Source organism: Ostrinia nubilalis, chromosome 20 (genome assembly GCF_963855985.1).
Source record: "Ostrinia nubilalis chromosome 20, ilOstNubi1.1, whole genome shotgun sequence".
In the NCBI taxonomy this organism is placed as follows: Eukaryota; Metazoa; Arthropoda; class Insecta; order Lepidoptera; family Crambidae; genus Ostrinia; species Ostrinia nubilalis.
In genome coordinates this window covers 3,353,414-3,474,163 of record NC_087107.1, presented here as the reverse complement: position 1 = coordinate 3,474,163, position 120,750 = coordinate 3,353,414, and the positions used below count along the sequence as shown (strand labels likewise).

Here is a 120,750-nt window from a genome sequence, read left to right as displayed (position 1 = left end):
ATTTACTATTTATGTATTCGTCATTAGAGTGAATATCCCAGAAAAAGAAATTAGTTTTTTGAAAGGCCATAATAATGGCTTTTGTGTAACTTTTCAACCGACTTCAAAAAAGGAGGAGGTTCTCAATTCGACCCGTATGTTTTTTTTTTTCTATGTTTGTTACGCGATAACTCCGCCAATTATGAACCGATTTGAACAAATCTTTTTTCGGCGTATAGGTAATACCTCAAGGGTGGTCCCATTTAAATTTAATAATAGAAAAAACAACCCCCAAGGGTGGAAAATTGGGGATGAACTTTTTTATACGCAATATCTCCGCCGATTATAAATCAATTTGAACGATTATTTTTTTGTTGAATAGGTATTATCAAAAGGGTGGTTTCATGCGAATTTGAAGAAAATATTTCACCCCCAAGGGTGGAAAATTGGGGATGAACTTTTTTATACGCAATATTTTCAACCGACTTCAAAAAAGGAGGAGGTTCTCAATTCGACCCGTATGTTTTATTTTTTTTTTCTATGTTTGTTACGCGATAACTCCGCCAATTATGAACCGATTTGAACAAATCTTTTTTCGGCGTATAGGTAATACCTCAAGGGTGGTCCCATTTAAATTTAATAATAAAAAAAACAACCCCCAAGGGTGGAAAATTGGGGATGAACTTTTTTATACGCAATATCTCCGCCGATTATAAACCAATTTGAACGATTATTTTTTTGTTGAATAGGTATTATCAAAAGGGTGGTTTCATGCGAATTTGAAGAAAATATTTCACCCCCAAGGGTGGAAAATTGGGGATGAACTTTTTTATACGCAATATCTCCGCCGATTATGAACCAATTTTTTTTGGTCTCAGTGTACTGCCACAGAATAAGTAATAGTACAGGTACAGAAGGATTACTCCGCAAGACGATTTAAATAAATGCGAGTCTTGCTACGACGCGATACAGTGGAATTCAGCTCGCACAGCACTACGTACCTACAATTTTATTCACCTACAAGTTTTGTCTCTTTCTATCGCGTGCCTCTAAACTCTTCTTACGCTGTTAGGGTTGCTGTCTAGTGAAAAAATAATTAATCTAGGTACTTATTTGTAATGAGGTACGTATGTAGGTAAGTATGCATTCATTATGGAAAACCTTGGGAGAGGCCTTTGTCCAGCAGTGGACGTCATTTGGCTGAAACGAACGAACGAATTCTGAGCAGTAGTCATGGTAGGTTAGGTTCCTATATTATCCTAAGAATTATTGATTACCTACATGGCCAACATACCTTTCAGCATCTTTGGGAAGCGAAAAAAAAAGATAAATCCGGTAGATTTCTTTTCGAATTTTAACACCCGAACGCCGCACAATATTTCTTTCTCTTTATGTCCATTTTTAAATAATACTTCGATCATAGAATTATAATCATACTACAACGCACGCCAGCGTCCTGACGGGCGCGCGCGTGACACTCGACTGATATAATACCCGCCGGCGGGGCGCTACGCTGTAGGTAATTATCGGATGTACCGCGCGGAGTGAGCCAGGCCTGGTACTGCCTACCTTCAGTGGTAACATCAAGGTAATAATTAGTTAACTAAAAAGCAAGAAATAAGTAAAATTTTATAAAAAAAAATAAAACCGACTCCAAAAAACCTACACTAAAACGTAGAAAAATAATTACTAATTACCTACTTATTTATTAGGACGAATTATTAATATTTATGTAGGTATACCATGATTGATACTTTTGGAGTCGGTGCAGGCAAGAGTCGGTTTTATTTTTTTTTATAAAATTTTACTTATTAATTTTTAGTTTTTTTTTGTGTTCACGCATTTGAAGTCGGTTTTTTTTTTTTTTTTAAAGTTATTGAACTTAAAATAAAAGCCGTCATTATTATAAGCCATTTTATTGATATTTACCTCAAAGAATAATGTATTTCATTTTATTAATAGGAAATTGTCGTAGTTTTTTAATATCCGGTATCCGGCCGGATAGTGAGTTACTATCCGGTATCCGGCCGGATAGTAAATTTAGGCCGGATATCCGGCCTACCGGATAGTTACCGGATATCCGTTTCATCTCTAGTAAAAATCACTGTACTTTTTTTAATCCACAACGAGGAAGCTCTTGGCCTGTATCTCACCTGATGGTAAGTGATGATCAGACCGAAGGTGGAAGCGATCTTCACCCGGAATCCTCAACCACGGAGGAACTGGCTATCTTACCTTTAACTGCCGGAACACAACAATGCTGTTAACATCGCTGTTACGGCGACAGACTTGGGTAACATGGTGGTAGCTAGCCAGGCGGACTTAGAACAAGCCCTACCACCAACCAAACCGAATAGAAAAATCTGCCCCCACTGGGAATCGAACCCGGGACCTCTGCGTCTAAAGCAGGTGGTCTCACCACTAGACCACAGAGGCGGTTAAATGTACTGATTACTCAGACGTTTCATAACACACGCCTTATTGTGATAGTGAAGCTTGGACAACCAATCAAAAGTTCGGTATTAGGTATTCATTTTCATTATTAGTAGGTAGGTAGGTACCTAAAGAAAGACCTATGACCTAGCTAGAGTTGTAACCTACAGGAAAAAAGAAAATTTAATGTAAAAAGCAAAAAAATAAAGACAAAAGCGCATCCACTCTATCCACGTTCCGCATGATTCCCGCGGTCAGCGCGCGATTCGTTCGAAAATTGTGAAAGGGCGAAACTTCTTGACTGTTCTCAGTTCGTTCGGAAATTGTATCATCGGACGGCAGTGCCATCTCGCGGGGGAAAACAAAACGATTCTATATTTCAAATACCTCCTTTGATTTGTTCAGTGACGTGGTATCTGTTGAATAGGTAATGGGTAGACAGATAGAATAAATAGGCTTTGATCTGCGGAGAATAACATTTCGGATTGCTCACCAATTACAATGACAAAGTGGTGTGGGGTTGTTTGTTCATGTGTTTACAGATTTGATGTTGCTATCAACTTAGTATTTTTAAAAGGGATCTTTTTTATGGAATCGTCTTGATTTGTGGATTATGGTCACTTGCTTTTATCTGCGAGGTCTGGTTTCTTTAATTGTTTGTTAAATTAATAAATTCATGATTTTGGTCTTTAGCTTTGATGCCGTCTAGTTAAGAATTTAAGTTTTTAAGAATGTGCGTCGCCAATGTGAATCATTCAGAAATCGCACAGTTAACCAGTAGGCCGAGATGAGCGCCGCGATAAGCGTTTTTCGCGCCATTATATCGAGTTTTTATCGATAAGTCCATACATTTTGATGTCTTAAATCATCGATAAGAATAATTTATCACGGGCGCATCCTAGCCCGGCAGTGGCTAGGTACTATATTTTATTTTGTGCCGGCAGGCCTGAGAATGAAAAAAAAAGTGGCACAAACTAATCCATGTCAATACGAAAATCAAAATATGATCAAGCAGAACCACGTGACACCACGATAAATAGATCAATTTGTGGGCATCGATCATCCCTCTAATCTTCTGTTAACGTGATTATCAATGTGTTAGACGCATCAGCCAGTAACTGTAGTTATTGTGCGTGTAACATATTATTATTCTGTGGTGTAACCGTTGACGATACTGGCCACATGGATTGTAAAAGCGTGCGCGGCGCGTGTTATGGTGCGTGGTAGATGGTAGAGATCTCTTTTTGAATAAATACTTTTTAAATAGACGAGGATGACTAAATTCCTTTGATTTTACGCGTATTTTTTATTTATTTTGTGCTTATGCACAACTTTTTTTTAATAAAAAAAAGAACTGAAGACTTGTTTCTATGATTTATTTTATGCCCTTTGCCTTTTCCTACTGAAAAAAAAAACAAATTTTAGAGGTATAGGGACTTCTTTAGGTTTTTTGAAGGCGCGCGCGAACGTCTGCCAGTAGAGAGGCTAAGAGATTGAAGGAAGTTTATGTATTTTTTTAAGATAATGAACATAGGTAAGATTTAAACATATCTATTTCCTTGTCTCTGTAGGAAATAGTTGACTTGATTAACGAAAACAATGCATCTTATTAATTATTTTTTTTAAACAAAAAATTACACCCTTATTTTAGATCACCATAGACAGAAACCCAGATGAAACTTTAATGCCCTCAATTTATACTTTTAACCCACGATTAGATTAAACACAAACATTTTACACTCAGGATTACAACGTGTGTGTTGTCACACTGTTGTACAACACGACACGTGCCCGACGCGTGCGAGCCACGTGCGATGCGCGTGCGACTCGCGGGCGGTTTAATTAAGCGGAGCAAACCGTATTAGATACTTATTACATGGTGTTTGCGTTGTAATGACACGCTTATGGGATTGTAAGGTTGTTGACTTTGCGGTCAATATTGGCAGTTGGTTGTGAGTGTTGTGACCTGCTTGATAATTCAGCGGTACGTGATATTTTTTTTATCTCTGAATTAGAAATGCCGTTTTACGAATAGTATTAAATTGTTATATTGTACCACGTTGGGCGCCAACATTTAATTATGGCGCCCACCGCGGTGTTCTTAGTTACTCAAAAATTAAAACGAGACAGGCTGATAAACTTGAAACCCTATCATTTTGTAATGAAAATAATAGGTATTATGAGTTTGTCATCGCACTTTTTCCAACTACTTAATGCGATATTTGATTTCAAGATTTCAAAGTCACCAAAAACGTATTTAATTAAATTGGCAAGGAAAATATTATAAGTACCTATCAACTCACATTATTGTTCATATAGAATACACAAACACGATATGCAAAAGTTTTAATATACATACTTAAATGGGAATTACTCAAATTATAACGCCGTCTAATTTGTGATTGATTGCGGAAACTTGAGTGTATGTAAAACTAGCTAAATGTAACTTGCTAATACCGTAAGTAAGAAGTTGTCGCGAATAACACAAGAAAGACGGTCGTCGGTAGTCGGGCCATCAATTTTGTATCAGACACTGGCGGGTACAGTCAGTAATATAAATAACTTGCTCACGACCTCCGTACTGTCACATACTGTCTACTAGACAATTAATGTCAAGTTTTCTTACTTAGAAGAATTACGATTTGCGTGTGAGACGTGAGAGCTCAATAGCAGAAGATTCCAAGCCTAATTATTTAAAAGTGAATTTTCTTAATTGTTTTCATAAATTTAGGCGAAGAAGAATCAAAGAAACCAAAGATAATTAATATTGGTAACTAGTATTTATCTGGCTGTTCTTGAGATAAAAATAATGTAACTACGTAAGTACCTGAATTTTCCGAATGTTTTCTAATTAAGATAGAAGTATAGATAGGTACATAAGGTTAACAGGAGGAGAATGCCAGATTAACTACACTCGACATCAAATAAATCGCAACTCCCGCGACAAGCACTTTCAAACGTATGCATCCCCACTGCCCACCAATATTGGCACCTTTTAAAAAGCCTAGTTCTAAACTTCATTTCATTAAAGGAAAGGTTTTTACCCCAAAAATGTGTCTTTAGAAGGATCCAGAGTCACTTCTTTAAAAAAATAGGTAGTTGCGCATGAGGCAAATTTTATGGCTATAAAAACTGTTAAGTTGGGATTAATCGCTATCCATCTGTTAAAGAGGACACGTGAGATCATTATTTGGTTTTATAACCATACAAATTGGTCTAATTGATCCCAGTGGCGAGCCCAAAGTGAGGTCTTTTTTCAAGTCACATTTATGGTAACTACCTATATGTTTTTAATAATTTATTTAGAAATTAAATGTGTTTTTCTTTAAGTATATTTATTGGGCTTTCAAATAACACCAATATTGCTGGGGCACCTAGATTGTGTCAAAAGAAAATCTTTAAAGTTCACGTCGCTTTTACGTGTTAATTTAGGTATTTGATGTTGAGTGTAGTTTAAGTTCGCTGTGCAAATAAGTTTTAAATAAAAATAAAAATTGATAAACATACAATGTGTTATAAGGAATATTTCTAACCTGACTGTACCCCAAAATTATTCAAATAACTATCGAACACAAATAGTAGGGGTTACACTTGTCCTCCTCACAAAAACTTTGCGCCTAAAGTGATGCGTACACTTATAGGGGGAATTAAAGCTTTAAGTGGCCCCCTAATTTATTGGGCATCATTGTTTGTTTAATGCAATGTTGTTACTTGGGCAAGTTACTAAGTTCGTCAATATGTACTATTAACACCTTTGCTGCGGCAGTAACTTTCTAATACTTTCCATTCCTTCGGTACAAGGTCAGTAAACCTGGTATTAAAACTTACATTGTGGCGGCACAAGGCTTAAAGACCTTGTAATATTTAAGATATATTAATTTTATTTTTGGCTTCATGTTAATAGATATTGTGTTTTTTTTCTTTGAATATTAATAATAATGCATTTATTGACATACACCTGAAGGCGTTCGTGAATAACTTGTTTAGTATAAAAATTATAGCTATATTCAAAATACAAGGCTTATGCACCCTGTGCCGCACTGAAGTAGGGAAGTCTGGTGGGTATTCTAGGGATGTGAAATACAAATATCGATAGTTTAAATTAAGTTTTAATAAAAATTTAAAAAAAGTAACAAACAAAGATGTTTTAATAATTTAGTCTAAATATTTTACAAATAAGACATACGTGCATAAATACTTAAATAAGCTATATTTAAAGAAAACATTATATTTAATAACATTTAGTCACAACTTCAAATGTTTGTCACGAAAAACATTATTTAAATTAGCAATAAATCGTGTAGCAAATTAAATTATAATCAATTTGCAGTTTTGATTTTGTTTGTTTCTCTTGACGCCATATCGACATGTGCGTTTCTTACGAATGCGAGGCAACACTGGCTGCACGAAGCTAGCGTGGGGTGCGGTACCAGGTGCGCAGGGTACAAGGTGCTTCGACCTGGTTTCGCATTGTGAAGACATTTTATTACTTCCGTGCGGTACCAGGTCTAAAAACCTGGTATTAAGGTAGGTACATCATTGGATTCTATTTTAAGAATACAGCATAGATATATATTCATCACTTTCCTACACCGGACCCAATTGAAGTTATGCCTTTCGCACGACAAGGAAGACTATAATTTTCTTAGCCGCACGGTAAGCGAGACGTACACAAGGTCTATAGACCTGGTTTCGCACTCAACGTGTTAAAGGATTTAACTAAAAAGTCATTAGAGGTCTAGAAGAATTCTGTTTTTTAACGAAATACGTTAAAAGTCTTATGTGATTAAGTTTTTACTGATATGCCCCTCATCCTTTCCTTCACCTAAGTACTTATAGAGTAATGGGTTCAAAAATCGAATCACCACAAAAATACGGCAATAGATATTATCTTTTTACATAAACCTCAATTTATGAAACTTAAGCTTAGTTCTTCAAAATAACATTTTAAAGCAAAACAAAGATTCAAAGAAGACAACCGAAAAACTTGCTTAAAGCTACAAAATATAGTGCAGTTTTATTTATCTCTCTCTACCTTACATATAATACAAAGATACATAAAGCACCATAGAGCCAGGTTTTATGTCATAATCGGAGTAAGAGGTTCAGTGAAAAGTATAAAAGTTTACAACCATTCCAACTGACGCCATTCTGAATGTGCCATTGGAATCTAGCTTGTATTAAGCTGGTATTACGGTTCAAGAATAAGAATGAAATAAAGGCTTGATTTTTATAGTATTATTATTATTGGTTTTTGGGCCTTTATTTGCGCCAACTCGACCAGGTTTGATCTATTGTGGCAGCCCTTGTCTTTAAAGTTCACTGCTTAGTCCCGTTGAGTCTATAAATTTCCAGATTCTTTGGAGCGTGATATCTGCTATCTCATCCGGGTGCATGATGTGTCGCCCGAGATGGATACTTCTTTTGCTCATAAGCGGGAAGCATGAGCAAAGAACATGCATGGCCGTTTCTTCTTCTGTATGGCAGAATCTGCACAGAGTTTCCTCGGTCATGTTCATGTTCGATTTATGTTTGTTTAGTTTGCAGTGGCCGGTCAGTATTCTAGTCACTGCACAGGCTTTGTATCTTTTGAACTTTAGCAGTTCTTTAGTTACTTTATTGCTATATCCCTGAATGAGTGCTTTTGAGTGTTTTTGTCCCGATGTAGACTTCCACCACTCAATAGCCTCTTGTTTGCAGAGGGCGGTTAGTAGCGTGGTGGCTCGTTGTTTGGTAATGCCACAGAACGGTTCTACGCCGATTTGAGGGTTATCGGCTCCATCTCTGGCGAGTTCATCTGCTACTTCGTTTCCTTCTATATTCGAATGTCCTGGTACCCATGTAAGCGTTACTTTGTTGGTATTTCCCAGTGCATTCAGTGTCTCGGTGCATGTTTGCACCAATTTTGACGTGTATTCGAAGGATGTTAAGGCCAGCAGTGCTGCTTGGCTGTCTGAGTTGATGTAGATGTGTTGATCCTGGAGCTTCCTTTCCAAGTTTATTTCTGCACATTTGTTTATGGCAAAGACCTCGGCTTGGAAGATTGAGGCTTCAGTCCCCATGTTTAGGCTAACTTTGAGCTTAGGCCTCTCTCCGTAGATCCCGCAACCTACATTATTTTCCTTTTTGGATCCGTCCGTGTACCAGACGTGACTACCTTCCTTAAATGACATTTGGCCTTCTAGCCATTTGTCTCTAGGAGGTATGTTTACGGAATATAGTTTGGTGAAGTTACATTCCGTATGCATGTCGTCACTGGGCATGCACAGAAGTTTGTTTTCAAGTACTGATTCCTTGAGTCTTATCAGATTTTGAGAAGCCCATCTGACTTTCGTGCGGGTGCAGATTCTATATGTGCTCTGCTTGGCTTCTTTTTGCACATGCATATGCAGTGGTATAAGATCAAGCAGAGCATTTAATGCAGCCCCTGGTGTCGTTGATAGTGCTCCGGTTGCTGTGATGCAGGCTAGCCGTTGTAGGCTGCTCAATTTCTGTATTGTTGTCATTTGGTTGACCTTGCTGCACCAGACGGCAGAGGCATAGGTTATTATCGGTCTCACGACCGCTGTGTACAGCCATAGGGCGATTGCGGGTTTTAGTCCCCATCTTGACCCTGCCATTCGACAACAACTCCACAGAGCCATTTTGGCTTTTTGAATGATGTTGTTTAGGTGCGAATTCCAAGTAAGCTTTTGGTCAAAAGTTACCCCTAGATACTTGGTTTCGCTTGAGAAAGGAAGAGTTTTTCCGTTTAATTTCAGATTTACCAGTTTTTCCAGTTTTCTCTTCCTCGTGAATGGTATTATCACTGTTTTATCCGCATTAATAGATAATTCGTTTTCTCTACACCACCTACTTATGGTGTTGAGAGCGCCTTGCATTAGACTTGAAATTGTGCTCAGGCAGGGACCTCTGATGATAACCACTAGGTCATCAGCATAGCCTTGAGTATCATAGTCTTTTTCTGCCATCTTAGCAAGAAGTTGATCTACTGCTAGTGTCCATAAAAGTGGGGATAGTACGCCTCCTTGTGGACATCCTCTTGTGGCAAGAAATTCAAGCTTTGCAGCATTGAGGGTTATGTTTACTACTCGGTTGGAGAGCATGTTTTTTACCCATCTGATGGTGCTTATATCAATCCCTTTTGCCTCCATTCCTTTTAGAATGGTTTCTATAGGGGTGTTGTCAAATGCACCTTCAACATCGAGAAAAGCACATAGGGCCGTTTGCTTATCCTCTAGGGATTTTTGCACCTTATCGACCAGATCGAGCAGGGCTGTTTCAGTAGATTTTCCCTTTTGGTATGCATGTTGGTTGATGCTTAGTGGTCTTTTCACTAAGTATTTGGCTCTAATTTTTATAGTAAGTTCTTGTCGATTTCTATTGAAACTTTCGGATGTTTTCATACAATGTTTAGTTTTTGAGTTAGTTTTATAAATAATTTTAAAAATAAATGCCGGTACTTATTAGCTTATTTAGAGAAACTACATTATTAGGTACAGGAAAAAATCATTGGCATCCTTTTAGAATAACACTACTCCTGATCATACCTAGTACATTCCCCAATTATGAGACAAATCCAATGAGTTTTTTTTTCATATATGTTGTACAAAATCAATAAAATATATGTTGTAAAATGGACTTAGAGAAAACAAGAATCCATTTTGTATCTCCAAGCAAAAATGTCAGCCGATAATTACCGCAAATAATTCATAGCCAATGTCACTAACGATTAATTAAGCGAAAACCGTTTGTATTCCATAAGCACTAAGTTCCATTATGATGATGGAGTGCGCGAAACAAATAAGTACAGGTGCGGAATTAACCTCGGCCGGCGGTTTCGGGTTATGACCTAACCCATAACCCGTGCGTTATGGCTTGTATTATTATAACTTGGACACGGATAGAGTAAACTTGGAAGTGACGAGGATTAACCTCTAATGTAGTCATAACGATTAGTTATGTAATTATTTTCTAGTTGTGTGTTGTGTATAAAGCACACCACATTGGGCGCCAACATAAAGAGTGGCGCCCAACGTGGTGTTTTGAAATGTAGTTTTTGACAAATATGTTTCAATTTCCACCTAAGAAGCTCTACTCTTAGAAATCTTTAATCTGGACAGCACCCAAATGAAAATTGTAATGAAAATATCCATTCAGGAAATGATTGATAAATCAATCTGTGTATGTTTAATGTCTCTACATTTTTTAAAAGACATTATTATCATACGACTTTTTTAGTTTTTATTGATGAAAGGAAGCGGTACCAAAGAGTAGGTATATATACGTGGTACAATTTTCAAATTCAATAATGTCTGTCTAGTTATCGCTTCACCAAAATAATCAAGAATCGATTAAGACATCAACATTAATCGGTCGTTCCAGCACACATACGTCCACGTGCACAAGGTTATAAGTTACAGAGGTCGGATATTTATTCGTTCGGTTCGATTGTAGTTTTATGCTCGGCCATAAATGCTCTCTTATTGGTTCACATTTGAATAATACGACCCAGCCCAATGTTACTTGTAACGCGTAAAAATATTTACCTCCCTTAAAATGCACCTGGCCGACATTAATGCAAATACTGCTTACTTACTTGTGCAATTGATTCTACTGAAAGTCAATTTACGGTAAGCTTGGATTATGGTAAACGTTGAGATCGAAGTTGTGCTGGTGTGATCGGATTCTTTTTTGTATGGATAGAGATCCAAGTAATACTTTATTAAGTAGATGCACAATATTTCCTTTATTGTGTTTTCAAATTCAATCAATCCAATACCTTCAAGATAATTATGAGTGAATGAATAGGCATCTCTTAATAAATAATTCTCAATCTAGAAAGTTGGCTAAACTGATATTGCATTTGCACACTTAAACATTGGGAGATTGTGTTTGTATGTGTCGTTCGTTCGTTTATAATTAAGTTTCCAGAGAACGTCCACTGCTGGACAAAGGCCTCTCCCCAAGGACTTCCACGATTACTGAACTGAACAAAATAAAGAATTTGTCTCTTGTAGGTACTTTTATTCCAATATCCGTTCACAAAGATGCTTATTACCTAGTTATACATTGCTAAGACATCCGTAGTCGAAAATTCTTGTTTTTTGGTAGTGAATAGTGCTTTGTATTAAAACAATAAGAAAGAAAGGTCAACCACGTAAAAATCTTATTTATTCACCTAATACACTTACAGCCGCAACAATATCAGCATTATTTCAATTTCACCTTATATTATTTGTTTCTTTTATATCCCACTCCTTGTTGCTATATTTAAATTTTATCCGCCTTAATGGTACCACGCATGCTACTCTAGCAATCTCATACTTATAATGCTGCAAACTTTTCTGTGCTTATACAAAATCCTTAGTTTCTCTAAGATAGAGTCGAAAGTGGTTGGGAAAGGGTGTAAGAGGAAAGTGGTTGCAGATACAAATGCCAGGGAAATAGAAACGATTTGGGAGCAATGTTTTTATTTAGAATGAGGCAGTTTGAGGTGGATGGGCTTGTTTGATATTTCACCTGCATGTTTTGATTTGGGCGGCCATTTTGCGAAGAGCCGTTTTGGAACAAAGTGTAGCTACTTTTGAAGTTGTTTTGGTCAAGTTATTTTGGGTTTTTGTACTTATTTGATTCGAAAGTAAAATATTGTTAACATTGACAATTTTTTTAAAGTCAAACCTTCATTGATAAAAAGTTACACCATAGTTTTAAAGTGACATTTCCATACTAAACGTCCACTTTAAAACAGGGTTAAACTATGGTGTAACTTTTTATTATTAAGGAGGAAATTGTATACCACGTCAATAAAGTATCTCAAGAGACTCTCGTCACTCAAGAGTCGGGTCATGAGAACATTAAACATCTCCAAGTAACTAATACCTTTATTTAAAATTAATATAATGTAGAGTCAATACACTCTCAATTCATACCAAAAAGCACAGCTAAAAGCGCAGTTAAAATGGCGCTGACTCGAAAAAACAATCTGCTTTATCTCATTAACTACTTGACAATGACGTTAAGGTGCGATTGTGAATTTTTTCTCCCTAATTAGGGGGGCGCAGCGCCGAGTGCGCTTGGCATCGCGTAAATCATCTTACTTATTAAAAGAAAAACGGTACGAATCAAAATCTTTAAGAACACAGCCATATTTTTCTATAACTTCGAATATACACCTTAAACGGACTAGCACACGGTTCAAAAAAAGATAAATGGCTTGAAAAACGGCGGAAAAATGCTGTGTATAGGTATTATTGCTAAGTGATTTTGTAATATTAATACCCATAGAATTTATGTCTTTGCCTTGTTGAAAGTATTGGGAAATTAATTTTACGATGTCAAAACTTTTGGAAAACACTTGTCTTGTTTTGAAAAAATAGGGTAGATACTTCCAATTTGGAAACATTATTTTTTTACGACAAATAAAAAAATAGTTAAGATAGTAATTTTAATATGATTGAAAATTGATTTCCATTCAGTTGTCAAGTCAACTGACCTCTCATTTAAATAAGACTGCGTCACACTGCGTTCAGTAGAGGGGTCAAGCTATATTTCAGGATTGTCAGTCAGTCAGAACTAGCCTAGCCTTTATGGAATAACATTATAAATCAAATTATACTGAAGTAAATACCTACCTTGTATTTTAAAAATAGTAAAATGTAATAAATAAGATGCCCTTGAATTTTTTGTGAGTTCTTAAAACATAAAACAAAAACATAAAAACAAATTAATAAAGAATATAAATAAATAACCTACAGAAAGTTAAATACAGAGTAGAACTATAGCAAAAGTTTTTAATTTCGTTTAAAAAGCATCCTCCATTTTACTTTTCGAGAAACAAAAGAAAATCAACTACTTAACGTAGACAAAAAAGGCCCAGCGTACTTAGCGACAGATTTTTTTCAAGCCGTTACAAAATATGATTATGAAAGTTTAGCGAGTGGCCAAGTAATTATAGTGGGGGGTAGGGGGGTACATTATTGGCCTCCACTTGATCCCGTATAAATTACACTGTGATCGGAAACGATTGTAGAGCGTACAGGATGGTGCTTTTTAAGGAATTTTTATTGAAATAAATCCGAGCATACTTACCTGGATTCAAGCCAGTTATGGGTTGGATTGAAACAATCAAAAACTACTAAAATCGATAATTAAGAACCTGTACCCTGTAGATTCACAACTTTCGATTCATAAACTAAGTAGGTAATACCCTGAAGAACTAACATGGATGTAAGCAAGGACAAATTAAATGATAATGAACCGTCTTTGAAATCATTATTCGATAGGTAGTAATTAACAGTGACATTTTAGCAATGAGGTCCTGGTGTTGGTGAGATCACATTCATTCAAATCAAAATCAAATCAAAATTATCTTTATTTGTGTAGACTAATTAAATTAGTACTTACAAATCGTCAAATGCTCTTGCATTGTTTGGTTTGGGCAGTATTTTTACAAAAGTAATGATGTACCTAGTGAAATCACCATGCAAACAATAGTTTCCTACAGATTAATAAAGGAACTCGCAGAGATTACCAAGCAGTAATATTTAACATGTTGTAATCAAGACTTACAGCAAAAACATCAGCCTGTGCCCGCCGGTCCCCTTTTCATTCGAGCATATTTTCATAAATGCAAACATTCAGAAAGAATTTCCTTCGAAAGCTCATAAATATTTCCCACTTTTACTGCTACCCTCAAATTTGGGATATCCTAATTTGAGCTTTAACCTCTACATGTAAAGTTGGAATCACTTTGTGTTGTGATAGTCATAAGCGCGTTTTAAAACGGATCGGTGGAGGGGAGAATTAAAGATTAATCCCAATCTCCAATAAATATCGGAACGAATTTTGTCCGAAATTGGAATTGAAGAATTTGGACTTATTTGGGATCCATTTGGTAGATGAGGTGTTTTTTTCGCAGATGAATTATGGAAAAGCGGAGATTTAGTGTCCACTTTGCAATCGAGAGAAGGGCTTTTTAAAGGATTAATTACGGGAACTAATGAAGAACTATGCGTTTTTTCTAATTTACTTGATGGTGTTTTTGTTGGGGTTAAAATTGAAAAGGATAAGTTTTTGTTTTGTTTGTTTGAACTTAATTTCAATGTAGGCAAATTGGAGTAAAGTAGAAGACAATCAAGAGTTACGCCCGTATTTACAAACATTACTATGATGTCTCACAGTGCGCATGGACGCACAGGGTGACACATGAACCAATCACAGAGCTCTATTCAACGCTGTGCGTTCGATTTGCTGCTTCACTTAAGCAAGCATCGTTTGTGAATACGGGCGTAAGATTAGGTAGACCTACTTAGGTAAGAGAGAGAGAAATACCTTTTAACTTCTTTTGACTCGTAGATAGCGAATTAAATATTATTATTTGACAAATTATGTCCCTAGATTATGTCAGATTTGGTGAAAAAATAAGTTTTCTTCTGTTTTCAGTCTCAAATTGGACCATAAAATAAATCATTTCAAGTCATACCACTCGTATTAACCCACATTTCCTTATCTTTTTATCGTAAGAACTAAAAGCTTTGCTAGCTCTACATATGAAGGATAGCAGAATTAGCAGTTACTTAGCCATTTGCCGATGTATGGAAGCGGTCCAACGTAACCGCGAACATTTTGGCATGACATGAAGTACCTATAAATCAATGGGACTAAGTAATATTTTGAGTGTTTCCGTTAATTTATATTACACCCTTTGCGGGACTAAAAAGATGTCGATTTAGAACCGTAACTGAAATGCTCAAAACTTTATTTAATCTCAAGATTATCTCCACAATTATTTAATTAAGTAGTTAAATTACAAGTTATGTACAGTCAGTCAATAAATACAGGCAGTTTTTAAATTTATTTCAATGAAAATTTATTCAAGCAGAAGTGAAATGTCCTCAGAATCATAACTTATCCTTCACTTTTGCAATCGAAAATAAGTTTATCTAATCATTCGAGATTTAGACAGTTCAGTGTTTATGTTTAAGTTGGCAATTGAAGGGGTGAGTGGATCACAAAGGTGTTATCTGACAAAACTGAAGAATCGACTTTTTTGCATGAACATAGGTTTTAAGTGATGATAAAATCGACTAATGAGCTCAAAACACGCAATTTTGTTACGTGTCAAACCTTAACAAAGGTGTTATCTGACAAGCATTCATACATTGCAGGATTCAAATGTGGTATGAGCAGATTAACATTTTCAAACACTCATAACTCATTTTGTTAGTTAAGACCTTTGTCCACTCACCCCTTCAATTTTTATTGGGACTTGACCTTTCGTTTTAAAAACTCCATGATGTTTTTGAACCTATTCTTCAGGTGAGTTGCATTACGTGAGTTCATTTTGATTCTACAATTCTACATTACAATAATCACTTCTACGTCACAAAACAAAAGTCCTATAGTGACTTCTATTTGTAGAAAGAAACTTCACAATAACCGCGTAGTAAATAACCGGCGTGTTTTAACCGCCCGGCGCCGGCAAGACGCGCGTTCGACCGCCGCCGTAAATCTCAATTTGGGAATTACTGCCATGTGAAGATCGACGGTTTTGGTCTGCCGATGTAGAGCTAAAATGTATAGACTGGCCTGCTTTTTAAATTCTAAGCCAGAAATAACGAAGTGGAGCAAAAATATACTTAGTAGAAGGTGGGAATGCCTGCCCCCACTACGTCTTCCGGCCTATGGTCACCACTCGAGAACTTTTCTGCCCCAACGGTGTGCCCTGCCGAATGCCACAGAAATACTACATTCAGGAAGTAGGTATTGTCACTTTAACGACGATGCGCGTTTGCCCATTATTCCAAAACACCTTATTTTTTAATATCAAAGCTGTCGAAATTATAACTTTTCAATTTCCATTTAGGTGCGAGTATTCTCTGTAGTTATATTTGGATCCCATAGCAAAAGCGCCAGAACAAATAATTTAAAATACTGCCCCTTCTATCCATTCCCCTGTCTACTCTTTTAACACTTCCGGGCACATCCTGTCACGTTCAGTAACAACATTTGCTAATCGTCTCGTACCATTATCCCCACTTCCCCCTTGAACATACGAAGTGGCCAAAAAGAGTATGGTTTTGTGAAAAGATGGTAATGGGATTCTTGGGGAGTTGCTACTTAACGTAGACATTGTGTTTTGATTAGGTAAAATATTGAGTTGAGAGCTTTGTGACTGGCAGTTTTTATAACTTAAGCCCTATGATAAAGGCTAAAGGCATAATTTTAGATAATTACATTAATTACCTACATTGTTATTTATGTCCTAGTGAACGGTTATTTTTCTTATAATATTTTTTCTGCATTAATCTGATGACGTTCGTGAAAGTGACGGGAAGTTTATGGGTGCGGCAGGATCGGTCGTCGTTGAAATCCTTGGGGGACGCCTTTGTCCAACAGTGGACGTCATTTGGCTGAAAATTTACACGGATATTTTCAGAGTCCTGCTCTAAGCAGACTACAAGTATGTAGAGTCGACAGAAAATTAAACTGTAATCTACATACAATAGATTATAAGTACATACTACAAGTATATAAGTTATTATAAGTTATGTTTATTTAACCATGAGACATGATTTCGGTAATAAATTATGCAAAATAGCTCCTATTGACAACTCCATAAATAAGATAACACAATTTTTAGCTTGATGAGCTGTCGTCGTTCTTGCTATCATGGCGGCGACGATCATAATTATTTTTTTATAGGTTCTTACTCATAGTTAGTTCCAATATTAATATTTATTCTAAGTCAAGTAGTAGTTCCCATGAAGTGAGTAATATAAACCACTTGTGTAAGCCTTTGAAATAAACCTAATTGATTCTTAATAACGCCATAAAAACACCATCAATTGCAACTCCGAGCCATCGAAACAAGTGATTATCGCTTGTTCTAAAAACTAATTTCGCAAACAACAGCGCCTTAACATTAAGAGAACGTCAAACAAATTCAATTTGTCCCCCTCCCCTTAGGGGGTTAGGGGGTAAGTGCCAGTTAATTGACAAGATTTACGGGGCGGTTTCGGCTAATGTCTCGTTCTAGATTCGTCCACGAAAATATGGTGTTAGTTGATGCTAGTTGGATGTTTGTTTTATACTGAAATGGTCGTTTTGCGAAGTGTATTTATAAATGTGTAGATTCTGTTAATATCTTTGATTAAGTGTATAGGAACTGCGCTTCTAGTTATCATCTATAGATGGCGCTGTAGTGTACGTATTGATAAAACTCAATTCGATTAGATTGGGTTAATTAATTTGTACAAGTAATGTTAATGTAAGTTAGAACAAAAAGTCAAATACGTTTACCTTCATGAAAGTCTACATATTGATATTTATTATTTCATAGTAGTCCACCTTCCTTATATCCCAAGGACTCATCAAGTACTTAGTATGTATCACAAAAATAATTTTATAAAATCTTGCTCCAATCAGTTTCTCAGTTAGAAATTTAATGACAGTTCAACTATTTTTAAATAGAAAATTAAATAAAAATTACAAAAAAAAAACAAATGACAAAAAAAGTTCTCTCCGGCGGGGAATCGAACCCCGGTCTCCCGCGTGACAGGCGGGGATACTGACCACTATACTACCGAAGACCGTATGAGCAAGTACAAAATTTTAAATCAATAGTTTATCACTACTTGATGTGATAAAAAAGTAGTTCGCATCGCAAGTGATAAAGATTGTCATTGATAAGGTTTTTTGTAAAACATTTTGCTAGTAAAAACTGCAATGTAACGTGATTGTAACTTCTTCTACTTGATTGGTTCCTTTTATTAGATGAGTAAAAAATGTTACATGACTAATATGAGTCGGTATTTTTTCCTTTCAGTAGCAATTCATGGTTTCTTAGTTTACACAGATGTTCAAAGTAAAGAGACTAGTTTGCTCTATTATTAGCCAAATATCTTCAAAGACTAGTGGAGCAAAAAATAAAGATTACAACACATTGTATAACTTTACATTTTAGTAACATTGTGTTACCTTATTTGTAAGTAATATAAAAATATAACCCACTTTATTTAGATTTATTTGCTTTCATCATCAACAGCCCTTTACAGTCCACTGCTGGACTATGAGCCTCCTCCACTATACTGGAGGGTTTTGCCATAATCCCCACGCTTGGCAGGCGGGTTGGAGATCGCAGTTTAAAAGGTTGATGTTTTTCAGAGAGCGCTGCTGCTTATTTGCTTTATTTATTGAGAAACTCAACAGCATTTATGCAACTTACACGGTTGAAAATATTAAATTAAATATATGTACTCATGCCTGATTTCACCATCAATCCCTAATTTTTAAGTGACTCCTATAAAAACAAAATGCCTGTTATTTGTCACCATAAGGGTCACTTAAAAATTAGGGATTGATTGTAAAAACGGGCATTAGCCAATTAATGAATTTCATAACTTTATTCCATCATCATCTAGATTTTCTCAAAACTGACCGAGCAGTTGAGTTCTGAGGATCAATTGACCAAACTATTTAGACTAAACGACTCTAATGGTCATCATGTTTATGGAGACTGAGCGTAATGGCTATCATATTTATGGAGATTGAGTGTAATGGCTATCGCGATCTCAAACGACTCATAATTAGTTGGTGTTAATTGCTAGAACGACTGAGTAGGGACGGAGGGTCGTTAGGCATCAGCTGTTTTGGTAGACATTATAGCTGTTATTGTTTTAAACTATAATTGTTAGTGTTATTATATTTATGGACTAGCTTCTTGCGCCGTCCTAGGTTTTGCCCTTGTCTTTTAATGCACACTGATTTTGTACTAAAAGCAGACATTTTACTTTCAACATTTCCTAATCGTTCACCATTGCTTGTTGGACACTGCTTGATATTTTAGGCGCAATGCATCTATGACATAAGGCTTTGCAATAAAACAATTGGTTTTAAAAATAACTTTTTTTTTATGCAAGACGGCAGGTATTTGACCGCATTCGCACCTGATGTTATGATGTTTCTGCCATATCAACCTTTAAAATATTAAAAACCGTCTCCATTCGTAGTTAAATATTCCCCGAAAATATTTAATATGAAACTTTTCTTACATAACAACAGTCGTTTATAAATATCGAGTTATTTATTGAAATAATAAACAGTGGGTGAACTTTTTTAATTGAAACTTGGCTTCATTCGTTCGGTGAACAATTTATTGTTTTTAATTCAGGTGCCCGATAAAGAGGTGTAAGCGACTCCGCGGGAAATCACTAGTGAGCTATAAAATTAATGTTTAGGTTTTGCACTCGCTTGGAGATAGGGATGGCTTTCAAACTATCGATAGAACAAAATAAAATACACGGTTTTTGAATCTAACTAAAAGCCACGAGTTGTTGAGATTGTGTCGTAAAATAAATCATAACAATTAAATTAACTTGTTTTTCTTTTATTGTTTGCAATGAGGATCATTTCGATTTTTAGCTGTGAATGCAGATTTATAGGTCTACGAAATACATAATATACAGTCCAAAAATTTTTGTTCTACGACAAAAATTGACAAAGTTATGGCCAAATTACTAAAAAAGTTCACTGACCGCCCGGCGCGGGACCGATGACGTCATTATATCCGATCCGAACGCTGCCGGCGCGTACTGCGTGGATAGAAAATATTTTTTTCTAGCCATACTATCAGTTTTAGAGAAAAACTTCTTATGACATTTATTCATCAGAATAAAGTAAGATATCGATAGGTAATTTTTTTAAATAGAAATTGTGAAAAATATCGCAAAAAATCCATACGCTCATACGATTCAATGGAACGCGGAGACGCGATTAGGGTCTCCGCGGTGGTATATTTGGCGATTTATGCAAATAAAGTGTTCATAAGTGTTGTTAGAGTCATATCTTCGTCCAAGTAAAGTATAAAAATGTATAAGTAGGTATTAATTTATTTACTTCTAACAATAAGTATAGCTGAGGCAGGTACACTCTGCCTAGGCTACAAGACATTGCTATGAAGATCATTTCGATGTACACGCAATACCTACCTGTTATTTAGTTTTTCTGAGTTAAACCCACGTACCTACCTATCTATTCGCCGTTCCCATGGGCGGGCCAGCTGCTCCCTCCTGGAAATCTATTTAATCTTAGCCTAGAAGCTGGGTATGACTCCCCCGCCTCTCCTCTCCCCAGGTCATAAGCTGGGCATGACTGCCCCCTCGGCCAGAAGTCGGGTATGATTTACCCCCCCCCCCCCAGGCCAGAAACTGGGTATGACTTAATGAGAGTGAGTTGTTATCATTATTTATCTAATAGCCAAGTTGAAGTCTATCTAACTAAAATTGCATAGCATGATGTAGTAGTTCTGATTTTTAGTACTTACTAACCAAACTATGAACCAAAAGGGTAATGAAAATTCTGCAACTTTGAAAGTTCGCTAAACAACACGTAAAAAGCTGCGGAATTATAGAAGTTTTTTATACTTTTCACTCCAACTTTCGAACTTACTTACTAATATTCATCAACAATAGAAATTGAATACACACATTAAACATAAAATAGAGACGATTAAAAGAGAATTTTCTTCTTATCGACAACTCGACTAATAATCTTACACCGTCCCATCCCTCCGACCCCTGTTTCGCAGCGTCCGTTAATTCTACAAGTTTTCCAATAGCCACCGATACACCTGTGTACCATGTTTATTGTATTTCACCTTTCATTCCTGCTTTCTCCCTCTAAATCCATTCCTATCTCCACCACATAAGGTTCAGCCACAGCCCCAATGGGTCGAGGAAATGAAAGAAGCAGGGTGTATTTATGTTTTTGTTACGAAATTATTTGCGGGCTATTTACAGGTTGGAAATCTGAGATTGTTTTCAATGGAAGGTATTACAGATTTGTTTGCGTTTTGTAATAATTCTGTTTGTATATTTATCCATCGACAACAATCTTATTCGTGGTTTCAACCACTTCAGTACCGAAGAAAAATTTCAGTTAGCTGCAATATTTTTCTGTCTTATTAATACATTTAATTTTTTGAACTCTAGCAAAACTCTATGCTATGTAGTAAGTTTTGAAATTGTGATTGATTTATTATGTAAGTACCTAATTGTTGTATTGAAAAAGAGTTAGATTATCTAACATAATCCAAGGAGCTTAAAAGCTCATTGTTGGTAAACTAGGTATTTTTAAACTTAACAATTTAGCTCACTGTAATATGTCATTTTAAGAGAGCTTTGGGAGTATGCTTTTGGTGATATTGAATCCAATTCGCTTATTTATGTCTCTATGTGTTCTCCAACTTTGACTAAGGTTGTAATTTTACTCTAAATATTGATATTATTTATTACCTTTATCTTTGACTAGCAACCTGCCCCGACTTCGTACGGGTGCTAAGTATACTTAAAATCTTCCTCTTGAATCACTATATCTATTAAAAAAACACATCCAAATCCGTTGCGTAGTTTTAAAGATTTAAGCATACATAGGACAGACAGAAAAACGACTTTGTTTTAATTTAAAATATGTAGTGATTAAGATTATTTCTAAACACCCATTAAAAAGGTGTCATCTCAAAAATTAAATTACCATCGCTACATTAAATGAATAGAATAACAAAACACTCAATTTCATTTAGCCGAATGTTTCAAAACTGAAAGTAAATGGAGCGTTATAATTCCATTTAATTTATTTAATAATAACGGTCACGGCGTTGTCAATACAGGGGTGTATGGCACCCCAAATAATATAATTATGGGACCCTCGAGTCATTGTAGGGCACGGATGATTTAATTTAGTTTGTTTAGTGATATTAAGGCGATTGATTTGATTTAGTGCTCGCATTTGGAGATTAAAAACTAACTGCTCAGATGGTGCAGTTTGCGAAGTGACGAATTTAACACGGTTTGTAGGGAGAGTGAGTTTGTTTATTGTGTCAGATACGTCATTAGTTAATATGTATTCGTTTCAGCCAAATGACGTTCACTGCTGGACAAAGGCCTCCCCCAAGGTTTTCCACAATGAACGGTCCTGCGCTACTATGTATATGTATTAAATACTGGTAATATGTATTAAAGGATCAAAATTAATGACCATAAGTTTTAATTTGATCTCGAGCACTTTTAATAGTTTTTTTTTCTTTAATTGATATCAAAGCCGTATCTTATTTTTTTTACGATGTTTCAATTAAAACAGTTGCAGCCATTAACTATAAGATAAGACAGACCATTTTTTAAATTGGTTAAGAAATAGAAAACCCGGGTATGAAATAAATCATTACCTAACAGTGTGATAACTTTTTTCTTTAATTAGGTACCCATGATAAAGTTGACAGTGCCTGCTTACATATTAAGGATAGAGTTGGTGATATAAAAACATATTATTTGTTCATCGTTAATGTTAGTTTGCCTTAGTTAAAATATATTATAACACGTTCTCTATTGTATTTACTTAAATTCCAAACTTTATTAAATAAATCCTTATCCTCACACTAGCATAGTCACCCTACCAAGACAAACAACGGAAACATCCCAAACGTAGCTATCAGCTTCCAATATAAAATGTTCACATGAAATATTGTGTACAAAATGGAAACGTAAATTCATGAAAGTTTCATTCATAGATGTGGCACGTCCGCTCGCTGCGAAGTCCGAATATCGTGTGTGTGCAACAAAAACACGTGCGCAAGAGGGTGGGGAGGGCGTGGCTTGATCTCTAACAGCCAATCAGAGCGCCGTATTTGTTTTATGTCTCTATCAGCCGCTAGCGGCGTCCCGCTCTATATCGTAGATTACGGGAGTCGATTCTTCATTCCTGAAGCTCTGAATCTATTTTTTTATTGGCATTTAAAGTTGGAGCTTGCGAGTGTGGAGGCCGCAATACGTTCTCCGAATTAAATGTGGTGGGAGTTCCGATGTAATAAGTTCGTTATGTGCTTTTTGTAGAGATAAAATTTTAAAGCTGTTGATTTTAGCTTTCTAGCCGTTTGTTTGAGTTTGATTCCATTTTATATTAAACCTGTTTCATTGCTACTTAAACAAACGTTTGTAAATAAAAAAATATTTAAATGATAATATTAATTTGTTCTTTTAATTAACGTTCTACATAATCCCTTTATTAAATTAAAGTACTTACAGACTAATTGGTAATTTGTCGCAATAATTTAATCCTTCTTTAAATTAAACGGTGGTGGATTAATCAAAATTAAATTTTGTTTATCCAACTCCACCACACACGTAATTAAGTTTTATTCGTTGTGAATAAAGTTTAAAATTGTTTGTGGGGATTTAACAAAAGTTGTCCCTATCATAAGCTTATAATAGACCGATGATAAAATCGGGACAAAGCAAAGGTGTCCCTAATTGATGTCGGGATGAATGGCCAGCGCACCCTTTGTAGGGAAGAGGGTGAGGTGGGGCCTCACTGCAGGCGAGTGAAGGTCTGTATTAAGAAATAAAACTATTTAAACACGAGTAGATTCTAAAATCTTCATTTAAAAATATTTTACTTACGAAAGCTTTTAATAATTATGTTTTCATACTAAATTGGATAACAAAACGATGTTTCGAACGTTGTAGTAAGCAACATCTTATTATTATTATTAGCCAACAAGTTTAAATTGCTAATAAGGTGTGCAAAATAGTAGTTATGAGCTAAGTTAACAATACATTTTAACAGTTCGACAAAGGTTAAAGGTTCTTCGACATTACGCTACGCCGACATAGGCGTTTTACCCTTGTCAGAGTAGCGTAGTGTCTGAGTTAAGTCAAGTTAGTATTAAATAGGGGTCCATATTGGCTCACCTAAAGTTATTTACCCGAAATGGTTCTTCCTAACGATTTTAAATCCGAATGATCACTCTTCCTAAAATTTTTCATCCTAAAGTTTTCATTCATACTATTTGTAGTGCTACCGGCGATGTTCATAACACTCATGTTTCCGAAAATTGTAATTAATAATATCATTTATGTAAATATATTTAAACTCCTACTGTTTTTTATCATAACATTTTTATCCCTAAATATTACCATAATATTTTCACTCATACCATAGAATAATAATAAATACTACGTACAGAAATACGTTCTTCGCGAATGAAACGTAAGGCCACAGTTCTAACCTAACCTAAACCAATAATAATGAATAGACCGATTCGTTTCTGGAACTTGACTGAATGACTGGAGCGGGACTCTGGCTTCGCTCGCTCGGCTCGTGCGTTATGGTCACAGTTCTAACCTAACCTAAACCAATAATTATGAATAGGACCGATTCGTTTCTGGAACTTGACTGAATGACTAGAGCGGGACTCTGGCTTCGCTCGCTCGGCTCGTGCGTTATGGTCACAGTTCTAACCTAACCTAAACCAATAATTATGAATAGGACCGATTCGTTTCTGGAAATTGACTGAATGACTGGAGCGGGACTCAAGTACCTATACGTGCTAATGCCAACAAACTTGAACTTTAATATATCGTCAAAGAAAGAAATCTAAACAAAAAAGATATGACTTAGAATAATAGTGTAAAATATGGTTATGTTTAGAAAATCTAGGAGAACAAATAAAGTATAATAGATGTTTATTGCTAATGACATTATGATGTTGAATGATTCGGAATTATGAACATTAGAGACAGAGTAGTTAGGAATTGTGATTGATAGGATGAAAAATTTTAGGAAGAACATTTTCGGACTTCCAATTTTCGGAGTTGAAAATTTAGGTGAACTTTGGCGCACCCATTAAATAGTGTCAGAGTAACGAAATAACGAAGAAACGCGAACGTTTGTCGGAGTTCAGTTTTTTGAGCCTCTTTCTCATATGGCTTACAATTATTATAACTCTAAACATGGCCAGCTTGTCATTTCTTGATTTTAATCTTGCCCAGCCCCGTATTTTCTTGGCTATCAACTTGGCTAGTTACGTCTTTTCTCAGCTTTAAACTTGGCACTTGGCAGACTTTTTGACATATCTCCCGCTCGCACTGAGGCCCCACCTCGTCCTGTAATGCGGTATTATGTCACATCCGGCCGGTACAAATCGTTTACCCGACTGCGTCAATAGAAGGGAGTAATTGATACCCTCAATGGATTTTGACTTTTGTGCGGCAAACATTGACAGTTGATAAACGTATGACGTGTATGCTAAGACACATTTTTGTTGGGAAATAGTCTGTATTACAACAAGTTAAGGTGCCACAATAGGTATTGATGTGCTATAGTCTAGTTGCAACCCTGTATTTAAGCTTTATTGGCATTAATCTTAGCTATAGTTGTTGACTTTAACTATTAATTGATTACGTAGTGTGCGCTCATTAAATGTATGAAGCTTGTTTTAAAAATTAATGTGTTTCCCACATTACATAAATCATAGAGGCAGTGACTTGCCTTAGTATTATTTCAAGGTAATTTGAAACCACAGACTTTTATCAATGAAATAGATTTTTACATCCTGAAGACAGGTTGACCTCAGTTAATAAAGGCTTTTCTTTCATTGAAGACAGGTTGATCTGTGCAAGTAAAATGTTTTTTTTCTTTCTTTAATAAAATATTTGTCTGAAGAGTGTATGTATGTATAGTATGCTCTACAATTGACGGCTTGGAACATGCTTATGCTATACAGCATGAGGTTTAGCTTGAGGAAATGTAACTAACTTCTTTCTCTATCAACTCATAAAAATTACATCCAGATCTAGAAAAGATGCTTTGGACTGATTTTTAACTACCACTGATTTTCCTTTGCTTGAAAAATTTAATCGACGTCTGATAAAATGGCCAAGAGTCCATTGAAAGGAAGAAAGAAGCAGAAAGAGGTACTTAATATTGACGTATCAGCCCTCATTCGATACCACAGTTAATTAGGTACTCTGTTGTTGAAGCGAGGAAGGTAATCCTCGAATTTTCAAATAAAAAATCTATAACTACCCCAATAAGCATCCATAAACCATCATCAAAAAAAGTAAAAAACTAGGATAAACTCTGTGGTCATATTTTTCGACCATAAATTGTTCTGAGGCAGTTTTTTGTATTCGTTTGGTCATTTTTTGTATGGGATTGGTCATGAATGGACCGGATACCGAGTTTCTTTAATTGATTTCGGTGTTTTGATGGGATGTGTGAATGGAGTCTCATTTCCTATGACTTTGGGGATGGAACTGGTTTAAGGCGTGAATGGACTATTTTTTTATATTTTATCTTGATCTTGTAACGTGTTTTTGATTCAGATTAAATAATATAAAGGGTCAGTTTGTAAGTTTGATTTTGGGTGCAGAAATAAAATTGAAAATTAAGATTGTTACATACAGATAGAGTTTTATACATACGGGAAGATCAGATAATTCATTCATTTAGAGGCATATACATATAGCTGTGAATGGTCGAATTTCAGCATTTAGTCGACCAATGATTGAATTTTTTTTTGTGTACTTACTACTGATTTAAATTTTTAAGTTCATTACACAGACAGAGACAGCTAAAGAAGTTTTGTAAAAGTAAAAAAAAACAATATAAAGTTTAATGAAACTTGGACTACCTATTTTATTGTAGTAAGAAGTATACATATTTTAAAATTAATTGACTGGTACGTTTAATCAATTAATATAATACACCAATATGTGGTAATGGAGCATAAAATCTACACGATCTCAGAACCCCAGCAGATGTCTCTAATTCAATGGGTGTTTCGCTTCCTTCCGACCTCGAGTGCCATTCACGGCGCTGTCAATTAATAAAATATTTGTCACATAAATTATACGACGACAAACGATCCTTCCGGCCATTATTGCTATTATCGTTTCAAAATAAACTGCCTTATTATATCGCATAATAGTTTTTAGCGCGGCCGCTAGAGGGGAATGCACGCGCGGGGGGACCGCAAAAACTGCACCCGACTTAATTATAAAGAGACAAGAAGCGCCATCAAATAGCGATTCGTTAAATCTACGCTCTCGTGTTAACACCAGGAGCAGTCTGTCCCTATCTGGCCGGTACAAGAAGGAGCGAGAGGAGCGTATTTCTGTGCGTGTTTCATCTTTGGGCGGCGTCAGCGATATAAGGTTTAGATTGACTGGGCGTTCTCAATTCACTTTTTTTTGTTTGCGCCCAGGAGCTCGCTTTTCATTTGGTGTCGCGGCGCGCGAGTGGTCGAACGTTCGCCGTTCGGTGTTCGAGATGTTTTAATTTGCTGGAGCGTGTGTTCGGTTTGTGACTACGAATATGTCCGAATTGCGTGGTTCGCCTCCGATGTCGCGGGGTTTGGAGGGTGGTTTTGGGGCTCCGCTGGCGGCGCTGAGTTCTTTGGCGGAGGCGCCTCCTCCAGCGCCGAATCCTCACGGGATTGACCATATACTGTCGCGCCCAGCAGTGGGATCTAACGTGGGTGCTGGGCTGTTGACGCCTCGGTTGTCTCTGGCGGCTGCGGCGGCGGGGATGGCGCACTACCTTCAGCACAAGCCGCTCTACTGGCCTGGCTTCCAAGGGCTGGTCTCCAACCCGATGGCGTGGAGAGACCGGTTGCAGTCTAGTGAGTACTTTGCCTTTATATCAACCATAACTCTAGGTATAACTTGCATATAATGCAATAAATCTATGAAAGAATTGATAGGTTAGTTGTTGTAATGAAGACTTCTCTCATATGACACTTGATGAATGAACTTTGACACAATAATCTGTATGATGTTAATGTTTATAAATTACGATCTTCTGTTGATTAATGAGACTTATTGATAAATAGTGAATTAATTTACAACTTTGAAAAAGACATCAACGAGCTAGAAGTCTTGAAGATCAAAAAAGTAATTTATTGTTACTATTTCTTATATTGTTAAAACATATTATATTGAAAGAACCTGTTGTAGGTATTTGTAAATTAGTAGGTAACCGAGGTTATTCTAGAAGTTGTAACTTTATGTGATAAGAAGAAAATGGGGAAAAGTTTAGTATTATACCTATTTACCCTTAAAAGGTTAATAACGTATAAAGATAGTAAAACCTTAAAGGCTTGTACCGCAAAGAAAACCATGAATATAATAAAATACGAAAGCTTAAAAAAGCTCGCTTTACCGCCCGCCCCGGCCGCCGCCGCCGTCGGGAGAATGATAATATGCCAACTGGATTTGTTTTAGGTATTTAATTATACTTACATACATAATACAAGCTTTTTAACATGAATCATTGTCACGCAACTAATTATTATATCCGGCTACAACTCTAAAAAAAATTATATTGAAGAAAAAAATGATTTCTGTTTTCTTATTTAAAGTTGGGAATTACTAAAGCTGGACTAATATATCATAGCAAATATAATAATGATTTAAACAAGTTATTACTTTTTCAACTAGTTTTATTACAGAAAAATCTTGTCTCTTTATTTTTAACCAACTTTAACAAAAGGAGAAGGTTCTCAATTCGGTTGTTTTTTTTTAATATTGTTGTCATAATATACTTTTATCTTTATATTTCCAATACCAAATTAAATACATAATATTATAATAAATCTGAAATTGTTAGATCTGGTTGCTGCCGATGAATTCTATGATGTTTTATTGGGATATTCTGTTGTAGAGTCGTTAATTTTCATAATCAAAATATTGATTATTCCGCTTTTTATGTAAAAATGCAAAAAATAAAAATGACAGTATAAGAAAATGTAAAATCTATCTGTCTATATAAATAAAAATGAATTGATGTTCGTTAGTCTGATTAAAACTCGAGAACGGCTGGGCCGATTGAGCTGATTTTGGTTTTAAAATGTTTGTCGTAGTCCAGGGTAGGTCTAAACGGTGAGCAATTACGCGCGTGATATTGTTTTTCCATGACAGACAAAAATTCCACGCGGGCGAAGCCGCGGGTGGAAAGCTAGTTAGTTAATAAAAACCTTGAATGCAATTTAATTTAATTTAATTAATGATTTTACTGCTATTCCAATTAATATTCAATTGTATTAATCTTATTTAATTTGTTAATATTTATCTCTGATGCTTAAGAGCTTACTAAGCTGCGGTCCATAAATGAAATATAAATGAGAAAATATAAAGCAAAGTAGAAAATAATAACATGTGCTACACAATACATATATTGTTATAAACTTTCATGGTAGACCGATATGTCTGCCCATATCATCTCACCCGCAAGTTTCCTCAGTTACTCCGTGACCATGGCGCTTGCAACAGTGCCGAAATATCGGATACTCAAAATTAAGGTACATGGTAGCAATCCCGTCAGTAATAATAATGTGCTAGACAAGTTGATTTGAAAGGCACGTCATAATAAAGTTAAGCTTTCTCACTGTAAAATTAGTGATAAGAAGAACAACCTTCTGTGGTTGAAGATTCCGGGTTGAATTTCGCTTCCATCTTTGATCTGATCATCGCTTTCCATTAAATGACAACCAGACTATGAGTTGTGATGAAAAAAACCTAAATAATGTCAAACTCAGAAAGGATTCCAAAGGAAAAGGTCGTCAATTTATCCAAAAACTAACGGCCGCCCGCGACTTCCAACGCGTGGATCCCGTTTTACCCCCTTAGGGGTGGAGTTTCGTAAAATCCTTTCTTAGCGGATGCCTACGTCATAACATCTACCTGCATGCCAAATTTCAGCCCGATCCGTCCAGTGGTTTGGGCTGTGCGTTGATAGATCACTATGTCAGTCACATTATTTAGATGTGCTAAAAGTAAGAAAGTTGCTGTTGTAAGAAAGTTGTTTGTTGCTGTGTTGTTAAACATGTCCGTCCTATCAAGACCGATGTCATTATTTTTAAGGTAATTGTTCGTATTGAGCGCTGCGATGCAAGCTTTCCTGCTTAGTGCAGAGACCGCCAGAATAATTTGTACAATGTGACATCTTTTAGTAATAAATACTTTTTTACTTTTACTTTACTTCTGTTTTCTATGTATTACGAGTATGTTGACACACACACATTCCTAATTTTTCTATCCAATTAAATTTGCTTATCATTATCACTGACTTCACTCCGTCAATATCGACATAATCCAGGAATGTAATATTATTAAACCGCGCCACAATATTACAGCTGTAATTCCTGTAATCTGGTGCTCGAGATAGCGAGTAATTGACGTTTTCAAGGTACTTGCAATTATTGTGTCGTGCCGATCGATCAATTAAAATACGAAGAGTTACGGTTCACACCTTTTTACGTATAATGTTAAATTAGTTTACTAATGTAGGTAATATAATATTTTGTGAATATTTGTATTTAGGACATTAAAGGAGACTATCTTGACATCTATTAAATAATGTATTAAATCAGACATTTAAATAAACGCATTAAAGAGTTGTAACAGCTATTTAGACATGGTAACCGTAATGTTTTTTTCGAATTGATGAAACGAAGTTTTCCATCTCAGAAAAACGAAATTTACACATATTTATTTATTTATTTACTTATTATGTTTTATTGCAGTTTCTCGAAATAATTGAAATGTGCTCTACAGAATAGCATTTTCTAATGTAGAGCGAGTTTCCGATTAAATTCTCATCTAACTGTTCTATGTCCCCTTGATGAAAATGAACCCAAGGAAAACGATTATTTCTAACCTGATTACTTTATCATTTTAATAATTTTTTACCTCTTAAAAGGAACCCAAAGCAAATTATGTTATTAATTAATAATATCTCGCCACGGATGGACGGTGATTTTAATAAACGCGTCCCTCCGCTTATCAACTGATAAGCTGATAACTGATCAGGTAATAATGTTTAATGAATAATAATAATGCTGTTGCTGATGTTATAGTTTTGTATGAAGTTGTGGTATAACTATGAGTTGTATGTTTGAACACAGTTTAAGATATAAATAATTTTATTTTACACTGCGCCATCTAGTCACAAATTAAGCAAAGCTTGTAAAATTGGGTACTTGCGAAGCAGAGTGAGCTTTACTTATGTGTGTACGTGTACATGCACATAACAATACTGTAATGTCTGTCAGAACATTTGAAAAACGAATAGTAGCGAACCACCACACATGTAAAGCTCACTCGCCTTCGTGAATTGCAACAACTATACGAAATAACGGATATAAACTTACTTATTTACTTAGTTTTTTTTCTTTTATTAAACAACTGAAAAAGACAAATTACATTTGGACAGTTACATTTAGATAGCTTTGAAAAACTATTAGGGTTTGATATTAGCTAACGAGTTAAGAAAAGCCCGTGTTTTTATACTTTTTGAGATAATGATAGGTTACTTGGATCTAGGATTAATGAGTTGGAACGCTCATGATTCAGAGTCTTTGGTTCAAATCTCCATTCTAACACACATAGAGTAAAATTACTAAGGCTGCGTTGTACCATCTTACTGTAAGTGTAACAAACATCAAAAGTCTGTCAAACTCCATACAAAAAACACAGGTTATTGTTATAGTTATGGTTTAAGTTAGCTGGTGCAACTAAGCCTAAGTGTTTTGCTTCCTAGATTTATTTATTTTATTTATTTATTTCCAAGCTTAAGCCTATTTTCACAGAAATCCAATACAATAGACAAGGAAAATATGACAGGAACGTAACAATAGATAAAAACGTAACAATAGATATTTTAAGCTTGAATGAATATTCGTCTAAAAATAAAAATGATTCTTTAATTTAACGAGTAGATACTTCATTCAGATTCCTAGTCTGATTGAGTGTATGTGACAACTCAAAAGATAAAAGAAAATTCTCACCAATATCTTAAGACTTTTCTGTACAACAGTAGGTATTTATGTACTCAAACAATATTAATTTTATGAAAAACAATGAAACCCAAGCCCTTATAAAGTCCAGCATTTAATTACACAACAGTTATACCTACACCCTTTACCAAAACAAAACTCCAAATATTAATTTGGAGAATCGAAGCTGGGTCTCTGCGGCCCGTAAAAACCGTATTTAGCACTGGCCCCAAAGAACGCTAGACAATTATTAAAATCCCAAACCGTTTGCAGGGTTGGCCCAATCATTAATTAGTTGGGCAGTCGGGTAGGGCTGCCACAGAAGATAAATATAAATTATTGCTATGCAAATTAAACATTTTAAGTAAAAAATTATAAGTGGAAAAGTCTGGGATTTAAGTAAGTATTTTATTTACACTGCAGAAATTATAATACATCATACAATTACAGTACACATTACGTCCAAAAATACTATAAAAACAATTGCTACATTTATGTATTCATTCCACTTAAGCCTTAATTTAATACAAATACAAATTAGAGCATACAATAAAAACCGATATTTTATTTGTAATTTTTTCCACGAACAACGCAGTAAAATCACACAATAATGCTTTGTAGCATGCAACATAATTTAACAGTTCATTGTCATAGAAAAAGAAGATGTTAACGAAAATTTCTCAAAATGGAGTTAAAAAAAACTCTAAAACAACGTATCCTCATAAATTGGGACAGTTGGTAGCCCTAGCCGGAATGAAGTGAGACACATTTTTTTAATTACCCCGCCCGGGTGGGGATGTGGGCATGTATGATTGCCCCCCTCCCTCCACGCCAAATGCTGCATATGTTGGCAGCAATTAAAATTTCAGTTTTTGAATGCAGTTTTGGAACGTGGCTTTCAATAACGACTTTTATTTTTTGTTTTCGGCCAGTTCTGCAACTGCGTTTTGTGAGTAGATGAAAAAAAATTAAACGTATGAGGAAAATGACAAAATGTTAAAAAAATCATTTTGAAACTTTTTTTTTATTTTCAGCCAAACTGGCTGATATCTAGTCGCGTTTTTGAGTAGATTGATGATTTAAAATGAATGATTGAGGAACGTTGCAAAAAGTTTTAGGGCTGATTTTTCAATTGTCAGATATCTTTTAACTGAAGAATAAACTTGGTACTTTGACATATTTTTCATATTAAAACAGTCTATGTGCCAAACTTACTCTTCAATTAAAAGTTATCCGACGGTTGAAAAATCAGCCATCAATAGAGTAATATTAAAATTGAATAATTTAATGTTAATTTCATTGCATTTCCTGCTCTCCTTCCAAAAAAAACTAATTAATAATACCAAAACTGAAAATTCAAAGGAAAAAAAGAGATAAATAAGTGTCATAAGTACGAGTAGATATGTACACCTTGTTGCGTATCTATATAATAAAAATGACGCAATTAAAGCTACATTTCAATTTGTTATTTAATCAGCCAAAAAGTGTGGGATGTGGGTGGGACCGGTCCCAGTGGGTGTCGTTTAGACTCAACGCCCAATGGCACCTCATGTATTGTAATTAAGGTCGGATAATCCATACCTAGAAATAATTAAAGTTATTCATATTATTTCGTCCAATTACTTTGGTAATAATGTGTCTAAAACGCTCTAGTTGACTGTAGATATCAGAAGTGTTGATTTTCACTTTAGATTTTTTTTAAATATTTAAGTCAATAGATTACAAGACCAAAAACAGACAATATGATTACATTAAGCACACGTCTACCTGACAGTCCTATTATGGTATGTTTAATACCTATGTTGGTTTATATATTCCTAGTCTGAAACCAATAACCAATCATTTCATAAAATCTGACACCATCAAAAATAATAACTCGATCATACATTATTATACTTAGGCTGAGTTGCACCACCTAACTCCTTACTGTATCTATAACGATACCGGTGTTATTTGTATGGAGTTTGTCAGATTTTTGACGTTTGTTAAAGTTAAAGTACGATGGTGCAACCCAGCCTTAAAAGTGGAACCGTGATGCACTACCTTAATTTTTAGGTATTGCCATTGCCATTGCCATTGCCAATTGTTACATGCATTTTTTCTCATTATAATAATACCTACTGTTAGATTAGGGTGAAGGTCTCCAGGAAAACACAATGTACCCAAAAACGTCTAAAACAGAAACACAACGCTAAACAATTTGGTCCAGCAATTATTATTACGGCCGAGAGCAATCTCCGCGCCTAATGAAATTAAATGAAGAAATACGCAACACCGCCGCAGTTTTACACTTTACGCTGCAGGGCTGTGCCTCAAAGTTAAAATTATTAAAAATAATAAACAGTCAGTCTTTATCGAAAATCAACCTAAACAACCAACCAATTTAGGTTTAGAGGCAGAACATGACAAAAGTTATGGTCACTCTCAAAAAGCCACTTTCGCAAAAAGTCACTATCACACACACTGATCATGTTAATTATGGGAATAAATTACAGTGACACACTTTAGGCAATGAGACAAAACATTTTATAAAACTTCGGCCCGAAAAAATAACGAAAAAAGCACCCTTGTATGTTAATTTATTGAAAAAGAAATCTTGATGCTACTTACTAAAAACATAAATAAACATTCTGTTTAATTTGTAACCCATCCGTTTTTATTTACTAGTTAACACGTTTTAATTTTGTTTTCATGAATTCTTTTTTGTTTTAAGGTACATGGGATTTCAGTGAGTACCATTTTTTATTATTTAATACAGTTTCGATTAATTTATTTGCCCAAAGAGTTCGAGTGCAAAAAGTTTAGCATATTTACGTACCAATATCAAAATATTGATGTTCTGAAAGCATGAAAGCAACAACTCAACATGATTCACTCACACATTAAATAAAATACCTGATTAAATAACAAATTCAGTAATTTTGAAATGTTAACTTGTGTTGTGCCAACCCTAGAGCAGCCCCAAGCCGCCATCTTTGTTTTCAGCTGTATCTCTCGGTCACTGTAAATGCGCGTAGTGTTCTCTTTTTTGATTACGCTCAGAGTATTATTATCTGCTTCATTCATATAAGTACGAGTACATAATATTTTGTGTTTAAACTGATGTAAGATTTACGCCCGTATTCACAAACGATGCTTGCTTTAAACGAAGCAGCAAATCGAACGCACAGCGTTGAATAGAGCTCTGTGATTGGTTCGTGTGTGACCCTGTGCATCCACGCACACTGTGAGACCTCATAGCAATGTTTGTGAATACGGGCGTTAAACTGAATGCAACGCGAAGGTAAGACTTACATAATAATATATTTTTTTTATTCGAATTTAGATTTTTTTCTTAACTGGCAACTGTCAGTGACTGAGTTTGTTCCGGCGTTTCTTCTCAGCACTTGTCATATTTTGTCTCTGGTCTAGGGTCCAAAAGATAAGACACGTAAAGAACCTTTGGCTTCTTTTCTTTCTATGTTTTTTGACGTTCATAAGTTCCAAACTGTATGAAGTAATTTCATTGTAATTCATTGGTTTTAACAATGAAAACCAAATAATTCCTTCCAAAAAGACATCAAGCAAAACAATTGAAAGCGGCCAAATCCAAGTAAACCTTATAAATCTGTGGAAATATTACGCATTTCCATCAAAACAAATTCATATTCAACCCCAAGGCTCGATGGGGTGTCTGATTGCGTGGAACGGCGCTAAAGCGTTTTAATAAAATTATGGAACCCCATCCGGATGGGGTCGATGCGTGGAATGCTCAAATCTGAATAGATAAGCGCAGGCATAGGTGGAGGCTTTTATAAGCATTAAAAGCTCTTTATTTATGTTTATGTCCTGAAAATATAACAAAAGAACAGTTATTATGCTTAGCATACAGTTAGAGATATCAAAAAGCAGCGAAAGTGTATACAAGAATCACATGTAATGTTATTATTCATTTTGACATAATAAATACCTAATAACTATGGAGACTATTGATTTCACAGCAATATACTTGTAACTCGAATCAGCAATCAAAATTTTGTAGCGGCAAATATTTTCTTTATGAGACATTGGCATAACAATACTGCAGTCGATATTTCAAACAACTGCTCTTCATCAATAAAACACCATTTTCCAGGTACGAACTGCCTAATTTCCGATATTTGAGCTCACATCATAATAAATTGTGCAATTTATACTAACTTAAAGAAAAATATTCGAACTCTACATTATCGCATATCATTACTATTGCCTATCATCAGCAAAACTTACGCAGATAGTAGCAAGTTCCATAGTCATCATAACAATGCTCCCACAAAAACTTGCTCAGTTATTAAATTGTTATAACCGCTGTCAGATGGCGCAAAAACTACGATGGACGGACAGAAAGACTGTCTATGTTTATATGTAACGTAGAAGAAAGATAGGCTTACTTATGGCAAACAGCGGGTACATTTACGCCCGTATTCACAAACGATGCTTGCTTAAAATCGAACGCACAGCGTTGAATAGAGCTCTGTGATTGGTTCGCGTGTCACCCTGTGCGTGCACGCGCACTGTGAGACCTCATAGTAATGTTTGTGAATACGGGCGTGAGACTTTTGGAGTGACATGCGGTGAGCGTGGCTGTTTTACAAATCTTTAAAGATGACCGTTTTAATTCGTTGAGGTCGTATACAAGTAGTTGGTAGAGCTAATTTTCTCACAATTTGTATAAAAAATCACATAAAAAAATGTTCATCCCCCATTTCACCCCTACGTGTTTTATTTATGCGATAAGAGTAGCCTCTGAGTAGCATAGATAAATATTTACTACTTACTACCGTCTAAATGTATTATCTACTCGTACCTATGCGCTATGTTTAGAATTACAATCAACACTATAATGGTCATTTCAGCTATGGCTTTCAGTCCAAGCTTTCAGTTCCTTTAGAAGGCTAAGGATAAAATCAGATCTCGAAAACAAATTTTACCAAAATAAAATCCATCTAACAAGCCAGCTGGACCAAATACAAGTGGAAATCTTCAATTTCCATACAGGTTTATAAATTCCCTAAACTGCTGGGTTTTCCTTTGATGCGGCCGCTACATTCAATATAGGTTATGAACAAATGTCGCCAGGATAACGCTCGTTCGCGGTCGACGAGTTTAGGTTGCTCGCATACTTGCGACTTTTGGTCGGAAAATTTTCGGAAAATTGCCTTTTATTTACCAGTTTATAGGATAGTGTGGTAATAAATAAACAATTAAAAGTTTGTTTTGTCCAGCAACGTTGTTAAAGTAAGTATTTGAAGATAATTATATTTTTCAGCAGATATTTATTATTTAACTGAAAGGAAACGACACTTTATTTCTTTGTGGATTTTGCGCCTTTTATTTATTTTTATTTTATTTATTTATTTAATGAGCAACATAATAAGCTTACAGAAAACATAAAGCGCTTACATGTTTAGTCACCACATCGATTACAATAAAATTATAAGTCAAAAATTTATTTCCAAACTCTACTTGTTTCTCCTTTACATAAACTGGCATCAAACTATTATTACCTACAATGTATTATTTTTAGCTCCCAGAGAAGACTTTTTTGCTAATAAATCTAGTTTGTAGAGTAAAAGATTTCACGACGTTGCTGTGTTTCTATTTTGAGTCTATTCAATTATTCCACTGCGACTAATCGCAGCGACAAATCGCCCGTGTGCAGGCGGCCTATCGTTATCTTCAGCCAGGTGTGCCGCGTGTCGGCGCCATACGGCGCGTGATACGGTATCTGCGATCTTGTGCGTAATATTGTTGTACGCTACGATTATTACAATACTTTGCCAACGTGTCATGAATGTAGACATGATGTTCGTGTGTCGATGGCTTTATTTGGCTGTAGTTGATATTGGAAGCATTAATTTGAATTTGAGATTATGTGGTGATGTTTAATATGTGTTTTGGACAAATAATGTAATGAAAATAAAAGCAGACTGAGCCTATAATGAAAAATAATAATGCTTACAAAATAAAATTTAATAATTATCATTTTACAATTACGATGGACAGTAATTTATTCATCAAGCCACAAAAGCACTAGACGTGGAGTCGAATAATTTCGTTCTGTAAATCAGTTGAATAAAAAGAAAAGGTTTTTAAAGTCATTAGGGAATTTTCTTCATTTTTCCCAGGATTCAACAATTCGGTCGTTCTCGAATATTGCAGGTAGCACCACAACAAGCGACTATTTTCAACCGACTTCAAAAAAGGAGGAGGTTCTCAATTCGACCCGTATGTTTTTTTTTTTTTTTTTTTTTTCTATGTTTGTTACGCGATAACTCCGCCAATTATGAACCGATTTGGACAAATCTTTTTTCGGCGTATAGGTAATACCTCAAGGGTGGTCCCATTTAAATTTAATAATTAAAAAAACAACCCCCAAGGGTGGAAAATTGGGGATGAACTTTTTTATACGCAATATCTCCGCCGATTATAAACCAATTTGAACGATTATTTTTTTGTTGAATAGGTATTATCAAAAGGGTAGTTTCATGCGAATTTGAAGAAAATATTTCATCCCCAAGGGTGGAAAATTGGGGATGAACTTTTTTATACGCAATATCTCCGCCGATTATGAACCAATTTTTTTTTGGTCTCAGTGTACTGCCTACCTTCAGTGGTAACATCAAGGTAATAATTAGTTAACTAAAAAGCAAGAAATAAGTAAAATTTTATAAAAAAAAAAAACCGACTCCAAAAAACCTACACTAAAACGTAGAAAAATAATTACTAATTACCTACTTATTTATTAGGACGAATTATTAATATTTATGTAGGTATACCATGATTGATACTTTTGGAGTCGGTGCAGGCAAACGTTACATGTTTCATAATCTTGGCACCGACTCCAGAAGTATCAATCATGGTATACCTACATAAATATTAATAATTCGTCCTAATAAATAAGTAGGTAATTAGTAATTATTTTTCTACGTTTTAGTGTAGGTTTTTTGGAGTCGGTTTTTTTTTTTTATAAAATTTTACTTATTTTTTATTAATAAGTTATGAAAATAAGATACAAGGGAGAGTTATTTTTTTACTATTGTTTAAGGAAGTCGACTAAAGAAACCGACTTTTCCTCAAGAAGGGAAATATTTTTAATATTATGGGCAGAAAGAAAGTAATGCTATCTGCCATTGTTTCACCGTATAAGTACGCATGCGCCGTACCTTCTTACCTCAACATCGATTAGATTGTTTGTTTACAATATTATTCCTGTCCGATACAGGCGGCTTTATCCTCAGGGATAGTTGATATAGTTTTTGCCAGTGGCTTCGCTCGAGTATTTTTAGTTCGTCAAAGAAACACAAGGAACTGTGGATCGTATAAAATAGAAATGCTTGGTGATGTTTTTAGTGATGGTTTCAATTCCCATGGGGATCAGCTTTGTCATAAGAGCAGTTACTTAGAAAGCAATGTCGTGTGTTTTTTCCCATTGTAGAGCTAAGTTAAACGTCAAGTTTTGTGTGACCATTCAAGATTTTGTAGGTTTTTTTTTAATTCTTCTACCTCTGTTATAGTCTATTTATCATAAGCATTTAAGCTCATAAGCATCATGACGAGTTGACTAATATACCTAGCAGAGATAGAAGAACTAAAAAAACTTTATTGATGACTCGTCTCACGATTTATTTAATTAATCCTGTAACTTTTTACATTCCCAATTTAGTGAATAACGTATAATTATTCCAAACAATTATTATGACAAGTCACTTCGAACTTCTAAGCAATTCGCTTGATTATCTCAACAATAAACGGCTGAAAGTTTTCCAAAAAGCTCTCGAAGTTCAGACAAACACACGTTTGTTAACCGTAGAGCCTAAGTTAAGGCCTCCCGCGAACAATTAAAGCTGATGTGGGAATGTCACCGCAAAGGGCAAAGTTTTCAATGGATCCAATTCTGCGAATATTCCAAGGGTTGCTAGAAATATACGCTGTTTATTCCTCAAACAATCGAGGATCGAAATATCTTATCTTGTTCAGGGCCGCTCATAAGCGCAGTACACGTTGACCCATTGGGTTCTTTTGGGCTTCCCTTTACCTTTATTCTCTCTCATTCATCCTATCCATAAGACTTAGTAGGCAAATAAACAATTTGAATTTGAATTTGACTAATCAAGTGCTTAGGTGAGAGGGACCTATAGTCTTCCGGTGACGGATACGCCGACCCCAGGAAACCCATCATAGTTCTCGCTCGTCGCATTTGCATAGTAGGTGCTTCACGGACTCCGCATGTTCTTCATGACTCAGGCAGGATCGAATTAAGTATACTGTAACTTCAATAGAATTTCCGAAAATGTTCATCTAATCAACAAGTAAATTGTAGAAGTAAAACAAGTAAAAATTACACACCGGAACACGTAATACCTATTGGTTCACCTCATCTCACAGTTTATAAAGAGGACCTGATGAAGGTTGCGGGAAGCGCCTGGATCCGGCCAGCACAAGACTGGTCGTTGGGGAAATACTCACCTTATAATACGGAAGCCTTGCCCAACCATGGACGTTTTTATTTTGAATAGAAAAATAAAGGTCACTCTTTCAACCTTCTTATTAGCAGTACCAGGTACACACTGAGGGCAGTCAACGTTAAATGATAGTTAGTTGGAGAAGAGATAACTGGTAAATAATTGATCACTGGTAAAGTAAAAGTTCATACCTAAAGCGCTCCTAGAACTTAAAGTAATACCTGCGTACTAATGCCGAGTATAGCCTTTGAGCGTTTTGAGCCAAACTAAATCTTCAAGCCAGCTTGTGTTGTTGTTGTCATCTTCTTGAATTCTAACAAATACACAGCATCATGTTAGCAAAATCTTTGTTATATTGTGTATGAATAAATGCCTCGGAGGAGGGGGAGACCGCACTCCCTTGTATTCACTTGAGTTTTCACTGTGTTTATTATATTACGCATCGTATAAAGGAAGGCTAAATATTTGCGGTTGGGAGTTAGGTGCGTAGTTGAAAATTAGTTCACTGGGAGTAAACTTCAGAATATCTAAGTATTTGGAAAATCAAAAGCATATTACTTCTTCTCAGCAACAGCCCATATTTTGTCCCGAAGTGGTGGTAGGGCAAGCTATATTTGGGACGTGTAAGTGCCCTGGAAAGGGCCTATGTACTGAATAAACTAATTTTGTATTTGTATTTGCATATTTAATGATAATAAAGAAAGCCATATTAAACCTTAGTCAGTAATTGTTTTTTTTTTTTAATTAAAAGTAAAAGTAAAAAAGTATTTATTATTATAAGATGTCACATTGTACAAATTATTGTGGCGGTCTCTGCACTAACCAGGAAAGCTTGTATCGCAGTGGCCAATACGAACAATTACCTTAAAAATAATGACATCGGTTTATGACATGTACTATCAGTGTCTTATGTATTTACACACAAATTCACACTAGAGCGCCAGAGTTAAAACAACCAACAGGTTTACAGACTGATAGGTTTCTAATAAGCTTTCAGCGACTTTATTATCAGCAATACTGTAACAGGTCCTTCATAATTTTCTCGAAATTTTCATCCATTTACACCTTAAACACACGTTCAAAACAAAAATCCAAAATGTCCACCAGATCATGCGTGCGTGTAGTTTGCTCCTCGTTATACGAACAAATTGAGACACGAGGGGTCCCGCCCCCAACCCCGTCCCCCAAGGGGTTGAGGCTGCACTGAGGTGACCACGCGGGTGCATTTAATGGGACAATGATGGACAATTTAAATAATGGCTGCGCATTTGAAGCTCCGTTTCGCGATTTATTTGGACCTTTGATACTGTTATGAAGATTAGCAAGAACAACCGCAAAAATAAAACTTTTATAACTTAGTAAATTAATATCATAAATTCATATACAACAAATACACGAGTAAGCAGCTTGGACAGCCGTTGGCCAGTCAGACCTGTCGACATGAGTCGTCGACTTTTGACAAGTTATCAAAAGTCATAAAAAGTACAAGACGTCGACTTGATTATTTTAAAATAACGCTGACGACACCGTCGACGGATTTGGTATCAAGAGTGCTTTTGCATTACAGTTGCTGAGATGTGGTCTCTATTCGAGAGCCCATTTACTCTAATTTTCGTCGGTTTGTTTTTCGACAAATAGGGCAACAAATATGCCCGGCACACTGTCACTTAAGTTTTTGCATTTACAGCCAAGAAAATATTGAATGAAAATTTTTGCATTAAAGCCTCTGCTGAAATCCTGAAAACTCATCATCTTACAGGCACCCTACCAAAAAACACCTCTCGAATACAGAGCTCCCCGAAGTACAGATTTGCCGGACTATCCCCGTATAGATATAATTGTTATTTTGTGTTTTAGTGCCACGGGGCTGGCGGAACCCTTTTAAGGGTCCAAATTGACGATTATCTTAATTTTGTTATCAAATCTCACACCCTTTGTTTTGATTGTTTGGATGCTGTGAAGAGGTTTAGTACCTGTAAAATTTTAGATTTTAATTGATTTAAAATCAATGAATAGTTAGTCAATTGAATTAATTAGTAACTAACATCATTAGGTTCTTATTTATTACACAAAATCTAACGGGCAATTTACTGGTGGTGTCAACAATCCAATTAAATCTGACGTTTTAGTTGTCTTCAGAAATTCATCAATTACTGCAATATTCATGTAGGCATCTTGTTAACTTTAGGCTAACTTCATAAATCGCCTGATATGCTTAAGCAATACCTTTATATTGACATAATCTTCTTTTTATTGCAAACACTTATTTTGTTTTAGATCAACTAAGCAGTCTACCTGACAAAATACTCAATCTGGAAAAGTCGAAGCACAATGAATTCCATTGTTGGAAATCATGTACCTACCATGAGCTTACGTCAGGTGTGCTCGCTAGCGAGTACGTCAAAAGTCTCTATGAAGATTTTGTTTCTTGAAAGTAGCCGCGAGGGGCGCTGCACAATATGTCATACAATTAATGTCATTTTTTTACGCAGTCGCTAGCGAGCACACATAACGTAAACTCATGGTAAGCACACAGTGACTTCTTTGTAAATTAGCATTGCCTACCTATACATAAAACGAATGCTTTGCATTGCTTTGCGAAGATAATTTCTTAGTTTAACACTATTCCTCGCAGCCTTTCCGCAAACAAAAATATTCCCGAAACAAATTCGAAACAATAAGTGTAACAGTCTAGCAAATTCGCCGAAACTCAAATTTATTCCGCGCAGTGGGACAATATCATGTTGCATAATGCATCCGCAATATGGCGGCGGGTGCAGCCGCATTTTTACTATCCACTGACCCCCAGTGGGGTATATTATGTATATTTGTGTACCACAAATCATAGGCTGTTATTAGAACTTATAAGAACGGTTAAGATTGAACAATGCTGGTTTTCTTTCAATCCTAATCCAAATCCGTCCGTCAACATTCAAATTTCAATATGTTTTGATCAAAATATCTACGGTTTTCGCTGTTTTTACATTTTCATATTGTTTATAAGACTATTTTAACAATATTAAAGTATAAAAGCATCAAAAATTGTGGATTTTTGATCGAAAACTGATTGAATTTTGACAGTTGAAATCCGGATTTGGACAAGGATTGATTATGGGAAACGGGCATAAAGAGTACATAATAACGCACATTTTCCCTAAATTAATCAAAAAATCGGAAAATTTCTTCCCTTGCATAGAGGCTATAAGGGAGGAAATGCAGCCAGAATCTTAATAAGCTTATTCAATACCTAATTATTTTAAAAAATACATACATAGATTATAAAGTCGCATGAACAAGATTTTATATCTTCTTCTTCTTTTCAGCCAAATGACGTCAACTGCTGGACAAAGGCCTCCCCCAAGGTTTTCCACAATGAACGGTCCTGCGCTGCCCGCATCCAGGCTCTTCCCGCGACCTTTACCAGATCGTCGGTCCACCTAGTAGGAGGCCTGCCCACGCTACGTCTTCCAGCCCGTGGTCGCCACTCGAGAACTTTCCTGCCCCAACGGCCATCGTCTCTACGAGCTATGTGCCCCGCCCACTGCCACTTGATTTTAGCAATTCTGCGTTCGGGAAGCTTCGCCATATACTCACGTCCGAAATACCGCAGTGTCTCAAGTCGAAAGTATTTGACCAATGTGTGTTGCCAGTGATGGTATACGGATCTGAGACGTGGTCGCTTACTATGGGCCTCATAAGAAGGCTCAAGGTCACCCAAAGGGCGATGGAGCGGGCTATGCTCGGAGTTTCTCTTTGGTTCTCCTGCGGATCTCCTCATTTCTGATTCGATCACGCAGGAGAACCAAAGTAACCGACATATCTATTCAGACGACATATATATGCTTCTTCGTCGACAAGATGAAGTCTATCTCATTTTTTGTAGCGCCATTGGGATGCAGCCATGTCCACTTTCGCTGTTTTGGCTTTCTGAAGAAGGACCCATCTCACTTCTGAGCCATGTCTACAAGCTGTTTTCAAGAGTCATTACGAATCGTCTCGCTCGAAGGCTCGACGACTTCCAGCCTCCCGAACAAGCCGGTTTCCGAAAAGGCTTTAGTACCATAGACCACATACATATCTATTAATTTAATTTAATTTAATTACATGTCTCCCAAAACCATAATATCTGGCCAGCGTGGAGAGTGTAGGCTATATCCTCCATTTGCCTCTGGTAACTAGAGAGGCTCGTTCTCGTGGACATTAAATGACCTCATGATGATGACATTACTTAAATGAAATTGTAATAAATAGATAGGTAATAACTACATATTCTTTAAACACCTGTCTTTACAGTTTACAGGCATTAAAACGCCAGGGAAAAGATTTTCATTGAAAATTCATTCATTTGATTATAAATAAAGATGACCTTAACAGGGCGCGTAAGATAAATTATCTTAATCTGAGTCATATTTTCTTATTAAAATGTACTTTTTACCATTTTAATTGTAATTAAACGATATATCGACCAATTATGGATAGTTACCAACCAGGTGTTAACACCGATAAAAATAAGGACCAGTAATATGGTCAATTCCTTCGTTATTCTCATTAAGGTCGTCACATTCGGCACTGTCGTGGTTTATAGACATCAAACCCGACACTTTATAAGTTTATAGCAGATTTAAAGCCTTACAGCGATAAATTAAAGGCTGTAAAAGACTCCATCTGTTTTCATTTCGCGAAATTAAAATTAATCACTGAGCTGAGGGCAAGAACACGATGATTCTTGTTATGGTTTTGTAAAGTTTTATAGCGGCCAAATTAATAGCACTAAAGTGTCTTGTTAAAAATAAGTTAGCACATTAAATGCAATGGTATTAAATTTATATTTAAGTCTTTTGAAGGACTTTGACCAGATTGATTGGTTGTGAAGATACTTTGAAATGAAAAAAAAAAATAGAGACGCTACAGAAAAGTCCGTTTTTTTAAGAAATTTTTCCAAGTGTCTTGACTCTATAGAGAGTATAAGGCGAACAAAATGGGAATCTTCTTCGTTAGTAACGAGATGAACGACATTAGGTCATCTGATTTCCATTTCAGTCATTTTAATAGTAGAAAAGAGAAGAAGCTTCGTAGTCACGTAAGAAACCTGCGTGGAATCTCTAAGGCTGGGTTACACCATCTTACATTAACTATAACAAATGTCAAAAAGCTGTCAATATCCATCCAAAAATACCGGTTATAGTTACGATTAAAGTTAAAGTGGTGCAACTCAGCCTAAGTCTACTCCATTGCTCTACATACGCATCTATTACCAATATAGTAACGGGTAATGTTACCCATAAAACTTAACAGACAAAACAAAACAAAACTTAAACATTGTACATTTCAGCATTACGTCCAATTCCAAGTTAAATTCCCTCTGTAAATACGTAATGCACAATTGTATAACAAACATTGCCTTGTTATAGCAGTCACCAAATGAATTTCACTTAGTACAGCTAAACTTACTCCAAATACCCACAACGGGAGCTACGAGCGAATTTAATCTTTAAATACACACTCACAACGTTGCAATTCAGTTGACTGTGTTCAGAACAATGTAGGGAAGTTGTCCGTTGGCAGTAAATGGAATTCGAGTTTTATGGTGTACGTAATAAAGTCCGGTTTGGTGTGGATCGGGCGGTGTTTTCATAAGTTTGCGCGGTCAGTGAACGAACGAACGTTTCAGCCCGTTAAACGTGAAAGAGTATTGATCATTGGTCCTCGAGGCGGATTAGTTTAATTCGTTAAGGATAGTGTTTGACAATTTGAAATTAGAACTCAATTTAAATCTTCAGTTGTTTTTTTTTATCTTTAGTTAGCTTTCTAGTTTGTCTATTTTTTTTTCTTTTTAATTGGGTTTCAATTACTGGTTTAATTTTATTTGGACACACTCATTAATTGAAATTATTGTTAGTCAACAAATAAATATGGTTTTAAATGTTTCTTAAGACTTATCGTGATAATATTCATGCAATCGAGGTAATTATTTATATTAAAAGAAGCCATTTCTAATTTTTGGTGGCTAGCAAAAAATAAACATTAATTTATTGCTATAGTAATAACTCTATTCCAGACATAGGGTTAATGTGGAACATTAATATTAATATGACTTTTACCGGGAGGTATGTTATTTATTGTATATTTGTACATAATAAATTATGTAGGTATCTAGGAGAGTTACTGCCTTAGACAATTTATGACCCATATTTATATTTAGTACTTCCACTTATTTATTTATCTACGTTTTATTCCTTTAGCTACGAGTATGTCCTATGCAAATGACTTTTTTCGTATTCTTCTGAAACACATCCCCGTAGTTAACTATAGTATAATTTATTTAAAAAAAAATATTTTATCTTGTAAAAACGGCTAGACCTACAAAGGGTGTCCCAGGCTAGTAGGGCGAAAATTTTTTTTTCGATTTCTGGTACGCATACCCTTTAGTTTTTTTCTATTTGACCCTAGCAACTAAAATATCAAATATTATTAGTATCGGATAACTATAACCCGTGCCGACTTGACGTCAAACTTTTACCAAAAAGTTTGTAGGTATGAAGCTGTATAGGATACTGTAGATTGTGGAACTTAACATTTGTTTAGTAAATACAACGCTGTTTTAGCTGCATATTATTTTAATTAAATATCTATTATTAAAAAGATGTTAATAATTTGTAAATTTTCTTTTGAAATATCGTTTTTACAGTCAGGATCTGAATTACCCTACTGACTACCTGAAAGTGTTATTTTTATTAAATTTAAAATTGTATTGCTGTTGTTCCTACTTAACAATGATTTCGCCATAAAAGTTGGACATTAATTTAATCGATCTTTTCGCTGCATCAAGTTTTTAGCGCATTGAAAAGAAGCATAATTAGATCATGGAGTAGGACTCTCGTTCATGAAACTGTCGGTTTGTTTGTTGATTGAACAAGACTATGCTTTTGATTAAAACAAAGTAATAAACAAGACAGCTACTCCATCTATCAAATACCTTAGATGCTGACAAAATTTTGGACTCTTTAAAGCTATTTTTGAGATGGTTTGGTTGCGTTTTTTCTTAGACTTTTCATGGCCATTAAAAACAAATATCCTCAAAGTGCTTTTACCGTAAAAATACATTGCAGCCATGGATTGGCGTCTGACATATCGCACCTTTAAATTTAAACCGTTACTAAACGAAATTATGAAATTTTGCAGGAGAGCCAAAATAAGAAAAAAGTCAATGTTTTTTTTCAATACAGTCAAAGGAAATAGTATTTTAAGGCTTCTTAATGAGTTATATGATAGATATGTGCTAACGCTATGTTATGTGATTTACAAAAATAAAATATTTTATGTATAGTATTATTTATTTTGATTTATATAATTATAGTAACACTTTACCATTTACTATTTTTTCATTTTTAAATAAATTACTATTAAAATTGCAGTCCAAATAATGTTACTATATTGAAAACTATTTAAATTTTAATGATAATGGTGATATTATTATACATTTAAATTTTATATCATATAGTAGGTATTTGTGATTATGTTACAATATTTAAAAAATAACAAACATTCGAAATCAACAATATTTTATTACAAATTAAAGATATCCATACAAGCATTTAGCCTAGTTATTTATTAATCAGTCTTAAGACATTTTGTACCTTTAAATCATAGGAAGTATAACTGATAACGAATAAGAAAAAAACACACCTAGCAATTACAAAAAATACATAAAAAATGTATTAAACTCAAGTAACAATCTCAGCATTATTTCCCTACCCTCGAAAGGTTGTTCACATACCTACCTTAAATCACTTAATAATAAAAATAATGAACAATATTTTGTGGCCACTGCTCAGAATGGATGTAAGGTTGAGTCTCGTGGTACTAAAGAGCTCCTCCTCATAGACATAACCATTAGCCAACAAGTTCGGCGGAGCAGGAAAGCTCTCTCTGCTGCCTGGATTGACTATAAGAAGGCCTATGATTCGGTGCCTCAATCATGGCGGGAGAGGATCTTAGAGTTGTATAGGTAGATGCAATGAGATCCTTTTTACGCTCATGCTCATGCATGGGGCAGTGGACTACAGTCCTTCGGCAGCCAGGTGGTGGTGAGAGGTCTCCTGATCCATTGAACTTCATAAGGATTGAGCGAGGCATTTCCAGGGTGACAGTTTGAGTCCCTTGTGGTTCTGCTTAGCACTGAATCCTCTTCGCACTCTGTTAAAGGATTCAGGGCTTAGTTATCAGCTACGAAGAGGGGGTGAGGTCATTAGTCACCTGCTCTACATGGATGATCTCAAGTTGTTCGCAACAAAACGACAAGACCTGGTGAAGTTGCTAAAAACCACACAGGTATTTAGCAACGCCATCAGGATGGAGATTGGTGTAGACAAGTGTGCGGTCTTACATTTAGACCGGGAAAAGTTGTGAATTCTCCGAATTTACAACTTTCTGAGACAATGACACTCAAATCTCTGTCCGAAACTGAGACCTATAAGTATCTTGGTATGTCAGAATCGTTAGGTATATCGGTAGAAGACATAAAAAAATCGGTGAAAGAACGCTTTTGTAGCCGACTGACAAAAGTTCTTAATAGCCTTTTGTCTGGCGGCAACAAAGCAAGAGCTTTCAACGGTTGGGTGATGCCTCTACTAATATACTCCTTCGGCATACTAAGATGGACTCTGACTGACTGAGCTTAACGCCCTGGATAGGAAGGTACGTCAGCAGCTCACACAACATCGCATGTTACATCCGCGCTCATCTGTAATGAGACTGTATATTCCACGGAAGTGGGGAGGTCGAAGCTTTTTAAATGCCAAGAACCTCCACAACCGTGAAGTGTGCAGTCTCAGGGATTATTTCCTTACCAATGAGTGCGGAATGCATCGTGATGTTGAGGCAGTTGACAAAAGCCTCACGCCGTTCTCCTTCGCGAACGAGAACTGGCGCAAGCCGCGGATCGGAATGACGTATCGGATTTGCATCTTGTGTAAAATTATAGTTAAAATTATATTAAGTTCGTCCATAATAGATGTTTGCTTGGGTTCTTCGAAACATGAGGAATCTTTTTCAGCGTCCACAGCTTCCATAATGCGAGCCAAACGCGGGTTCCGTAAATACGACATCACCTGGAGCAAATAAATGCTTTTAATCTATATTTTATTATAGACTAAAAAAAATGTTTCACTATTGTAACTAGGCATAGGCCTATCATAAAATTTACTCATTGCTTATTGAAAAACTGTAATTAACGAAATAGGCACCCTTTAGTGATAAATATTATTAGATAAGTACCTAAAAAAATAAAGGCAAACTGTGACTATACCAACTGTTACCGTTTACCAAAGAAATTTTATAATGTGTTGTGATGGAATTAAAGATAACGGATTTACTAACGAAATGTATTTTAATATGTCCTCGACACACTTTTTATAATATCCAACCCGAGTACAGAAAACGTCACAGAGACCGGAAGTCTTAAAATCTACCATAGACTATTAAACCAGGATACACCTCTTTTTTTTTTTTTTAAACTGTAGTGATTGCATTGGCTTGGCATTCAACACCCCCCCTCAATGTAATTACTACATTTAAAAAAAAATAAACAAAAAATAACATTTTTTTTGCTTCTCATAAACTTAAATTCTTAAATTTTCAACTTATATACTTATACTTCTTAAACTTATACTTGTTATATACTTATCCTTGTTACACTTATACTTGTTATACTTATCCTTGTTACACTTATACTTCTTAAACTTATACTTCTTATATTTTATTAATTACTTTAACTGAAGTCTGAACTACACTGTATTATTTTCATTACTCTACATTATTAATTTTATACATTTATGCCACAGCTTTTAGTAAACTTTAAAATTAAATCCCTTCCTAATGGCTTAGTAAACATGTCAGCAATTTGTTCCTCAGTTTTAATATATTCCAAACATATTTGTTTATTTTTAACTAACTCCTTAATATAGTGGTAGCGAATATCTATATGTTTTAATCTTTTCAAACTGTCTGTACTAGCAACTGTTATAGCAGACTGGTTATCACACAATATCTTCACAGCATAATTTACATTTATATCAAAATCTTTCAATAAATTTTTCAACCAACATGCTTCACTACTTGCCATACTTAAAGCCACATATTCAGATTCAGTTGAGGATAAACTTACTGAAAGTTGCTTTTTGGAACACCAAGAAATAAGACAATCAGAAAACTTGAAACAGTACCCAGTTGTTGATTTTCTATCTTTTAAGTTACCCGCCCAATCAGCATCACAATAACCCAACAATGGTACATTTTCTGGTTTAAGAATTAACTCATAATTTATAGTATGCTTCACATATCTTAAGACCCTTTTTAAAGCAGTCAATAAAACATCATTTGCTTGGTTTTGATAACGGCTCAATATAGCAACAGGAATACATAAATCTGGTCTTGTAGCTAAAACTGCATACATGAGTGACCCTATCATTTGTCTACACAATCTTTCAACTTCAGGTAAAGGTTTGCAATTTTGGTTATTCAACATTTTACAATTAAAGTTAACGTCCATGGGTGTATTCATTGGCTTACAATTTTCCATTTTATATTTTTTAAGAACATTTAACAGATAACTACTTTGACTTAATATTGTTACTCCTGTATTTAAGTTTTGTTTTACATTTATCCCAAGAAAATTAGACACCCTCCCTAGATCTTTCATTTCAAATTCACTGCAAAGCTTTAATTTAAAGTCATTAATCCAATTTTCATCAGTTCCAAACATGAGCAAATCGTCAACATACAGCAAAACATACATTTTATTACCATTCTGACATTTTGAATACAAGCATGAATCACTTATGGATCTCTTAAAACCTTCTTTTTGCATAATTGAGTTAAATTTATCATTCCAGTATTTGGGAGATTTTTTTAAACCGTACAATGACTTATTTAGTTTTACAATATTATTATTATCAGTATAAGCCCCCTCTGGTAGTCTGAGATAAACCTCTTCATCTAGTTCCCCATAAAGGAAAGCCCCAGTTACATCCATCTGATAAACAGGTAACATAAGTTTAGTTGCAATTACCATGAACAAACGAAAAGTTGTCAACTTTGCTACTGGAGCATAGAGCTCATTAATATCTAAAATATCTGACTGTTCAAAGCCCCGAGCTACCAGACGTGCTTTATACTGATGTTTACCATCGCTAATTTGTTTAATTTTAAAAACCCATTTGCTACTCACAATGTCTTTGTCCACAGGATACTCACAGACTGTCCACGTGTTGTTGTCTTTCAATGTCTGCAGCTCTTTACTTACAGCCTCACTCCATTTGCTGGAATCACTCCTTTTCATAGCCTGCTCATAGGTTGTTGGCTCATTTTCTTCGCTGTAGACATTATGGCAGCAGTAAAATTTGTTCTGCTTTCTGATCCGCCTGCTCCTATCACGACGTACCTCTCTTTCATCCACCAACTCCATTGAACTATCACCTTCATCAATACATGGCTCATATTCACTCACTTCAGTTTCATTCTCAATCTCTGTGTCTTCTCCTGTACTTATTTCAACATCACTTCGAGGTTCACATGCTCCATCATCTTCCTGTTCCTCATCCTCCACATTGCAATCCAAATCCAACTTTACCACTAGCTCTCTGCTTTCACTCTGTACTTCTTCTTCTAAGAAAACCACATCTCTCTTTATTTCGACTATATTTTTCTCTGCAAAATAGACTCTGTAGCCTTTCACGTTTTCGCCATAACCAACCATGTATCCCTTTTCGCCTTTCTTGTCCCATTTCCTTCGTCTTTCCTTTGGTATGTGCACATAAGCCGGTGTGCCGAAAGCCTTCAATAGATGGATATCGAAACTCTTGCCAGTCCACAGCTCGTATGGGGTTTTCTCACTATTTTTGCTCTTCCCCGTTCTATTGAGCACAAATGCAGCTGTATGGACCGCCTCCGCCCACAGTTTCTTCGGCATGTTCTTGGCATAGAGCATGGTTCGTGCTGCCTCCACCAGTGTTCTGTTTTCCCGCTCAGCCTTGCCATTTTGTTCTGGACAATAAGGTGTGCTTGTTTGGTGAGTTATTCCATGCTTTGAAAACAATTTCTTGACTTCTTTATTAACAAACTCAAGCCCGTTGTCACTTCTAAAAGTTTTCACTTTATTACCAGTTGTGTTCTCAGCTTTATTTATGAAATCAGCTATGCAGTTCTTAATCTCGTGCTTATTCTTGACAAAGTATACGTGTCTATAACTTGAGAAGTCGTCCTTCAAGACCACAAAGTATCTTGACCCTCCAACAGATGTTTCCTCCATGGGGCCACATGTATCCGCATGGATCAGTTCACAGGTTCTAGTGCTGACACTCTCGCTGTTATGGAACGATAATCTATGTATCTTCCCTTGAAGACAACCTTCGCACTTGGGCAACGAAGTTGTGTTCACATTGATGTCGTTTTTCGTAAGTAACTTTTTCACATGTTCGAAGTTTTGGTGCGCTAACCTTTCGTGCCACTGATAGAGATTATTGTCCACTGCTTTTGCAACACTAGCCACTTGGTTTTTGTAGCGAAAAACCATGTAATATGAGTTCCCATGTCGTTTAGCAATCGCACAAACATTGTTGTTTTTGATGAACCTACACGATCTGTCATCTGTCACCATGACATAACCTTTGTCAGACGCACAATTTACCGCAAAGAGATTGGTTTTAAGGTCCGGAACGTATAACACATTGTCCATGGTGGTATCAATCCATTCTTTCCCGTTATGAACTTGTACAGTCACTAGTCCACATCCTAACACACTAATTGAGTCACCATTTCCTAGTATCACTGATTTTTGAGTAGCGCTTGTCAGAGATGTAAACAAAGCGCGGTCACAGCACATGTGTTCACTGGCTCCGGAGTCCACTAGCCATTCTGATTTCTGATAATGTCCTGAAGCTGACACTACAAACGCATTACTTTTCTTATTGTCACTGTTTTTCCTAAACCAACACTGCGCTTTTTTATGTCCCATTTTACCACAATAGAAACACTTGTTATTGTTATTATTTGAGTTCCCTTCACTGTTATTGTTCACCCTACATTCACTTTTGTAATGTCCAAGTTTGTTACACTTGTAACACTTCACGTTCTTCTTAGATTTAACCAGGAATGCCGACGAATTAGATGTAGTAACTTCTTCATTTTTCTCATTTATTCTTTCTTCCTCTATTAATAACCGAGCAACCAGATTGTCTACTGTTTGTTTTTCTTCAGGGGCTGACTCCCACGCCGAAACGAAGTGTTTGTACTCGTCAGGCAGCGACATCAGGATTTTTGTAATGGTGAACTTATCAGATACTGGCTCTCCCATCTGTTTCAATGTGTTTTGCATCTCCTGTATTTTAGAAAGGAAAACTGCCATTTCTGTACCTCTTTCAAATTTGAATTGAAAGAATCTCTGTTGCAATATATGTATACTTGTCTCCGATTTCTGCTCGTATACACTCATCAGCTTGGTCCACATTGCTGCGGATGTACTGCATGTTAAGATGTGCAGCATCGCCTTCTCGGTCATCCTGGACACTATTATCGACTGTGCTTTGGCGTCTTTGGCATCTGACTTAGCCCTGCCTTCCTCCGCGTCCGACCGTCCCTCAACGATGTCCATCAATCCTTGGCTTCTCAATAGCACCTGTGTCTGGAACTTCCACACGTTCCAATTGTTGGATCCTTCCAATCTAATAGAATTGTGATTCCCTTCCATTTCGTTATTGTTATCGTCCTGTCTTGTCCGATCTTAACAAGATCTTTCACGACTTCACGTGCAAGCCGGCAACCCGTTACCGAAGCGAGAAATACTAATACTATTGCGATCACTTTTACTTTCTCACTACACAGATATGTGCCTGGGCCCATAACCTGTTGTGATGGAATTAAAGATAACGGATTTACTAACGAAATGTATTTTAATATGTCCTCGACACACTTTTTATAATATCCAACCCGAGTACAGAAAACGTCACAGAGACCGGAAGTCTTAAAATCTACCATAGACTATTAAACCAGGATACACCTCTTTTTTTTTTTTTTAAACTGTAGTGATTGCATTGGCTTGGCATTCAACATAATGAATTGTGTATTTTTTTTAAACGAAAACTGTGTTTAAACTTATAGTCACACTTTACTCATTAAAAAAACTAAACAACTTACCTTTTTTGTGACGAACGGCCGTTACTATCCAAATAATCACACTATGAATTTAAACTTTCGTCATCACTCCGCAACAAACACGTTCTTACTTGCATAGACCCATTATTGTATTTAGCCAGCCGTTCAAAGTTTGGCTTAGTAACGTTATGCTTTAACGCTAGATGGCGTTAGAAGGCAATTTTGAAGAAGTGGTCTATTTTATCTTGTAGTTTACGTGTCCTTTAGTAAGATGGCGTTGATAACTCATTTTTGCGAAAATTTCGTTTAGTAACGGTTTAACTTTAAAGGTGCGATATAGCATAAACAAGCAGACGTCTAAAAAAGCTAATTTACCCTTGTTAGGAATTTTAAATTGAGAGGTTAGTAACAAAATTTTTAATGAATTAATTTCTCTCGCCATCCATCGCGCTTGATGGCACCTAGACGCCGAATCTTATTTTTTTTTATCTGTCAGAGAAAGCTCTCGTCAGTATACGTGCCTTTTTCTAATAAATGTGTAATGCAAATTCATTTCATGCCTTCAAACAGAACTACCAAAACTGCTCCATTAGAGGGAACTTTGAACCGGTAATTTGATGTTTTATAGCCCACCCTATTAAAATATTCCTTTTTTTAGAACTGTGTAATTGCACTGACATGTTGGCTGAATGAAAATAATGCATTTACGAATAAAACAAACATGTAATAATAGGCACTTCGACACTTTACCTCCCGCGCGGCCAAGTAAAAAGTACTGATATTATCGATGCAAGTCGGCACGGGTTGCCGTGGTTCTAGGTATACAAAATTTTATATATTATTGTTTTGACACGATTCAAACATAATTAGAGGGTATGCGTTGAAAAAAAAAGACTTTGATTTTTTTGGGACACCCTAGAATCAATATGAATGGAGATATTAATGTAGTTTGGCAATAATGTAAAGAAAATATAGGAATCCATTCGTAACTCTATCTAGACAAAGGCTGGGTTGTACCATCTTATTTTGACTTTAACAAAGGTCAAAAATCTGTCAAACTCCATACAAAAAACACCGGTTATCGTTTTAATTACGGTTAAAGTTAGGTGGTGAAATTCAGCCTAAGTTACGTATAAACAGTAATCAAACAAAACGTAACAAAATTACGCCGCAAAAATAACCACAATATCAATTCCAACGAACAAAGAGACAACAAAAATCCCCAGACAAAAGCGTATTCGGAATAAAAACAACATTTTACAAACCAGGACTCGGAGCCATCGCATTCTATTGCTTTATTTTGCCGTATTTTTCATTCGTTTAAATGTTTTGATGAAGCCGGTGAGCGACGGTGGCGCCCTCGGGAGGGGGTGGCGAAAAAATGAAACGAGAGTAATGATAGCGGGGGGCGTTTGATTCTCGCTGCCGTACCGAGAGTACGAGTATGTATTGCGATAGGTAAATAACTATGTCCGTGGGCTGGGAAATGGCAGTGGAAAGATGTAGTGTAGCTTTGTTGTTGGTTGATCAAGATGTAAAGATTTCTAGATATATGTAGATAGAGTACATAGAAGTCTATGTGTGATTGTTTATTGTTACTGTTTTTTTTATTGACATACTGAACGTAGAAGAGGAAAAATGTACGTCATAAAAGGCAATTGGAATTCATTTAAGAGGCCTTCTAAAATACCTTGTAGGATTTTTTTTAATATGTTGAGATTATGTTTGAGAGCATTAAATATGAAAACTACAATTCTCATGATTTCAAAACATCATTATATTACAAAACTCAGTAGGTATACCTATAAAACGGGAATATTTCCACCTCTTGTTCCCATAGCTGCAACTCCAGGCACATACTGCAGTTGAGATAAATGTGACAGTTAGGTTTAGGTTTAAAGAACATTTATTTCTCATTAAAAACATTACAGTCACTTACATGAGAAATTAACAAAGGACAATGACCAAAAATGTATGGAGTGTGGTCCAAATGTCCACCACGAACGAGACCTATGCAGTAAAATAGTCTACTAAATACTGATTCATTATAACCAAACCGCAATCAAAAATATGCTGTCAGTAAAAAGTTATGACTGAATGAAAAGTCTGTTTTTTACCTTTTCATCCGAAAAATGTTCTTGATATCATTCTATCCATTGCATATTTTGGACTAATCTACGCATGTTATGCCATGTCGCATGTGGCGCGGGGTTATAGATGAATTTTATTACATATTATACTAGCTGTGCCTACGACTTTGTACGCGTAAAAATAGTTTGAATAATATTTCCCATTTTTACAACATTTGTCTTTACTGCTCCGCCCCTATTGGTTGTAGGATGATGTTATTTATCTTAAAACCATCCTTGATAAATGGGCTACCCATAACAAAAAGAATTTTTCAAATCGGACCAGAAGTTCCTGAGATTAGCGCGTAAACTACTACAATTTTTCAAACAGTCATAACTTTTTACTGACAGCTTTTTTTTTTCGTCCCATACTGAAAGTTAATCTCTATTTAATGGACTATAAGCCAATATAGGTCTCATTAGTGGTGGACATTTGGACCACTTTTGGTCATTGTCCTTTTATGTAGGTAGATAATTTACAAGTTGTCCAATAGCCAGAACAAGCAGATGTACTTCTGCGGGAACCGTCCTTTCTAGTCTAGGAAAGTCTAGGAAATCGTCCCTGCTAGTAGTAGAAACTGGCAGACTATTGTCAGCCAGTTTCTACTACTAGCAGGAGTTTTCTAAAATCATCCTTCTATTTCAGTGAGCAACGGAGCGCTAAGCGCGTGCGCAGCACAGTCCGGTGGGGTAGACAAGGACGGCAAGAAGAAACACACGAGGCCCACCTTCAGCGGGCAGCAGATCTTCGCGCTGGAGAAGACCTTCGAACAGACCAAATACTTGGCGGGGCCTGAAAGAGCCAAGCTTGCGTACGCGCTTGGCATGACAGAGTCACAAGTTAAGGTGAGGATTTTTGTTACTATTTACTGTATAAATGTTAGCTGTGTGTTTCCAGCAAAGTAGAATAATACCATCGCCTCTCTTCACGAGGATGTGGTAGGAGGCAAGGCGACTAAGGGAGCAAGAACTATGCGAAAACCAGGTCAACTGGCTAGACGGTAACCTGGTGGGGAGTGTAGGCCAAACCCTCCATTTGCCTTTAGTAAATTGGAGAAAATGGTGGAGACTAAATGACCCGATGATTATATAACTTCACGAACATAATGCTATTTAATTCAATTTCGACTTTGCATAAGGACATCATATTCTTGTTTAAACTTGAGTTTTTCGCCTGAATTGTGCGGTTCTTTTTGTGTATGCTGTGATTGACAGTTTTGTATAGTATTTACAGAAGATTGTCTATCTATCTACGAGTAGGTATCTTCCAATGAACTTTATGTTAATGTGCCATTGCGCCGATCATAAGGAAAACTCATTCCAGCCAGTCCTCCACTATCAGTTTGTACCTTTTCAGCTGTTGAAAATCGTCCAAGCTTATAAAAAATCCTCTCTTAATCAAACCCCTCACATTATGAAGATAGAGCCTGCAAGGACGGTACACAGAAGTGAATGTGGGTAAAAAAATACCCCATTTCATCGCGCATCTAGTGGACATGCAGCTTTAATGTCGTAATCGGATTATACAGATTGAAAAGTCAATCACTTAGTCAGTCGGCGCAATCAAACGATTCGCTCTATTAGGGGTCTACTCTGTGAAACCATTTCTGTATTGCTCTACCCTTCTCTCTCACTCATATTGACTTGTCTGGGTGAGCAAAAGGGATAGGTATAGTCGAGTATATCGAATTGGTGTCCAAAGTTAACCCCAGGATTAAAAGCTAGCCACATGTGAACGTATCGACTGCGCTTTGTTTATTACGAGGCTGACTCATTTGGTGACGGAGGTATGTGCTACTGTTATATTTTTAACGCATTGAAATTGATGATACTTTGGCTTTCATTTTATTGGAGTACCTTCCTACATAACTAATAGGCAATAGCCTACGAGTTTTTAAATTTTTAAAGAGCAGGGCTTCTTTATCATAAAATTATAGGCGCTGATGAATTTCACAATTTTATTGACGACTTTCAAGTAATAGCACATTACACGTTCGTTGCACACATAGACAAGAAAAAAGTCTTAGTTTCTAGAGTAAAAAATACACATTTTTATTTGATGTTGCCAACACAATTATTTCTTTCAGAAAAACAAAATGCCAAATGTTGTCTTTTCAAATGTTATCGTCAAAAAGTGTGTTAACCTTCCTCGACGAGGTCAAAGAAAATAGGCTAGAGGCTTGTACAAGTGTAATCTGAGAACAAAAACGACAAGTATTTTATTATATACCCATGTATAAACAATGTAGGCCTTATTTCCTAAAATATTGACATAAATTCGTGACACGATAAAAATATCTTTAAAATAATTTGATACTCACTCAAACGATAAACGACACTTTCAATTAAACCCCTACGCAAAATAGGCGTAAAAAGGCAAAGGTTTTATTCTAAACTAATTGGGGTGTGGTCCTCGCCCCTCGCTAACTGCCGGAGGGCGAGCCCTCTGTGGTCACGGGCTGCTGGGTGTTTCGCCATAGCAAAAGATTATTGAATTTTCTGTACAGTTGTGCAGCCAATTTTGTTTTAACTGTTCCGGCGGATCGTTTAAATCTGACATTGGTGATATCAACACTTTATTGAATGATTTGACTCAATTTTTGACTGGATTTAATCAGTCTTATGAATGAAATAAGAAATTGGTGTGTTTTTATCAGTGGTCTGATGGTTTTGGATTAGAATCCCAATTCTAAGTATGGCGTGAATAATCACTTGTACCTAACCGCAATCATGGACATTAATTTAGGTGTTTTAGTGTTACTATTTTTATCGGAATTAAAATATAAAATAAAATGTCCCAAATGACGGATAAACGAAATCAAAGTTAATCAAAACCAAGTAATACCATCAAAGGATGTTGAAGTTCACACAAATCACTAAATCAGTCTATCATAACTGTACAAGACTGTGATCTAACCTGAAATCTAGCATACAACTCAAACATCATTGACAATAAGTCTGATTTGACACTTTGACTAATTTCAACCACTCGACACTCGTTTCCTTTTAAACTTTAAGAAAAATCGATCATTTGTACGAAAGATTTTGCTTAAAAAGAAACAGTAATTATTACTTGGAGGTAATGACGCGTCACTAATCAGACGCGAAACACCCCAGAGTCACCCTCATCGTAGATCAAGACTCGTTTGCCCAAATCGCATTACAGTAAGTGATATGTACCATTAACAGGCAACTGTTCAATTTGGTACAGAATTGAAACGAATAGCGTAACTTGAAGAGTATTAGAGATGACAGAATTTTTTGGAGCCATTTAACACGTCGATTTCAGTATCATCGTATAAAAGAAAAATAGAAGAAAAAAAAACAACAAATATAAACATGATCTTAAAGATCTTCAAAGGCTAAATGATGAGGAAGATAGAAGAAAGGTTTAGTTAAAGAAAATCAAATATAAAGTAACAGGAGCTATGTAACGCTTTTCAGACATAATAATTCACATACTCGTAGAGAAAATATTTACATGATCATAAAAAACTTCAAAGCTTAAATCATAAAGAAGATTGAAAAATGGTTTAGGTAAAGTAAATCAAATATGAAATAACAGTAGCTAAATTAAGGTTTTCAGACTTAATCATTAACATACCCCACGAAATAAAAGCGCATAGTGCTCTCAATAAAATTGTATCAGTCCCGAAAGTTGGAGCCAAATCAAGCGAATATGTGATTAATGCGCGATACATCAGGGCGAACAGTTGCGAAACTCTAATATTTGATCTTCCGACTCACTGCGCTCTGAGATGTGACAGGCATAAAAACACTTTACGATGTTTGATTACATTTTTCATGTGAATGAAGACATGATCATAACATCATCTAAGTATACGTCGTAAAAATAATAGGTTTATGTTTACAGCAAACTGGAGCATAACACAAAAACTACATTTGGGAGCGTTTTACAATCCGATCTGCATTATTTGATGTAGTTTTCTCAAAATTAAGTGATTTGAGTTTTGTAATATTAGATGGAAATGAGAGTATAACCATTTCAGATATCTATGTAGTGCTCAAAATACTATCATTCCTATTCTCTGTACTACTTTACAATTAAAGTAAACTGATTCTAGTTTTGTTTATGTCAATAGTGCAACAAGCAATTACACGTGTTAAATTGTATGGCAACATTCAGCATTAGACTAACTTTATTGCCTAGATTTAGATTAGCATCACATACAATTGCACAGCCCATTACAAATGGGTCTATAATCCTTTATAGCCAACTAACTGGCCGAACAAATGAGTGCTTCCATTCACAAATTGGGCTCAAAAGCCAATGTGGCGGGAGGTTACCTTGCAAAGTTATTAGCGTTTCTGTCAAACGATAGTCTACTTTATGGGGTGAAATTAAGAGCGCTGTAGATGTACAATATTACTTTGTAGGTCGAGATGATTCCCCTGACATAGCTCATTTGGCATTCAATAAAATTAATCCCTCAGGATGGCTAAAGGGAGGGTGCGGTGTTTACACATGTGACTTGCACCGGTGCAATGGGAATGCATAATGAAATTAATTGGACGACTATTTATTCAATAAAAATATTTTGGGAAATCGTGATAAAGTGGAGCAGTTTATCACGCTTTGTTTTAATGTGAATAAAAAATCATCATCATCATCATCATTTCAGCCACAGGACGTCCACTGCTGAACATAGGCCTCCCCCAATGCTTTCCATGTTGATCGATTGGTAGCGGCCTGCGTCCAGCGCTTCCCTGCTACCTTTACGATGTCGTCGGTCCACCTTGTAGGTGGACGTCCCACGCTGCGTTTTCCGGTACGCGGCCTCCATTCCAGAACCTTTCTGCCCCATCGGCCGTCAGTTCTGCGTACTATGTGCCCTGTGTGAATAAAAAATTCACATCTTAAAATGTGAAGTCTGTTTCATCAACATAAATGATAGGATAAGTAATTTAAATTTATTCTGCGTAATCTTGACTTGATTAAGATATGTCTGCTAATTTCCTTCTTATTAACAAAGCTAATATTTTAGCCATAAACCAGTGAATATCATTAGGTTGATCAATTACCACATTTCAGTCGACTATTGAAATAAATACCAGCATCATATAAATCAGCGATTCCCAAACTATTTACATCAAGATTATTAGAAGAGATATATGAAACAACGCACAAGGAAACTTTTTAGCACACCACAACACAACCTAACCAACAACAAAGGAAGAAACGAAAAGTGAAAATGAATCAAGTATTTATTTCATAAAGTTTGAAATCAAGATCAGAGAAGAATTGGATTGACTCTCAGAACTTAATACGAGTACAAAATAACATGAAAGAATAGTAAAATTCAGCAGGAAGATGTAAGTAACAAGTGTATCCAAATATGCGTAAAATTTAGACTAGAACCTTTGTAATACAAGTTGAGAACCACTGATCTAGATAGTCTGTCTGTTCGTCACCGAAGGCAGGGCTTTAAAACTTTACAGCTATTATACTGTTGATATACAGCCGTCATAACAACAGGCCCGGTTATAGCATATCATAATTCCTTCGCGCGTACTTAAAATGCAAATCTGAATGTATCGTTATCATTCCTTTTATGGCCGTTGTAAAGCTGCGCCGAATTAGTTCGCATAGTTGGGAGTTGTGACGTTCCCATGGGTCTGACATTTTTGCCATTTCAAGTTTGAGTAACATAGACAATAATAAGTATGTACTGCTGTATGCTTTGTGATCTATAAGTCGTAATGCCTAATTGAGATCTAAAAGCCTTTGAAAAAAATATGCAGTCGGTCGGCAGGTTATCAGATTAAGCTAATTCGTTGAAAAATGACTCTTACTACTAACTGAATTGATGCTAGCGTTTAATTTGATATGTCGTCATCGGATCTAAGTACCTAGAGCCGCTTTGATAAATAAGAAGAATTGGCTCATTTTTATAACCTCCTATCCTAACTCTGTGATTGTCACATTTTCCTGCATCCCCAATCCCATCACCGTTATTAAATTAAAAACTGCCAACACACAATTAAAACTCATTTCTGTGATTACGAGAATGTTTATACGGTCCAAATTAAATTACCCTGAGCGTGCGCAGCTAACGAGATAAGATGGACGGCATTAAACGCATGTAGATGACTATTGATACGCACCCTCGTCGCAGAGGACGCCACTTGAGCATATTAAATTATTTTGATGGATGGCGCTATAATTTAATTTTAATGTTTTGATAAAATAGAGCTTTGTGAATGCAAAATCTGGGAGCATTATTTTTGAACGGCAATTTAAATGTAATTTGGAGTGAATGGAGATGCGTTTAGATAGTGCAGTGACGTCGCTTTTTACGAAAAGCGTTTCATTGATAGATCGTTTTTGCGATTGGCTCTGAACGGACGATCTCGTTTGCATAATGGGTTCACTGATGCGATGTTTTTAAAGCTATCGCTAATTCGTCATAGTTATGGTCGACTTGTAAACTATTGTCATTAGTTTGCATTATACATTTATAATCGCTTCTGATATTAAAAGTAATAGTGATAGTACCAGAAATTGATAGATTAAAGTATGCTCCATATTTTTAGTTCTACTAACTAGTATGAAACTAAGTAGTTTATCAAGTACCTAGTCATTGACGTAAGAATTTTGTCTCATTACTTTGTTTAGATGTTATACAAAGAGCTGTATCGCTTGTTCAAAGATGGTGCAAAGGTGCAATGCAAAAATGTCCATTTGCATATCTTTTGGTGATTAATTCTACGAAGATTTTCTTCTAACCTGTGCAGGTTGTAAAAACTTACGTCACGGTACCTATGATGGAGTCTGTTTCTAGGAATCTTTACCGGTGCCAATATTATTTTCATGACTCAGCTTACCGTGCCTTCCGAAGCACGAATGGCTATTATTTACTTGTAAACCGCTTCATTCAAGTCTACATTATGCCCTATACTACTTTTTATGCCCTACACGGAAATCGAACCGAAATCTCTCGAGTAGAGACTAGAGTGTGTCCTGCAAAGATCATCAGCTCTCTCAGACAAGTGGCAAAACGTGATAGTTGCAATGTCGAAAGACGGTCAAAAGGCCTTAGTTCAAGCAGCTTTTGTATGGAATTACATCGCTCCGTGAACGGATTCTATTTTCGATTCCATCAAAAAGTGCCACGGCAAAGCTGTCTTATATTGTTGTTGCAAAATCGCACCAATTTCAAATTCATTAAGGTGCCACTCTACCTTGATGTGTTACCATACGTTGCATGTAAGTAAATAGTGGCAACATCATAGAGGGTGTGAGCGTCGTTTAATTATGTCGCCCGTGCGCCTGACATGTGTGACATGCTGCCGGGGATTTACACCCGGCGACCTAGACTTAGATTGACTTTAGTCCTGATAGCAACGTGTAAATTATATTTAGGTAACACCCGTATTCACAAACGATGCTTAGCAAGCAGCGAAGTGAAGCAGCAAATCGAACGCACAGCGTTGAATAGAGCTCTGTTATTTGTTCGTGTGTCACCCTGTGCGTCCACGCATACTGTGAGACCTCATAGTAATGTTTGTGAAAATTGTGAATACGGGCGTAAGTACCTACATAAGTAATAGTGAAAAAAAATAGTTTAATATGTAGGTAGGTAGTTAACCTACAATTTTGATTGGTTGAATTAATAATACCAGTAATTTAAATATTATACTTTGTTGATTGGTCATAGATCAGAATCATTTCTGAAAATAAATGAATACTTCAGAAAAAAATTTGAGCGCGGTTATACGGAAATGAATCTTAGTTAGTAAAGCCTACTTTGGCGTGCCCACAGCGCAACTGCTTCATACAAATTGATGCTGTATTTGTTCTATTTAACAAGCGGTTGCAACTTTGATGCGTCCACAGAAATACGGCCTATTTGCTTATAGCTCGCATCTGACGCACCGTAAATTTTAATCTGTCCAACGCACAATTTGTCAAACGCGTATGATCAAACCGCCATGTTTATTTCTCTATTGACATTCGATGACATATATCCGCCTAAATTCCCGCCTAAATCTATCGACCAGGCTTCGATGGCATTTCCATACACCGCTACCGATCCTACAATCATCACACTCGAATTTGACCCTTATGTTTCAACCACTATGACTGCTTTTCCAATGACATTGTCGGGGATATAATCAAAAGTGATTTTGGACCTAATTGTAAGAGCTTAAAGTTGATTGTCGTTAGACTGTTTGCTCTACATCGATTCTTGATGACAGAAGTGAGCAAACGTTAATTGACGTCATTAGTCGAATGGGTTTCACTAAATGGAAATGTTTTGAGGGTACTTTGAGTTTGAGTTGATTACAGTTTAGTAGCTGAAAAAAGTACCTATTACATTCTGTCAATGTAATCATGTTAACAAACTTTACGTACCAAACTTTCTCTTAGGCTGAGTAACTATAATAATAACTGGTGTTTTTGTATGAATTTTGACCGATTTTTGACGTTTATTAAAGTAAGATGGTGCAACTCAGCCATAATGTTTTGCGATCGACAATCTATCTATCTAGTTTTTGATAGCTACAAATGTAGAATTACATTTAAAATGTTTAATTTATTTAAAACTTTTTGCCAGATGTTAGGACGATTCGGCATTTTTTGAGCACATGGGTAATATTTGTATTGGTATCATAAAACTTCATGTACTATAAGTTTCAGAATAGTGTTTTAGAATTCAATTATCATGACAAAAATTTTTTTGTTAGTAATCCCCATACTAGTACATAGTTGAATCATTATAAACCTAAATGATAAAAACTCCTAAGTGAAAAGTACTGACGCCCAATAATTACCTATGTGTAGCACATGTGATACACCCCTGTGGGGTCCTAATAGATTGGACCGTTAACAGCGTTTAGGGTTCGGTAGGCAGCGCTTGCAATAGCCTTATTTATCTACACTAATATTATAAAGAGGAAAACTTTGTTTGTTTGTTTGTTTGTTTAGTTGTAATGGATAGGCTCAAAAACTACTGGACCGATTTTAAAAATTCTTTCACCATTCGAAAGCTACATAACTCACGAGTAACATAGGCTAAATTTTATTTTGAAAAAAAATAGGGTCCCGTAAAATATTTGGGATTTTCATAAGACGTGGAAAAGCGCCATCTATCGTCATTGGTTAAAATCTTCTTGCGCCTGACAAAAACGGTTTTGAGGTACGTAAATATTCATGAAGGCAAAGATGTCAAACGCCATCTATCGACATCATTAGTAAATTAGTAACTAAATATTACATGTACTATGAATAGCGCTGTTCGTAAATAATATTGAAAATTTAATAAATAAAGATATTTTATGTAACTGGAGCATTCACTGTATGTACCTATTTGAATGTTTAAACGAGCAAATCAAAGTGTTAATTAGTGACTTTTTACAAACTTCCTTGCAAATTCTTACTATGTGCCGCCATCTACCGAGATGAATATTAGGGTACGGTTCAGCGGCGGACAAATGGGATGGGCGCGTGGGCGATTGTAGTTAAATAGGATAAGAATTACCTACTTCGTTTTTATTTTCTGTATGTAATTTGTTAATTTTTTGGTAGGGTCTTTATTTTAATTACTTAGGTTGGTAGGTACTTACTTATTTGATTTTAATGATAATTACTATAGGTACGTATAATTTTAGTAGAAAGAAAGGTCATTGAATGACTAAGTGACTCACTCACTCATCACGAAGTCTCAGAAACTACAAGTCTCAAAAGAGTTCTCAGGGTTTAATGGTCTATTCCACCACCTGGCTTTGATCACCAAGATGATCAAAGTGGACTCCAGTTAAATTATTTTTTTAGTGTTCTTTGATCACCTATAAATAAATCATACCTCTGAATTGTCACATAGGTACATGTCCAATTTGTTTATTGCGGTTTTTAGAAAATATCTAAAATGTTACAAAACAAAATATGTAGTACAACAATTGGACATGGTGACTATTCAGAGGAGATGTGATTTGTTTGTAGATGATCAAAGGACACTAAAATAATAATTTAACTAGAGTCCACTTGGCTCACCCAGGACATCGTATCCGTGGGTGATCAAAGGCACAGAATAAATTCAAAGGACACTAAATTGTCGTTGTAAGTCCACTTTGATCACCTGGCTGATCAAAGCCAGGTGATCAAAGTCGAATACACCTTCTTTTAGAACGTAGGTAGTCACTAAGACGAAATTTTGCAAAATTCAACCCTTATGGGAGTTAAAAAGGGGGTTAGAAGTTTGTATTGCAGTCCTCGGTTTTTAAAGTAAGAGACTTGAAAGTTAAAGTGTATGCTCACTATGATCTCTAGATATTGTGGAGGTGTACATATACTGTTCGGTACACTGTGGTACTGTGTACACATCGGTTTGCCGACGATATTGTGGTCATGGCAGAATCGTTGGAAGATCTTGGCACAATGCTCGAAGACCTTAATCGATTTTCCCAACAGGTAGGCCTGAGGATGAACATGGACAAAACGAAGCTTATGCCGAATGTCCATGTTGCGCCCTACCCAGTTTCAGTTGGGAGCTCAATTCTCGAGATTGTCGACAAGTAGGTAATAGGTATGTCTACCGACACCTCGGACAAACGATCCAGCTAGGTAGGTCCAATTTCGAGAAGGAGGTCAATCGTCGAATCTAACTCGGCTGGGCAGCGTTCGGGAAACTACGCAACATCTTTTCGTCCAAAATACCTCAATGCCTGAAGACTAGAGTGTATAACCAATGTGTGTTACCAGTGATAACTTATGGCTCGGAAACGTGGCCTTTCACTATAGGCCTTATACAGAAGCTCAGTTGCACAGCGTGCTATGGAGAGGGCTATGCTTGGTGTTTCTTTGCGAGATCGAATCAGAAATGAGGAGATCCGTAAACGAACCAAAGTCGCTGACATAGCCCGACGGATTAGCAAGCTGAAGTGGCAATGGGCAGGGCACATAGTACGCAGAACTGATGGCCGATGGGGCAGAATGGTTCTGGAATGGAGGCCGCGTACCGGAAAACGTAGCGTGGGACTTCCACCTACAAGGTGGACCGACGACATCGTAAAGGTAGCATTGAAGCGCTGGACGCAGGCCGCTTCCAATCGATCAACATGGAAAGCATTGGGGGAGGCCTATGTTCAGCAGTGGACGTCCTATGGCTGAAATGGTGGTGGTGGTGGTGGTACATATACTGAAAATGTATCATTAGAAATCAACTACGGGGGCTAAGGAGATAAAAGGAGGGTTGGAAGTTTATATTATGAAAGTCCTATGTGTTTAAAGTAAGAGAGTTGAAATTCAAAATGTATGCGCTATAGATGCTAAGAGCGGATTTTACGAAACTCCACCCCTAATGGAGTAAAACGAGGTCCACGCGTACGAAGTCGCGGGCGGCCGCTAGTAGTCTATAAATTAGTTTAACGTTCCGCGATTGTTCAGGTCTTTTGTTGACTTAATCAATGGTGATAATGCCGAATGGTTCCGTATTTTTCTTGGGGATGTGTCTTCATTTATTTTTATTTACTACTTGCTTGCAGTTTGCCTGCTTGGATTTAGGTTCAGTTGGTTGATATACTTAACTAAAGGAATAATGGTTTAAAAACTTATAAAAGTGTAGTTTACAAGGTTCAATAGAGTCAATTATTCCAACCCGTAACGTATAATTAGTGAGAAATGGTTTCCTCCCAGAAACTGATAAAACATTGTTACATTTTTGCTATTAATCGCAATGATCTGCATCTAAGCTCCAAAATTTCAGCCCAAAGAATGTAGGTATTCTTAAATGTAAAACTTTTTGACACTAAAACCTGCATGAGGCTGTTTATTCCGTTGAATTAGGTATTTTCCATTTGAAATTCAGTATTATATTTCTAAATCAATTCATGACTCAGAATCCTTAGGCAGAGTCACTTTTGGTATGTTACAGTAATTCCTGGTTTATACAAATCCTCGGTTATTCTATGAAATATGTCTGTCATTGCATACGCATTAAAAAGGCCGGCCGCATTCACTGGATGATCGTGTTAATGTGTGGCGGGATCAATCACGCGCAGCTGATGCCACGACGCCAGCCAGGATGAATGAGGGACCAACAGGGGCCAAGCATTTTTTAGGAACAAAAAATACACCTACATCACATATAAAATATCATTAACTAAATCATAAAAGTCATACAGGTCAGAATCGTAGATGATAAAGAACATTCTATATTAATACGCGACACATAATCATGTCATGATTAAAGACAGCATAATATTTTAAAATAGTTGGCAACTATTTTCTTTATTGAAGAACTTACAAGGGCGAGGCATTTTTTAGAAATAAAACGTATTAAAATTCACTCCCGCATGACACATATTCAAAGATTTTTCACGCGATCTAGGATAACTAGTAAATAACTGAATAAGAGAGCGGAGATGACTCAAACTGTGGCTCTCAAAACGAAATCAAAGCTGGAGCTTTTAAAGCTTTATTTATTTTTTCAACAACTTGGTACAATGTTTAAGAGTATGCATTCTTTTAGCTTAATCCTTGATCACAATATCACCCAAAGGGTGGGATCTACAATGGCTACAATAGAGCAAGTTTGTCCAATAGATGCCATTCCACAACTTGAAAGCTTTGAGTTTGTATCAATGATCATTGACGTAAGCAGGGAATTCCATTCTTTGGCTCCTTGTTACAAATATTGGCACATAAAACTTTAAATGACAAGGTTTCCGTAACTTTACAGACATTGAGATAGTTCTAACGCCACAATAGGTCCTTGTCCTGGTAATCCGCCAACAAATATGAAAAAATTTGGATTTCAAATTTGACCCAACCACTGCCGGACATTTAGTATTTAGGAATACCTACATTAACTTTCCGTAAATCAAATCAAAAAAGTAATTGATCAGCAAAATGACTCCGCAAAACTGGAAGCAGGCGTGTCGTCGGCTTCGTGGCCATTATTCCTGCATCAAGCAGCAACTGTTGTCCGCTGCATTAACATCACAATAGCCTTCGCTAATGGTGGATTTATACGCCAGATGCTATTGAAACGCTATCCCAATATGCTTGCGGTGTAATTGTGCTTTTGGTGTCGTATAATTGGGAATTAGGGACTTATGATGTGGTAAACGCACATGGGTTCATTGTTTGGGTGTTTTATTTATTTATATTTAATCATGAAGAGCTTTATTTTCGTGACTTTTTGAGATTTGGTTTGCATTTCATATCTATAAATGGTGGTTTGTTGATGCAGTCCTGAATGAGTTGATAATAACTATAGTTCCATATTAATTAATAACTCAGACAAACATCTACATGAAATAATAAGGTGATCCATCTCTACTGCGAAACCTTTTACCTAAGACCTTACATGTGTAATAAAAAATAAGTATGGCAGCTCTCATAACAACTAGTATCCAGTAAATTCAGTAATACATGCTGTAAATAAGAAAATACATACTGCAGCTCCCGCCTTCAGAGTTGTTCGTGTTCATAGGGCGGGTCACTAGGGCGGCCATTGAAAAAGTGGTCTTATTTACTACGTGCATTCAACAAATACATCTTACACAAACTTAATAAACTGCTGCCGATTATAAAGTGGTCTGAATCACAAGTAAGGCGGGTTACTAGAGTTGTTCTCATGCTTACAAAGCTTCTAAAAATATTTTGTGACTAGCGGCCGCCCGCGACTGGATCCCGTTTTACCCCCCTTAGGGGTAGAGTTTCGTAAAATCCTTTCTTAGCGGATGCCTACGTCATAACATCTACCTGCATGCCAAATTTCAGCCCGATTTGTCCAGTGGTTTGGGCTGTGCGTTGATAGATCTCTATGTCAGTCAGTCAGTCACCTTTGAGTTTTATATTTGTTTTTAGATTTAGATTAGAAGAAAAATAGTGAGATTGGTGAATAAATAATAATGAAATTAAAAAGTTGCAACATTTCCTTCCGACTATAGCGACTAGTATTCATTCAGTGCATTCAACAAATACATGCTGAAAATACAAAACAGCGACAGCCGCCTTCAAAACTGTCCGCGGTAGGGCGGGCTCCTAGGGCGGCTCTCATAAAAATGCAAATGGCGTTGTCGACGAGGGATTCGCCGTTGTATCAATCACGCTCGCGCCTTATTATTGCGGGTTTTATTCGTTTATTGTTTTCCAAAGGAACCTGAGGGATTTCGCGAAACTCGAGTGTTAAGGGATAATCTGGAAGGTTTCAAATTGCACGTCTTTTGGAATGAGTTGGCTTTGGAAAGCGGATTTATGACAATCATATAATACGAAAATGATAACTTATCAGACTTCCTTAAATCAGTGAGTGAAAGTGCAAAGATTTTGTATAAAAGAACAATGTAACTATAAAGTATGTAAAACAGGAAACACATTTAAAGCGGTTTTAAAATAACCAATTTATGAATCAAAATTAAACTAAGTATCGTCTGTGTGAGTTTCTGAATCAACTAAGAAATTTTTTCATTTTGCTGTAGGTGTGCATTATTTTAGCCAAAAGACAGGCTTTCACAACCACAACTAGTGAGAATTGAACTTACAAAGTTATGCTTGCGTGTGGCAGTAGATTTTTCCAAGTTTATAATGATTCTTAGCATGAATATTTTTGTGTTAAATTAATGAAATTCAAATGACAATATTCACTTAGAAACTATTTAGACTTATGTTAATAAAAGACTCACCAAAATACTCTTCGAACGATCATTTCCAATATTTGAATAGGTTATATCAGCCATTCACTGTCTATAATGCTAAATTATCGATATACAGACAAAAACACCTCTGTTAATCTCATTAAAGTTTTAATTAACTATTGTCACCCAACGATTGACATTTCCGGCTTGGAATCGGTGAGTCGATTATATTTAATCGAGTGAAACTATAAGCTGATAGATATTTGATCGATTTGAATTTTTAATCGATACCAGTAGTCCTATTTCTCATCGTTTGATTTATTAATCCATTTTTTATGATGTGGTAATGGTATAGGGTGTCAAATCTTATCAATGGTTGAACAGGTGGCTTTTTGCGTAATATCTAAATAAAATATAGGGTGTCTATTACAATGTTCGTTATACCTAATTGTATATGAGATCATCAATGATTAAGTTTCTTCCCAAAATCTTGCCAAACAAGACTCTGGCTATTGTTTTGATTTCTTATTCCAAATGCTTTGTTCCTTGAAACTCTATTATACAATTATAATTTGTACTGAAAATCCGTGTCGTTGCTAGTTCGGAGACTTCTAAACGTGACACTTTTTGAAATACCTATGAAGGAATGGAAACAAAAACGCAGAAAGATCGTGACCGTTGCCTTTCAAGTATAAAACGATCGCAATTTATTACAATTACAAATAAAATGGTGGCTACATTGACCATGGCATGAAGGTGTTCGTAACACTTCCTAGTCATGACAATAACTCGCAGCAAAAAGCATACGTCACGCCGTTAAATGTCTTGGAAGTTCAAACACTCTTGCAAATACGTGCCCCATTCTCTAATGTCCTTATTAGGCGGATTTAGCTTAAGCTACACTAGAGAGAGATGGTAGGCTCTTGTCTCATACATAGACAGTTTCAAGGAAAATTGTGATTGTGTTGAAATGAATGTCTATCTACATTTATTTTTAACGATTATGCAGCAGTCTGTCTTCTATGCTTTCACGTGTAAGCCACTGAACCGATTTCGATGAAATTTGGTATAGAGATAAGTAGTTTGAGTTTCGGGAAAGGACATTTTTTATCGATATTTTAATAGGATGGTTTTTATCCCGGTTTTGGACGCGCGTGATAGTGTTTTGCTCTAACAAACAAATTTTCACGCGAGCAAAACCGTGGGAAAAAGTTAGTCAAACTATAATTTTGGAAACAGCCAATCCTTTGTAGGATTGCTGTCAAAAATACGTCTCCTACGATCTGTGCAATAATACGCACGTAGTACCACTATGAGTCCTTGTTGTGTTCTGTCTCAAAATCTCGCAACCGCGCGAAAACTCATGCAAACAGACATATCCATCAATTCTGACAAGGCGTTTATGAGAATGCCCTGAAGTTGCAAACGGCTCGTTATCCCAGATTACCTTTAACGTCTTCAAATAAAACAATACCAGACGAACCCTGACAGCCGACTAAACGACAACTCCAGTTTTACGCGCGAAAACAATTATTTATTGCACCGAAAACAGCCGAACACTCTGTATATATTGTCGCCATCCAACGGAATTTCAACTTTAGTGAGTAGCAGATAAAGTTGGATTTGGTTTAGCGTGATCCGTCTACAGTCGAGCAAGATTAATAGGGCATAAAACGTAAGATAATACAATATACAAGAAGACACGTTGTTAACCGTTCCGCTGAGCGGCGGCGTCGAGTGGCGTCTGGCGTCTCGTTTACTCGCGTTGTGTTTCGGTGTTTTCGTCTCGTTCGCACAGTTTCAATTATCTGCCTAATCCCTCAATTACGCCGACAGATGTCGCTCGCGTCTTCGAGCTTATGTGCCGGTTTAAAGTACCGTCCGCAGAGCAATTACTGTTGATCACCCAGATTTGAGGGTTTTATACGGAACGTTTTATACGAAGGACAATTAGAATATCGGCTTGTTTCGACGTTTTTGGCGACCGGGATTTGATGGCAATCAAACTTTTGTAGTGGGACTAACGAAATTTGTGTGGTTTTAACGAGGGAGAACAATTTGATGCTACAATTTCGATTCTTAAAAGCTTTGCTCTACATTTTAACGATTACGTAGCGTTTACTGCATATCAAACACAACGTTATATTATATCCTTACCAAGAAACAATTATAAATTGAATGCTTACATATAATCGATTACATTACACATTAAACTTCAAAGTCGAGTAAGGTAACATAGCATTTTTTTAAAGGAAAAAAATGAGGTCTTGAGATTTCCATGTAAAAATTGCTGATTATCTTTAATCAAATAGGTAGGTACGATTCCTCAAAAATATTAAAGCTAAATAGTATGCACGTTAAATAAAATGAAATCTTCAAGTCAAGACCCTCCTGAAAACACCCCTCTAATTACAAATTTTTGAAAAGGTAATTAAATTTATAATTACAGATTTTGTCACCAGTACTTAACCCTTTACATGGTAATAATTAATATTTTAATTAATGTCGCGATAAAGTGAACCGCCGCGATTTATCCTTCTTACGAACTGTATTAATTTAATTCTGGCCTCAATTAATTGCTGCCATTAATGTTGTCGCAACACTTACATTGGTTTTAGAAATGGGTTATGAATTTTTCCCTAGCTTTAAGGAGGTGTACATCGGCAATCTTTGCTTAAGTTATGGTAGGAAGAAGATTTGACCATTCTTCTCCTTTTACTTTTAACAGATTTTTTTATTTTTTCGCACTCAATCAGTCGTTAATGACGTCAGGGTTAATTTCACATCTGATTCTGACAGTGATCCTGGGTACCTTGATGTGTTAGGTATATCTAAACCCGATCTAAGTGGTACATAACCCCACGATACGGTTAATAAGAATGATCGTGGGGTATATGCCACTACACCGATCGTATAGTAGCCACTTGTTTTGACCTGTAGTGTAGGGTACTACTTATAAACCGGTCTGTTGTAGAATTACTTATAAGTAGGTACTTAGGTAACTATCAGAGTATACAGACATACAACAATAGCTTTCCAATCAAATTGATTTCTGGAGTTTATATTAAAAGCTGAAAAAACATAGTTTAACATTTGCGTAATTTTAAAGACTACATTTTATTGAACAGCCTGTATACCTTAGCCAATAATTACAACCAATTAGTAACCAAGCAATTCTAATTTGCCTACACGTCCTTTAATTTATCTCCATCAATAAACAGCTCTGATTTATCTGAGACGATCTATTCCCATAGCAATTGCCCTAATACGCACTCCCGTTAATCGATCAATCTACGAAATCATGCGCGCGGGCAATCACGAATGACGTATAAAGTAATGCCTTCGCGCTGCGACAGTAATTAAAAAAAGTTAAGCTCCGTATTAAATTGTAAAGGTGTGTTCATAATCGTTGATTAAAAATCTAATCACGGTGACCATGAGAATTAAATTTTTTTTGGACGCGCATAGAATTTGATAGCACAAAACTTTGTTTGTATAAAAGAAGATAAAGGAGTTAAAAGTTCACTCTCTAAATAAGTGAGTAAATAATGTGTAAATTATACTCATATTTCACTTTTAGGACTCAATTAAAATACTTTATTTTGAGACAAGCACAAGCGCATTAAAAAAATAAAACTTCTGAAAAAAAGCTTATCATTTTATTTTATTTTATTTTATTTTATTTTTCTTTATTCAGAAAACCACAGCTCTTTATAATAATAATACAAACAGGTATGGAATGAAAAAGTCTCATCATCTTTCAAACTCTACAATTCTCATAACATTAACCATGCTCGCTCATTCTCAATAATGCTCTAACTATAGGTGTCCTAATATGTTGTATATTCAGTCTAATGAATACCTTTAAAACTCTACATTTCGCGTTAAATACTACGCTTAAACTGTTCAACAATTGGTGTCTATACATTCTCTCCTAATCTAATATACCGTCTCTACTCCACCGACTAAATCACAGCATAAACGCTGCCTCTGCAGCGGCTTCAAAAAGTCATTAGTGTACCTAATGACATTAATGTAATCGTCGCTAGTCGCTACCGAACGGCATTCCGGCCTGTCGCCCGCCATCATTATCATTTGACACAACCGACTATCCGTGTACACTTGCCTTTATCCACACCCACATTTACATGCCAATTTAAACTCTATCTTTCGTAATTTTAAGTTTAATTTAGATTGATTAGAATTCAAATTTAAAATTCGAAATTAGAACGGTTTGACAGCTCAGCAAAGAGGTTGCAACTCAATTTTCAATTTATTTCATTAACGATTTAGATGCGATATTTCTTTGTGAGAAAAAGATAATTATCGGCCGTATTTGATTTCTTGGCTTCCATTTGTCAAGCGTTACGGACGGACAGATTAACCGTGTTGTAGTATATCGAGTGATATATTAAGCTGGATGGTATTAAGATAAAAACTATCTTTATCGGACGCGGTTGAGTTGAGCGTTTAGCCACGAGTACTGACGTGCTCTTAATTGATTTGGCTTGCGAGTTTAATTAGAAATTGGATGGGCTTGATTAATATTTGTTATTTGAAGACTCTAACAGAAAATTGGAATACCGAGAAAGATATGAGTTAATTTGAAATTCACGATGGTAAGATTTAAAATTTTTTTTGTTTGTTCTTTTCTAAAGCGGTAAACTTGCCCATTTAAATGGTTACACAATATAGTCGGAATGGATAGAGAGAAAGAAAAAGAGGGAAAAATAGAGCTAAAGAGCTTTCGCTTAACTAATCTTCAAACTCTATCAGTTCATGACCTAATGCTTTTTCAGATTCTTAGTATAGTTATATGTAAGTAGAATAGATAATCAGAATTTGAAACCCATAGCAAAAAATTTACACAAGTATAGACAATATCTCGTGTCGTGTCTTCACGCGAACATCTTACGGTCTTGTAGGGTAGTTTTATCACAGAGGTGGCGTATATAGTTCCGAATAAAAAATACAGTCTAGTTTTAATGGGAAATTCTCAAACATGAATTTTCACTCGATATCCGCCTAAAAAATTTGATTTTCTCCTGTAACGTAATAGCAAGTCAATATTTTTAATTTTCCAGAGGTTATCAATATCTTCGGTAGCTCACTCCTGACAAGACCCATTTAAAGAAGTCAGTCCATTTTTCCAAATGAAAAATAAACAAAACATCATCGAGTCCATGTCATCCGCTTCAGTGCCCATATCGTCAGTTGCAGGTTCACTTGGGGTAACTGACAAAATACAGTTTTTCAGTAGAGCCGTTTAAAGTTTTTTTTCGTCTTAAATCGGACATAACTTTTTTCCTATTTAACCTTTTTTAGATCTGTTTTTACAGAAATGCTTAGAATTCTAAGCGGTTTTAGATTAAATAAAAAGAATTTTCTAATATATCTTAGTTAAGGAAATAAATTGCAGTTACATCAATGTATTTTTGTACTTTTGACAGTTACACTAATTTTATACCAAACTTTTGGAAAAAACATAGGTCAAATTGGTGTAAGTACTGCCAAATTTAAAGTAATTTGATATATTTGCTGGGTTTTGTTTACTTAGTTGCTGTATAATTTATGTAAAAGTATTAAAAAATAAGAGAATTCATGAAAAAAATAAAATTTTATCGTTTTCTTTATTTTTTTTTAAATTTTATTAGAAGTAACTTTTATTTTATTCATTAAAAAATGTTAAAAAAGCCACGGAAATCAAGAAAATATGTGTATTTAATTTTTTTAAGACAGAAATATTGAAATAACTAAAGTATTACTGTGAAACTAAGTAATTTGAATATTTTTTAAAGTTTTGACTTACCAATACCGTATTTAGCTCTACGGGGCAACTTAAACTGAAAACAAAATGGATTTAATTTCCCACCTCTTTATAACAATGTTGAATTAAGGTCATGAGTACTACAACAGTAAAAGTAACAGAGTAACAACAGGTTAATGTTAGCAACGCGCTGTGATGCCTAGTTGGCTGGATAGTTTGCTCAATTTCAATATTTTTTTTGTTGAGCTAACTTTAACTTCTTTAACTGATACTGCTGGTATAATAATAATGTAATATGCCTTAAAACTTTCTAAATTCCTATTTTATTTCATGTTATAAACCTTAGCAAATCAGTGTAATTGCAAAGTTTTGTAGCAAAATTTTTACATTATTACAGATACACCAATTCAACCTGGTAAAATTATTACAATGTCAGTCACACCAAAATTGTGAAGGAAATCTGAAAAGTTCACACCTGAAAATGTCCATGTAATTGTAATTTTTTTAAAGCTAGAATTTTTTTACCTATACCATTCGAAAGAGCAGAAAAAACTAAGAAAAACTGTATATTTAACTCAAAAACCGTATTTTGTCAGTTACCCCAAGTGAACCTGCAACTGACGATATGAAAACAAGACAAAACCCATTTAATGTTTATTTGTTATGTTCAATTCAAGTAAAAAATAAGTAAAATATATGTAGGTAGTCTCTATGCCATCCCCTGTTCGTCGCAACACACGTCTCGTATGAATAATGTGCGATCGATTGTGTCCGCGCTCGCATGCCTTCGATGATGCCTCCGTTACCTTCGTCTCCTTCATGTCTACAATATGGCCCTTATGTAGACGTATTAGATACTCTTTTGCAACAAAATGTGAGTTCTGATGAGCTGACGACTGTATTTTTGATTGCACATGAAGGAATTCTATGTACATAGAGCTTACAAAAGCTCACAGACAGCATTGTAGTGGTAATACAAGATTAGGTACTAGTGTTTTTCAGGAGACCTTTACCTTTTAGTATTTTACTAGCTTTGCACGGCAGTTTTAGCCGCCACGAAAAAACGTAGCTTGTGAGTTAATTCAGGGTGTCAGCTAACTCGATATTATTTTTATTAAAATGGCTCCAGCCGTTTAGACGTGAAGAAGTAACAAACATACACACTCACAAACTTTCGCCGTTATAACATTAGTCTGATGTAATAATTGGCAGAATATAATATAGTCTAAGTAATTGAATATATTTTCCAAGTAGGTTTAAATCTCAGGGGAAACTATGACGTAATATACTATGACGGTACAAAACCAGGGCAGCGAAGTAAGTAACGATTCATTGCTGTGACTCTACATCCCAACTTCAAAGATGAATTAACCTCTATACTATGGTTTCACCTTTACGATATTTGCTGATAACTTTGTCATTTATCCTATCATTAAAGCTTGATACAGCTTTTATTACTGGCCACATATCAATAAGATCAATTATAATGACGCAAAACGTGCAAATCAATTATAATCTTTGCTCTACAGTGTTGTAGTTCTGCGACTCATTCGTTTTATCTTATTAGTATCGCATAACCATTCCTCCGCCTTTAAAATCAAAAAGCTCTAAAAACTGTCCTCTCTACAATATAAAAAACGAGCACAAGTGTCTTGGGCACAGACTGCAAACGACCGGGCCAATCCTAAACGCATTAGCCGATCGATGCCGACCGCTACATGTGTCTACTTCTCGACTACATCTTCCCCCCATTCCCCCACCAGGGGACGAAACAGGGCGAAAGGGGGGCGAAATAGACAACGCAAAGTCAATATGTGGAAATAATAATAAAGGATCGCGCGGGCTGCATACGTATCGCTGTATTATCGTTATATTATCGGTATAACATCGGTAACAAGTCGATATTTGCGATAGTAGCTTAAGTTACTATTGTTACGTTTTCTTGTTCTTTGAGAGACGCGATTTATTGGGATTTGTTTTATTTATTTAAAGAGTTTTCGTTGTGCAGCGAGTGACTTTTGAAATTATTTTCAAGAACGAATGAAAGTATAAAACCTAATGCAATACGGGTTAGTAGTTACCTACTTAATTTATTAACTCTATTTTTTCTTTGTTTTGTAGGTTCTGTCTAAATCAAAATAGGGGAGAATCTATTTTTACATCATATTTTTATGTTGTTATCAGATCAAACCATAATTGACTCGTTTTATCCAAAAACGCTTAACGTGAATAATGTTATCGTAAATACTGGCAATAAAAAAATAGAATAATTGAAAAATAAACCAAACCAAAGTTTTACAATCGGGCTATCAAACAAAAAATCTGTGTGCGATCAGCAGATATCGGGCGCATGAAATTTGATGCGCCATCATATCGATATTACGACGAGTCTTTCTCGATCTATTCGATTGCGGAATAGAATCGATTCATGAATATATATTGCCGCTTCACTGCGAACGAATAATGAATACGTTTATTGTGATTATGTTTTCTCGATCCTCGTGATATGATGCGTCTGTATTGTTTCATTATATGATGAATAGCATAGCAAATGTATTAGTGTTTAATATTGTATTCTGGGTTCGAGCGCTTGTTGTATTAGCATCACGTAGTTGATAAATATTTGTCAGTAATACACTTGTTTGTTCATCTCAAATTCTATGATAAATCTTTAACAGGCTGACAAGTGAAGTTTCTCCGGCCACTTTTTCTTTTCACCAGCTCTTAAGCTGTTCCAAAGTGGTGGTAGGGCAAGCTATATTTGGGACGTCTATAAGTGCCCTGGAAAGGCCTACTTAAGTACTGAATTAACATTGTGATTTAATTTTGACTTGATGTCTATGTAATTCCATTTTAGTCTACACATCACAAAAATAATTTGGCAGCCTGTAACAACTTATCGGATGATGCTAAGATGTGGCTGAAGATACTCAAATCACCTTTTGTTGGCTTCTTATTTAGTAACAGGATTTTTTGTTACCATACAATATTGTTTTACCATAAAACCTTAAATGGGGATAAGAGGCGTCTCCTAATGAATTGAATGAAAAAGAGGCTGACAAAGGTGACTGAGTAATACTGAGCATCTTCCGCCACTTCTTCTCAGCACCAGCCCATAAGTTGTCCCGAAGTGGTGGTAGGGCAAGGTATATTTGAAACGTGTATAAGTGTCCCGGAAAGAGCCTACGTACTAAATAAACTATTTCATTTCATTGATTTCAATGAAGTTTGAAATACTTACCTAAGTATTTCAAACTTATAGAGGTAGGTAATCATAAGGTATATCTAACGTACCATGTACTCGTACACAATTATAAATCGACATAACTATCGACTAGCATCTAAATCTACAATTTAAACGTCCCTCACTAGAGATCCTAACGATCATTAAAGTCTCGAACCACTGTTTCAATATCCGAAGCCAAGTTTTTGCGACTATACAGCGGCGTTATTGGAAAACTTGCGTCTGCTTGGACTGCTTCAAAGCGTTTTATAGTGCTTAGTTGTAGACTACACATCGTAGAGGCTATGTGGCCGTTTGATGGTAAAGTTTTGTGTTTTAGAGAAAACCTTGAAACGCTTAAAACAATTGGTTTCAATCCTCTTGCCGACGAGAAAGAGATTGCTTTCTTACGACAAGAGTGCCTAAATTGTTCTGTTTCGAACTTGTACCTATTATATTATTTGTCAGTTTTGTGTGTTGTGCAATAAAGAGTAAGAAAGTAAGTAAGTATCTATTTACTATCTAAATTCTAATTGATTTTTAAGCGTGCTTTCTGAAGCTTTCTCACCAAATCTGAAGCTTCATGAAAAGTTGGAAAATGCTGTAATACTTAGAGTGATAATCAAGAGCATTTAGGTGCATCTGGAGTTAATAAAGAAAAAGTGTAAAAGTCAAAAATAATTAAACGTATTTACTGAAACTATTTTTCACAGGCACGTGTAAAGGCTCTCTAAAAAGTATTTTTGCAGAAAATCAATGGCTTTTATGTCTTTTCGCCATGGTCTATTACTTGTAGCCCTAAATAGAAATGACACGTACAGTCGCTCGTAGGTAGTAACCGTCTTGCCGACTCGGCATATTTTTTACGAGGCTTTCCGGTCTTTAGTTGAACGTGATGATGTTAGGTATGATTGTGTTGTTATATGGTGCTTTAGGTACCTAAGATAGGTATGACTGTTTTTAAATGTAAAGTTAAAAAGAGTTTCAAGAAAGTGTGATCGTCTAATTCAGTTGGAATATAAACCCACGAATTTTCACTGACTGGTCTACCGGTCTCTAACCATTAAACTTAGACCTAGACTGGTATACTTTGTTGATTAGCATTAAGTACGAACTCAAAAATCCCAATAAAAAATAGTAATATGTTGTATCTTAAAAAGTTTAAATTTATTGTAAACTTTAGGAATGAAGGCCCTAACTTACTCGTATTTAAAATGTTATGCTTTTAGCATCATAAAAGCAATTAGTTAGAGTACAAAATAATTAATAATGACAAAGAAATAAGGAATCAATCACATAAATAATTAGAATTTTGATTTGTAGAGGTATTAAATAGTCAAATATTTCACTAACTCCCAATCGCCTATATTTCTATCCGGCATTAAAAAACCGCGAACCTGCCAAAAGCGGCGCTACAAAAACGTAAAAAAATTCTAAAACACATCCATTTGTTATCCATTTTGTCGTGTATATCTGGGGTCCATTAATAACAGGGACTTATCCGGGCCTAATCTGCCGCTCATTCCCGCTTTCCGCGGTTCTTTTTCGCGCCAAAAAACCGCCGCCATGTTGCTTTCTGTCCGCGCAGATTTATAGCGTTCGCGGATTAAAAATAAAACACTCGCTGCCAGTATCCGATCGGGAATAAATATGAACGAATGACATAAACTTTTTTATCTACTTTTTATCTGTGGTTGCTTCTAATTTAATACTTTGATGAGGAGAATTTATTACAGTAAAACAAAGTTTCAAATTACTAAACATACCTAATGTGCGGTCAATTACACATAAGACTAGACATTTTTGTCGTAAAATACCGTATTCTTCTCTGTCGTCTGACCTTACGAAAAAGAACAAAAATATTTTAATATGCGCAGTTTAATATCTCTTAACTCTAAAATATTAAAAATCAGCAGAATCTCGTTATCTCTACTACTTATTTATCATCGAGGAAAAGCCAAACGTAACAAAGCATTTTCCTAAAAAGATTTTTCTAAGTTCCTATATTTCCACTAAGACAAACTCCCAAAAACTTTTATAAAATTATGATTAAAACAAAGTAATCTAAATATTTATGATATTGTCTATTTCCCACTCAATTAAAAAAATACAACATTTTTTAAATGAGATTACATACTTATCAAACGTATCTCTCACCCGCCCAACCGCATCCAGGCTGATACGCGGTTTTTATGGGTATTTTTCAATTTGTTTCGGCTATCGCTTCCTTGGGGATAGGGCGACTTTTCGGGATTATTGATGGATCCGCAACTGTAATTGGTTGTATGGGCGCGGCGACAGTGTTGTTTATGGACTATTTGGAGATTTTTGGAGGGGTTTTATTTGAATTTATAGGTACAACTGTGCATAAAAAAGGCTTGGAGATTTTTCTGGAAATATATTTTTTTATTACGAAAGAAACTCACTAATTAACCTTCTTCTCACTAAAGAGTCTCTTTTGTGAATCCGTTTTGTATTCTCTTTTCTCTGGTTTTCCCGCTTTTACCTACTTGACACATGAACGAGGAGTGAAAAGTAGTTTGATACTTTCTTACCTAAGTTTTCAGCAAAGAAAAACCTTGTACTCGACCTTGAGGGGCCTATTTCGTTTAATTCATTTTTTTACTCAATTAACAAAAAAGATTAAATTGGATCCCACGCGATACCACAGAAATATCATCTGTCAATATCACTTGACAGTTCCAACCCACAGATCAGCAACTAACCATAAACTCGATTTGTAAAACCAAACTAACCTTAACTCTATGGTCGCCAGACTGCGCCTCACAACTAATACCTACTTGATGAGTTAGCTTACATGATAAGAGGGGATTACACGCACCCTCACTTTAAAATTCGGCTACAGATTTTAGATAACTTTAACTACGATCAGGGCTTTTTGAGATTTAAAATGGTCGTCACGTGGCATAGCAATGTTTTCGCATAATTATTCTAATTAGGTATCAATGTAATTACGGTTGAGAATTGGGGCTTAAGTTGCTTAAATGGATAGCATACGATTACTAACGGTTGTTAAAGTTATTTTTGATGTCGTGAAATATTTTAATTAGTAATATGTATTAGGAAACAATTATATGGTACATTATTAAATAGCCCTAAAAAAGTTTCCCTGTTAGTACATCAGTTCACTCTTATCTTAAGACACTGATTTTTAGGAGGTGCTTTTATTACTGGCATATTATGTTTTGTATTTCCACGTTAAAACTGAATGTGCTTACCATGAGTTTACGATAGCTGTCGCTAGCGACTGAATAAAAAATGGCATTATGACAAATTTTACAGCGCCCCTAGTGGCTACTTTCATTTCAAGAACTAAGATCTTCATAGATTTTTTGACACACTCGCTAGTGACGTAAACTCATGGTAAGCACACAGTTTCCTAAAACCCGATCCATCACCCCAACAGTGGGCAATGTCGCGATGGTATCGGCCGGTGTCATTTAAATTTAAATTAAGGCATTACAAGGATGTTTTCACTGAGCTGCCCGCCTTATCTGTTGTAGGGTGCATTTTTAAATTGCCAGTAAATGTTGCGATATGTTTGTCTACAGTTTACAGTTAGACTGTGGTTACACTGAGGGGTAGGAGAAGATAAGGCTTTTTATACACTTAGGTAGACATTATTTAAAACAAATATTGCGTGCGTAAAAGAATCTCTGGATTGAGTTTTATGTAGGTAACTTACGAAAATGTAGAGAGTTTGACATCATTGATTGACGAAACTAATATTTCATAATCATAATCATTTATTGCTTCATAAGTGTACATTGGTGATCTTAAAGTAAAAGTCTCAACTTATGACCCAGTAAGGGTATTGCAAATCTTAAGTAGGTATCTTTCATTACTAAATAACCTAATTACGAATTATTAAGACACATAGTTAAATTGTCATTTACGTCTTATCTAATATTTGGCTCGTTTTTACAGTTACAACTGTATTGTAACATAAGTCTACATAAAATTAACGTAGCAAATTCAAGAAGAGAGAGAGAATGAATCAAGTACTTATACATTTTGAGACTTTTTTCTAATTTGAGATTATCCTTTGCTCTTCTTTCGTTTGTTAAACAAATGAATATATCACCTTCACAGTAGATTAAAAAAGCAATCCGAACTTGTGAAAAAATTAATAAGAAAACTGCTCAAATCCATTTATCAAAAGACCTGTAACTTCAAATTAAAACAAAAAAGCTGCTATCAAAAATCTCCGCCGTTTCATTCGGTCACAAAAAAATGTCTCCGAAAGATTAAATTTTAGGGGTGCTCTTTCTAAATTAATTAATAAGGGCGAGGTGAGTTTGGGGAAAAAATTAAACGTCAAAATTACAACAAGATTCGCCTTAATTATGTCCTGTGGGGGGTGGGAGGGAGGCTCTAATTACTTTTTCTTAATTCGCAAAGTTCCAGGATGTTGTGCGGTTTGGAGTTGTTGCTATGATACCGTTGTTTGTGAAACTGGCAATAAACATTTTGGGTTTGAGAAGACACACTTGGGTTAAGTAGATTCTACTGTTTACTGTTCATAAATAATTTAAAACTAAGATTTTCCAAACATCAGAGTAAAATAATAGAAATTCAAATGGATATAAGACTTAGTCGCCCGATAGTTGGGCCCGATTCTAATTTGTATGAAGAATCGGTCGAACCAATGTGCTATCGGCCGACATAAAGTCGGTGGTCTGTGCCTAGGCCTATTGTAAGAAATAAGAGAATGAAAAACAAAAGACTAATATTTTTTATTGTCGCTTATCAACGTCAGTTCACTGATGAGACATAATTAATTAATTATTTCATTTACAAACAACCTATTTGGCAGCCAGAAAAGAAAAAATCACATTTTGACATTTGTCATGAAAACAAGTTGGTCGTGCGCATGAAAAAGCTTGATTGTTTTTTCGGACTTTAGAATTTGACAAATAGGTTTAACTGTCATTGGTGCTATTTATTTAATTACAATTTTGTTTCATTATCTATTATATCCAGGAAAACAACATGTAAAACTTGCACTGAAAACCCTGTTACTTTTTAATCAAATGTAAAATGATATATGTTTTGATGCTTTGAAACTATTACATTACTTTAAGTATAAGTTTGATTGGCCCAAAAATGGCTTAATTGCAAAAAAAAGTAGTTCTTTTTTCAACTTCCCTGTTCTATTTCCCATTACAGCTAACACATAACTACATGGAAATTATTTAATGCAGTCGACATTATGTAAGGAAATGAAGTCGCTAGAGTTCTCTTCATAAATCTCTTTAGAGCACAGACTAAATGTCGTCAATATAATTTAACGACCATTTTAAATGCAAAATGTCTAACAACCCCCACAAAATAATCCTTTTAGAGAACACTAAGAGTGGCACATTAACATTTTTATAGTCTGGGAAAGAACGGCCAAGTGCGAGCCGCTGAAAAGTGGTAACGTGATCCGTAAACTACAGAATTTTTAAGAAATTTATTTAAAAACAGATAACCGCATTTTATAAAAATATATTCACGTGACAATATTCTACACATTAGTATATTTAGCTCTTTTGTTTGGCTGTCAAGATAATCAGGTTGATTTTTGGTGTCGATTTCAAATAAATGAAAATAATTACAAATGTTATTAGCTCTACATTTAGCCGACAATTTGAATGCTTTGATCTGGATGGATTCTAATTCTAATACACTTTCAGAATATTTTTGTGTTAATGGTTATAATTTCTCAAATTATTCGTGTAAAACGTTTGTGCTATTATCGTTCTGAAAGTGTCTCAATTTGCCTCAACCTACACCATGTAAAAAGTAGAAGAAATCATGTGAATAATTACAAATGTTTAATTGCTGTAATAGTGCATCGTAGTAGAGTTTTTTCTCCTAACATTTCCACGGATCTCCAAAACTGAAGAAAGGGTTACCACCCACTGGGGACAGTCCAAATTTAAGACAATCAGCTTTATCGCCATACCATCCTTTGTCTTACCAAATTTGCAAATGAATTTTTTTAATAACGCCAAATTTTTAGCAACGGCAACCCTTAATCCTTCTATGATTTATGGCGAGGCAGAGATACTTGGATAATGAAGTTTTTTTTGTTATTTTTCTCCCCCGTTTGTTTATTGATTTAACCCTTTTTGCGGCGCCGGTTTGTTTGTATTTTAATTAGGAATTATGCTCAGTTAACTTTTACGAGTATTTATTTGATCGCTTCGGTAGACCTAGTTCAGGTTTATTGTTTGAAATCTTTTAAAGCTTTCATCTAACCAATTATGTTTCTTTTGTCAGTATTTTGAGTGTGATTAGGAATCTAGGTATTTAAATAATTTTGAATGTCAAAATTATGCAGTTTTCATAAATAAGTCTGATTTGCTATTGACTGTACATTAGATCATGAAAGGGAAATGCAGTACCGCAGTACGGTTGAAAAAACTACTAATTCCATAAACAAAATAATATTTTTAACTGTGAGTCAAAACACTAGACCATCCATCAAAACTAGAGCTGTATTTACGCAAATGATCCCGCTGCACTAAAAATAAGCGCATGTAACAGCTCTAGTTCACTGCACTAACATCTAAAAATCATCAATCAACAGGCGAAACGTATCCTGTATGAAATGAAACGTTTTTTTGGGTCCATTAGTGTGCTACGGCCATCGATCAAGCAAACAATTCCAATTTACCTATCGGCCACAAATTCTTCAAAACGACTGTCCAACGAATAAAGTTAAAAAAAATAAATTGGCAATGGCAACACCGTATCGGATGGTTTTTCATCTCCCGGATGCGTTCCTATTTGCGTTGATTAATATTTACGAAGTCTGTGAAATATGGCCGTGCGGTTTTTTAAAACTAAACTTTATGCGGCTTCTTTTTTTTGGCGGGAATTTTGCGTGCTGTTCTGACAGTTTTCTTTGTTTTGGTGGAAACTACTAAACTAATTCTTTGTTATGGGTGAAAATATGTTTGGAATTGAAGAACAGACTATTTTGTGAAAAACATTTAAATGTAGTTTAACTCGTACCTATGCTTTTTAAAATTTATGAGAACGATAGTTTCTGGTAGGTATTCTTTAGTTAGTAACCCACATTGTTACAACTGAGGATACTACCACAGTTTAGATAGATAACTACAGTTTTCAGAATTAATGAGACTTATAACAATTTAACTACATAGTTCTATAGAACAAATTCACAAAGTGACTTGATTGTATTTATATTGGCTCACTGACAATCGTATCTCGAACTTTTGACTGTATTTAGAAGTAAAAAGTACATTAACAGTATAATTAAATTTCAATACACACAACCGCTAATCGAATGAAATATTAATATTAATATCATGACCACTACAATCGTAATAATATACATAGATACTTAACGCGTATTACAGTAGTTTAAAGTTTAAACCATTGTGTAACAGTAAATATTTAACTGACAATGATAGATTATCCACATTCAATTCAGATCAATCTGTTGCGAAACCGCGAAACTGGCAACACTCAATAATATTGCCCAACAAGTTCCAAGGAAATCGCACGAAATTCAATATTAATTGCAGTTATAAAACATAATCACTAATGCCGTTATAGAGGTACAGTTTGTAAGCAGTTAGCGGGTGTTAAAAAGTTTAAAGAATGTCCAAACTTTCAAATTCAAAATCTTTATAGCGTTCCTAAATGACAACTTTTGGTTGTTTTTCGTCAAACAACTATTTTTTTTCTCAAATCTTCATTTGGAGTGTGATTGGGAGTAGGTAGAGGGCATTTATAACCATACTAGCGACCGCCCGCGACTTCGTACGCGTGGATCCCGTTTTACCCCCTTAGGGGTGGAGTTTCGTAAAATCTTCTCAGCGGATGCCTACGTCATAACATCTACCTGCATGCCATATTTCAGCTCGATCCGTCCAGTGGTTTGGGATGTGCGTTGATAGAAGATTTGGATAACTATTTTATGAAGAAGCTCTCGTACCAATTTGACTTACTCACCGCTATTTAAATAGTTCTTTAGAAGTTTAGAAGAGTAGAGTTCTCTTTTACCACATAAGTAACTTAATTAAATCGCTGAAACATTACAAAACAATCATTTAAAATAGCTGATATAGCATTGTACCTAAGTTCCCAAACATTCATTCTATCGAAGCAAAAAAATCAGTTTTATAAAGCATCGAATAAGCTATAGCATAAATATGCTTTTACCGCTTTATTCTTCTCACTTAAACCACCAATTCTTGCCATACAAAAGGCAATAATCCGGCGCTTGCTCACCTAAGCGTCGCTCAACTGAAGCGTGAATCTTATTAATGTAAAGAAACTAGTTTCTTAATTACTGACTATCTTCGTAAACGCGACTATTGTTTATTATTCACGATCTTCTAAAATGTCAGTATTATAAAATTAAACTTGCTTCGTAAATGACACTGATGTGTCAGATCGGAAATAAAGTGATTTGCAAGAAATAATTTATTGTAAAGATTTTAAAAAGGAATTGACAATTTAAATAATAAACTTTGAATGTCGTTTCTTTGTTTTCAGGTGAGGTTAATAGTTTTAAGTTGAACAGTGAAATTACATTGTATATTAGTGCTAATTAACAAAATAAATAAAACCTTTGTTTTCAGAGCAACACAATCTTTTAAATTGTACAATTCCCTATAAACGTCTTATAAAACGACATTTATAGTTAGAAATAAGATAAATATGGAGAAACTACGATTTAAATTTGAAGTTCAAGGGTCGGCAGATGGAAAAACCAATGTGATCTGCATAACCTCTATCGAGACACCAGACGGCCGTGTTTACGAGATTCCAGACGAGTTAAAACCAGCAAGTAAGCACAATGTCATATTAACTACGGAATTATTTACGAAAATTAAGAATACGCTTAAAAAGAGACATCAGACACGATCCTTATGGATCCCTCTTAATACGGAACTGAGAAAAACATATCTAGATGAGGGTGAAAATGTGCAATTTGGGAACCAATATTTGGATGAGACCACAGGAGAGGCAAATGCTTCATATAAAAATTCTAGTATGTCAGAAAATAAAAACCTAGGAAAAACCGCAGAACGGTTTGTAATCGAAAAATTTTCAAACAAATCATCCAGCGCTGACCAATGGATAAATGATTTCGAGAGTGAATGTGAAAGATTCCAAATTCGACACGATGAAGAGAAAATTGGGATTCTTAAACACCTCCTAGAAAAACAATGTTTGGATTGGTATGCCAGTATGCTAATAAAGATGAGTATGAATTCTGACTGGGCAAAATGGAAGAATGCCTTTTGTGAAACTTATGGTAATAAAGGTTGGTCTCAAATTAAATACGCATTTATTTTTAAATATCAGAGTGGATCTTTATTAGAATATGCTACAAAAAAGGAAAGGCTATTATTAGAGGCCAATAAGAACATTGACACGAAAACCCTGATAACTCTTATTGTCATAGGATTACCAGATTATGTAATGGACAAAATTGATAAAGAAACTATCAAAACAACGGAAAACCTTTATAATGAAATAGGGAAACATGAATCATTGATTAAAAAGAAATACAACAACAACTACAGGAAGAATACATACGAAAAGAATAATTATGAATATAAAGGAAAGATGGAGAATGAAAAAAAACCATGCAAGATATGTGAAAAATTAAATAAAGGTTCTCGATTTCATCCGGAAGAAAAATGCTGGTTCAAACAAACAGAAGAATATAATCAAAAGAGAAATAGTGGTAGAACCATAAACAATACAGTATTAGATGTGGAACTAAGTAATGAAGAAAAAAAAAACGAGTAGTAACACCATTAATTAAAATCAAACTATTATTAAATTCACAACTAGAAATATCCGGAATATATGATTCTGGTTCAAATATTTCTATAATTAACTCAAAATTAGTAAGATGGAGTGGAGAAGAAGAAGATGATTCAAAAAGAGATAGTTTAATCACGATTAATGGTGTTAAAAAGACAATTGGCTTAACAACTATTAAAATAAAAATATTTGATATAGAAGATAATGCAGATGTCTATATTATAGACGGAGAAGATTTCAAATATGATTTCCTAATTGGATTAAATCTCATACAGCAATTTCGATTGATTCAAGATGAGAATATGAAAATTACACAGAAGAAAGAGAAAATAAAAGAAGAAAAAGAATTTAGAAATGATAAAGAGGAAAATAAAGAATACCAAAACCCAGGTTCGGTGAATTTCAATGAACATATAAAAGAAGAAGATTTCAAAATAAGTATGGGAAATTTGAATACACAACAAGAAGCAGAAATACATAAACTGATAGATAAATATAAATCAATCTTTGCAAAAGATAAATATGATATTGGTACAGTAGAAAAATATGAAGCACGCATTGATTTACTAATGGACAAATACTGCAGCAAAAGGCCATATAGATGTTCAGTAGAGGACAAAAAAGAAATAGAAGAACAAGTTGCAAAACTTCTTGACAAAAAGCTAATAGAAGAATCTTATAGTCCTTTTGCAGCACCAGTAACGTTAGCTTTCAAAAAAGAAGACAATAGAAAATCAAGATTATGTATTGACTTTAGAGACCTGAATAAGATAGTCGTTCCACAAGCTCAACCATTTCCAGTCATTGATGATCTAGTAGTTAAGACAAGAAACTCAAGATATTTTACGACACTTGATATCAACTCAGCATTTTGGTCAATCCCGCTAAGAATTGAAGATAGAAAGAAAACTGCGTTTGTGACACAAGAAGGTCATTTTCAATGGACGTGTTTACCTTTCGGTCTGAAGACGTCACCAGCCATATTTCAAAGGATACTTAGTAACATATTAAGGAGATATAAACTCACGGATTTTGCAGTTAATTACATAGACGATATTTTAATATTTTCAAAAACATTTTCAGAACATATTGAACATATTACACAATTATTAGATGCTATAAAAACAGAGGGATTTAGACTTAAATTTACAAAATGTACATTTGCTTCAAATTCAGTGAAATACCTCGGTCATATAATACATAACAATACAGTGCGCCCAATAAGAGATAATTTAATATCAATTAGAGATTTTCCAATACCAAAATCACAAAAAAATATCAGACAATTTTTAGGAAAAGTAAACTTCTACCACGAATATATTCCAAATAGTACTATACTTTTAGAACCTCTACATAAATTACTAAGAAAAAATCAAAAATTTATTTGGTCTGCAGAGTGTCAACAATCATTTGAAAGTGTGAAAAAGTTATTATGCTCACAGCCTATATTAGAAATATTTGATCAAAATTTGCCAATTGAAATATATACAGACGCATCTTTAAATGGTATTGGAGCAGTGCTAAAACAAACACAACCGAACGGAAATAAAAAACCAGTTGCTTACTTTTCAAAAAAACTAAATGAAACACAAAAGAAAAAGAAAGCAGTTTATTTAGAATGTTTAGCAATAAAAGAAGCCATTAGATACTGGCAATATTGGCTAATAGGTAAATCGTTTACTGTATATTCAGACCATAAACCATTGGAAAATTTAAATATTAAGTCGAGGACAGATGAGGAATTAGGAGAATTAACATTTTATTTGTCACAGTATGATTTTAAAATTAAATACGCACCAGGGAAAGAAAATATAGAAGCAGATTGCTTAAGCAGGAACCCAGTTTTATATGCTAATGAGGATACAGATGAACAATTAAAAATTATAAATATGATAACGTTAAATGATATAATTACAGATCAGGGAGATAATGAATACATACAAAATAATAAAACAAAATTAGTGTTGAAAAATAATGTCTTTTACAAAAAAGGGAAAAAACAGGAAAATACAGCAAAGAATTAATAAAAAAAGTTCATGAGAATATGTGTCATCTAGGTGTAAAACAAATGCAAAACATAATTAGTACGTCATATACAGCAAATAACTTAACAAAAAATATAACAGAATGTTGTAAAACTTGTGATATATGTATTAAAAATAAATCAAGAGGACAAAAAAATTATGGTTTAATGTCACAATTAGGTCCGGCCACAAAACCTTTTGAAATAGTCTCAATAGACACGATTGGAGGTTTTGGAGGGTCACGATCAACAAAAAAATATTTACATCTTCTTGTAGACCACTTTTCACGATATGCTTATATTGTTACGTCTAAAACTCAAAATGCTAATGATTTCATAAAATTAATTAATAGTGTACCAGATTCAGATTCAATTATGTTTCTACTCTCTGACCAATACCCGGGAATCAATTCTAAGGAATTTAAAACTTTTTTAAATGAAAAATCAATACAAATGATCTTCACTGCAGTAAATACTCCCTTTTCTAATGGTCTAAACGAAAGACTAAATCAAACACTTGTAAATAAGATAAGATGTAAAATAAATGAAAGAAAAAATAAATTAGCTTGGACTACTGCTGCACACATTTGTGTGGAAAATTATAACAACACGGAACATACAGTTACAGGTTTTGCACCAAAATACATTTTGGACGGTACAAATATTTCATTACTGCCAGAAGAACTAAAAAAAGATATATCTGAAGATGAATGGATTAGGGATAGGAAAATAGCATTGGAAAATTCAAAAATAAACCATACATATAATAAACAATTATTCGATAAAAATAGAATACAAATAGATTTTCACATAGGAGATATGGTATATGTTGAAAATGGAAATAAACTCAATAGAAAAAAATTAGATGAACTAAAAATTGGTCCCTTTAAAATAATCGAAAAAATATCAAATTCATTATACAAAATTGATTCAGGACATAAAAAGACAGAATCAAACCTCTTTCACATTTCAAAGATTATACCAATACCAACAAAAACTAAGTAAATAAGTATAAAATAGATACATAATATATATATAAATGTTTAAGTAACATAGGTATTAGCTTATTAATCTTTATTGTAAATGAAAATTTTAGCAAAAATTTTCTCTGTCGTGGGGCGGAGATGTAAAGAAACTAATTTCTTAATTACTGACTATCTTCGTAAACGCGACTATTGTTTATTATTCACGATCTTCTAAAATGTCAGTATTATAAAATTAAACTTGCTTCGTAAATGACACTGATGTGTCAGATCGGAAATAAAGTGATTTGCAAGAAATAATTTATTGTAAAGATTTTAAAAAGGAATTGACAATTTAAATAATAAACTTTGAATGTCGTTTCTTTGTTTTCAGGTGAGGTTAATAGTTTTAAGTTGAACAGTGAAATTACATTGTATATTAGTGCTAATTAACAAAATAAATAAAACCTTTGTTTTCAGAGCAACACAATCTTTTAAATTGTACAATTCCCTATAAACGTCTTATATTAATAATTATTATTTAGTTATTAGCGTCATTGCTCGTAGGGCGCTGGCCTTAATTACCAATTGATGGGTATATGTCTGGCTTTCCTAAGCCAATTGGTTCCCATGATGTGAAGCGTGGGCCATTTGGTTATTAGGAAGCTTAATATTAATAACTCTCTTTGTTTGAATTTAGTGTTAAAGGTAATAAGCTAGGTGTCTTATTAAATAGGCGTGATCTATCTTATAGACTGTATTGTTACTAACATTGGTTTACATTAAGGTCAAATGTGAATATAATAAATAGTATTATGGAACCAGTTCACAATAGCATTCGAGCAGTAAGCAATTGAGTGATTATGAAATGAATGTTTATTACGCAAACCCATGTTATTTAAAGCTGCCTGTTTTGTGATTAAATTGCTGAACAATATCAAGATTATTTGCGACACAAGGATCGCTGAACGATTTTTTTTATTGCAAACCAAGTATTTGTTGGCTAACCAAATGATTTTAATGCTGCTTTTAGTGGCTAACCAAATGTTATTACGGCTGATCATTTAATTAATTCTCTTATGAAATTAGTGTGATTATTGAGTAACAGTAAAGTTCATCATCATCAGCATCAGTTCATTTAGTCTCCACTACAAGACCACGATTCTCGGTAATTTACCAGAGCCAAATGGAGGATTTGACCTACACTACTACGCTGATCTGACGGGTTGTGGGATTTGATGTTCGCATATTATGAACTCTAGAGTGGAAATCACCTACATAATTATATTATCCATAGTGTCGTCGTTCGTAGGTACTTACTTTGCCTAGTTATATTTATGAAATAAGTTAAAATTGTCCAAACTATCAAAATCTGATGAACACTATAAGATTCTGTATTAGTTGTTCTGCCATATCATTCCAAGCATTAATTCCAAAGAAACAAACTTGCAATTAAACTTACGCCTTTTCCCACCTGAATCCGTCCGTCTGGCACAAATCCCGACATCATTAGAGGCGTCATTTGTCACGCGCGACTTATCGCACCCTCTGCCCGGTTAATAGTCGCCGCGATTTGTCGCGCTAATGCCCGTGTGCACGGCCCTAATGATCGGGTTACGTGCTATCTGGACTGCCCTTATCTGTGGACTTGAGATTTGGTATGTAGCTAATGATAGATGGAATATAGAGTGTAGAGAGGGACTTTTTAAAAGTTTTTTAGATGCTGCAGTCACAGTGTGGGATAAATTTCATTCCCGTTTTTGATGCCATTTCCACAGAGCTAAGCCTAATTTTCTTAAGCTTTCCACTGCTGCACTGTGAGAAAATGTCTATATCTTCATACTCCTCTTTTATTTTCTTCTGATTCTCTGTATAGCAATAAGTCACCAATATTTTTTATATTTCCCTCGAATAAAGACATAACTAAAAGCCTTTTTAAATCGCAAAGTATTAGACGAAATAAAAGTATTTCTTCTAAATTATTTTCACAGAAAACATAATAAATTTTCCTAAAATTAAGAACACCGCCCATATTTTCCCAAAACTTATTATTGTACAAAATCAAGTCACGTCTGTTGGGTTGAAGTTCCATCCTGAGGGATGAGTTGTTTGATTTATCATCCTTATTGACAGCTGAGGAGGATCTTGATCCTAATAATAGGTGAAAATATTCCCACTTTACCCTAAAAGGTTGAAGATAACCAAGAAGAATGGGTTTAGTATAGCATCTCAGTTATCATTTTATAGCACGTCATGAATAGAACAAACTATAAAAAACAAGATTTATTTGACGAAAATCTAAGTTCAGATAGGTAGGCAGTAGACCTTTGATTTAGACGGGCTGGAAGACATAGCGTGGGCAGACCTCCTACTAGGTGGACCGACGATCTGGTAAAGGTCTCGGGAAGAGCCTGGATGCGAGCAGCGCAGATGCGATGTTGTCTAGCAGTGGACGTCATTTGGCTGAAACGACAAGATCTTTGATTTAATCGTCATCATCATCATTATTAATTTGGTCTCCACTCTAGGAGCACGACTCTTTCTGATTTAACCAGAGGCAAATGGAAAATTATGCCTTTACTCTCACATTGATTTAATAGAAAAACTCTAATAATATATACGAATAGACACTTCTATCGAACCATCTAGGCACATTAAATATCTGAATAAAATAATCAGCCAGCAATATACTCTTTATAAGCAACGAATGTCCAAAGTCAATTTTCCATAGATACAGAGTCCATTTCACTCACTGTATCCCAACTGTTTTCTAATAACCATAATTCAACAACTCCCATTCAATGGCCGAACAACAACACAATAAAAAATAATACTCAACATTCAACTCATCCGAATTAATTATTCGAATAACAAGATGGTGGGAGACGAAGACGGTTTTATTCGCTGCCACTGAAAGCGTATTATCCCCATCGGGCTATTACAGACATTTCTTGTGAAAAATAATAGATATACACATAATTACCGACCCTCCTCTCGTGTAGTGCGCGACGCCGCAATACGTTAGAGCAAGACATACATATTTCTCGCGGTTTCGCGCGGAGCACTTAAGTAATTGAATAGAGGGGAATCGGGTAAGTCAGGACATAAAGGAAGACTGCAAAATAATAATACTAGTCATAATATTTCTGGCGTCGCGTGAAAGGGTCGCAAGTTATTCAGGCTGCTCGTAAATATAATAATAAACATACGTCACTGTGTTTGTTCGACGCACGGGAGCCCTCGAGGTAATGTGCCAACTTGTTTAAGTATATTATTTATCGAATGGACGAGATGGCTTCGGCATCATTTGATAGTCGAGACTGTCGACGATTTAGCGTATAAGAAAACATGGCTGACTTTGGAAGGGAGTTTCCTTGTTGCATGATATTAAATTTTAAATTCAATGTCCCGTGCCCGTCTTCGTCGAAACTAGTCAAGACTTTATTTAGCAACCACCTAAAATTGATAGTGTAGCTTGGTCTTTATTGTCAATAGGTTTGGATATCTGTCATTTGTGATTTGACGATTATTTTATGCGGCGTTCGAGTAACAAACTTTTTTTTTCTATAAATATTTATCTCTTTTTATTTATATATTTTTTATCGTTGATCTATATTTAAAAGCACCGCCATAGTAACAAATTAATATTTCACATTATTTTTTTATACAGTTTTATTTTTAAGGTATAACGTTGCCCTAATTCGTCGATCATGATTAGTGACGTGACACATTTCATCGAAAAAAGCGCGTAAATCGAAAAACGTCGTAAAACATTGTTTCGCGTCAACTCCTTGGCAATAAAAGCAAATGGCGCAATGATAATGCGTGTAACGTACGATGTCTTGTTTTGTTACAATCTCACAATTTTTTATTGCCATCTCGCGATATTGCGCTGAATTTATTAATACTGTCTGTCTGTACACAACGTTTATGGTTTTTTGGAAGTTTGACGGGAATGTCTTTCGCTTTATGATAATTAATTTGGGGACGTTCTTTCTCATCAGTTTTTCCTCGATAATTTTAATGTGTTAATTTTATACTGTAAAAACAGTAAACTTATTACTAACAAACAAATTATTTTTACTATTACATTGCAATCTACAAAAGCAATCTTGTAGATTGCTAAAATAAAAAGAAAACCCGCAAATAATACTATTTTTGTGACAAATAAGCTTGGATGAAATAAACTAATTGTGTAAAAACGTGTTTTAACTTCTATGCCTTATCAAATTAGCCAACAAACAACACTTTACTCCATCCAAAAAAAACTGTACAATACAATCACATTCAACAGCTTACACGTTTTGATGACTCATAATCACACCCAATCATTACAAACCTGTAACTGACAATTAACTCTCTCAATTTACACCAACGTTTACAAGCCAACACGCCTGTAAAGGCGGATTCCTTATTGCGCGTATTTACGATATTGTTGGTGTTTATCGTGGGCCTAATTAATATACACGCCGTTCCGCCATCGGAATATCGTTACAGGCGTTGTTACAACACTAATCCCTGTGTTGGGGTGTGGATATGGAGCGTAGAGGTAGCGGTTTGAAATAGATATCGCAAAACAAAGACAAAAGGTTTTTAGACTAGATATTTTAGCAAATGACAGTACAAATGAATAGCTACAAAGTTCAAATTAAAGCTCACAACGCTGATTTTCAGCAGGCATCTTTCTCAATATTATATTTTCTTTTTATCCTATACTAGCTTTTCGCCTTTTTAGGATTTTGTCTGTCACAGAAAAACTTTATCGCGCACGTCCCTGTTTCAAAAACCGGGATAAAAACTATATCATATCAAAATCAAAATTATCTTTATTTGTTTAGACTAATTAAATTAGTACTTAAAATCGTCAAATGCTCTTAAGGAGCCTATACATGTCTCATTCTTTTTTTGCCCTACCAGTGCTTCGAGACAAACATTTGGCAAGTGCTGAGAAGAAGCGCCTATTATTAGTTATTATCTTCTGTTGTTAGATCTCTGTCTCCGCTTAACCCATCAATGAGCACTGCACCTAATCTATATATATAAAAGAAAGTCGTGTTAGTTACTTCGCTTATAACTCAAGAACGGCTGAACCGATTTAGCTGAAAATTGTCAGGGAGGTAGTTTAGAGCCAGGAGAAGGACATAGGATACTTTTTATCCCGTTCGAAATAAAAAAAAAGTCTGCTTATTTATTGCCATTAAGGCGGAACAAAGTTCGCCGGGTCAGCTAGTATTTAATAAAGCCGTATTTACAAGGGATCGTTAAGGCCCGCGCTACAACAGAACCTCGTAGAATTCGCTTGTTCGCTTTTTGGAAGCGCTTCTGTTATTTGAGTATAGTAAAATGAGGTGATTAGGCAGTAAAGATACCATCAGTAGGTGTCTAATTTTAGTTAGTTACAGTCAATCGGGGATTGCATATTTTTTGAGGTCATGGGTCCTTAGAGCTAGACGTCTTTTGCTACTTTATTTTGCCCTATACATGGGGCCCTATACATTATGTTTGTAAATTAATTTCATTCCATTAATAAGAAATTTAATGATGTTGGATTTAGATAAGTTTAATAAATTTTCAGGATTTATGACACTACTGTGTACATATTATGTTGTTCCGAAGCGGTGGTAGGGCGAGCTATATTTGGGACGTGTATAAGTGCCCTGGAAAGGGCCTATGTACTCAATAAACAATTTGAGTTTGAACTTTCTATTGAAGAGAAATCCTCCTACTGTACCTACTCTACTTACCTATCCACTCTACATCGGCTGGCATTAGCATTGTGTGGCTGGAGTGCAGCAAAATATTTTTATTACAAGTCGTTTATGTTGAGCTAGACTGCAGTTAGCCGCTAAAAAATTCTACACGCTAAATAAGTTTAAATACATCAGAACCTTATAGAGCGATTAGAGAGAATTTGCAAATACAGTCAGAAACTAGGCTAGTTTATAACATTTACCATCTTCACTGAGCCATAAATCTAGTGTGAATTGTCCGCTCTACAGTTCCTTAGTTGCGACGCTATCAGCGTAACGACCGACGACCTAATTTTAACCTCCAGATTCCTTTCTAATAACACCGACATCTGCTCCCGAGGTAATCGCCCAAATATTCAACATCGACCAACTGAGCGGCGCTCTAATCATGAAAATGTATTTATGACCTAATTAAACTCTTGTCTACCGCTGGAAGACCCGACCGAAAAGGACGCAGCATAAACCAACCCCCCAAGAGCGAGCGAGACAAGAAACACCCAGCTCTCTGATTAATGACCGTTATATGGCTGGTTAAGTACCGTGTAATTTGCAAAACGACCCTTAATTACCGTAGAACATGGCTACTATCTCCGTTCTTATCTAATGAAGCAAGATCCCGGCGGAGCGAACGGGACGGCTGTAAGTTTGCGTTGCGACTTAAAAGGCGGTATTTAATGAGGCATTATGATGTCGCCCGTACAGATTAGGTTCACATGGCGCTGAAAATTGTTTGTTCCTCTCTTTATATTTGGCTTTCTGGGACGCAAACACAGGAAAATTTAGTGGCGCTCTCAGATACGTAATACCGCTTTGCGATGTCCCAGCACCTCTGTTTGCGCTAAATGATAGTGGAATTTTAGTTAAGACCTATAAGAAACTCTTCTAAGAGATATTTACTAGTAAAACAGATGGTGCTGTTTTCGTAGTTTCATAATTGAGAAAGCAATTAATGTGCTTTCAAGATGATCAGATTTATTGGGAAATTATTTTGAAAAGGCTCGGAATTTATGTTTTAACTGTTTTGTAATTAAACCATTAATTATTTTCACTGATATGGTTTCAGAGAGAATACATTGCAAACACTTGTTTATTTATGTTTCTCCAACATAAAAATGTTAAAGTTAACCAAGCTAACTCAATATTTGTTAATTTTGACTAAATCGCAAACTTTGTCCGCAGGTATGGTTCCAAAACAGAAGAACGAAATGGCGGAAAAAGCACGCGGCTGAAATGGCGACAGCGAAACGCAAACAAGAAGAGCTTGGCGAGGAGTGCGACGACCAGGAACAACACGACAACGACGCTTGTAGCGACGAGGACGACGCCAAACGACCACGACTCGACATGCACCACCAGCACATACATCAGATGCCCCACCACCGCCAGTGATCGTGTGGAAGCGCGAGCGACGACGCTAACCACGTCAGCGCGCGCGCCGAACCACACGTCACCGAAAACTGCGTCAGCGACGTCAAATACGACTACTTCAACGAATACGTCGTACCAAAAGCGTTCTGCAAAGAAACAAACGACGACGCGCCCTGCGATCTCTCGAACTGGCACAAGTTCGAACGGAACCAGAGTGAGGTGGACAGTGAACAAGACTTGAACAACGATGTTGACGAACAACCGATCAACTTCGCGTATTATCATTTTTAATGTGAATAATGTAGCTTTTAACTGTACATAGTTCGGTTAGTCATGTGATACGTTAAGTAATTTATTACCGTTAGATTTTACATGGTACTATTTTAATGAATTTGTGGTAATTTTAATATATTGTACATTATGAACATTAAACTCCCGGTGCCAATTTTCCTAACAGTAGTTTTAGATTTTAAAGTATTATATTTTATTCCAAAATTAATAACGTAACGTTCTTTCTTTAATCATATTTTTTCTTGTTTACAAAATGTAAACTACTTTTAAAACTTTCTCATTCTCACTTTAAATTAATAGGTATAATTTTCAAAATACCTTCATATTGTAAAATATTGTTTACGAATCGACATTTTTATGTAATATTTTGTAAATATTTAACACTATTTCATGGAAATTCACGAGTGTATTAATGTTGCCGCTATCGGAGCAATGCAATATGTAATGTATATTGTAAATTTTAAGATAAATTGTAAATAAATATTTAAACGAATTTAATTATTGTAACTAAGACTATGAGTAGTGTAGACCACGCGAGAATGTAGTCATTTGACGTCAGATGTGATCCAGAACTTTTTTGTTTACAAAACCAATGTTTACACAAAATATTAAATAATTTAATTTTAATCCGATATAATAATGTATTTAGAATTTTCTGGAGCACATTTGACTATAAAAGCCAAAATGGATTTTAATGAATTCTTTCACACAATACCAGTGATTTCTATATCATAAAAAATATTTATATACTTTCTGGGCTTTCACGAAAATGTATACATACTAGGTATACACTTTCAAATTGTTTACTTCAACTAATTTTATACATGTAAATAGGAAGCTAGAAATGTCAGCCAGAAATAAAAAGGTATAAACAAAATTTTCCTTTTACGTGCCATACCTAATGTCCATAAAAATATTGTGTGAAAGATAACCTAATATTGTCATAAGTTAAAATAGTCGACGAGCTTCAAAAAATACAGAATCGCTTAGAAATGTATCTATGCACAAATCTGAAATAGGAGGCTTATGAAAGTGTATAAACCCAGATCTCGATCGAACCAGTATTTTAGATCACAAGCGTGGAAAATCTACATTATGTGGTTGGAATAAACGGTTAGAAAAAATAGCATGTCATTTTATTTATCCCTCTGTATGATGACAAAACACGGTTTTTTGTTCAAAAATGCAAAATAAAAGACAAAAGTAACTAAAGTAGATACTCAGCACTGGCCCATTTATTGTCCTGAAGCAGTTGTAGGGTTAATACTGGGACATGTAAAAGTGCTTTTATAAAGCCTACTTACAGAAATAAATGAGTTTTATGAGTTTTTTTTTTACTGAGACAACAAGTAGAGGTAATATAATATGTAGAGCAAAAAGCTCTCTTGATCCATTGAGTTTTCAGAGGCTCTCAGTTCGATTTCTTTATAACTACATACTCAATATAGTCACTTTGTTTGCTTGTTCCCAGCTTCATTAGGTTACAGACTTGAGTCAAGTTGAATATGCTACCATAATTTATGAGTTTAAAAAGCTATTACGAATTCTGATTGACTCATTTCAGACGCCTAGATGGCTCATGAAGTCTGACATCAGCCTGAAACTAATACAATGAAAAGTAAGGCAAGAACGTCTGTAGCAAAAAACTGACATAACAAAGTTGACTTTATAATACACTTGTTGGAAGACCTTAGTCAATAAACAATAAATGTAACTAACTACTCATTCCCAGATATTGGGAACTGATGGCACCACAATCAGTTAAAGATTTCCACTCAAAAATCTCATCCCGCAAAATTCACTAGACATCAAAAACCACGCGGAACTTGATAAGGAGCATTCGGACCCCAATATTTCGGCGCTATCTTCTCAAAACTGTCAAACGGGACGCTCCAGCGCAATTCTTTCGCGTCGATATTTATTACTGTAGGTATACCCTCGCATTGAATGGAAACCTTTGAAGCTATGAGGCTTTAAGGCAAAAATCGCAAGAATCACCCTCCGTCTCTATAGCAACCAGACCTCCAAACTGAAAGCTACCTTAAGATGCAACATCTAAGTATAATTTTCAGTGTTGAGGACACCTTGTAATGCGGCTTCTTGTAACATGTAAAACATCGTTTTAGAAAGAGAGGATGCAAGTGATAGAGAGGGGTATACAAGGAGGGGATGCAAGGGTAATATTCTTTCATTTGTTGCGGCTAGGGGCTACCTAATTTTTATTCTGTGACGGAATAGGAGGAATCGTGGGTAGTTTGAAGCGTAGGTGTTTAAAGGGGAGGATAATTATGCGCTCGCGTTATTTACATGCGGTGGCAAAGCGTTTTATTTTTATCTTTAATCGACTGAATTTTATTAGATTATTTATGTTGCTCTTATACGAAAAGAAATGGTTTATTAAATTCAAAAAATGTCATATAGAGAAAAGTTTAAGAAGGATGTTGACTGATACTGCGGATAAGTACATCATAATAATAATGCATAATAATTATTCCAATACACTTTTGCTAAGTGTTGTGATGAATATGAGCATATACGAATATTACCTGAAACATACTATGAAAACCTGTAAGGCAACATGCCATTTCAAATATAGCACCAAAATGTTCAACAAACAGAAATCTTATATCAGAGATGAAAAATCCAGGTTTTTATAAAATACTGCGACGGTAGAATATGAAAGTCTTAAATATCTCCCTGATACTCCTACATCTCGCAAACACGAAAAAAGTCCTGTAAAACACTCAAATTCTGGCAACAGACATGTTACCGATAAGGTGCCGTCCCACCTTTTATTTATGACTCCATTTTAAACCGGGGCGAGTATGTCCGTGATGTCACAGTGCAAGTGGACACAGTATTTTAACTCCGAACCAATTTTAACATTTTATCCAAGAGGCCCAAAAGCAGTCCTTTGCAGAACGTATCAAAAGAAACCAGGAAATACCACAAAGCACGAGATCCTGTTTTTTTATCGAGTTGCGGCCAGCTATCTTCTTTGGAGGACGTTCAGCGAGCAGGTAAGTTAATTTTTAGGACAGCAAAATGTAGAGTATTGGACCACACATAGGTGTCGTAAAAGACGACTAAGGGGCCAATTTGCAAACATTAAGTCTTCCCAACCTGCCTATAGTAGCATGGCTAGTGTATTCAAAACATCATTTTATGAAATTAGAAACGGTCGTGTTCCTAAAGTCAGGTGATGATGATGATGATGACGCCATGCCTTTTGAATTATGAAGAGGCAATAAACTTTCAACAACAACCTACAAGGTGGATCGACGACCTCATAAAGGTAGCAGGAAGGCGCTGGATGCAGGCCGCTACCAACTGTGCGATGTGGAAGTCATTGGGGAGGCCCATGTTCAGCAGTGGACGTTCTATGGCTGAAATAATGATGATGATGATGATGACGAATAAAGTATCAAGTCTTACGTTTTAAATCTAGCATGACAAATCACTTGCCAATGTTACATTGTCTAAAGGCATTGAACTTACTTTTCCAACGTGTACTGTGGCCACACCGTATCGGCGCGTGTCGACACACACGCTCCGAGAGATTTCCGCCGAAATAAGGATATGTACTTGCTGATTTATATGGAAGGTCTTGGGATTTAGGAGCTGCTATTTACATCTTTTACGCCGCGCTACCTGTAAGGTGGAAGATTATGTAATACAGCCTGAACTTTGTTGTGATTTCAGAGTTAAACATGTTGAGAACAGGTGTAATTTTCTAAACTACTGCTTTGTTTTGTAGCATTTTTTTTTTTTTTTTTTTTTTTTTTTAATTTATTGTCTCATAAAAGTTACATCGATTTTACTTAATACTAATCTGCCAAACTGCTTAACAGTTTGTCGGCAGTCGTTCTCGTGCTAACTGTTATAAATGTAACTTATTGTACATATTAACTAAGTAATAATACACACATGCAAAATTGGTTCCTACAGTCGCCGGCACATCAGATCAGACATCTCCAGTGTCTAGCCTGGTGCGCCGGTCGCCTGCACTTACTTTTTAAAAACTAATATTACATTATAATATATCTAATAGTCTAGTTATAGTATCAGGGACATAAAGTTAGGTAATATTTTTTAACTTGTACTTAAGGTGATTTCTCGAAAGTATATCGTTTAGCAAATCTTGCTCCAATTCGTTATGTATTGTAGGTATAATCCATTGTCTAGTTCTTGTACCAAAATAATTGTGTATTTTAGGCACCATTAATTTATTTTTCTTAGCTAATCGAGTTGGGTAGTTATGTACCCGTTTTGTTTTAAATTTGTCTGTATTATATTGTTCTAGTATTAGTATTAATTTAACTTTCTTTTCTATTGGCAAAATCTTACATATTTTAAATAGCTTTAGGTATTCTTTTTTACATTTAACTAAAGTTCTCCTATCTGTTAGCATTTTCAATATTCTAGTTTGTATTGATTTTATTTTGTTAAGGTGAACTGGGAACGTTAGTCCATAACTACCCAGCCCGTAACCAATTGTGGCCTCTACGAGGGCATAATTCTAATTTCTACTATAGCACTGACTTGATAGGTAATGAAAAGTATTAGTAGTTACAAGTTTTAGTAGGTAAACTTATGCAGAAGCATTCGTGTAAGGCAAAATTAGATCTCACTGTAAAACTGTAGCTTCCTCGCTGTGGATAAAAAAAAGTAGTAAAGAAGTTCTTACATTCAGTTACATTTATATTGCAAGCTACAATAAGTAGTAAGTCGTGCAATGGGCGTACAGCTTTAAGAATTACACAACGACTGAAAAGGGACTGTAGTTCAGCTGTGGACTTTTCTATTACAAAAAAAAAACTCTTTATTATGATAAACGTTGACAAATCAATAGATACCACCCACTTCGTACAATACCCATCTAGGCCCAAACGACTCTCCCAATCCCAATACTCGCAAAACATTACACAACCCAACTAATTGGTGCGATGACCGGCGATAAATAAAGAAGTAAAAACACCGTAAAATAAAGCTGGACCCACATTGGATTAGGCGCATAAAAATACTAGTGACACTCCGCATTAACTGTTCCACTTACTAGCTCGCGGCCACACACTGTGATTGGGAGGGGTATTCTGGAAAATGACAATTTCAGTCAATGACAGTTCACTGCTGGACGTAGACCTGGATCAAGGAGTTTCATAAAAGAAAGACAGCTTTTTGGACTAAATAAAATCTCTTTCTATCTTTCATTTATTGCTATGAATATGATAGGTACAATGATTTGATTTAAAATATAGGTACAAAGATGTCATACAGTATATTCTTCAGCTTTTTTACAGCTATTGCGAGCTTTATTCTTAAGCTCGTTGGTTCAACCAGAAGTGGGACATCTTATACTTTACTTCAAAGGAGAACCATAAAGCTCAATCTTCAGCTCTTTTAATCCAGCGTTTTTTGTGTCAAATGAAAACTGGGTATGGATGATGATAGGCGAGAGTTTATTTTTTGAAGAATAACGTGGATTTAGCAACGAATTTTGTAAGAAACATTTCATCAAAAGCTTTACAAAAAGTCCTTACAAATTACCAACTAAAATCTCGTGAAATCGTTCCAGCGTCGCTTCGATCTCGCCAAACCACAGTACCTTTCCAGAATAAGCCCCCTCCGCTTGTGAAATAAGTCCGATACATTTACACACGCCTTTGATTCCGAAGATTTACGGCCGTCCGTCTGTCCATCAGTGATTTACACATTCACCCACATCGGCCACCGATCGCTAATTAAAAATGCATTCTTTACCGTCAATTTGGTGTTGGTTAGGGCCGTTTTTCATTTTCTAGGTGACGGTGAGTCAGGTGGTAGAGTGAAGCTGTCAGGTAAAATAATACAGCAGTGTATCATTCAAGTTTGCAAAACAAAAAGACGACATTCGTACTTTTGAAAGTTAAAATACCTAGCACCTGGAAACCAAAAACTGTTTGGTACATAGTAAATACTTATTAAGGTGAGTATAGAGTAGATTATTTACTTGTAACAGAACAACGAGCCGCTCTATGATATTTTGTAGTGCATATCACCCTGATAAACCAAACCGTCGAGTACGCTCGCCGTTTTATTACAATCTAATAAGTATTAATCAATGAACGTATTGGTGTAACATTTCCTCGAACCTTTGCGCGTCGATGTACATTTCAGAGTAAACGAAACATACAACAAAGTGTTATTACAGATAATGCACGCAGCACACCACCGAACAGAATGCCGATCATTCGCAGGAACGCTTTGCATCAAAAGCTTTGGAAACTGAGCTTTTAGCTGTATTGTACCATTCGTTAGAACATTACATAGAAATGCTCTAGTTTATAGTCACCTTTACGTGAATTATGTGCCCGTAATATAATTGTTATTAAAATTTCCGTCCCCACCTTGCATCATTGTTTTTGCTCAAACCTTTATTTGTATTATGAGTAATAACCCCCGCCATAATAATAGTTATGTCATATAAAACTTCGCGCTAAATTCGGTTTTGTGGCCAAAACAACAACCCAAAGAGGCGGTATAATAAAAAAACCGATAATCTAAGCCATTCGTCTTGTCATTTGATTTGTGATATTCTTTGTTTCACGGCATTTTCAATCACATTTATTGGACCCCTTTATGGCCCTTTCCAAATGTAATTTTACTACTATTTTAATATACAGCTTTGTTTTTTATTGGTAAGGTTTATTGAGTATGGTTTAACAATCTGTGTAGAGATACTTGGCATTATTGAGATATTCTCGGATTTTGAAATACGGTGTTTTAATGGAAACCAGTTCAAAAGCTAATGAAGTTGACTAAAGCTTAAAAATGTTTCAGTTTTCAATGATCTACTAATAGTAGTTTTTATTTAAGTCAATTGAAAACCGTTGTACCAAGCTATAAACTTGTTATAATCTATTTACCTACGAATTCAAAATTACATTAGTGGAGAATGCTCTACGGTCTTTAATTGTACTGAGAATGCTAATAAAGAATGGATTAGGCTGGGTTGCACCACCTTACTTTAGCTTTAACAATCGTCAAATTTGTGTCAAACTCCATACTAAAAGCACCGGTTATCGTTATAGTAAGTTAAGTGGTGCAACTCAGTGTTGGTCAATAACACTAACTGAAAAGACTGTGTATTTTGTACTCGTAATTAAGTACCACTTGGGAATGGAACCCAAAACCTCTCAGTCGAGACAATAGAGAGATTCATGTACCTCTTGGAGTGACAGTACAACTCAATATTGGGCCTACAATCGGAGCCAGGACAATAAAGCATTTGCCACTAAACTATTTACGAGGCTGTAAACCGCCCGCCTTCATTCACTCTCTATTGACTGGAGGAATGTTTTTAATTAGTTTACGTCTACTAAACGTAATGTACCTAATTAATAGTTTCCTTAATTATTTCTTTCGATGTAAGTACTTACAAAATGTGCTTAGTCTTTCAAAAGTCATATAAATCATTACCTACTAAATTCTTCACCACCATCGTCGCTGCAGGAGGCCTATAGCGGCCTAGACAGGCTGCTTGCTTTCTGGAGGGATTTGGGGTGGTTGGAGTAGGAAGATATACCACACATCGCGGACAATGGGCAATCATGAGGCTAAGTGTGGTATTCGATTGCCTTGCAAAACTAAGTAACATTACCTACTTAAAGAGTTTGTGTAAAGAAATGAATTCTTTCGATGTCAAAATAACCTATTCCCTTTTGCATGCATGCTTATCGTGACGTCTTTATCAATTATTTTTACCTTAATTGGCGACTGTACATGAAATAATTTTACTGCTTAAGTAGTATGCTTAAGTACTATTTAATCAATAAAACTAATATGTACCTATCAAGTGATATTAAATTATAAAAATATCGTAATAATAAAATTACACTCATGGCCAGCCAACCTTTGGTTGAAGCACAAACGAGAATAAAGAGTTTTTGAGGCACACTCATTCGTATACCTTTGTGTTCTAGTAGTTTAATATTATGCTTTGGGATCGATTCGAGAGTAGAATCAACTTGTCAAAACATAAAAAGTGTTATCATTTCCAATTTGGCTAGGACATTATTGCAAGGCAGATATTTGACCACAATCGCACCTAGTTTTAAGTGGGATGCACTTTAGGATGGTACATATCTGCCCTGTAAGTGCCTTTTCACTCTCGCCTTGAAAAAGCCCGGATTATAGTCTTCGGGAAAGACAGCGACAATAGTCTACCGGTATCAGTATCGGACTGCCAATTCAAGGGAAGTGTGAGCCTCGTCGGGCCAAGGCCCGCGCTTGGACTGATGAACTCATTCATAACGCAAGTAGGTAGGTGAAACTACAGAGTGGGCATTGCCAAACACCTATAGATGCTCTTACAGTTCTGATAACAAGAGTTAACAGATGGTGTAGAGTTTTAAAATCTGTAAACCCGTCGAAAAGATTTCAATCTTCCATTGTCCGTCCATCGACACATAAAAACATACCTCACGGATCACAAGTCTCGCGATAAAGCACGGCATTAAAACATTTTAAAATGTCATAAATAACGACGTTTAACGAGGGAGACATGAGTCGTCATTTATCATGGGTTCTCTTTAATGCTACTTTTTATTACATGTAAATGAGTGAGGTTTGTACTCTATATGGACCTCTGGGAAGGAGGGTTACACAGTCCGATCCGACCGCACGACCCATGATTATATTACGACTGAATTTAAAGACGGTGAAGTTCGCGAAAAGCACCTGGATGCGGGCAACGCAAGACTGGATGTTGAAGAAATCCGTAAGAAAGTCAAAATATTAATTGGTACATGTAGCTAATGTATACTCAGCTCGAAGCTTTTTTACTAAGCTTCGTATATTTGACTTCATTATCATTGTCATACACATGATATAAGAGTCAAAGTGGTCGCCATGGCCGAAATCGGTCAGATGAATCATCATCGTACATTATGTTTATAGCAAGGTAAGCAATAACAAGCAATAAGTAGCTGTAAAACTACGAGTAGACGACTAGACCATTTTACCTGTTGTTCAGTGCACATATACTTATTTTAGAACATAATCATTTTATTAAATAAAATCGGAACGTGTAAACGATCCCAAACATTTTTCCGGCTTATCAAGGAATCAAAACGTGAGTTGTGTTGTGTGCTTTTGTTTTTTTAAGGAAATAAACAATTGAATGTCTATTAATTAGTGTTACTGCGACAGACGAGGACAGTCAATAAATTCACTTCATCAAAGTCTCAAGTAAATATAAGAATGTAGAGTTATAAAACGTGTGTCATTATTTAACTATGCAGGTAAAGCTGATAGGTTTTAAAATTATTTTATTTAATAATGATTTATTTTATTTTTTACTAGCGGCCGCCCACGACTTCGTACGTGTGGACCTCGTTTTACTCCATTAGGGGTGGAGTTTCGTAAAATCCGCTCTTAGCATCTATAGCGCATAAATTTTAAATTTCAACTCTCTTACTTTAAACACATAGGACTTTCATAATATAAACTTCCAACCCTCCTTTTATCTCCTTAGCCCCCGTAGTTGATTTCTAATGATACATTTTCAGTATATGTACCACCACCACCACCACCATTTCAGCCATAGGACGTCCACTGCTGAACATAGGCCTCCCCCAATGCTTTCCATGTTGATCGATTGGAAGCGGCCTGCGTCCAGCGCTTCCCTGCTACCTTTACGATGTCGTCGGTCCACCTTGTAGGTGGAAGTCCCACGCTACGTTTTCCGGTACGCGGCCTCCATTCCAGAACCATTCTGTCCCATCGGCCATCAGTTCTGCATACTATGTGCCCTGCCCATTGCCACTTCAGCTTGCTAATCCGTTGGGCTATGTCAGCGACTTTGGTTCGTTTACGGATCTCCTCATTTCTGATTTGATCTCGCAAAGAAACACCACGCATAGCCCTCTCCATAGCACGCTGTGCAACTGAGCTTCTGTATAAGGCCTATAGTGAGAGGCCACGTTTCCGAGCCATAAGTTATCACTGGTAACAAACATTGGTTAGACACTCTAATCTTTAGGCATTGAGGTATTTTGGACGAAAAGATGTTGCGTAGTTTCCCGAACGCTGCCCAGCCGAGTTGGATTCGACGATTGACCTCCTTCTCGAAATTAGTGAGCATACATTTTAACTTTCAAGTCTCTTACTTTAAAAACCGAGGACTGCAATACAAACTTCCAGCCCCCATTTTAACTCCCATAAGGGTTGAATTTTGCAAAATTTCGTCTTAGTGACTACCTACGTTCTAAAAGGAGGTGTATTACAGCGACAATTTAGTGTCCTTTGAATTTATTCTGTGCTTTTGATCACCCACGGATACGATGTCCTGGGTGAGCCAAGTGGACTCTAGTTAAATTATTGTTTTAGTGTCCTTTAATCATCTACAAACAAATCACACCTCCTCTGAATAGTCACATGTCCAATTGTTGTACTACATATAATATTGTTTTGTAACATTTTTGATATTTTCTAAAAACCGCAATAAACAAATTGGACATGTATGTGACAATTCAGAGGTATGATTTATTTATAGGTGATCAAAGAACACTAAAAAAAAATAATTTAACTGGAGTCCACTTTGATCATCTTGGTGATCAAAGCCAGGTGATGAAAGTGGAATAGATAGATCATTAACCCCTATGAGAACTCTTTTGAGACTTGTAGTTTCTGAGACTTCGTGATGAGTGAGTGAGTCACTTACGCCCGTATTCACAAACGATGCTTGCTTAAGTGAAGCAGCAAATCGAACGCACAGCGTTGAATAGAGCTCTGTGATTGGTTCGTCTGTCACCCTGTGCGTCCACGCGCACTGTGAGACCTCATAGTAATGTTTGTGAATACGGGTGTTAGTCATTCAATGACCTTTCTTTCTACTAAAATTATACGTACCTATAGTAATTATCATTAAAATCAAATAAGTAAGTACCTACCAACCTAAGTAATTAAAATAAAGAACCTACCAAAAAAAATAACAAAGTACATACAGAAAATAAAAACGAAGTAATTCTTATCCTATTTAACTAAAATCGCCCACGCGCCCATCCCATTTGTCCGCCGCTGAACCGTACCCTAATATTCATCTCGGTAGATGGCGGCACATAGTAAGAATTTGCAAGGAAGTTTGTAAAAAGTCACTAATTAACACTTTGATTTGCTCGTTTAAACACAGTGAATGATTCAAATAGGTACATACAGTGAATGGTTCAATTACATAAAATATCTTTATTTATTAAATTTTCAATATTATTTACGAACAGCGCTATTCATAGTACATGTAATATTTAGTTACTAATTTACTAATGATGTCGATAGATGGCGTTTGACAGCTTTGCCTTCTACACTAATATTATAAAGAGGAAAACTTTGTTTGTTTGTTTGTTTGTTTGTTTGTTTGTTTAGTTGTAATGGATAGGCTCAAAAACTACTGGACCGATTTTAAAAATTCTTTCACCATTCGAAAGCTACATAACTCACGAGTAACATAGGCTAAATTTTATTTTGGAAAAAAATAGGGTCCCGTAAAATATTTGGGATTTTCATAAGACGTGGAAAAGCGCCATCTATCGTCATTGGTTAAAATCTTCTTGCACCTGACAAACATTTTTGAGGTACGTAAATATTCATGAAGGCAAAGCTGTCAAACGCCATCTATCGACATCATTAGTAAATTAGTAACTAAATATTACATGTACTATGAATAGCGCTGTTCGTAAATAATATTGAAAATTTAATAAATAAAGATATTTTATGTAATTGAACCATTCACTGTATGTACCTATTTGAATCATTCACTGTGTTTAAACGAGCAAATCAAAGTGTTAATTAGTGACTTTTTACAAACTTCCTTGCAAATTCTTACTATGTGCCGCCATCTACCGAGATGAATATTAGGGTACGGTTCAGCGGCGGACAAATGGGATGGGCGCGTGGGCGATTTTAGTTAAATAGGATAAGAATTACTTCGTTTTTATTTTCTGTATGTACTTTGTTATTTTTTTTGGTAGGTTCTTTATTTTAATTACTTAGGTTGGTAGGTACTTACTTATTTGATTTTAATGATAATTACTATAGGTACGTATAATTTTAGTAGAAAGAAAGGTCATTGAATGACTAACACCCGTATTCACAAACATTACTATGAGGTCTCACAGTGCGCGTGGACGCACAGGGTGACAGACGAACCAATCACAGAGCTCTATTCAACGCTGTGCGTTCGATTTGCTGCTTCACTTAAGCAAGCATCGTTTGTGAATACGGGCGTAAGTGACTCACTCACTCATCACGAAGTCTCAGAAACTACAAGTCTCAAAAGAGTTCTCATAGGGGTTAATGATCTATCTATTCCACTTTCATCACCTGGCTTTGATCACCAAGATGATCAAAGTGGACTCCAGTTAAATTATTTTTTTTTAGTGTTCTTTGATCACCTATAAATAAATCATACCTCTGAATTGTCACATACATGTCCAATTTGTTTATTGCGGTTTTTAGAAAATATCAAAAATGTTACAAAACAATATTATATGTAGTACAACAATTGGACATGTGACTATTCAGAGGAGGTGTGATTTGTTTGTAGATGATTAAAGGACACTAAAACAATAATTTAACTAGAGTCCACTTGGCTCACCCAGGACATCGTATCCGTGGGTGATCAAAAGCACAGAATAAATTCAAAGGACACTAAATTGTCGCTGTAATACACCTCCTTTTAGAACGTAGGTAGTCACTAAGACGAAATTTTGCAAAATTCAACCCTTATGGGAGTTAAAATGGGGGCTGGAAGTTTGTATTGCAGTCCTCGGTTTTTAAAGTAAGAGACTTGAAAGTTAAAATGTATGCTCACTAATTTCGAGAAGGAGGTCAATCGTCGAATCCAACTCGGCTGGGCAGCGTTCGGGAAACTACGCAACATCTTTTCGTCCAAAATACCTCAATGCCTAAAGATTAGAGTGTCTAACCAATGTTTGTTACCAGTGATAACTTATGGCTCGGAAACGTGGCCTCTCACTATAGGCCTTATACAGAAGCTCAGTTGCACAGCGTGCTATGGAGAGGGCTATGCGTGGTGTTTCTTTGCGAGATCAAATCAGAAATGAGGAGATCCGTAAACGAACCAAAGTCGCTGACATAGCCCAACGGATTAGCAAGCTGAAGTGGCAATGGGCAGGGCACATAGTATGCAGAACTGATGGCCGATGGGACAGAATGGTTCTGGAATGGAGGCCGCGTACCGGAAAACGTAGCGTGGGACTTCCACCTACAAGGTGGACCGACGACATCGTAAAGGTAGCAGGGAAGCGCTGGACGCAGGCCGCTTCCAATCGATCAACATGGAAAGCATTGGGGGAGGCCTATGTTCAGCAGTGGACGTCCTATGGCTGAAATGGTGGTGGTGGTGGTGGTACATATACTGAAAATGTATCATTAGAAATCAACTACGGGGGCTAAGGAGATAAAAGGAGGGTTGGAAGTTTATATTATGAAAGTCCTATGTGTTTAAAGTAAGAGAGTTGAAATTTAAAATTTATGCGCTATAGATGCTAAGAGCGGATTTTACGAAACTCCACCCCTAATGGAGTAAAACGAGGTCCACACGTACGAAGTCGTGGGCGGCCGCTAGTCATGAATATTTACGTACCTCAAAAATGTTTGTCAGGTGCAAGAAGATTTTAACCAATGACGATAGATGGCGCTTTTCCACGTCTTATGAAAATCCCAAATATTTTACGGGACCCTATTTTTTTCCAAAATAAAATTTAGCCTATGTTACTCGTGAGTTATGTAGCTTTCGAATGGTGAAAGAATTTTTAAAATCGGTCCAGTAGTTTTTGAGCCTATCCATTACAACTAAACAAACAAACAAACAAACAAACAAACAAACAAACAAACAAAGTTTTCCTCTTTATAATATTAGTGTAGATTTATAGTTAAATCTCACAAAAAGTGATGTACCTAACTACTAACTAGTACTGCTAGTACCTAATATTAATTAGTACAATTATCTATTATAAAGTGACTTTTATCGACAAAGTATTGCAAATCGCGCAACACAATCAACCACTAAGTATAAATAAGTAGGTACATTAAAAAAAGTGCTCTAATTATACTCTTCTTTTGCATATCAGCAAATTCTACTTTTTGCTGTAAAATAGAACTTATTAGCACAGCATAAAATATCAAATTGTCTAGCTTAATATCCCATCGTTCGTATAATACGAGCACACGTAATACCAAAGATTAAGTACCTTATACTAATCCAAAGCAACCTCTACATCGATCGTAACGTCAATTTCTCCCAAAAAGAACCAAGACCTACAGACTGATGGGCAATAAATAATTGACACATAAATAAATAAATACACGAATAAATCCTTCGGTATTTATGTCATTGTGGTCATTAAAGGCTGGACGGGCTCTAATATTAGTAATAAACCAGTATGGCTGTATGAGTTGTGTTACTTGTATTTTATACGAACACTGACCTAGGGCAAGGTGTTGTAAAAAGCGGAATTTTCGCGCTATCATTTGTAAATAACTTCTTGCGAGTGTAAATCTACAATTAAATTGATTATGTGAACTTGTTGTTTTTTTTCCAAATATTCGTTGATATCAGAGTAAGGTTGTTAAAGGAAGGATAATTGGAAAAGTTTTCCGAGCTTTTTGCGGAAATTCTGGATGATGATTATTAAAAATCATAATCTATAGTATGATTTCTATAAGGTTATTTTTGACAGACATCTGTCGGAACAGCTAGACTAAACCACGGTAATACTAAACTATTGTTGGTTGAATTGTAATGATTCGACTTTAAACAGAAAGGATATCATTCATACGGAAAACTAAAATTAGAGAAGCTTATATTTTTGTATTACGGTAAAAAAAAACTCTAAACAATCAAAACGTTTTCCGCCAAGCAAATAGGATACGCATTTTAAATCTGTCAAGACCAGTTTTTAGTTTACAATAAACTTAGATATTTGTCATCGGTCCCTAAAAATATTGGCATCCTATTAAAACAACCTTCACGCGAAACGGTAAAAAATACAAAGCTTTTTAAAAAAATAAACTCTATATTTAAACCATTAAAGACTCTACTGAAAAGCCTGCTGATATTCTCTTCGTTATCATTTCGGTTTAAAAAAGTACAGTTTTGAAATGGTATTTGTCATCTCTACATCATGAGTACCTCATTATATCGGTGAAAAGGTGAGCTTATGTCACTCGTAATAACTGACTCACTCGTTACTTTAAATCTATTTTATCACACCCCAGTAAAAATATTATAGATCGCCCAAAACTAACTTACTCAACAGGACAGATCTGTAACATACAATATTTTTACACTTATCCAACTTAAATAAAATAAATCCGTCGTAATATTTTCCAAGACTAATAAACTCAAATTCAATTTGAGGTACTCATTAAACACCAACCCGCGTCCGGTGCCCACAAAAAGTATATAATAATTTACCCTACAAAACACCAATAAATCCAACATTAATAACGATAATAACTCCATTCGTAAAAACTCAATAAAAAGCTCAAAATCAACCTTATTTTTTTAACCATAGAGGTCACGGGAAGGTGATAACGTAAGATAGATTGGGACTTATAATCTGTGGCTATAAAAAACTTGGTGAGAAACGGTAGCCGAAAAGGATTACCTATAGGCTTTGTATCAAATGTAGCGCTGATGGGCAGAGTCTAGAGATGGGGCAAGAGAAGTTATCGACCTATCGATAGTGACCAATTAATTCCAAGAATTCAGTAAAGCCCAAAAAAAAATGTATCCCAAACAAAAAAAGTTTTTAGGTAATTTACGGAAACGTGTAGGTAAACAAAAAAGCTTGTGGGAATTAAAAACTATTTTTCTATTCCTATAGTATAAGCTTTTCTCACCATCCTCACTAAATACTTTAGTTACTTGGAGGTAGGTGAGAATTTTCCTACATGGGCAGGGGCACAATAAAATTGAGTAGTATAGAGTTAGCAAAGGATTTCATCAAATTTAAAACAACTGAAAAATGTTTGATGAAATAGTCGACAATGATGAAAGTCAACTTACATTGTGTGGATAATATATTTTGCTTTGCAATGTTGTTCTTTTCAGTATATTAATCCTGTTCAACTAAATCATCGACCGCGACACTTCACTATCGATCATAATAATTTAATAAATGATGCAGGCGTCATTAGCGCTCGCAGTGACCGCTACAAAGCCTCTTCCGTCTATCTCACACATCTTTCGTCTCTCACATGCACTATGCAGATCACATGAGCATGTTTTTGTAACCTGAGAAACTCAGAAATGTGAGCACCGTGTCATTTTGGATGGGAATCTACAGCATGTTCAAGTATTACTTAAACATTACTTTTAAGGCGCTAACTTGCTCTAAGTTAGATTTTGAATATATTTTTTTAACAATTTAGGTATAGCCATTCATCATTTTGACAATATTATTGTCGAATCAAACTCGCAGAATACTCTCTGTATGTTCGTTATTCAATCAAAGAAAAATATTCATTTTCTTCATTTCTTAAAAAGGCTTTACCTAAGTCCTAAAAGTATAGCAGTATTCAACATTATAATTACTTATTGGACATGAAATGTTCCAGTTCTTTAGTCATTATTAAATGTTTCATAGATTTAGTAAGATAGTGCTTCATTTTGGAGATATAATAATATAATAAAAGTTTTTACAGGGCAAACTCTCAGATATCTCAGGGATCTAACTCTCTAACACCGGTTTCTGAATTAAACCCTGACGATAAGCTGTAAGCTCTTTACAATATCCTATAAATGGTTTATAGACCCAAATCAAAAAGTCGAAATTCCCCGAAACCCACGTAATTATCCAATAAAATTCAAAAGCCACAGCCCCTCCCCCTGTCTATCGGCGCGCGCGCACCATTCAGTTGTTTTTTCTGCGAGTTTACCTGCAACTTCCTTCCTACACCGATCCATTACCGTGAATGGCATTCCTTGCCTTTTGACAGCTAAATGGATACCATTACACCTATACCACGATACAATAACACCCCAAAACTCAAATATAAATCTTAGTGGTTCAGTTTAGAGTTGAAACTGCGTTGAAAATTTTTTGTCAACGAAATTTCTGGGCAAGTTAAAATTTCCAGTGACGTTTTCGAATAGAACTCTTATGGTCATGATTTAAAGTTGAATTTTGAGTAGAAACATCTTGTGGTGGTTTCGAAAAAAGGTATTGTTTTTCTTGTAGATCGAGTAAACGTAACGTTGACGCGTCTGAGCGGTGCCACGCTGTCTGCGACGGATTTTTTTTGGGTAGTTTTTGTGTCTCGAAATGGATATTTCTACTAATGATTGTGGAAATGCGTAATTGATGATGCTTGATGATGCTGATGACAAACGTTAATGTGACAACTTTTTTAAGGATGATGACGTGTGTAGGTTAGGGATTGCTTACGAATGTTTTAGGTAAATACTGAAAGTAATTCATATAATTTTGAGATAACTACTACCTTTAAATAGATCAATTATAAATAGGAGTAATCTACAAAATTACTGTACATTTTTAATATTATAAATGAATTTTATTATTAAAATCTCAGATGCTAAGCTACACACACTTTCACTACCTACTTATGTGCCTACTTAGCTTCGATCATCTTAAATAACTTCACACACACAATGACTTCAATGTATCATAAGCAAAAAACGGACTTGATTTTTGCAAACATGGTTTATAATTAAAATAACAGGAGTTTTTGTTCTTAATTTTAATACCTTCCTGCATCTTTTGCTCGTTAATTCACAAGGTGAGGCAATGATCTCCTCTTCATCATCATCATATCAAAACAAGATCAAAGTGCTTATCTGGCACAAAATGTTTATTAATATCATAAACTCAAACTCGAACCAAACCTATTATAACGTAACACCTCCCAAGCTCACGTACCTTTTGTACCAAATTCGTACAAAAACTCCAATAATTTTACGCGACGTTTGAAGTTGTGAATGAATGGACTACACTATTTAGTGTTGCCATGAATTGGAAAAAAACTCCATTGATATTGGTCCATTCAGACGTGTATTACTAAGTTTCCGGTTCGTCGCTTTGTCGATAGGAAATAGGCCTTTTTTGCAAATTGCAGTGACACCTTTTGTATTGTGTTTTCCAGTATATTGGTTGTTATTGGATTTGAAAGTAATCTTGATGCTTATTGCTTTGTATGACTTTTAACAGCTGGTCCGATTTGCCCTACATTTAAACGGATTTGGAAGGCAATTCGGCGGAATAAGTAGTTTTTGACAGTTGTTCAGATACAGTTGGTGTTATTTGGATATTTAACGTCAAGTTTGATCCTTTTCTCACTTCTTCACAATGGTGACAATTAATTAAAAGTTATAAAAGCAATAAGTTTTTCAATTAAACTTTTTTGAAAGCGTAATTTTGCGTTTTAACCCAGTTTCATAACTAAAGTACTTTTTAAATTATTGTTTGAATAAAAAGTACCTAACTAAGGTTGAGTTGCACCACCTAACTTTGACCGAAACTATACCGATAACCGGTGTTTTTTGTATGGAGTTTGAAAGATTTTTGACGTTTGTCAAAGTTAAAGGAAGATGGTGCAACCCAGCCTGAGTCATTTTCTCAAAACAATCCTGAAAAAATTACAACATTTTAAACAAGACGTTTTCACACGAAATGGGCAATTAGTGGCAACATTACAGGAAGTGGAGTATAAACACTGAAATTTGATCTGTCAACGTGACAGTATTTTGTTATGGCACCGGCTCGTCCTATCACAACACGGAAACAATGACAGCTGTCAAAAAAATGATCTGGCGTGAAGTGGGAAAATGTAACGATCTCGTGCAGGTCAAGTTGTCAAAATAGGTGCAGGTTCCACTTTAAAGTTTAATTGGGTAGTTGACACCTTCAATGAATTGACATGCTTTTTATGAGCTATTGCTAATCGATTCCTTTGGAATGAGGAAAAATTTCTTTGGATTAAGGATAAAGGTTCAAGATTAAACTTAGCAAAGAAACTCCGTTAGTTATTCACTCAATAGAAGCATATTGGCTTCTGTGAACACAAGAATGCTCGCTACGTCATTATCTCAATAGATAACAACGTCATCATCATCAGTAGGCCTAGGATGCGCGCCTCGATAAGCGGTTATTACGCTATTTTATAGATTTTTCCCATACATTTTGACGTCGATTTTAGGCAGAGTTGTACCATCTAACTTTGTCGGTAACTATAACGTTAACCAGCGTTTTTATATGGAGTTTGACAGATTGTTGACGTTAATTGTCAGTGTTAAAGTAAGATGGTTCAACCCAGCCTTAGTGTCCAGGGCAGGAATCAGACCCTCTCCTTATACCAAAGACAAATGGAGCACTATCTCCAACCCATCTGGCCAGCGTGGGACAATGAAGGCCAAATCCTTCACTGGCCCCTGAGGCTTTACCATTGGCCTGATGGTTTACCTGTACAAAATAATAACTTAATTGGAAATCAAAACTACTTTTTACCTCCAAGTCCATACAAGTCATATATTTTTTGCAATTAAGCCTTTACAAAGCTTTTACATATCCCAACACCTACAATTTCGTATCACCTTTCATAAGAAAAGTATGGCCATCCCAAACTTCTTACGTCCCAAAAGATATAGTAAAATATGCGTCGTGTCAATAAACCCGCTGTGACTCTGAACATTTAATACACCGCCGGACAAAGGCCGGGGACTCTTTTATTTTTCATAACTTTAGGGGTCGGTGGGCAGCGCCTTGGACCATACATTCGGAGGTACATGAGACTGTTGCTATCATGTTTGATATTGAACTTTTGTTAGATTAATCCTCAATATCAATGGAATCTTCTGGAGTGAAAACTAGATCAATGAAACGATAATGATGATGGATAATGACCATCTTTGTCAACAACACGCCTTATTAGATGGTCAATAGTTACACTGTAGCTGTCATTTTAAACAAAAAATAATTAATATTCATGAAATAGGTATCAACTATTTATATCGTATCAATAAATTACTTTTCAGAGTAGAATATTTTACACTACTCATCTTCATCGCACTAATACCACTAATTCTATCTTTCCCACATGTCGTGGGATTTGAACCTATGACAACTGATCTTGTAGTCC

The 120,750-nt window shown here is 35.5% G+C and overlaps 2 protein-coding genes and 1 non-coding gene across 4 annotated transcripts; 2 read left to right on the top strand and 1 right to left on the bottom strand.

The window, feature by feature from the left end:
* Window positions 1–17,933: 17,933 nt before the first annotated feature.
* Trnad-guc (transfer RNA aspartic acid (anticodon GUC)) lies at window positions 17,934–18,005 on the bottom strand. Its single transcript has one exon. It is a non-coding gene; the product is annotated as a tRNA-Asp (tRNA).
* Window positions 18,006–27,490: 9,485 nt separating this feature from the next.
* Window positions 27,491–101,362, top strand: LOC135081466 (homeobox protein Nkx-6.2). 2 transcript variants are annotated; one of them, XM_063976167.1, is made up of 4 exons: window positions 27,491–27,871; window positions 34,737–34,751; window positions 57,430–57,629; window positions 100,114–101,362. In XM_063976167.1, exons 1-4 carry the CDS (start codon window positions 27,565–27,567, stop codon window positions 100,321–100,323), a joined length of 732 nt encoding a protein of 243 aa, XP_063832237.1. In that variant the 5' UTR covers window positions 27,491–27,564; the 3' UTR covers window positions 100,324–101,362. The 2 variants fall into 2 exon arrangements, with proteins under 2 accessions (XP_063832237.1, XP_063832238.1); XM_063976168.1 differs by lacking the exon at window positions 34,737–34,751.
* LOC135081465 (uncharacterized) lies at window positions 88,690–90,215 on the top strand. Its single transcript, XM_063976166.1, has 2 exons — window positions 88,690–88,915; window positions 89,002–90,215. Exon 2 carries the CDS (start codon window positions 89,081–89,083, stop codon window positions 90,179–90,181), a length of 1,101 nt encoding a protein of 366 aa, XP_063832236.1. The 5' UTR covers window positions 88,690–88,915; window positions 89,002–89,080; the 3' UTR covers window positions 90,182–90,215.
* Window positions 101,363–120,750: the final 19,388 nt, after the last annotated feature.

Excerpts from the sequence above, each read along its gene's own strand:
- LOC135081466 (XM_063976167.1), top strand. The coding sequence starts at position 27,565 with ATGTCCGAATTGCGTGGTTCGCCTCCGATGTCGCGGGGTTTGGAGGGT. Across the intron at positions 57,630-100,113 it reads TGACAGAGTCACAAGTTAAG|GTATGGTTCCAAAACAGAAG; the intron begins GTGAGGATTTTT and ends CTTTGTCCGCAG.
- LOC135081465 (XM_063976166.1), top strand. The coding sequence starts at position 89,081 with ATGGAGAAACTACGATTTAAATTTGAAGTTCAAGGGTCGGCAGATGGA.